Below are 144,179 nucleotides of genomic sequence, written 5' to 3'. Positions count from 1 at the left end.
GAAGACTGGCGCTCGAGCCTAGCTATTTAGCACTGTAGTTGGAGGAAATGCCAATGCAGAACCCGTAGCTTCCGGGAAGGTAAGCCCAGCTCCCTGGGTTAGTGGGTTGGTGTCAGGCCCTGCGAGCCAGCCGTAAAAAAGACTAGCACCGGAAAATCAACAAGAGAAGAATGCGAACCGATACCAACGGCGACAACCACAGCGACGAAAAGGGACTTGCGATTGGAAGCTCGGTACGTGGAACTGCAGATCTCTCAACTTCATCGGGAGCACCCGCATACTCGCCGATATACTGAAGGACCGCGGGTTCGGAATCGTAGCGCTGCAGGAGGTGTGTTGGACAGGATCTATGGTGCGAACGTTTAGAGGTAATCATACCATCTACCAGAGTTGCGGCAACACACGTGAGCTGGGAACAGCTTTTATAGTGATGGGCGACATGCAGAGGCGCGTGATCGGTTGGTGGCCGATCGACGAAAGAATGTGCAGGTTGAGGATCAAGGGCCGATTCTTCAACATTAGCATAATAAACGTGCACAGCCCTCACTCCGGAAGCACTGATGATGACAAGGACGCATTTTACGCGCAGCTCGAACGCGAGTACGACCGCTGCCCAAACCACGACGTCAAGATCATCATAGGGGATCTAAACGCTCAGGTAGGCCAGGAGGAGGAATTCAGACCGACGATTGGAAAGTTCAGCGCCCACCAGCTGACGAACGAAAATGGCCTACGCCTCATCGATTTCGCCGCCTCCAAGAACATGGCCATTCGTAGCACCTTCTTCCAGCACAGCCTTCCGTATCGTTACACCTGGAGATCACCACAGCAGACGGAATCTCAAATCGACCACGTTCTGATTGACGGACGGCACTTCTCCGACATTATCGACGTCAGGACCTGTCGTGGCGCCAACATCGACTCCGACCACTATCTGGTGATGGTTAAACTGCGCCCAAAACTCTCCGTTATTAACAACGTACATTACCGGCGGCCGCCCCGGTACGATCTAGAGCGACTGAAGCAACCGGATGTCGCCACCGCATACGCGCAGAATCTCGAGGCAGCGTTGCCGGACGAGGGTGTGCTCGATGTGGCCCCTCTAGAGGACTGCTGGAGTACAGTGAAAGCAGCCATCAACAACGCAGCCGAGAGCACTATCGGGTACGTAGAACGGAGTCGACGAAACGATTGGTTCGACGAGGAGTGCAGAGCGGTTCTGGAGGAGAAGGATGCAGCGCGGGCGGTTATGCTGCAGCATGGAACCCGACAGAATGTGGAGCGATACAGACAGAAGCGGAAGCAGCAGACCCGTCTCTTCCGGGAGAAAAAGCGCCGCCTGGAAGAAGCGGAGTGCGAGGAAATGAAACTGCTGTGCCGTTCACAGGAAACACGCAAGTTCTACCAGAAGCTCAACGCATCCCGCAAAGGCTACGTGCCGCAAGCCGAAATCTGCAGGGATAAGGACGGGAGCCTCCTGACGGACAAACGTGAGGTGATCGAAAGGTGGAAGCAGCACTTCGACGAGCACCTGAATGGCGAAGAGAATATAGGCACGGAGGACCAAGGCAGCGGAGGAAATGACTATGTTGGTGCAGCAGAGGACGGGAACGAACCAACTCCCACGCTGAGGGAAGTTAAGGATGCCATCCACCAGCTCAAAAACAACAAAGCGGCTGGTAAGGACGGTATCGCAGCAGAACTCATCAAGATGGGCCCGGAAAAGTTGGCCACCTGTCTGCACCAGTTAGTAGTCAAGATCTGGGAAACCGAACAGCTACCGGAGGAGTGGAAGGAAGGGATAATCTGTCCCATCCACAAGAAAGGCGACAAGTTAATGTGTGAGAACTTTCGAGCGATCACCGTTTTGAATGCCGCCTACAAAGTGCTATCCCAGATCATCTTCCGTCGTCTTTTACCTAAAGTAAATGAGTTCGTGGGAAGTTACCAAGCCGGTTTCATCGACGGCCGGTCGACAACGGACCAGATCTTCACCGTACGGCAAATCCTCCAGAAATGCCGTGAATACCAGGTCCCAACGCATCACCTGTTCATCGACTTCAAAGCGGCATACGACAGTATCGACCGCACAGAGCTATGGAAAATTATGGACGAGAACAGCTTTCCCGGGAAGCTGACTAGACTGATAAGAGCAACGATGGACGGTGTGCAGAACAGCGTAAGGATTTCGGGTGAGCTATCCAGTTCATTTGAATCTCGACGGGGACTACGACAAGGTGATGGACTTTCCTGCCTACTATTCAACATCGCCCTGGAAGGTGTTATGCGACGAGCAGGGCTCAACAGCCGGGGTACGATCTTCACGAAATCCAGCCAATTTGTCTGTTTTGCGGATGACATGGATATTATTGCCAGAACATTTGGAACGGTGGCAGAACTGTACACCCGCCTGAAACGTGAAGCAGCAAAGGTCGGACTGGTGGTGAATGCGGCTAAGACAAAGTACATGCTGGTAGGTGGGACTGAGCGAGACAGGACAAGCCTTGGCAGCAATGTTACGATAGACGGGGATACTTTCGAGGTGGTAGAAGAATTCGTCTACCTCGGTTCCTTGCTAACGGCTGACAATAACGTGAGCCGTGAAATACGAAGGCGCATCATCAGTGGAAGTCGTGTCTACTATGGGCTCCAGAAGAAACTGCGGTCAAAAAAGATTCACCCCCGCACCAAATGTACCATGTACAAGACGTTAATAAGACCGGTGGTTCTCTACGGACACGAGACATGGACGATGCTCGAGGAGGACCTGCAAGCACTCGGAGTTTTCGAGCGACGGGTGCTAAGGACGATCTTCGGCGGTGTGCAGGAGAACGGTGTGTGGCGGAGAAGGATGAACCACGAGCTCGCTGCACTTTACGGCGAACCCAGCATCCAGAAGGTGGCCAAAGCCGGAAGGATACGGTGGGCAGGGCATGTTGCAAGAATGCCGGACAACAACCCTGCAAAGTTGGTGTTTGCTAACCATCCGGTTGGTACAAGAAGGCGTGGAGCGCAGAGAGCACGATGGGCGGACCAGGTGGAGCGTGATCTGGCGAGTGTTGGGCGTGACCGAGGATGGAGAGCTGCAGCTGCAAATCGAGTATTATGGCGGCAAATTGTTGATTCAGTATTATCATGAATTTGATGTGAACTAAATAAATGATTGTATTGTGATTCCATATGTCTATAGATGTTCATAATACTCTCAGTCAAGGCGATAGTATTCACATGCATCTAGCTCCAACATTTCAAAAGGACGTAACTGATCTTCAACACAATATCTTCTCCCATAGTTTTAGATCGTATCTCATCTTTCCCAGGACACCAACAACCACTATCGGAAAGAATTGCATTTTCCCCGTCCAGTAGTAGTTGTACATTGCGTCGGAGAGGTAAAGGTTTGGTTTCGGCAAGCAGTTTCGCCTTTTTGAAATGTTATCACCGATTGAGTTTAAATAAGGGCGAAAGTAACATGATTGATTTCTCTTCATCGACTCTCTCTTCTGCAAATTAAAGTGACAAGATGCAAATCCAATCGATTTTTATCACACTTAGACGACCAAAAAGTGCAACAATACTTGCATCTTGTGACTTTAATTTTAAGAAGGGAGAGTAGATGAAGAGAACTCGCTCATGTTACTTTCGCCCTTATTTAACTCGGGAGCGGTCGCGTCGTGTACTGAGTACACGCACCATGAAAAATGCACACTTGTGATTCACAGTGTGAACGTAGTGCCGTTGTAGGTAGTCGAAGACGCGACTGCTCGAGGGTTAAACTCAATCTAATCTCAATCTCAACACTAACATTTGAAAGTGCGTAACAACCATTGCAAATTTCTGCTTCTTTAGATCTTCCTGAGCGTATTTCCCATTATTCACGTAAACTCTAACCAGTAACAGGAAGAGCAGTCTCCCCTCTATCTGAAAACAGGATAAATTTGCATGAATGAATTGAAACACGCCTAGGAGAAACGGAAGAAGTTGAGGCGTTAAACGGTTGACTAACAGACAAAAAGTCGAAACAGGCTTCAAATAATCGAACATAATATGCTGCATGAAAATTCTCTCTTTTTTAATATGTAGGTAAGACCTTTCGTTCCTACTAATTTTGCAACTTATTATACATTGCAAGAAAAAATATCGCGCAAAGTTTTGCAAAAATGTAAGTAGATATGCGCGGTTGCATTTAACTGTATCGGTGTCTTCTGCGCGGTCAATCCTCAGCTATTTTCCGCACTTATCGTAGAAGACACGAACACGATATGATGTACTGGCGACGATCCATGAGCGATTTTGAACATTTTTGCGCGATAATCTACGGTTAAACGCGCAATATTGGCTATCGATTTTTTTGTTTATTTCTACGTTTTGTCTTCTCAGCCTCAGTATTTCAAAAGAGCGTAACAACATTCCCAAAACAATACCTTTTTTCAAAGTTGTGGCATGGCACTTCTAAACGAAAAGAATGCTTCTCTTTTGATGGCTTTCATTAGAGGGATAACATGCAATCTACATCCATATAAGAAGGTGCCGTATCAAAAGGCAGTTACGCCCTTCTGAAATGCTGAAGCTGATGAAGACAAAACGTACAAATGAAAAAAATTGAAAGACAAAAGTCAAATAAAAGTAAAATTAGTAGGGACAAAAGGTCTTACCTACATATTTTGAAAGAAGAAAACAATTTCACCCTGCAAATTATGCTTGATTATTTGTTGCCTTTCCGACTTTTTTTTCTTTTGGCCTTTCCATATTTTGGTTTTCTATTCTTATGACTTAAGATATTTGGCACACAGACATATTTCTTTTTGTTTAATTTATGGTTGCCTATTTTTTTTGACTATTGTTTTTAAAGCAAATTTGCTGTATAGAGAGTGTACGCTCTTATCGGTGCTAACATTTCAAAAAGGCGAAACTTCTTGCCGAAACCAAACCTTTATTGAAATGTTGGTGCTGTATGCATGTGAATACTATCGCCTTGACTGAGAGTAATATGAATTTCTATAGACAATACAATATACCTACTTTTAATTGAATTGTTACACCGATGAAATGTTTGTTTTCTATAGGCCCTAAGAACACCTACCGTATGTTGGCGTAATGACTAATTTTAATAGAAAATGCACTTCACCGATATTTATATGGATGCATACTACCAAATTTCAATATTATTCATGATAATTTATGTTATTGATGCCTTTATTTCATGATTCTGTTTTGAAATGTGGCGGTATTCTATAGAAAACACGATTTTTTAGAGGTTAGGCCCTTTAAAAGGGCGTAACTCAAAATTTCGCCCAACGATGATTTTAAAAATTTGCCCACACGGAGAAACTGAAAAACTCAAAATTAGGTACTTTTAAACTCAATTTTGAGTTCTTTTTCATCTCCCTTTTCATGCGCTCTTTCTGTTGTTGTCAGAGAGTGAAGAGAGAAACAGCCCAACTTTTGCAGTTCCGTGCGTCAAGCCAAAACTGAGTTTCTAGCACAGTACTCAAATTTGAGTGAATACAACCTAGTCAAAATTTCGGTTGGGTGGAAAAAACGTAAAATTAGGTATTTTTTTCACATGGAAGCAAGCGGGAACAACCCAACAAAAACATCGATTCCATCAACTCAAAATTGGCTTGACGCACGCAACCCCGAAGTTGGGTGGAAAGAACTCACTTTTGGGTAGTTTCGTCTCTCCGTGCAGAGGTGTGGGATAGATAAATAAAGAGAATGGCGTTTCAGGTTTTGATGGTATATTTTATTTTATAATAACGGTAAATGGAGCACCGTGTACTACCTAATTAGAAAGTTCCGGTGAGGATCAATTGTATTCGGTATTTGAAATGCCATTGAGAATTTAAGTCGACCAACCAAGCTAACACCGCACCGCTTTGCATTCGAAACGTAGCAAGTTTATGGCGTCGCTATGACATTGTCAATCTACTACGTAGACTCAATTTCGGCAAGCTCAGATCCCTTTCCCCTTTCGTAGACTTTTCTCAATACAAAATTTTCAATATGTGTATGAAAAGAAAATGTTGCTGAGGAAAGTTGCAATTGCCCCTCTTTTATCTTTCTCTTTTTCGTGTTTGTTTACGAGAGTGAGTGGGAAAAAACAAAAAAGCTGCGCACGCTAGAGCAGACCTAAGCAGACAAGTCTTATAAAAGTAAAATATTGGCACGGATTCGAACACTGATCCGTTGAATATGAGTCAAATCCCTTACCTCTCGGCCATTTGACCCAGTTAGAAAAAAGATGACAAATATGGTACCTACTGCTTCCTAGTATGGGGCTGTCCATTAATTACGTAAGGGTTTATGGGGGGAGGGGGGTTTGAGAAATCTTACGCGTCATACAAAAATATTTGGGTCCTCTTACAAAAAATCTTACAAGGGTGGGTGGGGGTGTCGAAAAATCGTGAAATTTCCCTTACGTAATAAATGGACAGCCCCTATCTGCTGGGACGGGTTTGCGAACACCTTCCGGTGCCAACCAATCACAGTGGGGAAAAAGCGACCCAAAAAGGCACCTAATTATTGCGTCCGATTGCGATCTTTGAAGCCCATCTTTTCCGAATGGAAAAATGCCAAGGAATCGATTGGTGATAGTTTCATTCACCGGAATTGAGTGTAAGTGTCCATTTTGCCCCATTGTCCCCTAAAAACACTGTTTTTTCTGAATTAAATAATGATTTCTACTGATTGCGGCTAATCAACCAATTTTTTATTGATGTAGAATTGACAGGTGTATTCTATGGGGCATATCTCGATCTGTGTCTTTGACTGGAAGTGCCCATTTTGCCTCATTTTCCCCTAAAAATACTATTTTTCTGGATTAAAAAATGGTTTCAACTGATTGCGGCTAACCAACCATTTTTTTTCTTGATGTAGAATTGACAGGAGCATTCTATGCGACACACCTTGATTTGTGTCATTAACTGAAAGTGCCCATTTTGCCTCATTTTCCCCTAAGATACTATTTTTCTGATTGAAAAATGGTTTCAACTGATTGCGGCCAACCAACCAATTTTTTATCTGATGTAGAATTAGCCGGCGCATACTTTGGGGTGCACCTCGATATATGTCATTGACTGGAAGTGCCCATTTTGTCTCATTTTCCCCTAAATACTGTTTAATTGAATTGAAAATTGGTATCAACTGATTACTGCATACCTATCATATTTTTCTTGATGTAGAATTGACAGGTACATTTCATGAGGCTCACCTCGATCCGTGTCATTGACTGGAAGTGCCCATTTTGACCCATTATCCCCTATAACTACTGTTTTTTTCTGGATTAAAAAATAGTTTTAACTGATTGCGGCTAACCTTATGTAGAATCAACCGGCGCATGCTTTGGGGCACACCTTGATCTGTGTCATTGACTGGAAGTACTCATTTTGCCTTATTTTCCCCTTAACATACTATTTTTCTGAATTAAACAATTGTATCAACTGATTGCGGCTAATCAATCAATTTTTACTTGATGTAGAATTAACCGACACATACTTTAAGGTGCACCCCGTTCTGTGTCTTTGGGTGGTGGTGCCCATTTTGCTCCATTTACCCCCAAACTACAGACTTTCTGGATTTAAAAATAGTTCCAATTGATTGCAGCTAATCAGTATTTTTTTCCTGATGTAGACTCGACCTATGCATACTATGGGATACACCTCGCGCTATGCGTTAGTCTGAAATTGCCCGTTTCACCCCATTTTCCCCTAATTAGTTCCAACTAATTGCGGTTTATCAAGCAATTTTTTTCCTAATGTGAAATTAATCGATGCATTATATTTGACACAACTTGTTATGAGTCATTGACTGGAAGTGTCCATTTTTCCCCTTTTCCCCCTAAAACACTGTTTTTCTCGTTTGAGAAACAATTTCAACTAATTTAAGCTAACCAAACAAGTTTTTCCTCATGTAGAATTGATCAGTGCATATTGTCAGACAAATTTTGTGTCATTGATTGGAACTAAAACACTGTTTTAGTTAGTTGGAACAAACTTTTTAACCCTGAAAAACAGTATTTTAGGGGAAAATGGGGTGAAACGGGCAATTTCAGACTAACGCATAGCGCGAGGTGTATTCCATAATATTCATAGGTCGATTCTATTTCAGGAAAAAATATTGGTTAGTTGCAATCAATTGAAACTATTTTTAAATCCAGAAAACCCGTAGTTGGGGGAAAATGGAGCAAAATACGCACCATCACCCAAAGACACAGAACGGGGTGTGCCCCAAAATATAGGCCGGCTAATTCTACATCAAGTAAAAATCGATTGGTTAGCCGCAAGCAGTTGAAACATTTCTTTAATTCAGAAAAATAGTATTTTTAGGAGAAAATGGGGCAAAATGGGTACTTCCAGTCAAAGACACAGATCGAGGTGCGTTCCAAAGTATGCGCCGGTTAATTCGAAATCAGATTGACAATGGTTGGTTAGCCGCAATCAGTTAAAACTATTTTTTAAGTGCAGAACGGTTTTGGAGGAGAAGAACGCAGCGAGGGCGGTAATGCTGCAGCAAGGGACTCGACAGAACGTGGAACGTTACAAACAGAAGCGGAAACAGCAGACCCGCCTCTTTCGGGAGAAAAAGCGCCGCCTGGAAGAAGCGGAGTGTGAAGAAATGGAACTGCTGTGCCGTTCCCAAGAAACACGGAAGTTCTATCAGAAGCTCAACGCATCCCGCAACGGCTTCGTGCCGCGAGCCGAAATATGCAGGGATAAAGACGGAGGCCTCTTGACGGACGGACGTGAGGTGATCGAAAGGTGGAAGCAGCACTTCGATCAGCACCTGAACGGCGTGGAGAATGTAGGCACGGGAGCCCACGGCAACGGAAGGAACGACGACGCCAGTGCAGCGGAGGACGGAAATGAACCAACTCCCACGCTGAGGGAAGTTAAGGATGCCATTCACCAGCTCAAAACCAACAAAGCAGCTGGTAAGGATGGTATCGCAGCTGAACTCATCAAGATGGGCCCAGAAAAGTTGGCCACCTGTCTGCATCGGCTGATAGTCAGGATCTGGGAAACCGAACAGCTACCGGAGGAGTGGAAGGAAGGGGTAATCTGCCCCATTCACAAGAAAGGCGACCATTTGGAATGTGAGAACTTCAGGGCGATCACTATTTTGAATGCTGCCTACAAAGTGCTATCCCAGATCATCTTCCGTCGTCTGTCACCTAAAACAAATGAGTTCGTGGGAAGTTATCAAGCCGGCTTCATCGACGGCCGGTCGACAACGGACCAGATCTTTACCGTACGGCAAATCCTCCAGAAATGCCGTGAATACCAGGTCCCAACGCACCACCTGTTCATCGATTTCAAAGCGGCATACGATAGTATCGACCGCGCAGAGCTATGGAGAATCATGGACGAAAACGGCTTTCCTGGGAAGCTGACTAGACTGATTAAAGCAACGATGGACGGTGTGCAAAACTGCGTAAGGGTTTCGGGTGAACTATCCAGTTCATTCGTATCTCGCTGGGGACTGCGACAAGGTGACGGACTCTCATGTCTACTCTTCAACATCGCGCTGGAAGGTGTGATGCGACGAGCCGGGCTCAACAGCCGGGGAACGATTTTCACAAAATCCGGACAATTTGTGTGCTTTGCGGACGACATGGACATTATCGCCAGAACATTTGGAACGGTGGCAGAACTGTACACCCGCCTGAAACGCGAAGCAGCAAAGGTCGGACTGGTGGTGAATGCCTCAAAAACAAAGTACATGCTGGTAGGCGGAACCGAACACGACCGGATCCGTCTGGGTAGTAATGTTACGATAGACGGGGATACTTTCGAGGTGGTGGAGGAATTCGTCTACCTCGGATCCTTACTGACGGCTGACAACAACGTGAGCCGTGAAATTCGGAGGCGCATCATCAGCGGAAGTCGGGCCTACTACGGGCTCCAGAAGAAACTGCGGTCAAAAAAGATTCACCCACGCACCAAATGCACCATGTACAAAACGCTAATAAGACCGGTGATCCTCTACGGGCACGAGACATGGACCATGCTCGAGGAGGACCTACAAGCACTCGGAGTTTTCGAGCGACGCGTGCTAAGAACGATCTTCGGCGGCGTGCAGGAGAACGGTGTGTGGCGGAGAAGGATGAACCACGAGCTCGCTGCACTTTACGGCGAACCCAGCATCCAGAAGGTGGCCAAAGCCGGAAGGATACGGTGGGCAGGGCATGTTGCAAGAATGCCGGACAACAACCCTGCAAAGCTGGTGTTTGCAACGGATCCGGTTGGCACAAGAAGGCGTGGAGCGCAGAGAGCACGATGGGCGGACCAGGTGGAGCGTGACTTGGCGAGCATTGGGCGCGACCGAGGATGGAGAGCGGCAGCCACAAACCGAGTATTGTGGCGTACTATTGTTGATTATGTCTTGTCTTAATGATGTTGAACAAATAAATGTATGTATGTATGTATGTAATGTATTTTTTAATCCAGAAGAACAGTATTTATAGGGGAAAATGATGCAAAATGAGCACTTCCAGTCAATGACACGGGTAGAGGCGTGCCTCAAGAAATGTATCTGACAATTCTACATCAAGAAAAAATGGTAGGTAAGCAGCAATTAGTTGAAACTAATTTTTAATTCAGAAAAACAGTATTTTTAGGGGAAAATGAGGCAAAATGTACGCTTCCAGTCAATGACATATATCGAGGTGCACCCCAAAGTATGCGCCGGTTAATTCTACATCAGGTAAAATTGGTTGGTTGGCCGCAATCAGTTTAAACTATTTTTTGGAATCAGTTGGAACTATTTTTTAATCCAGAAAAACAGTATTTTTAGGGGAAAATGAGTTGAAAAATCAGTTGAAACCATTATTTAATTCAGAAAAAAACAGTGTTTTCAGGGGAAAATGGGGCAAAATGGACACTTACACTCAATTCCGGTGAATGAAACTATCACCAATCGATTCCTTGACATTTTTCCATTCGGAAAAGATAAGCTTCAAAGATCGCAATCGGCCGCAATATTTAGGTGCCTTTTTGGATCGGTTTTTCCCCACTGTGCAATGTGTACATGGTGAGTGTTATAATTGTTGGAAAACGATGTAATCATGTGAAATAACGTTCGAAAAATGTTACATCGTCAGAAATTACGCGCCTGGGTACCTATTACAAAATTATATGCTGTATATGCTACTTATGTACATCTGCGTGTGTTTATTCATTTGACGTTTAAGGGGAGCCATGTTTACAAAAATTGAACGTGTTTCCATGGTCACCGAGATAACATGGTACCAAAAGTCAAACGAGTGAACACCCCAAGAAACACACACTTAGTTAAGCTCGGCTAATTTTCATTCTTTTGCCGAGATCCGCACAGCCGAGTGCTCGGTATCCTAAATTTAACTGAAGCTAGCTCTCCCCGGCAAACTTTGTCTTGCCTACTGCGTTTTTTGACGTCCATTCAAAATGTATGAAAACCCGATTTTCAAAAACTCTCAATTTTTCCATATTTTATGCCTCATAAACCTTCCTTGGGTGAAAACTAACAGAACAAAACTAAGACGACCAAAATCGGACCTTCCGTTCGCAAGTTATGCGCGGTCTCACGTATGCCACTGCATTTTTATATCCAGCTTTCCACGCTCGCCATAATGGCGGATGCCATAAAATAATTTGACAGTATCTGTGCCCCAGTTGAACTGAAATTATTAAACAATATTCTTAGCAACCCTTGATTCCCATGGAAAATGTTTTGTTGACCGGTAACTACCAAGAAAAATAGCAAGAGATCAAAAAGTGTCCAAGAAATAAAATATCTGATTTATTGTCCTTATTAAACTTTTTTTTTTCTATTTTAGGTTTTGTAGTTTAAGAACGGTGAATACATGACTGAGTAAAATCTTAATTTTTTTCTACCTTGATTCCGATCGACCACCAAGGATCCACTTCAATCAATAAGTTAACACAGGTCCTGATTAATGACCTTGGAGGAGTTCCGCAGTCCTAGACGAGGACTGGCCTTTCGGGGTGGGTACTCAAGACCTTCTATCTCCCAGGTCCCAGGGCGTGTTAGTAGGGGAGAGCTTCAGATGTGGGAACCCAAGCAACACACATGTTATAATAGAGTTACGACAGCGCAAGTTTTGGTTGTATAGAAGTTTATTTGACGTAATTTTAACATTGTGTTTAAATAACGTAAAATAAACTTCTATACAACCACAACTTGCGCTGCCGTAACTTTTATATAACATGTGTGTTGCTTGGGAATGCTAAAAACAAATATTATTGTAGAGGAGGGTGCCGATGAATGGGCCGGAAACACCGGTAGGCACCGGTTTTGAACCAGTGTCGAATAAGGGAGTCCGTAGAGGAGTGCATAGATGGATGGGCTGGGCGACACTGTGGAGCAACGGTTTCGAATCACCACACTTGGTAAACGTGCAGGTAGACGAGAGCTTGACGATGACCCACGAGACGGCTTCAGGCCGGATCGACGGCCTTACCGAAGGCGGAGAGAAAGCGTGAATGCGTGGCGACATGACGACGATTGTCCACAGTAACGGTCGGTGGGCCCACTGAATAATTTGTCCGGTGCTTGCTGACATGGATAGCTGTAGAAGTCGTATGGCACCACCAAAGAGCTTGGCTTGATGCTTTCGTACTTGGCGGACAGCCCCAGTCACCTTGGAGTTCACAAAGATGGCGGGCAGCTTCAGGGTCCCGCTCAGTTGTCTGTTCGCCATGTGGTCGGCGTGGGGTAGAACCTAAGGCCGGATTGAGAAACTTGTTCAAAAATCCTGCAGGATTGGTGGAGCAGAGCTTCGCTGATCTGCCAGTCTCAACCTGGGACTTATCAGGGTCATGGTGGTCTAAACTAGCGTCTTCAGGATCCACTTCTGCCGGAAACATCCAAGACTTTCCAAAAAAATATTGAAAGACTTGTCTCGACACTTTTTTGCCCACCCATTTTATTTGGACGTTGCTGTCTTTAACAAATTTACCGTCTCACATCGTACCAGAATAAAACAAATTGTTACCGTACGACAAAATCTACTTAGATTTTCAAGATTTCTTCTGAAAATCCGTGTAACATACCTATCGATTTTTGTCAAAATATTCTTTGTATCTCCCCGTAGGAAAAATCGCTTAAACTCTATGATATCTCTAATGTTAATTATTCTGAAGTTTTTTGGAAGCTCCGACAGATGCTTGATTTCTTTATTTAAAAGTCCAGCATCACTATCGCCACGGAATATTACCAGAATGAACTTACAATTTCAAGATTCTCACGTAGTTCCAATTGGCGCTACGTGAGAATCTTTAAAACACATAAAAAATTGCGAAAGAATGAACGGAATGCCACTTAAAACTGTTTTTTTTTTTCTAGTTTATTAAATACATGGTCTAAAGCTGATCCGTCTACAGTAGTGAAGGAAACAAATGTGGAGTTTCTTGAAAACTAAATTCCGAAGAGGTAAAATTCTGACGCAGAACATCTTAGAAGAACATTTAATTTTCTTGTTGATGAACAATGAAAGAACATTTCATAACTCTTTGAATGAATTGAGCGCCAGAATTCTCTCACGAGACAATAAGGGATTGTTAAATTCAAAGCTGTAATTTAAAATGGAAACTCAATTAGCAAAAAGTCAGCAAAAACGAAGATTTTTGGTATGCTCCTTCCGCAAATGCAAAATTATTCACGAAATTCCTCACTATGTCGCCCGGAACTCCTCTACGGACTCCCACATTCAGCACTGGTTCAAAACCGGTGCCTACCGGTGTTTCCGGCCCATTTGTCGGCACCCTCCTCTACATTAGCCTGTGGTGCACTGCCGCACTCCATCACCGCCCGCCGCTGAGAATCTTCAATAATATTTGTTTAAGGACTCCCGCAACTGAAGCTCTCCTTTACTAACTTGGGTCTTGAGTACCCACCCCAGAAGGCCAGTCCATGTCTAGGACCGCGCAACTACTCCGGGGTCACCAGTCAGGATCTTGGGTTAACTAAATGATTGCAGTGGGATCCTTGGTGGTCGATCGGAATCAAGGTAGAAAGAATGAAGATTTAACTCTGTCATTTTCCTATATTACAAAACCTAAAATAGAAAATAGTTTAATAAGGACAATTAAATCAGAAATTTTATTTGTTGGACACTTTTTGATTTCTTGCCATTTTTTCGGTAGTTACCGGTCAACAAAACATTTTCCATGGTAGTTAAGGGTGGCTAAGAATATTGTTTAATAATTTCAGTTCAACTGGGGCACAGATACTGTCAAATTATTTTCTGGCATCCGCCATTATGGCGAGCGTGGAAAGCTGGATAGATAGATATCGGCAAAAAATCAATTTAGAGGATTCATTGCCCTTGCCACAAATTGACCATTGTTTTCTTCATACCTGTCAAAGGTGTCACGCGCATAGTGGCAGGATGCCAAATCCGGCCAAAGTGATGTAGGACCTTTGTGCTTTCTGATAAGTGTCAGAATAAGTTTCTGGGGACATTCCGTCCGGTATATTTCGACGTTCATACTTGAGAAGTTCAAGAAAGGTGACGATTTCATACCACATTGACAAATTGCTTGCCAAACCAACACATTTTCCCAATTTTTTCGCAAAAAATCGATTTCTCCTACTTCGTAACATGCGTGCCACATTTCACAGTGAAAAACTGTGCCCCTGGAAGAGCCTTGTAGTTCAATTTGACATACGTTTCATTATCCATGATTATGAACATGCAATTTTTGCTCAAAACATCGTCGTACAGTTTCCAAGCCCGAGTTTTCATATAATCCGCTAGAATTTGACTGCGTTTTGGACATTTCTGTTTTGGGTAGGTCTGAAGGGAATTACACTCCTTGGCACGTTGAACCATACCAACAGTCGTTCCACACTTTTTTGCGTAATCTCTAATGGATACCTCCTATTTTCTTCAACGATTTTGCAAATTTTGCTGTCCAAATTTGACTTGGACGCACCTGTTTTTTTTGCCGCGTTTTTCCGTGTGTTATGCATACCGAATCGTTTGATAGCATTTTGGACAACAAAAACCCTAACACATTCATTTTTTGATAATTTTCTTAGCGATGATCATTTTTCATTGCAGTGCCTGGTCACAATCGTTTTTCGCTTCTCCTCCGTAAATCCTCGCATTGTTCCACTTGAGGAAAAACTTTAACTTTTAATGAAGGTTATCGTTTGTTTACAACGTTAGTAACACATAGACACATAGCAGTTGTCAAAATAAGGCATAGTCTTTTTAATACAGAGCCTCAAAGGTGTACTCATAATTAACGATACAGTCCTTACTTCTTTGATGTAATAAAACACAAATCTATTTCAACAAAGTCGATTATCGATTGCACTGGGATCACAAATGGCACAAATGTCCCAAATGAAGGCTAATGTGTCTCTGGAGCCGGCCTTCTGATACTATCGGAAGGAGGAGTATTTTTTTCTGTCTAACAGTGACCGTGATTGCGTGAGAGAGATGAATACAACACAATTCAAAACGAGTTACGCCCTTTTGCAATATTGGTGACGAAATTTTCTGTATTTCACAATGCCGAAGAAAGCAGAAGGAAATTTTCCGTTGTGAAATAGGCATAATCTACATTTGCATTGTGTCTAGGATGGGAATAATGACGGTGCTAGAATTTAATTTAAATGACGGATTTTGCCTTATTAGGCGATGCATGTGCTCTCCTTATCGAGCAGAAATAAAAAATGCTTGTAATTATGTACCATAAAAGTGTTTATAAGGTCGTTAACTATTACGACAGAATATAAATCATTGTACATAGAGTAAATATTTTTATCGGTCATATCTTCACCTTATCTTTATGAACGTCCACACATTACGGTTACACATGAGTACGTCTCGCTCCCTTGTTATGTCTTTGGAAAATGTCTGGAACTTATTAAAATCTATGAATGGTTTGTACCGTGAAGTCTATGTCAGTTTTCATTATTTCACATAACATTTGGGAAACATTTTATGATGGCTATAATCAGAATGCCGGTCCGAGAGGACCGTTATCCTCCATTGTTCAACCATTTTCAATGAGATAATCTTGGACCATTTTTTTAATCCCTCATTACAAATGCAATTGTGGCACTTGAGTTATTCGAGCGACGCGTGCTAAGGGCGATCTTCGGCGGTGTTCAGGAGAACGATGTGTGGCGGAGGAGGATGAACCACAAGCTCGCTGCACTTTGCGGCGAACCCAGCATCCAGAAGGTGGCCAAAGCCGGATGGATATGGTGAGTGGAGCATGCTGCAAGAATGCCGAACATCAACCCGGTAAAGTTGGTGGAAATCTGGTTTGTTAAAGAAGACGAGAAGCGTTGCGGGCGAGATGGGTAGATCGTGATCTAGCGCGCATTATTTAGGGCCGATCGATGACGAAGAGTAGCAGTAGTAAACACTGAAAGTACATATTATAGCGTACCTTATGTAAACTCCTCAAGGGCAACTTCAACGCTAAGGTAGGTTCCGTCAGCTCGGACTATAAACACGTCATGGCACGCCATGGTCTCGAAAAAATGAGCGAGAACGGAGAGCTGTATGCAGAGTTTTGAGACATCGACGATGTAGTGATTGGGGTTTCACTACTTCGTCATCGACCAGTGCACAAATAGACATGTACTTCCCGTGATGGCGTCACGGAAAATCAAATCATTGCGTTGATTGCGTCCGATCATCATCTCTCATTCGGGGAAATCCGGCTACGCATTGATCGAACCCATCGACGGGAGGAGAAAATCGGGCGACGGTTTAACACACGTCGACCGGAAGACGCTGCGGTGAAAAGGTCCATCGTCGAGGAGCTAGAGAACATGCTGCGGATATTCCGGAAGGTGGAAGCGTAGAAGATCAATGGAGCACCATCAAGAATGCCTCTTAATCGATACCGCCGAGAATAATTTGGATGAGATACGCACCCGGAGAAAGCAGTAGATCAACTTCTGCCTTCTACCTCACATTCACTTCAACCTCTCATCACGTGTGTGGATCGTCACTCGCAATATGTTATGTTTTATTTGGGCTTTTCCCACCGACGAACCGACGTGACAGCTAGAACAAATAAATTCAAATTTGTTGTCCCCGACGCCATGATGAAAAATAGCCGAACACTACCGCCTCCTCTATAACGGTTCTCGTTGTTTTGATAGCTTGACTCCAAACCCCCGTGTATTCATATAGGAAAAGGTTCGCGCCTGAGCTGATTTGACAGAAGCGTTCGCTCGCTTTGCTGGTCGACCGTTAAATTTAGGGGGGACACTTTTGAAACACCACTGTCACGTCGGTTCGTCGGTGCTTTTCCTACAGTTCACATTCATCGGAGTTCATCCATTTTGTGACAGGGATTACCGCTGTTACGTTAACGGTAAAGCCCTGCCAATCACACTACTGTAATAACAAAATCGCCCCATCATATACATCATTTCACAACCGAAAAAATACTATCTCACGCAGAAACGCAAACGATTGGCACGGATTTTGTTTATTGAAAAATCCCGTCCTTTGGCAAATATGCATCGGGAAAAATTCTCCAACCACAACAAACAAGCTTAGCTCAGGCCAGTATGCCGTGGCATGGCGTGCCAAACAAACGGCGCGGCGTGAGCGTTGCATAGCGTGCATTCCAGGGCTTACCAAATATTTTCACGTTCAGAAGCAACGTTTGGTCAGCCATCCGACGAGGGAGAATATTCACTTCGTTTATCGGTTAAAGCCCTTTTTGTGGGCAGTTCTGCTACCAGCCGGAGCGCTATAAACCTGCTTGCTTTACTTTCAAACGGTTTGCTAGCCTGCGTATTTCTGTGGTGATTCTGTTTGATCCGAAACCGAAAAGCTGATGAAAAATCGTCCGGAGTTTGTTTGCGGAAAAATATGTTTGCCTAAATTAAAAACACAAATATCGATGCCGATGCTTTGGCTCGTGGTGGTGACGACGCAGGATCTACTGGCGATTTCTTGCGGAGGTGCAGATCCGACCGCGTCCGCAGATTCATTACGAGCCACTGTGAAAGCCTGTGTCGTCAGTTGGTTTGGAAGGCGTGGAGAGGATTTGCAGGTGCATAACGCACCTGGAAAATCTGTTATTTTTTCTGACTCGATATTGCAGTAGAGTTTGCCGAAACGGAAACATTCATCATGTTGAAAAACGCGCTTGAGAAGATTTCATACGCAATTTTTATTTTATTTTGGGTGGATGGATCGAATTTGGAAAATTGAGAAATTTGAGTGATGACAGTAAAACAAAAGCATGGTGTTAGTGATATGTTTTTCTAGTATAAACATACATTTATTTGCACTACATCACAATTAGAATAACACATAAATAAACTACCACAATACATAAGTACGCCACTACAATACTCGGTTTGCAGTGCCGGTCTCCATCCTCGGTTACACCCAATGCTTACCAGATTCTAACACTTCACCAATCGTCGCTTCCATCGCTACTTCATGTCTTCTTGTGGCGACTGGAGCAGTAGCGTATACCAGCTTTGCAGAGTTGTTGTCCAGCATTTTTGTAACATGCCCTACCCACCGTATCCTTCCGGCTTTAGCCGCCTTCTGGATTCTGGGTTCGCCAAACTGATGGTTCATCTTTTTTTTTGCTCAACAGACACCTGAAGTGGGAGGTCCAGGTAATGTGAGGTTAAGAACGGTCTTCTACAAAAAAGAAGTGAATTTCAGGGCTACTCTTTCCTCAACCCACTAAACAAGTCATTGCTTCAGAGAGAGGCTAGTGCATATCGCACCCTGCAGCAACAAACATCGATGACACGCTATGACGAGTCCATCAAGCATGCTGGCCTGCTCCCTTTTGTCCTTGGAAGGCAGGCAGGGTCGACCACCACATCCGCGCCCAACTACACAGTAAGTATTAAGAACTGATACCGCATACACAGCAAATTGAACTTCCCGTAAGAACGGCCCTATCAACCAACACACAGAAGGACGTGCCGACATGGAGCTTCCACCCAAAGTCCTCCTCGAGCATCGTCCATGTCTCGTGTCCGTAGAGAACCACTGGTCTTATTAACGTCTTGTACATGGTACATTTGGTGCGGGGTGAATCTTTTTTGACCGCAGTTTCTTCTGGAGCCCATAGTAGGCACGACTTCCACTGATGGTGCGCCTTCGTATTTCACGGCTCACGTTATTGTCAGCCGTTAGCAAGGAACCGAGATAGACGAATTCTTCTTCCACATCAAAAGTATCCCCGTTAGGGTGTCCCAAATTAGAAAAAGTGTCAAAAAGTTAACTTGCTCACCCTTAGAATGATAGATTAGGGTCTTAGAAACAATAGTTCCGTACATGAAAACTTAATCAAAAAATATTTAGAGGTTGCAAGCATCGATTTTATGAAAAATGGACGATTTTTGGTATTTTTACCAAAAAAATGCTAATATGAGTTGAAAAATAAAAGAAATAAAAGTCATCAATCCAAGTAAATCATAGTTCTGGGTCCCGCAAACAAAGTTTGGAGGGAGTTTAGGTCGTCAAAGCTGATTTTATATATTTAACAAAGGTTAAAATATCAAAAAATCGCGATTTTTTTCACCAACTTTTTTAAAAATGCTCAATTTATTAGGATTTTGAAATTTTTCCTGCGATTCGCAATTCCTTTATTTTATAGCAAATTTTGTGAAGATTATTTCGGTTGAAGACAGTTTTGAGCTATCTCTTTCATGAGCTGAGATATCGGTATAATAATGATAACACAATCAATGAAAAATCGTGTTGTCTTACGTTAACACCTATGTGCCTGAGCCTCATCTTCTTCTTCTTTTTCTTGGCGTAACGTCCTCACTGGGACAAAGCCTGCTTCTCAGCTTAGTGTTCTATGAGCACTTCCACAGTTATTAACTGAGAGCTTCCTTTGCCAATGACCATTTTGCATGTGTATATCGTGTGGCAGGCACGAAGATACTCTATGCCCAAGGAAGTCAAGGAAATTTCCTTTATGAAAAGATCCTGGACCGACCGGGAATCGAAACCGTCACCCTCAGCATGGTAATGCTGAATACCCGTGCGTTTACCGCCTCGGCTATGTGGGCCCTCATAGCCTGAGCCTCATTTTGCACCCAATTTCAAAACTTCAAAAATCTGATTCTCAGCCGTTTCTCAACGAAAGTTAATGAAATTTTGACAGTTGATCACAAAATTCTTCTTTTTTTTAATCTGTATTAACGAGATTTTTAGCCCTGGGCTAGTTCATCTCGGGACCCACGCTTTACTTCCCTTCCGAAGGAAGAATTCACATTTTGTGAGTTTTTCGGGAGTGGGATTCGATCCCAGGCCCTCGGCGTGATAGTCAAGTGTTCTAACCATCCAACCAGATCCGCTCCACAAAATTCTTCTAGTTTATGTAACCGGGATCATGGTTCCGGATTTTTCCGTTGTTCCGGATTTATGGCCGGGGGTACTGGGGTAACCTCCTTATCAGATAAAGGTGCAACCTATTATTTACCTTCGAAAACTAGCTTTCGGCATATCAAACTTCATGATTTTGCAAACATGAGTATTGGAGCATGTTTCTAGAAATTTCAGATACACTGGCCACTTCTTCGGATGTTCCGGACCCAGGTGCCTCCAGGGAAGTGGCCACTTTCTGCTCGGTTCTGAAACCTAGCTTGCGGCATATCAAACTTTAAGATTTTGCAAAACATGAGTATTGGGCCATGTCTATTGAGATTTCGGATACACTGGCCACTTCTCCGGAAGTTCCGGAAACCTGGAGCCCCAGGGAAGTGGCCACTTTCTGACCGGTTCTGAAGCCTACCGTAACATTTCTAGTTTTGTTCGGCTCTACAAGAGATCTTCATGACCAATTTTATAAAACTTGCAATAAAACTGAATCATACATAAAAACCTCTTGATAATTTCTTTAAGAGTATCTTCCGGCTAAGTGGACCACTCTCGAAGAGGTTTTGCAAACCACATTAAGAGTAGCAATAAATCTGTTTTAAAACCTAGTTGAAATATTTCCCATTCTCGATTGTTGTTGATTTTTTTTTTTCAACAAAAACTATGACAGCTCATGATGCAGAGAAGCTTCTTCGATGGCACGTATAGTTCAGGAAGATACATCATTCGTAAGTAGAAAGCGATTATTTCAAAGTAGTATTTTAGTAGTTATTGTGCTGGTAGGCTTGTGCGCATTCGAATTTACCGTGAATATTGGGGTTGCAGAATCATAATATTAATGCGCTTCGAAAATAGTAAATATTATCATCTTGGAATGAAATAAATCAATTTGTGAATTTAGTGAAACTATCCCGAATCACAAGAAAACTCAGCAGAGAGAGTTTATTTATGTGAGCATGTTACGAAAATGGTTGCAAACTACCAATTCATTGCTAATTTAAGCAAAATTAACTATTTTTCATTCACGTAAGCTAATTCTTCAATATGGCGACGACCATAGTCAGCGAAAATAAAACGAAAGCAAGTTTACCTTTATGATGACCTCAATAAACCTAGCGGTGTCGTAGTTTCTGCTTTTCCACCAACAGATGTCGTTACTAATCGAACGGATCGCCATCTGTTGAGAGTTTTAACCGTTTTATTGCGGTAATAATGATTGCCAGAAGGTTTACATATTGGAAAGTTTTGTTTACTCTTAAAATCTGTCTTTATGGATATCTTCAAGTATACTATAAAACATTTTATTAATGGTTTTCATAAAAGCAGTCATAAAACTGTGAGTTTTAATTATTGCTGTAATAAAACATTAATGAAAATCAAACAAAACCAATCAGCGATGGAATTGTTACTTAGGTAGTTTGTGACATATCAAACATCATGATTTTGCAAATCAAGAGTATTGGACCATGTTTCCAGAAATTTCGGATATACTGGTCACTTATCCGGATGTTCCGGAAACCTGGTGCCCCCAGGGAAATGGCCACTTTCTGATCAGTTCTGATACCTAGCTTGTGACATATCAAACTTCATGATTTTGCAAAACATGGCCTAATACTCTTGGTTTGCAAAATCATAAAGTTTGATCGCAAGCTAGGTTTCATATTCGGTCAGAAAGTGGCCACATCCCTAGGGACACTAGGTTTCCGGAACATCCGGAGAAGTGGTGCATTGTGAGCAAGTAAGAAAATAGAAGTAGATGGTAAGTTTTTATGTAACGAACTTCATGAATGATCCAGAATACACAACGAACTTTTCTTTATATTAACACACACTTACAATAACAAAAAATGCAAGCTGACATGAACTGTCAAATAAATATGATGAAAATATATATAAATCCCATTATGGGATTCCCATATAAGAGTAACATAAATAAATGTTAGTTTCTATACAAAAACCATCTTACAGTCTTTTAGTAATGTAATGTTCGGCAAAGTTGTGTGTTTTACCATTATCTATAACTTCGTAGAACATGAGAAAAATGTAGAATCAATATTTCGAAAGTTATTGCGCAAAAACCTTTTTTAAGAGGCTGATGAAAGAAAACGTAACGTATCTTGAAAAGTAACGGAGTTATAAACTTGGTGTCTTCGGCAAAGTTGCTCCAAACAACATTTTCTACAACTTTTGTGAAGACACCAACCTCGTATCTTGAAAATTTCAAAAAATACATTTTCTATCTCACTTTTAGGGGGATTGATCATTTTTCACAGAAGCTCAAAAGAAGCTCTTTATTATAGTGTAAAACTTTCCCGAAGACACCATGACGCTAAAGTTAATAGTAAAAAAGTTATTAATTAAGCGCGCTAAAATGACGAAATCAGCCACTCACAATGGGTCCAGAGCCGTATTTACGAAGACAAAAATGTTTGTGCCTAAACCTTAGGTTTTAGATACATGGTGTCTTTGGGAAAGTTTCTTCATATTTTTCGACCTTTTTTCTTATTATTGTGAAATTAGGGTGGTCCCTCTAGTTTAGCTGATCCATACATCTGCTTTTTAATAGTTTTATGTACATTTACAAAATGTTCTACAAAGTTGTAAAAGAACTTATTTGGAGCAGGTTTGCCGAAGAAACCATTATTCTATCTCTTATGGTTCCTAACTTATATTTTTTTAGAAGATTCATGTTAGGGTGATCCATGAAATTCAGTTTTCTTGACATAACTTTTAATTCGTTTGATTCTCGTAAATACTTTGTTCCGAGCACTTTTAGAACTATCAACGACGCACATTTTTTCTGAATAGCTCAATGTTCTAACTCTCATAGTTAAAAATATATTGGCATTTTTCTTCGAAAAATCACTTTATTTTTTCAAAAAGTCATACCGTCAAGGCACCATTCACCGTGGGTGTAAGACGATTCGGGGCAAATAAGGGCTGTCATTTGACATAAGTCTTATAAACATTGTTGGTGCCGCTTTTAATTGCCTTCATTATAGGTTAAAATTAAAGCAATATCCACAGAAGTTGAAAATTTTTTACAAAATTTGGTGATATAGTACAATTAGTAATGGGTAGTAGGGTCGCCTAATTCCGTGCTAGGTCACCATTCACCGTGGTAGTAGGGACCCATTCACCGTGTATGAGAAATTTTATTCTACTTTGTTTAAAAATGATCAAAACAACCCAGCCGAGGGAATTTTCTTCGTATAAATTCATTTCAAGTTATAACTTGCAAGATTTTATTAGAAAAACGATTGTTCAAATTTTCGATTTTTCCTAGATATATGGGACAATATGGGGCACGGTGAATGGAGACCATTGATTTTTAGGATACCCATTCACCGTGCCTTTTTGTTTCAATTAAAAAGTACGAGTAATTGTACTTTCTTGTTAAACTTACTTCGGTAATGCAAAATACATACCGTAATACGGGGTATCATTGATCAGCGGGGTAACATTGATCGGCTTGACCGACCGCATGAAATGTACAAACAAGCATTTTACAATGAATCGGTTTCTGCTTTCGAATGGTATATCGTAATCTGCTATTATTCAGCTATCAAGTGACATGTAATTCATGAAAATTGAATTACATAAACATTGAAATAAATCTATTTTTCCAAAACTGTGTTTCGTAACAGAATGAGATACATTGTCAAACATTTATGCTTGGCATGAATACTAGATACAATATGAGGTTCGAAATCACTGTATTACTTTCATATGATATCCAGGAGTTGGATTAAGTAAATGAAACTTTTATGAAAGTGCTCTTTTTCAATAAAATATACGATATTTGAACGAAGGCATTAAATTTCTTAATCCTTTGCCTACTTTTAGGCGTTATTCGCAGTATAGAGGATTTTATTCTTTAGATAACTTAAAAAGTACATAACTTGTAAGAATTTGGACAACATATTCGAAATCAGCGACCTCGAATTTAGTAAGTAGGGGTATTTTCAACACAAACGAACATAGATCATTGACATGATCAATGTTACCCCAAATCAACAAAATCAAAAATTAGATTAAAAAGCCTATTTAAACATGTTTAAAAGTTTTACAATAGTTTTTCGAGTAGCTTAACACATACTCAGAGGGTCAGTACTTGTTTTAAAAATATAAAACATGTAACGTTTGCTTTAACAAGAGAATTATTCAAGGAAGATCGGAAATTCTGATCAATGTTACCCCGGATTACGGTACCTAAATGTGAATTTAATTGCTTCTTGATGGAATAAAAACGTTATCGCTTAAATCACCTTAGCGCAGGTTTAGTTTTTTCACTATGAATGCAGTGAACGAGCAGAAACCCGCTTCATGTAAACACACTTTAGTGTCAAAATGATACTTTTAAATGTTTCTAATGAGCGTTTTGACATGGTAACAATACATTAGTGTTGTATTGGCGAAATTGAAGGGAAATTGTCATATCATTCAATCGTAATATGCGAATAATGAAAAAATATTCGAAGGCACACGGTGAATGGCGCCTTGACGGTATCTCAAAAAGGAGCAAATGGATTTTTATTCTCTCAGTTGCATTGGAAAGATCGTACTCTGTTCTGTTTATGGTGGAAAAACTGCAGGTACCTTTTTATAACTAATTTGATTTGCGGATTGTTATCAATAACTTATTTATATCTAAACGTGTTATTGGAATATTTTACAAATTCGCTATTATTAAGTTGTTATTGAAACAACAAAACGTGTTATTTAACTGGTCTTCCATGAACATTTTTTTGTTATGATTTTTATTATTTTGCCGCTTATGACAGACAAGTTTATAACATGATATGTTATGTTAATAACAAGAAAATAACTATTTCCGTTGCTCAGTTATTTTGCCAAAATTACATATTTTGTTAGGCTGTTGCTATTCCCTTCTGCTCGGTTAACCTTTTCAGGCCCACCCTTCCTTGCTTTCCGAGGCGCCTGGCTGGGGTCCGACTTGCCGGCATCACTGCCGAGTGTCGGCAGTGCAGACTTTCGGGGTTAGTATCCTCCTGGCCTTGCGGGCGCCGCCAGACAGCTCCACACCTGACCGCTGCCTCTCCCGCTTCTGCGAGTGCTTATCACACTTGTTCTGTAGCTTAGTTGGTTCAAGCGCCGGACTAGCGATAACGAAGTCGTGGGTTCGAATCCCACCAAAACAAGTGGTAATTTTTTCACAAATTTATCTCTCAATTTGCCAATTAAACGTACTTTGCCTAAAAATACTTCAAGTTTTTACGTCTTATCACACTCCTTTTGGACTTTCTGGCGAAAGTGAAGACCTCCGTCTGAGTAGACTTCGTAACGTTTACTTTCAAAGGTCCTCACTAGTGTTGGACTTCGTGGACGCAAAGTCGATGATCTTACCAAGCCACCTCGATTGCGGGTAATCCTACCCTTTTTGGTTGATGACCTTCAACAACCACGCCCCGTCCAGTATTTCCACCGGTTGGTTTGCCGAGGAGTGGATCGAAGCTCCCACGCTGGAGCTGCGTACGCAGCTTCCCGCTCCAGCTCCTTGCTTCTCTTCTTAACGGAGACCTCGCCAACCCACTTCTTGTGAAGGGGTTAGCCTCGCCACTACTACTTCCTCCTATTTGATTTTGATTTTTATTAGAGTTTTTAATGTTCAATCCCACGTGTTACACCATGTCAGAAGCCTGCCTTAATGCGGTACTGTAATCCCTGCTGCCCAAACCGAACGCAGTTGCTTGATTTCGTCCAGTTGAAACAGACTTAAGAAATTGCACTGAAGTAGTCGACAACTAACTGGAACGTACCAGTTAAGTCTTGTCTCTGAAAGTCAGAATGTGTGTTCAATGTATTCAGTATAGCGCTTCAACTGTGATATAGCATGCTTTTTAGCTTGTTCTGTGAGCACTCCTATTTTTTTTTTGCTAAGAGTTTTCTTTATTAATTGATTATTGTACACTGTCATAACGGTACGATGAATGTTCTTAACCCAAGAAGTCAAGAATATTTCGAACCCTTCATTCATGACCTTGTTGAATAGTCGCGCGCCTATCGCATTGGCTACCTCAAATTTCAATATATTGAAATTAATAGCAAGATTCGGTGGAAGACAGTATTGCGACGATTGATACCCCCATAATGTGTCAACTGTATTGTGAGCTGTTGTCATCGACGCACGGGATGATAAGGAATGCCCCCGAATCTCGCGTTGCTAAGAAGTATGACGAAAACATTAGTAAAGCAACTTTGGTGACATTACAATCAACAAGTTTCCACATGAATTGAAAACTGCACAAAACTATTGGAATACGCTTAATAGCCTGAAAGAGCATCAAAACTTGTAAGTAATGGAAACATTGAAGAGAATATTATTATATTCTATATATTTTGATATAAAATATCAAAATTGTAAAGTTTGCTTAACAAAATGCCATAAGACCTAACACTTCTTAACAGGTTTCTCAGAATCCAGGGCAGGGCTGCAATATTTCGACAGGCCTTTATGATAGCGATATTTTGCTTTTTTCATTTTCTCCGTTTTGGTTTTCCTGTCAAAGTTGCTTTCCGATCAGCAACACGGGAGCGAAATGAAATAGGTACTCACACTCGCACGCAGCGTGCTGAAAGCGAGAGCTGACAGGGCTAAATTTCCATTCAATTTTCTGTAGTTGAGTGTTTTCACCCGTGCTAACGTATAGGGCACTCACTCTCACAAGCCACCGCTTGAGACGAATGGCCTTTCAGCATGAGTAGTGTGTGGATGATTGGGAATTGATCTTGTTGGGTCGCTCACGAATGGAACTCTCGGACTCTGTCAGTTCTCACATCGAGGAACTGAAAACGACCGCCGCAGTCATTCATTTTCGGCTGAAAAACAGGCACTGAGACTGATATTTTGCAGGACTGATCCAGGGTCATGCTTATATTATCCAACTAATGCAATAACTATTTTGCACAGTAATTTTTGCTGATCAACTCAATTGGATAATGATCCTCCAAAGACTTGTGTGTGATCTCACGAGTCGAATACCCGTACGTTTGGAATGAAGCTGCACCTTCACTTGGGCTGCGACGCCAACCCACCATTGAAGAGCGTTCTTATCACGCGTTAGAGCTAAAATGTATCAGCCGCACGTTGTTGGTATAACAATCAAGAGTAACTGGGTGTCTACTAGCCCCGGTCAGAAACGCAAATTCATCTTCGCTCGCGCTCATGCAGCGGCCGTCTTTCCTGGACGGAGACTACCGGGCCAGCTGGACCGGGAAATGATTATTAGCTCAACGCGTATCAGCTGTGCCCGCGGTCGTCCGTCCCGTGGAGACGCCGCATCCACCGCGCCGCTCCAAGATGATCCGAATTAGTTAGTGACTGAACGTGGACAACTTTTATTTGCCTCGGGATGGACACTTATGCTCGTTGTGTTTACTCGCGCGCTACCGGTGGCGGCGATGCCATATTTCACTTTTAACAAGATAATGGAGTCAAGCCTGTTTAGAGCAGTACCTACTGTCGTCGTCTTGAAGAGTTGGCAGGCAACCGACCTACCGACGACGGCGGGCGGCCGATCCAGGAGTTCAGCAGATCATTGGGTCGACAGATTTCGCGTGACATTGGTCGGGTACGGTAACCGCTCCCAGGTGGAGATGGATCGTGGTCTCGTGAGAAGTTCGTGAAAATCAGTTGGATTTGTGAAGTTATTTGTTACAAAGGTATTGTTACTGCTTGATGAATTAGATTTTAACTTTTAGCGGTGTGATCAATAGTATAAGATAGTTTCTTATTCGGAATGTATTAAGAAATTGCGAAACAGAGTGTAATCTGCAGGTTGTGAAAGTGCAAGTTCATTCATAGAAATGTTGCTCAACTGTTCATTAATAGTGCTCGAAAGTTTGATTGACGTATGTATCTACATGGAATCTGAGTTCCTCTCAACGGTGCTATAATTCTAAAAATTTCCAGTAATCGTTCTGTCACAACGTTCATACCAGGAAGACTATTGAATTTCATAGAACAGAATATAGCAGACAAATGCAACGAACAGCAATCCCTTTACTCCAAAAACTGGCCTGAACTGGAAGTTACAAGTGATACGAATTATCGCAGTTGAGTTGAGAATTCATGTGCAACACCTCTCTAAAAGCAAGCTCTATGATGTTTCTCGAATCTTCAATTAAGTATATCGGGATGGCATTGGAATCATCTGCCGTACTGTTTCTTCGAGTGTTGTGTCTGTATCCTGCTAAATTTATTCAATGTTCCGTGTGAGTTCTCCACTGGTACTGATCTTGGGTTAATCGCTTCAAGCTGGACGTTGAGTGTTGGTGTCTTCTTCAACCGAAAACAGCCATCGTGTGAGTTTTTTTAGCTGATATGTTGATGTAGCTGATGTATGACAATTGTGAGAATTTGCCACATTTTCGAGGTCCCAACAGCAGAGATGCATTTTGAACGCTCATTTATTTATTTATTTATTTAATAAATAATAAAAGCATGTTCAAAATTTTGAACACAATCTAGATTACTAGATTGAACACCGAGCGGTGTTCAAAATTGACAGGTCAGATGCGTTTTGTTTAAATTGGGAAGGAGTTTTCTATCGATGAGAAAGCAACATTGCAATGCTTCCAAGCCCTTAGCTATCGTTAGGTATCGTATGCCATTCTCATTACACTAGGCCGGGTAGGCTCTAGATGCCCGAGCTTGGCCGGGTGTAGTGAGAAGAGCCCTAATATTCGATATTTTTCGTGGAGCAGTCAAGTCTCCGTCGGTTGTTCCCGCAGTGTGGGGCCCACGCATTATGCCATATTTGCTCGGATGTCTTCCAAATAGATTCAGTAGGTTGGCTCCAGAGGCACATTCTCCTCCACAAGATTCTGATATTCAATATCTTGAGCCACCATTTCATTGACCTATTATTTATTTCACGGTGTATGCCGTGATTTCGACAATGATTTTTCTTAAGGGTCTAACTGACTTGATCGATTTCTCTTCGTCGACTCTCTCTTTCGCTAATGACTTGAGCAAAACAAACACAATCATTATTATTTTTGTTTCTAGAACAAAATGTAGTCGCCGTCTTCGCATTTCAACCAAAATGTCTTTGGAAAACTTAATACACTTTCCGTAATAACACAAAGAGAGGATCGATGAAGAGAAATCGAAAATGTCAGTTAGGCCCTAATGAAGAATCAGTGTCGATTTAATTTTCACTTCCAAATTCCATTTTGGTTCTAGGCTTGGTTCTAGGTGTAAGTGTAAGACACATACGGCCACACACGGTAGCAATTTGTTGCTATCAGTTGCTACTAGCTACGAGGAGCACTGTGATCAGGCGCCTGAAATGTTTGAACATGAACACGGCTCACGTGAGCACAGCTCTTGAACAGAACATGAACAGAACGCGTTCAAATGCATCTCCCAACAGATTTATCACCCATTCACTCATGTATCCCCTAAGGGTACATAGGGCCAACGAATAAACGATCTCCATCCTGGGCGGCTGCTCGCATTAGCCTTGACTTGAGTCCAGGTCGTATTTCTATCGATCTCCTTAATTTCCCTATTCAGGCTTCATCGGAACAAGCCTCGAGATCTGCTTTTGCTGCGATGTCTTGTCGAGTTCCAATACAGCGCTTGCTGGTAGATTTCATCTCCGTCCTTTCGTAATGTGTGGCCGACTCACCTCTGTTGATATCGGTTTCTGATGGTCTCGTCTGTGGAGCTCAGTATTTGAAATTGAGACCCAGTTGTGAGCTCATCATGCTCGAATTATAAACCGCAGATATAGGTTGATGTAAACCTGTGTGATAACTGCCGACTCGCACCACGTTTTGCTGGCTTCGAATAGCAACGTCTGACGCTATCAGATTCTGAATGCCAAGATATTTAAGACAGTTTTGACGTAAACTACGTCTATGGGGAAGGTACGGTACTGTACCACGGCACCGGGTGTAAAATGAAAATCTAAATTTTGCGACCGTCACGAAATTATGAAAGATTTTGCACGCTAATAACTCAGCCATTTATTGACCGATTTTCAAAATTTTGCCATCAAACAATCGCAAAACTATGTCCCTTTCATGTCAAATAAAGAAAACTATTGATTTTCAACAGCAAACTATTGAAAATTGCGGAAAAGTGAACCTATGTTTTAATTTTATCCAGCCAATCACGAGCGAGCACATTTTTTTGGGATTTCTCGCTTGGTATATAAGTTATTGTCTTCTTCTCATCTTCCATCATTCTTCCGCGACACCTCGAGGGGAACGCATCGGAGGACTGCTAGCCAGTTTCTCCGCTTGCTTCTCCCTTCAGTATGCTTTGGCAAGCCGAGCGTGGTGGTCGTCGGCTGTTGCCACTTGCTTTACCAGTCGTCGTCGCGTCGCCGTGCGCGGTACCAGTGGGGCCGCCAACCAGACCGGATCAGCTCTGCGAAAATTTTCTTCATTCTGGCTTCATCGGGCGTCCGGGCAGCGCAAGCCAACATTGGAATTAACACAATCATGGAACGCGCTTGCAGTAATACTGCAAGTAAATTAAAACAGCCCTTGAAAGGGCTACGAAAATGTCCCACGGGAGTGAATCGAATAATTCTCAGGAGGAAAGCCTCCTTCAGTATGTTCTGCCTAGGCATGCGCGGTGGTCATCGGCTGATGCTAGTTGTCATGGCAACGCTGTGCGCGGTACCAGTGGGGCCGCCAACCAGTTCACACCGGATCGGATCTGCGAAAACTTTCTCAATCGGGCGTCCGGGCAGCACAAGCCAACATCGGAATCAACAAAATTATGGAACGCGCTTGCAGAAATACTGCAAGAAAATTAAAACAGCCCTTGTAAGAGCTTCGAAAATGTCCCACGGGAGTGAACCGAATAATTTTCTCATGAGGAAAGCCAATCACTGTGAGCGCTGTGTGAAAATTGAACTGCGCTTTGTCGTAACATTGAGATATTCAATTCAAATGTGTGAAAACTGCGCTAGTTGATTGGCAATCGGAAAACATTTTCTTCAACTCAGATGATGAAGAAATTTTCATTTTGATGAAATGTATTACTCAGTGTTGCCATATTTCAATGTGTGCAAATCTTCGCAATATTCTTAAATGTTCTTTACAATTTTGCCGAAAAATTTATAGATATATAGAAATTATTTGTTAAACATTATAATTGTGCTGATCGATTTGCAAAAGTTCAATAAGATAATTATTATTGGAAAGCATTTTGTGTGCACTGTGCGAAAATCTGTATGGCATCACTAATTTACACCCCTCTTTCATCTAACCAATCACGTGCGAGAGGGGAATTTGAACCTCTTTGCCGTCCAGCCGTCTAGTATATAAGTTATTGTCTTCTTCTCATCTTCCATCATTCTTTCGTGACACCTCGAGGAGAACGCATCGGAGTACAGCTAGCTAGTTTCTCCGTTTTCTTTTCCCTTCAGTATGCTTTGGCAAGCCAAGCGCGATGGTTGTCGATGGTTGCGCTTTCGTGTGTTCCCTTCGCATCGTCGTCGTGCGCGGCGCTACTGGAGCCCCCACCAGCCGGTTCAAACTGATGCACGGCAAAACTGATACGACACGGTAGCCTTGCTGCCCGACGACGTTTTGCACAGCATCGTCACGCAAAGCTAACGCTGCCGATCTGGATTTGGTTGTCATAATTACCGAATTTCACCTCATGTACGCATTAATTGAACAATTATTGTTCAGCATATAGATTCAAACAGCCCTTCTAAGGGCTTTGAAAATGTTTTCCACAAGAGAGAACCGAATAATTTTCCAAGAAAGACGTCGGGACACAAACTTCTTCGCATCTTTCATCATTCATTCACACCTCGAGGAAGACGCATCGGAAGACTGCTAGCCAGTTTCTCCGTTTGCTGCTCCCTTCAGTATGCTTTGGCTATCCGGACGCGGTGGCCGTCGGCTGTTATAGTTTATTGCATTGCTAACTGGACTGCGACAGAGTGCGAAATCTTAAATAAAAGTGCGATATTGCATCAAATCGTTCCGGTGTCTTCACCGCACTTATTCATCATGAGCTAATGAATAAGTGCGGTGAAGACACCGAAACGATCTGACACCAAATCGCACTTTTATTTGAGATTCCGCACTTCCTCGTCGCACTTTTAACTGCGCAATGCGCAATACTATAGTCGTCTTTGCATTGTTGTGCGCGGTACCAGTGGGGCTGCTAACCAGTTCACACCGGATCAGATCTCTGGTGCGGCAGGAGCGAAAACTTTCTTCATTCTGGCTTCAAAGGGCGTCCGGGCAGCTTCGCAGAAGCCAACAAAACTACACCGCTGAATAGCGCTTGCAGTAAAACAGCCCTTGTAAGGGCTACGAAAATATCTCACAGGAGTGAAAGAATAATTTTCTTAGGACGAAATCCCGGGACACAAGTGTCAATCACTGTGAGCGCTGTGTGAAAATTGAATAGCGCTCCGTCGCAACCATGACATATTCAATACAAATTTGTTTAAACTGTGCTAGTTGATTGGAAATTTCGAAAACATTTTCTTCTTCTCACATGATGAAGAAAATTTCACATTGATGAATGTATTACTCAGTGTTGCCATATTTCAATGTGTGCAAGTCTTCGCAAAATTCGTAAATCTCTACAATTTTGCCTAAAAATTTGCATGATTTATCGAAATTATGCAAATGTTCAATCGAAAGCATTTGGTGTGCGTTGTGAAAGTGTCGAAACCACCGAGAATTTAAAATAAACTGCATCAAAGGCGCGGCGCGGAAATTTAACCATGTTTTGTCGCATAGGAGCTCAATTTTCTGTAAAATTGATTCGAACAGTTCTTTAAAGGGCCAACAATTTTCTGAAAGATTGTACGGTGAGTTTTCCGAGAAAGTTACTACCGCCAAGAATTTGAAACCAACTACATCAAAAGCATTTTGTGGAAATCAATCCGCATCTTGTCGCAGAAAAGGCAACATTTCTCTAGTGCGAGAATTTCCCTATTGCATTCCTTTTCATCATAACAAGTGTTTGAAAATTGAGACTACCAAACCAATTATTCTTGCAAAGCCTATCATCGTCGCAACAGCTTGTCTTAATACCTGACCGTGTCACCGAATCTGGCGAGTACGCTTCCTTCTAGCGTGTACAGTGTATGGTTATAAAGGAATTTCTTCAGGCTTTGCTTATGCTTCAAACTTTGTTCTAAATATTTCCAACACAAATCCCCAGAATCCACCAGAATCTTGTAGAATTTACCTTGTTAAAATTAACGATTCCCAAACCATTAGCCACTACAAATTCTATTATTGATACAAAGAAATTGCATAGTAGTCCTTTGTCGTTCATAAAAAACTGTTTTACGTAGTTTACGTCATGCGGTTGTGTCTTGTACACACCCCTCTGATTTTTGATATTCTCTACTATTTGCCCAGCTACTGTAAATTTGTAGGGGTTGTCTGTATTGAGACATCCAACGATTTTATATTGCTGACGTTGACGATTGGACCTGCCGCAAAGGAGCGTTCGGCCTGGCCAGGTTGAGCTTACTCTGGATGGAAGAGCGCCGTTGGGCTAGTAGCATCGGCCAGATCGAAGTGAACAACTGATGATTCATAGTCATGAGGCGCCAAAGTAACCTAAGATTCGGTGCACGGTAAATCGCCCCTACCATGATCTCGTCGATTACGATGAGGAACAGTAGCGGCGATAGTACACATCCTTTCATCTCACTTGTGACTAACCGGATGAGGTTGAACAAAGTTCCGTTATGCAGGACTCTGCATGTTAAACCCTCGTACTGCGTTTCGATTTGATTCTCTAGACTGTTGTTTAAGGTTTAAAAGATAATATTCATTATCAGCATCATGATTACAAACGAAACTTTTCAAGAAAAGTGCTTTACACTTGGCCTCCGGATCTTGCAGTCCTAACCCTCCTGTTCGTGTATGCCCTGCATACGACGAAAAAGAGAAGTAGCGCGCCGCCTATATTTCACCTGCAGAAACAACGCTCGTTCGTCGACAGTTGTTATACGGCTAAAAAGGGGAACTATTCGTTAACCATGGCGTACAACCATCTTCCGGAGACACTCTTGTATAAAAGGAGATCGAGAATGTGCATCGATCTCTTTTCTGCCGCAAAGCACCATCTCGGCGCCATCACGTGAAGTGGATCTTCGTACACCCTGAGAAATCTTTAGAATTGAATTATACCAAATAAAAGTATTAAGGTACACCGGGGCAAGTTGAAACGAGTGGGGCAAGATGAAACAGCGGGTTAACATGATGTTTTCTAATGATAATAAACAGTTTGATCGCCATAACGCATAGTTTTTGATTCAAACAATCTTTTAACGAAGGATGAATTACCAAAATGTATTGAAATCTGTTTCAAAACATCGTGTTTCATCTTGCCCCACCCGTTTCAACTTGCCCCGGTGTACCTTAAGTGATTTAGAATTAAAATTAATATAAGTTGAAATTCGTGTAATAAAGTGGACTATTTAAATAAATCGTGTGACTACAGTGAAATCAAGTGCAATAAAATCAATTATTATTTTGAACTGCTGATACCGAAACAATTCTGTGCTAGTTCCTGGGAATTCAACATCCGGCTAAACTACTCCGTTGCTGCTCGCTGTGCTCTCGACATAATGGTCCTTCGAACCGGATAGCGTCGAATCTCCGCTAGTCCGACAGTCCAGCGCCTGTGAGTAACCGCCAGAGTGAAGCTGCTAGTGAAACCCAGAAAGTTCTACAGTGAAGCCGCCATCTTGGGAATCGACCGTTCCGTCGAAGACGCACTCCTTCCGGAACCGATTCGGACCCGCTTGTCCAGCTTTCGAACGACGACTTCCTGTATACTGTACCAATACAAGGCAAATTAATTGCCTCTAGGAGATCCACTTCGTGACGTCATCATGTCCAACGACCGCAAACTCAAGTCCCTCAAGGTGCGACAGAAGAGCCTTATTACATCACTCAACCTTATCAAGCTATTCGTCGATGGATACGACGAGGAAACCCAGGCCGACGAGGTACCCGTGCGGCTTGAACGTCTTTCGAAGCTGTGGGCAGACTACAATGAAGTCCAGAACGAGCTTGAGACCCTAGACGAGGCTGCCCTGGAAACCCTCCTCGAAGAGCGGTCTAAGCTGGAGACCGCCTACTACCGCATCAAAGGTTTTCTTCTGGCACACAACAAGTCATCGCTCAATGAAACCCTCTCTCCAACCAGTCTTGCGCCACCACAACCTCTCCCGTCTGCATCGCAGGTACGACTACCGGACGTCAAACTCCCGGTGTTCGACGGCAAGCTGGAAAACTGGTTAAATTTCCACGGCTTGTTCGTATCGTTGGTGCACTCGTCCACCGCTCTGTCGAACATACAAAAATTTTACTACCTGCGATCATCGCTAGCAGACGATGCCCTGCAGCCAGTGTTGCGAATACTCACTTGCAAGAGTGATACTCATTTGCTTCTATCTCAGTCCAGAAGCATGCTATCAAAAAATGACGTTAGAAGGGCTTTTAGATTATTGTTTAATCTAAAAGTTTGCCGAATAAAGTAATGGTCGTAGACGCATACCAAAGTTGTGAGAGAGCTGTGAGTACGAGGTGAGTAAAATTCGTGTAATTTTTACTCACCTTGTGCTCACACCTCTCACACGGTTTTGGTATGCGTCTGCGACCTTTACTTTATTCGGCAAACTTTTAGATTAAACAACAATCTAAAACCCATTCAAACATCATTTTTTGATAGCATGCTTCTGGACTGAAATAGAAGCAAGTGAGTATAATTTTTTGCTAGTGAGTATTCCCAACACTGCCTGCAGCTGGTTCAGTCCATCCCAATCAGCGCCATAAACTACCCCGTGGCGTGGAATCTCTTGCTGGATCATTTCCAGAACACCGATCGGCTGAAGCAAACATACGTGGACGCTCTTTTCGAATTCGCCCCTCTCAAGCGCGAATCGGCCACCGAACTCCATAGCTTGGTGGAGAAATTTGAGGCGAATGTTCGAATACTTAAGCAGCTTGGAGAACGGACGGAGCATTGGGACATCCTTCTAATACGCATCCTCAGCACACGCCTCGATCCAACGACTAGAAGAGGTTGGGAAGATCACGCCGCTTCTCAAAATGCCGTTTCGTTCAAGGACCTGACTGCCTTTCTTCAACGACGAGTCACGGTGCTGCAATCGATTCAACCATCCAAACCAATCGACACTTCGTTAACCCTCCTACCGAAAAAACCGGCACAGCGTCCTGTTTCGAATCATGGAGCGAACCAAGCAACAACATATCCACGAAAATGTGTAATCTGTACTGCCCACCATCCGCTCTATCTCTGCGAAGCCTTCTCAAAGCTGCCTGCCGACCAAAAGGAGGACGAAGTTCATCGACATCATCTTTGCCGTAACTGCTTGCGGCAGGGACACTATTCGAAAGATTGCGCATCATCTTCTACCTGCAGAAAATGCCGAGGACGACACCACACCCAGCTGTGCACGACCGATTCCATTTCCGTTTCATCGAGATCGCAGCCCACCGAAGCCCAACAATCAAAGTCGACGACACCATCTCCAGAAAGTAATCAACCATCTACCTCTGCCTCTGCCACGATCACCGAAACTGTGAGTTGCGCATCTGCCGGCGACCCACAGAAGACCATCCTACTCGCTACAGCGGTCATCAACATTATCGACGACGACGGTGCGAAGCACACCGCCCGTGCACTCCTCGACTCTGGGAGCGAATGCTGCTTCATCACTGAACGTCTTTCCCAACGCATCAAAGCCCATCGAAAGAAAATTCACCTCCCTATCACCGGTATCGGCCAAGCTTCCACCCATGCGAAGCAGAAGTTCCTCACAAGGATTTGTTCACGAGTTGGCGAGTACTCCACCAACGTCGAGTTCCTTGTTCTACCAAGCGTCACCATCGATCTACCAGCAACGTCCGTCGACACTTCGGCCTGGGACATGCCACCCGGCATTCAACTTGCCGATCCAACATTCGCTGACACAAACCCAGTGGACGTCATCATAGGAGCCGAAATCTTCTTTGAACTCTTCCGAGTTCCTGGACGAATAGCCCTTGGCAATAACCAACCAGTGCTCATAAATTCCGTGTTCGGCTGGGTGGTATCGGGGAAATCAACTACCCGTCCGTCGACTCCAATAGTCTCACACTTTGCTGCCATCTCAAGCAACCTAACCGGCGTAGCGGACAAACATGATTCAACTCCCAAAAGGTACCCTGCAGTCCCACTCAACAACCAGCTTCAGCAGCCATTGGTTTCAGCTCATCAACCAACCCCAGAAGACAACAATCCGCCAGCAGCGTACACCGAAATCCCGAATGAGCCAGCTTCATCTCAGTTCAACATCCACGCCACCAGTGAAGCCCATTCACCACCTTATGCTGCCCAACAAACATCCATTGCCAAAGGATGTCTCAATCAGCTCGCCATTCACAAGAAAACAACAGACCAAACCATGAGTCACATCACAACCCGCTTTCACACAGAAGTTGCATACCACCAACTATCTGAGCTCATTCCACCGATACTCGAAATTCAATCCACGAGAAAAACAACGGACCTTTCTTCGGCTGCCACCAATCCAGACCGCCATCACTTTCCATCAACTAAACATCAACAGCTACAACCAACCCAACGATAAGAATCCCGTTCGTCGAATCAACAAAACAGTATTGCCCCCCAGGTTCTCCAGCACCAACAAATCGTGCAAGTCATCTGCATCACTCGAATGCTCACCCCAGCAGATCAACAATCGACGCAAATGGCATCTTCAGGCAGCTTCTCTAACACCCAATACATCTGGTCAATGGCATCCGATCATAGGGGCCAGCTTTTCCATTCAACGAGAAGTTTGGCTTTCCGTCAATGGACGAATGATCCATTCACCATCCCGGGTCGTTCTTCACCAACTACAGAACATTGCTTTTCTGCGGAAAGCTGCACTGAATCAGCCACTTGCACGATCTACACTGGAGCTCTTCATTTGCTTCTCATTACTGAAGCTCATCGTCCATGTCATCATCAAACCAAACATCGGATTCTCGGAGCAACGTGGATGGAATACGATCGTCACTTTGAGAGGAGCACCTAAAATGAAACGAATACAGGCCTTCTATTAGGAAGGACATGGTGAGTACCTGTCCATTTCAAATAATTTTCCCGAAACCCGCTACCGGGTCTTAATTTTGCAGAATCTAAAATTTCAACAACTGAGCAAAACAAATCTTCCGTGAAGTATGCAAGTCATCTGTCGTCGACCAGCTGTCAGTGAAGGAGAAGGAAGGAGAATATCGATCAAAGGGACAGATGACAGAAACGCTGTTTCTGAGGGGCCAGTATGTTCGTGTATGCCCTGCATACGACGAAAAAGAGAAGTAGCGCGCCGCCTATATTTCACCTGCAGAAACAACGCTCGTTCGTCGACAGTTGTTATACGGCTAAAAAGGGGAACTATTCGTTAACCATGGCGTACAACCATCTTCCGGAGACACTCTTGTATAAAAGGAGATCGAGAATGTGCATCGATCTCTTTTCTTCCGCAAAGCACCATCTCGGCGCCATCACGTGAAGTGGATCTTCGTACACCCTGAGAAATCTTTAGAATTGAATTAAACCAAATAAAAGTATTAAGTGATTTAGAATTAAAATTAATATAAGTTGAAATTCGTGTAATAAAGTGGACTATTTAAATAAATCGTGTGACTACAGTGAAATCAAGTGCAATAAAATCAATTATTATTTTGAACTGCTGATACCGAAACAATTCTGTGCTAGTTCCTGGGAATTCAACATCCGGCTAAACTACTCCGTTGCTGCTCGCTGTGCTCTCGACACCTCCCTTTTCAAAAGGTAAATAGAGTTGCTTTCTGTCAACTTTGAATACATTGTCATGCCATACGAACATACCCACAGTTGATTTTATTTTAGCTAGATGAATATTCTTTGGTGGGAAAATTTCAGCTGTGTACCATAATTTGGACAATACAAACACATTTACAAACCACACTCGCTGAATCAAGTTTAATTTTCTAAATTTATTCAGATTCAATCTGTACTTTATATCGTTAATCAATTTATCGAAGTTATGATTAATGCTTTCACTCCAGGATTTTTTGAACACCACTCCTAGTATGTTCAATTCATCAGTTTCTCTGATCAACTGAGGTCCCGATGGACAGCCGTTGAGCCTCAGAAATTTTGATTTAGTTATATTCAACTTGATTCTCGCGAAGCTGGCAAAAGAAGAGATGATTTTCATAAGTAAATCAAATTCTTCATCAGTTCGTATGAACACATTCAAATCATCTGCGTATGCAATTACTTTAAGGATATTATTGTAGACAAGAATCCCACAAGTGTTCGCATAAATATTTCTAATAAGAGGTTCTATATATAAAACAAACATTATCATGCTTAGAGGGCAACCTTGCCGAACTGAAGCTTTGATACGAAATTCTCGACTTAAATAACCATTAAACAAAATTCTAGAAGTTGCCTGAGAGTACAATCTTTTTATACACTCAATCGATTGGTCTGGAAAATTGAATTTCCGTAACGTTTTCCAGAGGAACGGATGATGAACTCTATCAAATGCCTTCTCAAGGTCTAAACTGACCACGAAACCCTCGAAACGTTTTGTTTCAATCGACTTAGTGAATATTTTCCTCAAGTTTTCTAAACTGTCTATGCATGATTTATCTTTCATGCAAGCACTTTGACCCGGGCCGAGCAAACCATTAAATAACGGTTGAATTCTATTAGCCAAAATTTTTGAAAATAACTTTTAATCTGCGTTTAGCAACGTTATTGGCCTGTAGTTTTCTAGATGTGTCAGATCGCCTCGTTTTGGAATTAGTGTTACAATTCCATCTGTGAAATCTTTGGGTGGGTTCATGGAGCCTGTTAGGTATCCATTAAAAAGCCTACACATATCATCTTTCATGAGATGAAAATGCTTCAAATAAAATTCACATGTTAACCCATCTGGGCCAGGAGATTTTTTCTGGTTGCATGTTTTCAAAATTTGCCAAATTTCTTCAACTGTTATGGGTTCAGATAGTAATATTGCCTCTTCCGGTTCTACACACGATGTTATACAATTTAAAGGGTTTTCATCTGGGTCCTGAAGATCTTCTTCTCTGTCCTCACAAAACAAATCTTGAAAATGATTCTGAATAATTCCGCTTAGGCCTCCACGATCTGTAACCAATCCATTTTCTCCTAATAATTTCAACTGATTGCTAGAAACTCCTCTGTGAACTTGCTTGGAGACCTGAAAAATACTAACTTTTTCTCCTTCAGCAAAATTGCTTTCATGTAATTTCTTAGACAAATTTTTAAGTCTATCGTACTCAATTTCCATCAAACGAGATTTGGCTAAATTTATCAATATTGAAACATCTTGTCCATTCGCTAAACGCGCATTTAAATCAATTAATTTGCTCAACTGCTCACTTTTAGCTTCTCTGATTTTACTGTTAATTTTCCAAGCTTCTGTTTTGTAGAACTGTCTGCATTTTGGTTTCATCACAAAATTTCACCAACAGCTTAAATCAGTACCAAACATCACACAATTTTTAAGAATTTCGTACTGTTCTTCGAATCTATTTGAAATTTCCTCCGACTCCAGAATACTGGGATTGATTTTCCAGTACCCTCGTCCTCTCGTAACAACTTTTGATTTTGACGTTTTGATTTTCATAACTACAGCGGAGTGATCGGAAACAGCTACTGGAATTGTAGCTAAATCAGCTACACTTTTAACAAAGTCAACAGGTGCATAAAATCGATCCAGTCTTGAGGCAGATTCGCCTCTGAAGAAGGTGAATTCAGCCTTTTTCATGTCCTTCGCTACATCCTTCAATTGAAATAAATCTACTAAGTTTTTTAACCTGGCGCATGAGGCGTTAGACGGTCCCTTTGAACCAGAAGCTTCTAATGTACAGTTAAAGTCTCCTCCTATCACTGAATATGAGGCATCGTGTTTACTCAGATGTACCGACATCAAATTTGTAAATAAATCGTTTCGTTCTCTGCGATAAGTTGACTCCGAATGTGCATAAACGTTTATAAAATTTATACCGTTAACTACTAGTGAAATTATTCGGCCGTTCGATTCTAAAAGAACAATTGAAATTTCCATACTTTTCCGCGCAAGAATAGCCGTTCCTTTGCTATCAGATTCAAATCTCCTGTAAACCCATCTCTTCCGTTGCCTTTCGATGCCGTCTGGCGTGACGTTAATGACGTTAATGAACGCGATCGCCGTGCTTGTAATTTCAATAGACCGGGACTTTGACCGTCACCTACCTTAACGCTTTTGGCCGTACTGCCTGTGTTTGACTCTCTACTCCTCAAACGCTTCACTTTCTGCCACTGGTTATCCTCACCATCCCCCAAATCAGCCATCTGGGCTTCCTTCAGGCCCTCCCGATCTTCATTCTCCCGTATCCTAGAAACTTCGTGATCGCCCTTTGAATCCCCTACCGCCACCTCGCTGCAGAATTGATCCTCAGCATCCACCGACGGTGCACCTTCACCAATCGGGTTAGCTGTTGAACCCCTCGCTTTGCCATGAATAGGTAGCACTACGCTACCGCTCGACGACGACGCAGATGCGTCGTTCAACCCCGTACGATTAACCGGTGGATGTGCATATGTTCCCAACCGCTCATTCACCGACTTTCTCTTCGGACATTCTGCCTTGAAATGTTCTGTTGAACCACATAGGAAGCACTTGTGCTGGATGCCATCATAAAACACCCTAGCTTTTACCCCTTGGATGTACACATTAGTAGGGACCTCTTGTCAAACTTCCATATTGATCCCACGCACGCCGCTCCAGATAGGGAATCCAGACTCGGCTGGGTATCGTTCCCTGACCATTTGCTGAATGGAACCGTATTTAGCAAAAACCGCCGCAATTGCCCTATCTTCCACTTCCGGAGGTAGTCCGAACACGCGCACATATTTAAGGACAAACGTCTTAAAATCCCGCTTCAACAGTGCCTTAGAACTTCAGACGCACAAATCTCAAGAAGCAAGCTTCAAACAACTGTGCATTTAATTATTCTGTTCTTGCTCACTTGTCATAAGCTTAAAATAAGAAGATCCGGTGCACAGGTTTTGTTTACGAAGAGATTTGTGCGCTCGAAATCGTGAGTAGGTGCCAAAGTCGCCCATTGTGGCGGCCATATTGGGATTCTAACAAGTCTGTCCTTAAACATTCCGCTTGCAGCTGACACTGCTACCTGAATCTTCAATCCGTTTGCATATTCAAACGTAACCACGTTGCTGAGAACTCTCAATGCGTCCTTCAGCTGCTCCTCCTTTTGGAACTTGATGAACAGACAAAAATCTTCACGGTACATCGCCGACAGCATATCACAATCCCAACCTTGCTTTTGGAAAAAAGCAAAAACTTCATCGTTGGACGGATTCCGAGATTGGGCCCCGAACTTTAACTTCAACGTGTTCTCCCTGACCACTTTGGTCTCCCTTTTACCGCTTGTCCGGTTCTGCCTCACAATTGCCTCAAGGTTACACTAGAACAATAGCCTCTTCGAACAAAAAGGTACTTGTGTTCGGAATATCACACTGCACAGATAGAAAAATGCGTCTGACCTGATTGAAACCTCCGAGCAAACTATGACCCTCTAACGCAATATTGAACAGCAAGCACGAAAGATCATCACCTTGCCGTAACCCTCTGCGAGATCCGAAGAGACTCGAAACTGTCCCTGATACTCGAACTACGCACATCACTCGATCCACCGTCGCCTTGATCAACCGTGTCAGTTTATCCGGGAATCCGTATTCGTGCATAATCTGCCATAGCTGTTCTCGATCGATTGTATCATACGCCGATTTGGTATCGATGAACAAGTGATGTGTGGGCACGGTGTATTCGCGGCATTTCTGCAACACCTGGCGGATGGCAACCATCTGGTCCGTTGTAGCGCGTTCACCCATAAATCCAGCCTGATATTGCCCCACGAACTCTCTTGCAATCGGTGAAAGTCGGCGGCATAAAATTTGGAAGAGTATCTTGTAGGCAGCGCTCAGTAGTGTGATCGCGCGGTAGTTTCCGCAATCCAACTTGTCGCCCTTTGTGTAGATGGGATACACGATACCTTCCATACATTCCTCCGGTAATACTTCCTCCTCCCAAATCTTGGTAATGATCCAGTGTAGTGCTCTCATCAGTGCTTCTCCACCGTATTTTAGAAGCTCGCTTGGTAGTTGATCAGCTCCAGCGGCTTTGTTGTTTTTCAACCGGCCAACCTCCTCCTCAATCTCTTGGTGGTCAGGGGCCGGAAGTATTTCGTCCTGTGCACATACTCCTAGATCTGTTACCACGCCACCTTCGGTACTTGCAACGTCACCATTGAGGTGCTCATCGTAATGCTGCCGCAACCTCTCGACCACCTCACGCTCGCTCGTGAGAATATTCCCGTGATTATCTCGGCACATGTCGACTTGTCCCAAGCAACACACATGTTATATAAAAGTTACGACAGCGCAAGTTTTGGTTGTATAAAAGTTTATTTGAAGTTATTTCAACACAATGTTAGAATTACGTAAAATTAACTTCTATATAACCAAAACTTGCGCTGTCGTAACTCTTATATAACATGTGTGTTGCTTGGGTGTGGCACAAAGCCTCTGCGCGAGCGGTTCAGCTTCTCGTAGAACTTTCGTGTATCCTTAGCGCGGTACAGCTTTTCCATCACTTCGCGATCTCGTTCTTCCTGCTGGCGCTTCTTCATCCGGAAGACTGAGTTTTGCCTGTTCAGCGCCTGTATGCAACGTGCCTCATTCACTCTCGTACGGTGTTGCAGAACTCTCGCCCATGCTGTATTCTTCTCATTTTTCAACTGTTCACAATCGCTGTCGTAGCAGTCGTTTCTGTGATTCGGAGTCGCGAAGCCTAGTGCTGTAGCCGAGGTACTACCTATGGCGGATCGGATGTCCCTCTTTTTTTTTTTTTCCTTCTAAACCATAGGGGGATAAATCTGCTCATCAGACACCCTAACAGGAAGGTTAGGGTAGTGTGGGGATGAGGCCGTCTTCTACCATGCCGGTAGAAGCCAGGACTACTCTCTCCTCGACCCACTAAAACACATTCCTATGGTCGCCAAACCCTACGTCTCTCCGGAACCACCAAGAAGGTATTGCTTCAGAGAGGGGCTAGTGCATATCGCACCCTCAAGGTTAGCTGCCGTAGCCTAGCAGCAACGAACATCGATGACTCGCTCTGGAGAGTCCATCACGATAGCCTGCTGGCGCTTAGCCAGTTTCCCGAGTGGTCCTCGCCACTCCCTTTGTCCTCGGAAGGCGGGCAGGGTCAACCCCGCCCGCGCCCTACTGCTGAGCGGGCATCAAGAACTGATGCCCACATGCAACCCGATCTGACCTGCTGAAGGCAAGGGTATCACTACCCTTCAGGCCTTATCAGATGCATCCGTAGGTTGCAGACAGCAGGGTCTCACCTACCCCGACCCTAGCCGGGGACCCCTTTCCAACCGCGGGCTCAGATCCAACCCAGTAGACTGACGCCACGACAGCACCGCTACCGGGACTTCCTCTCCGCGGCCACTTAATCGCTGTAAGGGTCGATCTCGACCGCAGGGCACCGGTATGACCTACGAAGCCGACTTCGAACCCCTGGACCACCTCTTGTATTGCATCTGGACTAGCCATTCTCTGAGTCCACGCGCCACCTCCTCTGTAGCTCCCAGACGATATGGGTGATAGCCGTTGAAACGGCATTCCAGCTAATCTCATCCCTACACATTCTCTGGACCAAGTTGTCCGGAGTTGTGTCCTCCCCGCATGTGGCAAGCATGCGGTCACGCATTGTGCGAAAACGCGGGCACACGAACAAAACGTGTTCCGCCGTTTCCTCTAAACCATTGCACACTGGGCATTCGGGAGAATCCGCTTGCCCGAAACGGTGTAGATACTGTCGGAAGCAACCATGACCTGTAAGGACCTGTGTCAGGTGGAATGAAACTTCCCTATGGCGCCTATTAATCCAACTATCTACCCTCGGTATCAACCTATGGGTCCACCTTCCTTTGGTGGAACTGTCCCACGCGCGCTGCCATTTGACCATAGAGGCCATCCTGACAGTCTTGCGTATGCCTCTTGTGCCGCGCATTTCGAAGCACTCCATGTCCTCACTGATAAGAATGCTGATGGGCACCATACCAGTAATGACACAGAGAGCGTCGTGTGACACGGTACGGTACGCGCTTGCAACCCTCAGACACATAAGCCTGTAAGTATTTTCCAGCTTCCGTCGGTAGCATTCAGTACTTAGCGCGGTACCCCACGCCGGGCCGCCATACCTAAGTATGGACGTAGCAACACTAGCCAGAAGCTTGCGCTTACTGGCGTACACCGCTGAGCTATTGGACATCATCCGGGACAGTGCCGCAATAGCTGTGGAGGCTCTTTTACAGGCATAATCTGAGTGGCTACCGAAGGTACGCTTATCGTCGATCATCACGCCCAAGTGCTTGACAGAGCGCTTCGACAGGATAGTGCACTCTCCTACACTGATCTCCGTCTGCTGCGCCGACTGCATGTTGTTCACAACCGTCACCTCTGTCTTGTGGTGAGCCAGCTCCAGTTTTCTGGACCGCATCCACGCCTCCACAACTTTGATCGAGTGGTCGGTAGTCAACTTCACCTCCTCGATCGTTTCACCGTAGACTTCGAGCGTAATATCGTCGGCAAATCCAACAATCACCACTCCCACTGGGTACTCTAACCTCAACACCTCGTCGTACATGACATTCCATAACACCGAACCCAGGATGGAACCTTGCGGGACTCCTGAGGTTATGTGAAAGCACTTCCGACCCACCTCCGTGTCGTAAACCAGTACGCGATTCTGGAAGTAGCTTCCGAGAATCTTGTACAAGTACTCCGGTATCCCCAGACGCAAGAGCGCATCGGCAATAGCAGCCCAACTGGCGCTATTAAATGCATTCCTTACATCCAGAGTCACTACCCCGCAGAAGCGAATTCCCCTCCTCTTAGGCTCGAGTGCTTTCTCGGCGGTTTTTGTAACCGACAAGATAGCGTCTACGGTGGACCTCCCCTTCCGGAAGCCATACTGGTTGCTCGAAAGACCATTTACGCCCTCAGTGAACCTCAACATTCTATTGAGGATGATCTTTTCGAGCACCTTCCCCGCCGTGTCAATCAAGCATATTGGTCTATATGCCGACGGGTCTCCGGGTGGTTTCCCCGCCTTTGGCAATAGTACCAGGCTCTGCCTCTTCCAAGCTTCTGGGAAAACTCCCTCGTCCAGGCATTTCTGCATAGCAGACCTGAACATCTCGGGAGCTTCTGCAATAGCTACTTTTAAGGCCAGGTTCGGAACTCCGTCCGGACCTGGGGCCTTACCTACGCTAAGGGACTTAGCTATCCCCGCAAGTTCCACATCGGTGACCCTTTCCTCATCGCCAGCCCCATTCCCCGGCTGTCCTACGAAAGGAGGCCAAGGACTAGGATCATGACGCGGAAAAAGTCCTCCAATGATCCCCTCCAACATCTCTGGAGATTGCTCTGTAGAAGCCATCACACCTCTCGTATTGGCCATAACGATCCTGTAGGCATCACCCCACGGGTTCGTATTGGCACTCTGACAGAGACCCTCAAAGCAGGCCTTCTTGCTTGCTCTTATCTCGGTCTTGAGCGCGGCTTTTGCAGCGGCGAACACCACCCGCCGTTCGTTTCGCTCTTCCTCTGATCGTGCTCGCTGCATCCGCCGCCTAGCCCGTAGGCAGGCGCGGCGCAGGTCCGCAATCGCGTCGGTCCACCAGTAAGCCGGTGGCCTCCCATTTCTAGGGTGGACTCGCCTAGGCATGGTCGCATCACACGCACGTGAGAGCACCGCTACCAGCTCGTCGCCGTCTAAACCGAGTAAGTTTCGCTCACGGCGGAGCGCTTCCCTAAATACCTCTTCGTCGAAGTATGATGTCTTCCACCTACGAGGGCTTGGCCTTGGCCTAGCCGCCTCTTCTTCTATCCGCTGTCTGCTGTTGTTGTAGTCGATACTGTAGCGAACCGCCAGGTGGTCGCTGTGAGTGTAGCCATCATCTACTCTCCAGTTCGGACTACTTGTTAGGCCAGGACTACAAAAGGTCACGTCAATAATTGACTCCGCTCCATTTCGACTATATGTACTCTTGGTACCGACGTTAGCCAAGTCGACATCTAAGATGGCCAGTGTTTCTAGCAGGATCTGACCCCGCTGGTTCGTGAAACGGCTTCCCCATTCCACAGCCCAGGCATTAAAGTCACCCGCTATTACCACCGGCCTTCGCCCTGTTAGCACGGTCGTCCCTCTAGCCATCATTAAGTGTAGCTGCGCCAAGCTGCTCTTCCGTTGGTAGGGCCACTGCTAACTGCTACGCGTATTCTTGAGCCACTACGTTACGCAGCTGCTCGATGTTGAGTCGCGGCGTTCGACTTCGACGCGTGGTGATAACTGTCGAAAGTTTTGAGCGCATGCATACAGCGACTAAGTAGTGATCCGAATCTATATTCGCACTGCGGTATGTGCGGACATTGGTTATATCCGAGAAGAATTTACCGTCGATTAGAACGTGGTCGATTTGATTTTTTGTTTGTTGGTCAGGTGATCTCCAGGTGGCTTTGTGGATATCTTTGCGGGGGAAGAAGGTGCTTCGGACTACCATACTACGGGAGGCTGCAAAGTTTACGCTTCGCTGGCCGTTATCATTCGATACGGCGTGCAGGCTGTTTTGCCCAATTACCGGTCTGTACATTTCCTCCCTTCCTACCTGCGCGTTCATGGTGCCCACAACGATTTTCACGTCACGCGGCGAGCAACCATTGTATGTTTGCTCCAATTGCGCGTAGAACGCTTCTTCCTCGTCATCAGGTCTCCTATCGTGTGGGCAGTGGACGTTAATGATGCTGTAGTTGAAGAAACGACCCTTAACTCTCAACATTCACATCCTTATCCGCTGGATACCAGAACAGACGCAGTTTGAGCCGCACCTCCTTGGTGAACAAACGCTCGAATCGTACCTCCTCAATCTAGCTGAAGTCAGAAGGACAACAGTGCCCAGGCTGCACTACCAGCTAAGCACACAACTCTTAGCTGGCGGTCTTTGTCATCGCTTGACCCGTGGAAGCATGAGGTAGGAACTTGTGAGGTCCAGAGCTATGTTGGACGCTCTCCTTATCGACTCACCGTTTTGCAGCCCACTTCAATCGTGATTATCTCGAAATAATGTTTTTTTAAAAGTACCGTTTCGGTGATCCCGATATCTTAAAAACTAGTTGACCGATTTGTATTGAACGGTTCAGAAAAAATCCAAATTATCACTCTGGGACAATGTTGAAGATTTTTAAAACTTACTTGCTAGGATCTTTTGAAGTTTTTCTTCAGCAAGTTGGTTAAAAATTTCCTGGGTTTTAAGGGCTTTCTCCAAGAATTCCTTCGATAATTGATTCAGGAATGCCTTAAAATATTCTTCAGGAATAAGTTTTATTCATTTTTCATAAGTTTCTCCAGAATTCTTCACAAATTTTCCCGTGGATTTTAGGAAATTTTCAAGGGATTAAAGAATATTTGGAGGTATTCCCTGGCGGCATTACTAAAGGAATGCTTGGTGGAATACTTGCAGTGTAGCTTTAAAAAACTCCTGGAGAAATTCTTGGAGGAAATCCTACATAAATTCCTGGAGGAATTACTGAATGAATTTCTAGAGGAATTCCTGGTAGAATTCCAGGAGAAATTCCTGGAAAAAATCGTTATTACTGGGAGAAATGATGAAGAAATTCTTGGAAAAAATTCTGATCGAATTTCTGTTGGAATTTTTGAAGACATTCCTGGAGGAATACGTTGAGGAAATTTTGGAGGAATTCTGGGAGAAATTCCTGAAGGAATTTATAAAGGCTTGCTTGAATGTATTCCTGGAGGAATCTCAGGAGGCATCCCAGGATGTATTTCTAGAGGAATTCCTAAAGAAATTTCTGGAGAAATTCAGAGAAAAAATCCTGTATGAATCCCAGGCGCAATCCCTGGAAAAAAATCAAGAGAAATCCGCGGAAGAATTTCTAGAGGAATCCGTGGGGGCATACCAGGATGAATTCCTGGAGGATTTTCAGCAGGAATACATTGAAGAATCCCTGGGGGCATTTCTATAAGAATCGTTGGGCGAATTTCCGGAGGAAGCTCAGAAAATTCCTGAAGAAATCTCTGGTGGATTCGATGGTGGAGAATTCCTTAAAAATCTATGAAGGAATTCAAGGATGAATCCCTGGAGGGATCACAGGAGGAATCCCTAAAGGAATTCCTCTAGGAATCCCTGGCGGAATCCCTGAAGGAATTTCAGGAGGAATCCATGAAGAAATGTCTGGAGGAATCCCTGAAGGCATTGCTAAAAATTCTTGGAGAAACTTCTACTGTTTGTTTCTCCAAGAATTTTTAGAAAGAAGAATTTAAGAAAGAACCACTGGAGGAATTTCAGGAGGAATGCCTTGAGGATTTTTTGTGGAAGAATTAGAGGAACTCCTGGTGAAATGACTGAGGGAATTTCTGAAAGAAAATCCTGGAAAAATTGTAGAGAAAATCCTTAAAGAATTGTTGGACGAATTCCTGGAGGAATACCTGAAAGAATTCCTGACAGAAATTCCTGAGGAATTTTTGGAGAAATTCTTGGAGGAATCCCTGGAAGAAATCTTGGAGGAATTCTGAAAAAAAAAAAATCCTGATGGAATTTCTGAAGGGTTCTCTGGTTGTATTCCTGGAGAATCCCTCGAGGAATTTCATAAGGAACACATACAGGAATTTCTGAAGGAATCTATGGATGTTCTTCTAGAAGAATTCCTGAAGGAATTTCTGGAGAAATCCGCGAAGAAATTTCTAGAAGAATCCGTGGAGGCATTCTAGGATGAATTCCTGCAGGATTTGCAGTAGGAATCCATTGAGGTATCCCTGGAAGTATTCCTTAGGGAATCCTTGTTTCTACAGGAAGCTCTGGAAAATTCCTGGAGAAATCTCTGATGGAATCCCTTGAGGAATACCTGGAGGGATGACGGAGGAATCCCTAGAATCTCTGGCAGAATCCCTGTAAGAATTCCAGGAGGAATCCGTCAAGTAATGTCTGGCGGAATCCTTCAAGTATTTCCTGATGGAAGAATTTCTGGAGAAAGCTCAGGAAATTTCCTGGAGGACTTCTTTAACGAATCTAGGAAGGATTACAGGAGGAATCTCTGCAGATTACTTGCTAGAATTTCCGGAAGAATCTCTGGAGGAATCCATGAAGGCGTTCCTGAAGGAATCCGTGCAGGATTTCCTGAAATATTGCCTGGACGATGAATCTCTGGAGGAATTTTAGGAGAAATCCTTAAAGGAATTTGTTGAGCCATCCCTGGAAGCATTCTTGAAGGAATCGTTTAAATTCCTGGAGGCATTTCTGAAGGAATCTTTGTAAGAATTCCTGAGGAATTCGTGGGAAATTCCTAGAAGAATTTGAGGAGGAATCCCTGAAGAAATCCTTCGACGAATTCTTGGAGGAATCCGTGGAGGATTTCCTGGAGGAATTTCTGAATGAGTTCTTGGAGGATTTTTTTGAGGAATTCGTGGAGGAATCCTTGAAGAAATCCGTGTATAAAATCTTGGAGGAATTCTGTGAGAAATTTCCTGAGGATCCCCTGGATGTATTCTTGGAGAAATCCCTGGAAGTGTTCCTGGTCAAACCCATAGGAATTTCTTGAGAAAACTCTGGAGACACCCCTGGAGGAATTCCTGGAGGCATCCCTGTAGGATTTTCTAGAGGAATTCCTGAAGATTTTTTTTTAGAAAGACCTGGAGAAATTGATAGAGGAATTGCTAAAGAAATTCCCGAAGGAACCCCTGGAGAAATTCCGAGAAGAAATTCTGGAGGAACCCCTGGCGCAGTCCTTGGATGAATTTCTGAGTCCATGGAGGAATTCCAGGATGAATTCCTGGAGGATTTCCAGGAGGAATCCATGGGGGAATTCTTGGAAGAATTTCTGGAGGAAGCTATGGAAAATTCCTGGAGAAATCCCTGGTGTAATTCCTTGACCTTCCGTAACTCACGCGATTGGCTAGCACCGCCAACACCACGCCAATGCTGAGTACAAAAAGCGAGATTTTTTCAACGTGTTGTACAAAATACAACAGCGTGATAGCTCGAGGGTTAAGGACTCTATGAAAGAAATCAAGGATGAATCTCTGAAGGAATTCGTGAAGGAATTGCTGTATAAGTTTATGCAGGGATTCCTGGAGGAGTTTCTGGAGAATTCCTGTGAGAATTTATTGGAACATCTGTAGGAATCCCTGAGAAATTTATGGATTCCTGGAGGAATCCCTGCAAGAATTTCAGGAGGAATCCGTGAAGAAATTTCTGGAGGAAACCCTGGAGACATTCCTGAAGAAATGCTTGGAAGAATTTCTGAAGGAATCCGTGAACGCAGCCTGGAGGATGAATACCTGCAAGAATTTTAGGAGAAATCCTTGAAGGACATTCTGGAGGCATCCCTGAAGGAATCCTTGGAAGAATTTCTGCAAGAAGGAGAAATCCCTAATGGATTCCTAGGAAGAATTGAGTTCCTGCGTAAATCCCTGGTGGAATGCTTTGACTAAGTCTTGAAGGAATCCCCGGAGAAATGTCAGGAGGAATCCCTGAAGGAATTTCTGGAGGAATCCCTGAATGCGTTCCAAAAGGAGGCCGTAGAAATCTTCCTGGAGGAATTTCGTTACTAAATAAAATAATGTTAGGTTAAGAAAACATAATTGTAACAAAAGGTCTACATATGATTGACGACGAATATATAAATCCCTGTAGAAATTCTTAAAGGTATTGCTGAAGGAATTCCTGTAGGAATTTGTGGAGAAAATTCTGGAGGATTTTTTTTGAGGAATTTCTTGGAGAAATTCTGGAAGAAATTCCGGGAGGATTCACTAGAGGAATCCCTGGAAGAATACCTCGAGACATTTTGGAGGAATTTTGGGAGGAATTCCCAGCGGAGTTCTTGAAGAATCTTTGTAGATAGCAACAAGCAGGGAATTTTCTTTTTCTAGGAATGCCAACCTAATTTATGGAATATTCTTTTATTCTAGCGTGGCTTATTGTCCTAGATTTGAATACTTTCACAAAGACATTAATTTATTTTTTTTTTTATGAATTATACACAATTTTCTCAATTTTTATTTTATTTGATATGTTTATAAAATTTCGCACTGCCTTCCGCATCACCATCCGAACCGTTTGCCAGAACGCAAGTAGTACTTGGAGCTGTTAGCATCACAGCATAATGAAACCTTTTCTTGGGAATCCATATTGTGTGTAGCACCATGATTCTAATTTGCACCACGATCATATCTTGCACCATCATTGCAGTGCCCCCCATAAGCAAGATCCCTGCGCACGCTAGTGGTCCACAGACTTGACTCTGAAGCACTTCACTACTGTACAGATTAGTTTCTTTCAGCTATTCTTTTCGGCATCTGTATTATTTCGAAGTATAGCTTAGAGACTTGAAGAGTCGATGTTTGGTTTCGATCGGATTTGCAAGGTGATCTGTAGATACATATCATTGGATAATGGCATGCCCAGGGATCCAACAGAAATAAACTTGATTGTTTCTGAATCAAAATTCAAGCAACGCGCAACAATAATGACAATGTCGCAACCTGCATTTGTAACGACAATCCACCTAATGCGACATAGGTTTGTCCCAACTTGAACAGAATAGGAAAAAGATCGTACACCACGAGTTTAGAGATTTTGCATTACGATTTTCGAGCTGTTGCTTCGAGTCGGTAATCATTGCAATACTGTTGAAGATCTATCATCAAAAAGTTTCGATATTGGGTTAGTAATCATCGATTATTCACGAGTTTAAAAGAACGCAACAAATGTTGCTTCTGTTTTGTCACCATCAAAAAAAAATGAGATCTGTTACTAGTTAGGATAAAGAGTAAGTGCCGCGCCGTCTTTGTTGCTCATTTTGCATTTCTTTTGTCCAAAAATTCTCTTCTCTGATAACAGGTAATGAATCTGCCGATGCAACCATTTTTCATGAAGCAATTCATTATCAGTCTTCGGACCAAATGGTTTAGTTATTATAAACTTCATACCGAAAACGATTGGTTTTATATAAAAAATGGATAAAAAAGAACTATGATGTAAATCATCTTTCAATGAAAGAAATATATGGTTCATCTTGTGCAATTTAAATTTAATCTTGAACGAATCGAAAGTTTTCTTTTGATCCTTGTAATTTTTTTACTAAGCAAAAAAAATAAATGTAAAGGGTTTACAGCTTCCAAGCATTCCGGTTGCACCCGAAAGAAAGCTTTTAGTTTCCTCTCATTTAAAAATAATTCTAATGGCATGCTATGCATTTTTCTTTCACAATCCTTTTTCCTTTTCAAGTTGCACTCCAGCTCTTGCCTTAGCTCTTTGGTCCGTGGACCGTGAGGAAGGAAAGTAAGCAACATTACGATCTCTTCTCACGAAAAAGGAGACGACAACGACGACGACGACGACCGCCAGCCACGATGGAAGCGGATGATGCTGTTTTCGATGGAATCCTGGAAAAGGTAGGAAACGATGGCCGGTTTCAGCGCCGTTTCAACCTCATTTTCAACATGGGAGCGATTATTTTCGCATCGATGTCCTACATGAGCATCATTCTTGCGCTGAACAAGCCTCCGCACAATTGCCACGTGCCGGGGATGGAGCGGTTCAACATCAGCGATGCGGAGATGTGGAAGAATTTGACCTTGCCGAGGTAAGGAATTTTTCAGGGAAGCGCCTTCTGTTATTGAAATTTCTTCAACATTATTTCTTTCTTTTTGTGTTTCAGGGAGGAAGATAACAAGGGTGTACTCAGCTACAGTAAATGTCAGATGTACAACGTGACTGAGGCTCACCTTCAGATGCACTACAGCGAGTGGAGGTTTCAAGAGTCCGACATTATTAGTAAGTAGAATTCATAGTGTCTGTCAACCTGCATCCTTTTAGCATTTACACTCCGTCGTTTTATATTTCTGGGGCTGGCGAGTACTGAAGGGTTGTAATTTCTCGAGAAAACAAATCCATAAAAAGCAACTCAAGTAAACAAATACCTGCAGTTCAAGGTATGAACCCGTTTCCTCTGAACCCGCACAAACTGGACAACCCTTGTAATTTTCAGGCACATAGGCACAGTAGGCGTCATCCACAAATTACGTAACGCTCTAGGAGGAGGGGGGCAGTATGGCCGAGCGTTACGGTCCATAGAAAAATATTCGGGTTTCCATATAAAAAAAAACGTTACGAAGGGGGGAGGGGAGGTCGAAAATTGTCGATCGTAATAAATGGATGCTGCCTTATACGCTATAGTAAGTTTCTAGCTTAGTACGGCACTAGGTACGGCAGCTGTTAGTACCTAGTGCCATTTCGTAAGCCATACCTTGGTATGGACGAGGCTACGCTAACCAGAAGCTTGCGCTTATTGGCATACACCACAGAGCTATTGGACATCATCCGAGCAGTTTCGCTACAGCTCTCGAGGCTCTTATGCAGGCATACTGAACGTGGTTACCGAAGGTAAGCTTATCGTCAATCATCACTCCCGAATGTTTGGGGGAGCGCTTCGAAGTGATAGTACAATCACCTACATTAATCACCACTTGCTGCTCCGACTTTCGGTAGTTCACAACCACTAGGTACCTCAGTTTTGTGGTGAGCCAATTCCATTTTCCTGGGCAGCAGTCAATTCCACTACTTCGATCGATTCACCTTAGACCTCCAGTGTAATCTACGCTGGAAAGCCGTAGATTGCCACTTATCCGTCATCCCACCGCGAACTTTAACCTCATCACCTAGTCGTACAAAGCATTTCACAACACTGGACCCTGGATCGTAACTTCCGAGAATCTTGTACTGATACCCGGGTATCTCCAGACGCAGGAACGTATCGGTAATAGCCTCCCTGCTGGCACTTGTGAACGCGTTCCTTACATCTGAGGTGGAATGGCTCCTGCAGAGCAATCTCCAGAGATGTTGGAGGGTATCATCGAGGAGCTTTTTCCGCCTCATGATCCTAGTCCTTGGCCTTCTTTCATAGGACAGCCGGGGACTAGGGCTGGCGATGAGGAGAGGTTCTCCGATGTGGAACTAGCGAGGATAGCGAAGTCCCTTAGCGTAGGTAAGGCCCCAGGTCCGGACGGAGTTCCGAATCTGGCCTTAAAAGTTTATTATTGCAGAGGCTCCCAAGATGTTCAGTTCTGCTATGCAGAAATGCCTGGACGAGGGAGTTTTCCCTAAAGTATGGGAGAGGCAGAGCCTGGTTGTATTGCTAAAGGCGGGGAAACCACCCGGAGACCCGTCGGCATATAGACCAATATGCTTGATTGACACGGCGGGGAAGGTACTAGAAAAGATCATCCTCAACAGGATGTTGAGGCAAGCCCGTGCACAAGGGGGAGGTTTTGGGTGTTATTCTCGCCCCCCATTTGCGATGTTCCATACACTAGGCGAACGCCCCCCCCCCCCGCCTTTTGAAAAACCCTTCCTTGGCGCAATTTCTGTGCACGGCCTGTGTTGAGGCACACCGAGAATGTAAATGGTCTGTCGAGTAACCAGTAATTCTTCCGGAAGGGAAAGTCCACCGTAGACGCTATCTTGTCGGTTACAAAAGCCGCCGAGAAAGCACTCGATCGTAAGAGAAGGGGGATTCGCTACTGTGCAGTAGTGACTCTGGATGTAAGGAACGCGTATAAGGTGTCATAATGCATCACTGAGCTTTCAAACGAATCATTGACTTTTTGATTTTCAATGATTGTTTGCCTCGCATTTTTGAAGTGATAAAAAACTGATAATTCTGCAGTAACGCAGCTGAAAAAGTATCATCACAATCACTGCGAGTGAGCATACAGGATGATACTTTTTCATACAAATATTCGCTTTCTTGGCTGAGAATTATCACTTTGAAATTTCGAGCCACATATCCAACATGGCTGCCGATGCTGATGATGCCGTAAAAAGCCATAAGCGCCGGTTGGCCAGTTCCTGCCGATGCGCTCCACGTCTGGGGATACCCGATTGCCTGTACAAGATTCTCGGGTGTTACTTCCAGAATCGAGTACTAGTCTACGGCATAGAGGTCGGTCGGAAGCGCTTTCACATAACATCAGGAGTCCCGCGAGGTTCCATCCTGGGTCCGGTGTTATGCAATGTCATGTACGACGAGGTGTTGAGGTTAGAATTCCTGGTGGGAGTGGAGATTCTTGGCTTTGCTGACGATATTACGCTCCGAGTCTACGATGAGTCGATCGAAGAAGTAAAGTTGACTACCATCCACTGGATCAAGGTTGGGAAGGATTGATTCCGAGGATAGATAGTTGGATTGATAGGCACCATAGGGAAGTAACATTCCATCTGACACAGGTCCTTTCAGGTCATGATTGCTTCCGACAGTATCTACACCGTTTCGGGCATGCGGCTTCTTCCGAATGTCCGGTTTGTGCTGGTTTAGAGGACACTGCGGAACATTTTTTGTTCGTGTGTACGCGTTTTCACACAATGCGTGACCGCATGCTTGCCACATTCGGGGAGGACATAACTCCGGACAATCTTGTCCAGAGGATGTGTAGGTATGAGTTTGGCTGGAATGCCGTCTCAACGGCTATCACCCGCATCGTCTTGGAGCTACAGAGGAGGTGGCGCATGAACTCGGAGAATGGCTAATTCAATTGCGGTACAAGAGGTGGTCCAGGGGTTCGAAATCAGCTTCGTAGGTCATGCCGGTGCCCTGCGGTGGAAATCGACCTTTACAGTGATGAATTGGCCGCGAAGAGAACGTCTTGGTAGCGTTGCTGTAGTGGTGTCGGTCTACTGGGGTGAATCTGAGCCCGCGGCTGGAAAAGGGTCCCCGGTAAGGGCCGGGGCAGGCGGAGCCCAAGCAACCAAAAGTTCGGATAAAATAGCATGTTTGGGCTTAATCAGCTATTCGAAGGAAGAGGAAAAACATTCTATTCAGCTCACTTTTTAAGTAATTAACCGAACTTGAGTTCACAAAAGTACACTTGTGTCGCAGAAAGGAACGCTATTCAGCTTAAAAATAAACTTCGAAAAAATGGAAAAAAATGTATTTAGTCCTCAATAGTAATTTATTATTAATAACCATTAGCTCATGTGGAATCCAAATTGACTAATACCTTGAAATAATTTTTGATGTTTTTTACTTACTGAGATTTGAACTCGGGTTCTCCTCGTTGAAAGTCGGTGCCTAACCACTACTCCATGTATGTGTTGTTAGGCACTATGAGATTTTACTCAATGTGCTGATATCATATAGTAGAGCTCAATCAGGTTCGCATGTGAACTTTCCCTGAACTTGGAATACTTTTTGAAGTCGAAAGTTCGAAAGAAGTTCACGTGGAACTTCTTGTGAACTTACACAGTTTGGCATTTTCAGTTTGTTGTGGTTCGCAGTGCAAAGCAACAAATTAGGGTCACTGTATCGACTTTAAGAAAAGATTGCTATAAGTTTTCAGCTTGGTTTGCAGTGACTACGATTGCGTCGATTACCGGTGCGCTGCAGCGACAAGTGAGACGGGTGTAAAAACATCCAGCAAAGCTGGAATAAATAATGCGCAGCCAAAAAAACTCCGGCGTAATCCGAGATGGAAGAGTTGTCTGCTGCGGGGGAAGCCTTTGAGCCACACAATACGGATGATTTACGTTGATTACAAGTAAGTACGTTGAAATATTATAGTGAAACAAAGTGTACTTGTGAAATTACCACAAGCTGTGGCTGCTGCGCTCGATTTCCGAGTAATTTAATTGAATGAGAACTGCTCCCCGACCCCGCTGTCGCCGAAGTTCAAGTGAAGTTCACTTTTGGTACGGTTAATATTTATCCGAACTTTCAGTAGTAAGTTCAAAACAAGTTCGAAACAAGTTCGGAACGGATGATTTTAAGTTGTTGGAATATGTCCAAATGAACTATATTTGAATTTTAAAGGCACGCAAAAGTTCAACATGAGTTCGGTTAATATTTGATTGAACTCTGTTTTAAAGTTCAACATAAGTTCTTTTTGAACCTTTTTTCGACTTTAATGTCGGTTTGAAGAGAAGTCAAAAGCTTGTACATGTACTTCTAAGTTCATAAACAATACAAGAGTAACTATTTGGAGAATCAAGTTCAACGAAACCAGAATTGAACCGAACTTGAACTTCTGAGTTCGTTCTTCAAGTGGATTCCGAACTTTTGGTTGCTCGGGAGGCCATACTGTTAGCAACCTGCTGGTGCAGCTGATAGGGCCAGAAGGTTAGTGATACCCTTGCCTTCCGCAGGTCAGATTTGGTTGCACGTAGCCAACACTTCTTGACGTCTGCAAAACAGTTTGGCGCGGGTTTGGTGGCTATATAACCCTGACCGCCTTCCGAGGGCAAAGGGAGTGGTAAGGACCACTCGGGAAACTGGCTAAGCGCTAGCATGCTATGTTGATCGTCTCTCCAAAGCGAGTCATCGATGTTAGTTGCTGCAGACTACGCAGCTTACCTTGAGAATACGATTAGCACTAGCCCCTCTTTGCTTCAGATGCCTTCTTGATGATTCCGGAGACATGAAGGGTTTGGTGACCTATGAAATGTGTTTGTGGGTTGAGGAGAGAATAGTCCTAGCATTAGCTTTTGTTGTAGAAGACGGCCTAAATCCCACACTACCCGGATCTTCTTCTTTGGGTGTCTGTTGAGCAGATTTCCCCCTATGGTTTAGACAAAAAAAAGGCTTTTACAGTCCCATGACTTGTGTCCTGGTTCCAGCCACCTGAAACAAACCTTCGGTGGCTCGTGGAATGTCAGATGACATACGCACCAGCCTACCTTGATATTATCTTTTACATCCGCCACAGGTAGCTGAACCAAGGCTGTGTCCCTGCCGGCCTCATCCGTAGTCTAACGGATGCGGTGCACAGTGCACGGATATGCCATGTGCGCATCGCACTGTTGCCGAAGTGCCGTGACGAGCTCTTCCACTTCGGTGAAATCGTCTAGGTTTTTCACCTTCAAAGTCGCCTCTTGTGTAAGAACCCTCACCTCTACCCCTTCGCCAAGGATCTATCCCGACAAACTTGTGTAGGCAGCACACTTGCGTTCCTTATTGCGCTTCAGCTCCACGATCATCTTGCCCATAAGAGGACGTCTGATACTGCGCACGTCGGCTCCCAGATCCACGAGCTTGGAGTTGCTTCGTATCATCTTCAAGACGTCAGAGTACTTTCACTGTTCGGTCGTGAAGACGAGCGCGTCGCCTTTCTCACGCTTGTCACCTACTCTTTTTCGCCATCTTGGTTTGTTCTCCACGACCTGTGGCATTTCCTTCTTCCTCTTCCGCTCGATATTCCTTCCAGCGGGGTTTTCTTTACCCTGTGATTGCTGAGGGCCTACCAACAGTCGCAACCCTCTGTTCCCTTCCATCCGAAACGGGCCAACCTTTTCAGGCTCACACTTCCTAGCTTTCCGGGACGCCTGGCTGGCGTCCGACCTGCCGACCTTCGGAGTTAGTATCTTCCTAGCCTTGCGGGCACCGCCAGATAGCTCCTCACCTAACGACTGCTTCACCCGCATCTGCGAGTGCTTATGACGAGTGGTCGCATCCGCCACACCTTTTGAACTTCTTGCGAAAGCGAAGGCCTCTGTCTGGGTAGACGTCGTTACCTTTACTTTCACCGGTTCCATCGCTGCTGCAGTCTGCACGAGTCTCACGTGATCCTGCTGGGCACCGTCTATCGACTTACGAAGTCAAAACAGTGCCGTTTTCAGGTCCTTACTAATGTTTGACTTCCTGAACGCAAAGTCGATGATCTTGCCAAGCTGCTGCTCAGCCATCTCGATTGCGGGCAGCCCTTCTCTCTTTTGGTTGGTGGCCCTCATCAACCACGCTCCGTACAGTATCTCCACGGGATAGATTGCCAGGGAATGGATTGGAGCTCCCACGCTGGAGCTGCGTGCACAGCTTCCCTCTCCTACCTCCTTGCATGTTCCTTAAGGGAGACCTCGCAAACCCACTTTTTTCGAAGAGGTTAACTTCGCCACTACCACTACCTCCTGTTTGATTGTGTTTATATAAGTTTGAATCAGGCATCCAATTTTTCACTCACGTGATCAAATTCCCCGGATTTATCCGCCTCCGCGATCATGATTTCTCACTGCATTGGATGAAAAATAAAAGTCTCTCACTCCAGCGCTCACGATAATTTTCTTTCTCTCCATGCACAACTCACGGATAAACAACAAAGCATCCAATTTTTTTCACTCCGACTGCGAGTCACAGAACATCTCCACCGATGCACGAGATCAATTATTTGACGTTTAGTGGTACCGTGTTAACATAGAGTGTTCTTATTTCATGGCCATCTAGATAACACGACGCCACTTAGACGTCAACCGGGTGAAAACGTGGATTGGTGCAGACCGAGCAAACATTTTCTCCTGCGAGAGCAAATGATTTGTGAGTGAGTGCTAGTTGGAGAGAGCATACTTGTATCATGCAAAGGAACCGGAGTGAGAGCCTTTTAAATCGTTCATGGGAGCAAGGAAAACATCACAGGCTGCTTTATCCGAATAATATCGCTGTGTGATAGATCGTTACTCGTGTGAGTGAGGAAAAAATGTGGTGCCTGGTTTGAATTCTTACTTAATCCCACGAATAACACGGGAAAAGAGGTCCACCACGCCAGAGCCCTGCATTAACGCGCCAAGGGACAAAATACTGTGGGGGTGCCCAGGTGCCCCACAGGCTCCGTCAACGATCGGGTTTTTTTTCACCCCCTCGACCACTCATTCCTCGGCACGGGTCGCTTGATACTTTCAATTGGGATTAGTAGTTCTATTCTTAGCTGGCGACTACGCGGCTGACTGGCAAGCCGGGGGTTTCATCAGGCCCCGGGACTGTTGTCAGCTCTCTGGTCCTAGATCATCCTAACTGTTCTTGAGTTTAGATCCTAAAGTCTACGAGTGTAACGGTAGTTTCTTTTATTATACAAAGCTACGATTTGTAATCTATCATGTCTAGTTAGCCTTCTAAGAGTTCAATAGACAGTATTAAATCAGTCGGGATGTCTTGGGCCATCCAACTGTTCTTGAATTTAGATCCCAAAATCTGCAGGTGCAACGGTAACTTCTTTCACTATACAAAGCTATGATTTGTAATCCAAACCGTTCTTGAGTTTAGATCCTTAAGTCTGTGTAACGGTAACTTCTTCCATGATGTAAAGCTACGATTTGTAATCAATCATGTCAAGTTAGCCATATAAAAGTTGAATAGGCAGTATGAGATCAGTCAGGATATCATAGGTCAGCCAAATCGTTCTTAGGTTTAGATCCCAAAGTCTACAGGAGTAACGCTAACTTCTTTTATTATACAAAGCTACGATTTGTAATCTATCATGTCCGCTGTCCAGTTAGCCTTCTGAAAGTTCAATATACAGCTAAGGTCAGTCAGGATATCCTAGATTTTTTTTTATCTGTATTAACGAGATTTTTAGCCCTAGGCTAATTCATCTAGGGACCCACGCTTTACTTCTCTTCCGAAGGAAGAACCCACATTTTGTGAGTTTGTCGGGAGTGGGATATCCTATGTCATCCAAACTGTTCTTACGCAATTTTTGCACCGTTCATATTCGTTTTGATCAATCCAATTAGCTTCTCGGAGAAACCGTTTACGTTCATGATTTTCCATAGCTCTTTGCGGTCAATTCTGTTGTACGCCGCCTTGAAGTTTATGACAGGTGGTGCGTTGGGACCTGGAATTCGCGGCATTTCTGGAGGATTGGCCGCACAGTGAAGATCTGGTCCGTTTTCCAGCGGCCGTCAACGGAGCCGACTTGATAACTGCCCATAAACTCACTTACACAAACTTTGGGTCAAAGAGGACAACAGATGACCTGGGATATCAATTTGTAGGAGGCATTCAGAAATGTGATCGCTCGGAAATTCTCACATTCCAACTTGTCACCTTTCTTGTGCTCTTGTCCCCTTCTTTCCACTCCTCCGGTAGCTGTTCGGTTTCCCTGATTCGGATTATTAGCCGGTGTAGACAGGCAAACTTTTCTGGGCCGAACTTGATGAGTTCAGCTCTGATACCATCCTTACCAGCTGACTTGTTGCTCTAGAGGTGCTGCAGCACCTTATAATGCTGGATAGCTTCCTGAACTTTTCTCAACATAGGAGTTGGCTCGTTGTTGCTCCCTGCTGTACTGATGTAGTCATTTCTCCCGCTGCCTTAATCCCCCATGCCTGCGCTCCCCGCACCGTTTAGGTGTTCGTCGCAGTGTTGCTTGCATCTCCGTCCATCAAGATGCTCCCGTCCTTATCTCTTCACATTTCTCAAAACTATCATGAAGTGACCCTTAAGAGTTAAGAGGTTCATGGATGCCATTTAGGTGTGTAATGTTATTATCTAAAACTAAAAAAAAAGAAATTAATAACTGATGTTGCTATCAGTACGAAAAAATGGAAAAAATCGTTGAATATTGTAGTTTTTCGATTGATATGAAAACCTCAATGCAATAAGTAATTGCACTAATGGTATATTCTTAGAGTTATTATACAGGGTTGCCTTGAAGCACAGACAAACAGACGTAACTGTTAGAGGAAATTCATCAAAAGCTTTTGCCCGGTGTCTTTTTCATGAGCATACTGCCACCTGTTGGTAGAACCGCGCGAGATATGTCGGCCATAATGGATTTCGATTTGTCGTGTGTCTAACACGCACACCACTACACAAATCGCCTGTAATTTTTATTTGCATCATTCAGCAACGTGTACACTGGCAAACGTCAAAGCGATCGAACACTAACGCATCTAGTGGAAGGATCGCGCAAATGAAATGAATTTTAAATTGATCGTTAAATGCATGTGCCAAGCCGTTTTGATATAACATAAATAGTTTGAAGCAAAACGAAATCAAAATTTGAAATCAAATTTAGTCAAGACAAACTGGTATCAAAATGTTATATCAATTTGCTGCTGAATACACATCGAGTTTTCGATTTGCAATCATCTTGTTGTTAGACTTTACTCGGGTATGGTCTCCGGAGCAGTGTGGTTCATCTGGAATATCTCGAAAATATCTTGCAATGTCTCATGAAATGTCAGGGGGATTCCAGATAACAGTTGGATGTGTAATGTTACAATTCATTGTGAGAATAACTACTGTTACTGTTAGGAACTAAACTTCAGGACAGTTTGGACGACCCTTAATGTTCTAATGGTTCATATTAATATATAGTGACTTCAGATGGGTCAGTAACTTACTTTCAGTTCTGGGCACCACGGTGGTGCAGAGAGCCGAATTGAAAGAACTCTATCCTAGGCGATTGCCTGCTATCGCCTTAACCTGTGACCAGGTCAAATTTCTGTCGGCTTGCTTAATTTCGTTTTTAAGGCTGCGTCGCCATGAGCCTCTGGGTCTGCTTCTGCTGCCAAAGTCCTGCTGGGTTCCAATCTGACGCTTGCTTGCAGATTTCGTTTCCGCCCCTGCGTAGAGTGTGGCCAACTCACCTCCACTTTTGCTCCTGAATTTTTGTCACTATTAGCTTTTCATGACATCGACAATGGAGCTCCACGTTGGAGATCCAATTGTTAGGCCACCATACACGAATTATATACCGCAGGCATCTATTGATGAAGGCCTACAGCCGTTGAGTGTTCTCCACTGATACACACCAGGTTTCACTGGCGTATAGTAGCACAGATTTCACGTTCGAGTTGAAAATTCGCCACATTCTCCACTGCTTGCCCAGCTACCGTGAAGCTGGAAGGGTTGACCGTGTTTACATCTAACGGTTTAGTTTTGTTGACGTTGATGGTAAGACCTGCCACCGAGGAGCGATTGGCAAGATCATCGAGCTTGTTCTGGATATCAAAGAGCCGTTGAGCTAGGAGAGCGTCATCAGCCAATTCGAAGTCATTTAGATGCTCCATGATAATGGTCAACAGGGGGGTCAAGGGTCAGTAACCACGGTTAAATATGCAGTATATCAGATATAGCTGCTTTTCCGAATGTAGACCTGGAGTTCTGAATTTCAAGATAGTTTGGCTGACATGGAGTATTCCTATAGTGTCTCTAAATGACAACCACGCAGCATTGTGTCGTATGGCCTTCAACTGCACATCGTCTATAAAGCTTGCTCCTGCCAGGGCCTTTGCTGTTCCGTTACATGTGTCCTGGATTCAGAACTTGAAGTAAGCCTCCGGTGGCCCATAACGTCCGAACTGGGAGAAAGCCTGCTTTTAATGCTCAGTGTTTTATGAGCACTTATTAACTGAGGAACTTCTTCTGTCAATGAGAATTTTGCATATGTGTATCGTGTGGCTGGCACGAAGAAATGTACTCTTTGCCCAAGAAAATTTCCTTTACAGCTAAGCCTTTATAGCTGTGGCTACAGAGGCCCATATTTTATGTTGAATGCCCAAGAAAGCCAGCATCAGCTCTAGGTGGATAAAATAGAAGGTTTTTTTTTTTGTTATCATCTAGTAATGTGGGTCGATCCGGGCGAGGCCAAACACACGATGATATGATGATGATGATGCACTGTGCAGGGGTTCTGAAGCAAGGGGATGGGCCTCAGCTGCTGCCTTGTTATCCCCCATTTAATTTGCATAAACATTGCTGCCGGGCTGGGGAAGCAATTCTCTTCGAAAAACAGCAACAACGAAAATAAACCGTTATCTTCCAAACGAGCCCGTTCGATGTTGTTCGTTGTTGCTCTAGCTGCTGCTGCTGGGTGGTTGATATAAGAACCGAAAGCGTCTTAGTTTTGCATCAGCGGAAAAGCCGGTGGGAAAAATGGCAACCGCAGCGATGTTTGAGCCCGGTGATGAAAACCGAACGAACGACGACGATGAAGGGATTGGATTTCAACAGTCGTTATTTTTACTTTGGAATCCGCATAAAGAGCGCGCGGTGAGGAAAATTGATGCTCGGGTTATGTGGAAAGTCCGGAAAGCGAGGAATGCACATCTTGAGATTGTAGATAGAGCATTTCAAAGACTTCTCGCTCGATTACGAAATGTTTGCTTTGCTGGAGGATTTTATTTTTTATCAGAGCCGGGCAGGGCTGCTTTTTTTTCAGATACAAAACATCGCAACAAACAACCCCGGTGTTAGTGTGATTGGGAAAAGGATAATCTCGGGAAAACTATAACATGACGACCCACGTTTTTTTTGTGCTGTGTCGTTATCCGTCGTCAATGTCGCTGTAGTGCTTGCTTATGGCTATTGCCGTTGTTCGTTTTTACGACGATGTTTACAGCAACACTTAGGCAAATTGATTCCCCTTTCGCAGCAAAGCGCAGAGGTTTCACTATGTTTGCAAAAGATGAGTGGCACGTTGTTGTATCTGAGACGGATGTAAAATTTTTGTTGTTGAATATTGTGAGTAACGAGGCTTTGTTGTAGATGATGTTGTAGATCGGTGATTCCCAAAGGGGGTGAAATCGCCCCCCCAAGGGGCGAAAATCAGTTCGAGGGGGGCGAAAATTAGGAAAACCAAAATTGGGGGGCGAAAATTCTTAAAAGGGGGCGATTTTTTAAATAATTGAAAAACATTAAAAGTATTGGAATACAAGTCCAGAATCTCAATTAATACTCCCATACATCTCCAGATTTTTTGTTCCTAGGATTATTGAAAAATGTCTGTTTCGAAATCGACTAAATTTTAGAATTTTTCAGTTGATGTGGACTTTACGAAAACAAATAAAAAAAAACAAATAAGACTTCTACACGAATTTCCGAAAGATTTCCTAGTGGTTCTGGAGATCCAATAAATTCGAAATTCATGATTGATGTTTGTCCAAATTAAGAAAGAAAAGGGGGTTTTCACTTGATAAGAAAGTTTTGTTTTTATTTAATAGTTTTTTTCATGAAAATTTCAATCAAAAACATAAGGTTTAAGATGAATCTTAGAGCATTTTTCGAATGGAAGTCGTCACATATTGTTTGAAAATATTTCAGGGAAGCTTCCCGAAGGAATTCAATGCTGAATTCCCCTCAAAACCGAGTAATGACTGCGAGTCTGCAATGCATATCTACTTATTTGACAATAAGAATTTCTTCAATTCTTAGGAAGCTTGTCAATTCGCAACACTGGCTTTTCTTTATTTTCAATTGCTAATTTGATTTACATTGGAAAATACACCAATATCTTTCTTAGTTGTACTTTTTGCATAAAAGATTTGCTTGATTTGCTTTTCAATTTCCCACCAGTTTTATTTAAGTACTTGTGACCAAACATCTCGGGTGTTGAAGAACCCCTTTAAGAATCTGGTTGAGGCAAGGTTGAGGATATCGAGTGCTCGTAAATGTTCGCAGTCCGTTCTGCTCGATTTTATTCAAGAATGTATTAATAGCAATTCAATGAAAATGAGAGCGATACTAATTTAGATACATAAAATACCAGTTTTGCTACAGTAGTGTCAACGAGTGTCAAATTTTAAAGGCTTCCGCTAAGCAAATTTTCAACCTTTCATCGTGGAAAAATTAAATTTCTTTTAGGGGGCGAAAATGTTTTTCTCAAGCACCAAGGGGGCGAAACCTCCTAAAAGTTTGGGAAACACTGTTGTAGATGAATTCAACTTCAATTGGCAAATTTACAAAAAATATGAACTTTGGAATACTGCTTCTGTATTAGTGAAATTTTTCGAAAAAAAAACTCTGGAAATGAACAAGACTGATTAAGGCAACTATGGACGATGCCTGTGGTTCATAACTGTAGAAAAAAATCGGCGACTAAGACTCATATGAGTATCACTGAGAGTATTGTATATATATCACTGAAAACTGTATATTTCTTTTTCAGATTGTGCATACGGATATGATTATGATCGGACTTACTACGACCGCACGCCCATTACCGAGCACGACTGGATTTGCGACAAGGGCTTCCGGGAGACCAACATCTTCGTATACAACCGCTTCGGAGAACTGGTTGGCACGTTTATCTTCGGCCAGCTGGGTGACACGTAGGTATCTCTTTATCTTAAGGACATATATGAGCGAGTCCAAAGATGGCCGTCACAATGGCTGCCTTGCAAATACCGAAAGCACGGATCTCGTCATCTAAACAACAAACGGAGCTGAAAAAGCAATGAGTAGGCTTGCTCACTCGTGGTAAACATTGAGTAGCATTTTCGTTTTCGGGTATTTTGGGGATGACGGGAACGGTGCTCTCGAAAATGCGAGGCAAAAATGCGCCTGGACGCGCTCCCATTTCACCTTAAGTTCACCTATAACATTTCTTCTTGATTCTCCAGTAGTTTGTTAAATAACCACTCAGTGGTGTAACTTGTCAGCTTGATAAATTTATTTCTAATAGTTTCCTCTCCATACCATCCTTTACAGTCTGGGCCGTCGACCGGTGTTCTACTTCAGTGTGCTCATCATCACCGCTGGACGTCTTATTTCAATGTTCACGGCATCGATCTACGTCGTATTCTGTATGGCCGCCGTGCTGGGCTCTCTGACGTCGAATTCGATTTTCCAGGCTCCACTTATCATCGCTATGGAAGTATCGAAAAGGTAAGTAGGATAACGTGACCCTTCGTCGTTCCGTAACGATAAATATGATGTTTGCAATTGTTTTACAACTTACATGGTTGCCAGCCGTCAAGCATCTTGCCTGGTTTGTGTTTTATTCACCGCCGGAAAGTTCAGCGTTCATTGATGCAAGGTAGTTGGTCAACTAAACAGCTTGGTTGCGGGTCATGTCAAACCCTCGTATCCAATCAGAAATAGGTCATTAGCAGAGCCGTAGCGTGGGTCCACGGCGCCCTTGGCAAGCATCCTGATTTGCGCCCCATAGTAATGACTATTGTTTTCATTTTTAAAAAATTTCTTCAAAAGTTGTTCTGTTTTGATATTTTAGTGACATTTTTTGAGAAAAAATATTTTGAGAAAAAATATTTTTCATTTTTCGAGAATTTCATATTTGTTTCGAATTTCCATTAAAAGCTGTTTTGAAAGCATTGTATTTAATTTGTTGTATTTTCAACGTTATATATTTTGAGATATTTAGACATTCATCTGTTTATTTCTACCAAACGGTTTCACATGTTTTATTAGGAATTCATTCAGTTTTTTATATCACTTTTCAGCACAACTTCAATAGCTTTTTCAACAGCATACTTCCTAAAGTTTATAACTATCCTGGAGTCCTCTAAGAAGCCTCACATGATCCATTTTTATATTTCCTTGAAAAGTTCATTCAGTTTTGTGCATACCACAGGTGCTTTATGAAATTTTCAAGATATTAAATCGAAATATTTCATAAGTAGATCTGTAGTAGTTAATTGCAAAAGCAATTGAGATTGGTAGGGTCTGTTTTTCGAATTAGTTGCTCTAATAACAAAATCTATCTTATCAACCTTAGCTTTCATCAACTTATGTTGATTCGGGGGACACGGACTATGGAAAGAACGTTGTGAATAGTCAATAAATTATTTAAAAAACATAACTAAGACAAAGAACTTACAGCTAGATTTTCACAGGAACCATATTTATTGATGAGATCAAGTTTTAAAATGCAATGCTCAAGCTTTTTTGAAATGGTTGATTTGGTTGAAAATATATTTGGAAGATAACTTGAGACATAGTGAGAATGCTGATGGATTTAATAAAACTTCTGCAGAAATTGTGATTTTTTGAAAATTTACACTAAGCTTCCTATTTTTATTTCTTATTTTTTAAGATTAAATTGGGAAAAATATAGAATAACTAGCTGTCCCGGCAAACGTTGTCTTGCCAAGTTGTGGTGGTTTGACAACTGTTGAGCTCATAACGTCACCGCACTCTAGATTGGTTTAATTTCGATCGTGTTGATTTCCTTCCCAGCTCACAAAATTCAGTATTTTATCAATTTTCTTACTTTTCTTGTTTATTTTCATAACTTTTTATACATATAAACACAGCCACCATGAATACGAATCGAACCGTGCAAGAGTCATGCTGATCGGTTCACCCGTTCGTGAGCTTTGTTGCCTCAAAGGTACATCAAACTCATTTTTATATATATAGATATATAGATATCTTAAAAGGGGTATGAATTCCCAGGAAAAACTATTGTAAACATTCAAAAGAAAGTCTGAACAAATCTGTATATGGAAAAATGCTACAACAGCAAAAACATGATAACTGTGGGGTGTGAAAATACAGGGGATAGACAAATTGATCGGGACAGGCAAAATTTTCCCTTCTTAAAAAAATTTCAAATAGCTGTAACTTTTCGAAAAGCGCATCAAATATTCTCAAATTTTCACTGTAAGTTAATCAACTATTTGTGTATCAGTGGATAAAATTTGGAAAAGATCGGGCTATTCTGCACGAAGTTATAAGCATTTTAGAAAAAGGTAGAACTATCCGATAGCCAACTTTGAGCTGTTATATCTCTGGTTTCAATGCACCGAATGCAATGAAATTTTGTCCATTTATGACTTATATAATGAGCTCTGAAAAACGTTTGACTTAACTTGAAATTATTAGCGAGAGAAAAAGTTTTAGCGATTTCATTAACTTTACGATTTTTTAGTAAATTGGTCTATTTTTAATATGCATCCCATTACTTTTTCAATGAATTGCCGCCCATGTTGTTACTTTCTTTCAAAACATATCTGTATTCAAGACAATTAGAGGGAATTTAAATAAACTTTAATTAATATATTGAATTTTGAAACGACGTTGAAATTTAAGAAAATTTTGTGTTTTATTAGAAAAATAATCTAATTGTTATAATTTTCTTCCGTGTTAAGAATTTTAAGTTATGTCAAAAGTTTTTCAAAGCTCATTATATAAGTCATAAATGGTCAAAATTTAATAACATTCGGTTCATTGAATTCAGAGATATAACAGCTCAAAGATGGCTATCGGATAATTATAGCTTTTTTTAGAATCTTTATAACTTTGTGCAGAATAGTTCGATCTTTTTCAAATTTTGTCCACTGATACACAAATAGTTGATCAGCTTACAGTAAAAATATGAGAATATTTGATGCACTTTTCGAAAAGTTACAGCTATTTGAAATTTTTTCGAGAAGGGAAAATTTTGCCTGTCCCGATCATTTTGTCTATCCCCTGTATGTGTGTTTCTGAGATACAGTGCATTAGTTTGAATCTTATTAAAAACACCATACCATTCCTTCCAGCCTTTGGCCAATTTGGCGCCCCTCTGAGGCTGGCGCCCTTGGCGGGGGCCAACCTGGCCAACCCCACGCTACGGCTCTGGTCATTAGATATGTTTAATTGGTGAGGTCGTTATTTTATCGAATTGTAAGGTCTCTAATAGCAAACACGATCTGATCAGTCTGTGCGCTTTTAGCTAGGAAAGTGGAATCTTCTCGGCAGAGGTCCTATTTTGGGCACTTTTCTGGTATAATTCAGCCAATTTTTAACCAATTGACACAATTTTTCGAACGCGATGAGATACGTATAGTATCTAGCCGTGTACAAAATATCAAGTCAATTGGTTTAGAATTGACTGAGTTATAGCGAAGAGTGCCCAAAATACCGGCCGCTTCCCAAGTTATTCGCTACCCCACAATTTTTTTAATACAAACATCGTGTTAAGTGCAAAATCGGCAAAATCCGAGAATTTCTTTACGAAGTCAGGGACAGCTGCAGAAATTCCTCCGGAATTTGCATGGAACTCCTTCAGAGATTTCTACTTCGTGAATTCCTAAATTGATATCTTTCAGAGCTTCATTTGTAATTGTTTCAGAGGTTTCGGACCATTTTGCCGAATGCTGTTTGGCCGAATGTCGTTTGACAGAATTGTGTTTAAAAGAATTCAGAGACTTCTGCAAAGATGTATCGAAGCACTCCTCCAGGAATTTCATCTTGTCTTACTTCAGTGATGTCATCACGGATTATTCTAGAGAGATTTTTCGGGGGATTTCTCCAGTGATTGTCTGAGATTCTCATTTGAGTTGCATAAGAAACATTATGCAACTCAAATGAGATGCATTATGAAAAAATCATTGCATGAAATGTTGTATGGAACTCGTTGCAAAATTTGATTTTTGGTTGATAAATGTACGATTCGTGCTAAAAACTCAACTTTTTGTAACTCGTTACATCTATCTATCTATCTATATATATATATAAATGAGTTTGAAGTTCCTTTGAGGCAACAAAACTCAAGAACGGGTGGATCGATCAGCATGAGTCTTGCATGGTTCGATTCGTATTCATGGTGGCTGTGTTTATATGTACAAAAAGTTACGAAAATCGTTTAAAAAGTATGAAAATTGTGAAAATACTGATTTTTATGAGCCGGGAAGAAATTCAGCGTGATCGAAATCAAATCAATCTAGAGTGCGTTGCTGCGATGACCTCAATAGCTGTCTGTCAAACCACCACAGCTTGGCAAGACAACGTTTGCCGGGACAGCTAGTAAATAATAATTTTCTGATTAACATAAGAATTATTAATCTTCTAATAAACTTGTACAATATTGACTACACACTCAGATTTGATTACCGAGCTCGGTAAAATTTTACTGGGTTTTTGAACAGCAGAGTTAACTCAGAATGATTCGGAAGTACCGAAAACTCAGTAATTAAGAAAACGTCAAACTGTCAAACATATATCGACTTTTTAAGCATAAATTGTTGCAGCTATTATTGATTTTTCGGTAATGTTTTCGCTTGTTTATTTAGTCTTACTGAGTTTTCCAGTTCGGGTTTCTACCCTCCCAGTCGACCCAATTTCAATGCATTCCCTCCAAACTTGGGGACTTTGAACTTCAACTTCCCCTACTGCCTTTTTTTTCATGGTGCCCTCTATGAAAAGATCAAAATCCCTGGCAAGTAATATGGTTCAACACAGTTCCGGCAGAACCAAAGGCAGCATTAGATTGATATTTCGAATGTATTTGCAGCTTCATTCGGAGCTGCTGCATACCCGAGCAAATCTTATTTAGTTATGTTTAGGCTATTGATATACACCCATAAAATAATGTTTTAATCATATGTTTTGTTATGGAACAAATTTTATTATTATACTATTGAGAGTGTACAAATATTTAATAAACAATAGCACAACAATAACAAGTTTTGAAATTGAAACTACATCATTCAAGATTTTGTTAACAACCCATTGTTTACAGCATACCGTGTGTATGATCTAATTAGTTCCTCTAATTAGGACTGAACGAGCATTTCAGTTAAATAATGTTTTAATCATATGTTTTGTTATGGAACAAATTTTATTATTATACTATTGAGAGTGTACAAATATTTAATAAACAATAGCACAACAATAACAAGTTTTGAAATTGAAACTACATCATTCAAGATTTTGTTTACAACCCATTGTTTACAGCATACCGTGTGTATGATCTAATTAGTTCCTCTAATTAGGACTGAACGAGCATTTCAGTTAAATAATGTTTTAATCATATGTTTTGTTATGGAACAAATTTTATTATTATACTATTGAGAGTGTACAAATATTTAATAAACAATAGCACAACAATAACAAGTTTTGAAATTGAAACTACATCATTCAAGATTTTGTTTACAACCCATTGTTTACAGCATACCGTGTGTATGATCTAATTAGTTCCTCTAATTAGGACTGAACGAGCATTTCAGTTTATTATTTTATAAACACTTCGATAATTATGACCTGTTTTATGTTCCTTTTTTTTAATATTTAGTTACGTACACTGTAGTGCATAATTGATCGGACGAACGCCGATTTTCATACAAAATGGCCATGTTTGAGATGCTGTAACTATGGTTTGCTTTGATGGATTGAGCTGAATTTTTGACACGGAACTACTAATAATGATCGGACAGCGGTATCTCTTTGATTTACACGCGTGCCGCTGTCCGAACTTTTACTATGTGACATCAAACTAATCATAACTAATTTTGCTTTCGGATCGTTATCAATAACTTTAAAATAACAACATTTGTTAATGAAATATTTCCCAAATTCATTGTTATTATGTTGTTATCGAATTAACAAAACAGGTTATTAAATTGGTCTTCCAGGAACATTTTTTTGTTATGATTTTTGTTATTTTGCCGCTTATGACAGCTAAGTTTATAACATAATTTGTTATGTTAATAACATGAAAATAACTGTTTTTATTATCCAGTTATTTTGCCAAAATAACACATTTTCTTATGCTGTTGTTATTCCCTTCTGCTCGGTTATCTCTTCCTCAATTCTCAAGAGAGCAATTTTAACTTTTTCTAAAGTCTTCTGCAATTCTTCAACAGAGTAATTATTCGCGGAATGTCCACACGGAACCAGAAATCAACCCAAATATAGGTTATTTTCACTCATATCGGCTCTTCCGTGCGAGAGCCCAAATTTGGCTATACCTCGTTAAAGCTCTGAGTTGGTAGTTTCCGTTTGATGCCGGCAGAAAATTGCAACCCATCGCAAAGTTCTTTCTACCTAGCGTTAACTTTCGAAGTACCCTAGTGGGTTGAAATAAACCCACTTTTGGGTAAACGACAAGGAACCCAAATTTGGCTTCTCGCACGGACATTTTCGGCTAGGTAGCTGTTTCTCGCTTTGTTTTTGACAACAATGCGAGCGGGAGAGCGAGAAAACAACCCACTGCTGGGTAAAAAGTTCAAGCGGTATACTTATTTTTGCGTTCTTTTAACGTATTTTTTAGGTAATCTGTTTTTTCCGTGCAGCTATGTGCTGCTAATCGGGATTTTCCGGATTTTCCGCCAAAGGTTATGACGCAGAAGCTTTATCTGCCGGTAGTTTTTTTTTTCTTTTTTTTTATTTTGACAGCTTGCAGCATATGTTTTTATTTTATTTCAACGAAAACTCAGTGAAAAATATCATATGCTGAAAAGTCGGTACTTTCTTTTACTGACTTTGCTCTCTACCCAGTAGATGTTTGGTATTACTGAGCTATCAGTCCAAACTGATACCGAATTCGGTAAAAACTCAAATAGCAGTACTGAACTTCAGTGGTTATCTGGGGAAAAACTGAGAACTCGGTATTTTTTCGTTTTACGGTTCTAAAACCCTAAAATAAATTACCGAACAGACATATCAAGATTGAGTGTGTAAGTTACAGCTCAAAGTGCCCAAAACTGGTCCCCTGCCCTAATAGCCTAACCCCCCAATAAATGGCACTGTAGCATGAAGTCTAGGGGATGATAGTCTTAACAGACACACAATTCACGCCACCGCTAGGAAACAAATCGCAAACACGCAGCACAAAATTGATATAGCTGCAAAATTCCGCGGAACTTTTACGAAAATTTCGTTTCGTTTCGAAAAATACCGAGTGAATTTGGATTTCGTATCGAACCTACGAAACATTTTTGAATTTCGTTTCATTTCGTACCTCATCGCATCAGAAATTTCACATATCGTTTCGTTTCGTATCGCTTTGAAAAAATCCCATACCGCATACCCTTAGTCTATAGCTCTTTCCCACAGCGGGTCAAGAACAACGGAACATCCTGAATAATCAGTTTTCTGAAGTCAGTTTCACTGAATAAGTATTTACCGAGTACTCGGAAAGGCACTTGTGCAAAAACTGGACAGTTACATATCAAATGATACGAAGTTCCATAATCGGATTCACAGGCTGTGAATCACAGCTATCAGCTCGCTGAGATTTCGCCATATGATAGCTGTGTCGGCAGTGGCTAGTCAACTCTTTGACCAGAATGTTGCAATTCTGCTTAGATAGATTTGTTAGATACAGGGTTGGTAACCATCTGTTTCGTCACCCACCAACGACGAAAAATTAAAAAAAAGTTCGTCAGCAAATAAAACTCCGTTACTTGTATTATCATCAGCGATCGACAAAGAAATCACGATGAGGATGAACCGAAAATAAAACAGGGAGCTATAGTTTTCGTCATTCTCTTTTCGTCGGTCCTTTTGCAACGACGAAAAACGAACATGTTTTCGTCACATGGTATACGATTGCAGACGAAAGGCGAACCAGTCAAGCTTTTATTGACAATTTAGCCTTGTAGAGAATGAGATTGATAGTGATGTTAAAAAAATGTTTAGGATGGCAACTACGATAGGAACACAAAGTATGGATAGTTAGAACAATTAGCAGGCGGTGATTTTCAGCAGAGAAAATAATAGACAGTTTTGTGACAGAAATTGTAGGAGATAGACGGAGAAAATACAATTTGAAAAAAATCAAGAAAAGCGTTCTCTTTTCCAATCCGGACGCAAGCCCTCCCCCCAGGATAATTGATCCCGACGTATTTCGTGATAATCCACTGGGTCACGACAAGCCTCAATCTTTCGGAGTTGTTGGATTAGCTCTGTTGATATGCTTGGTGTGCGGCCAATCTGAAGGTTTTTGGTTCGATTCCGAGTGAAGGCGTATTTCATTTTTGCATTTTTTTTTCTGATCAGCCATTCCCGTGAGGCTGATTATTCGTTCGCCTGCCCTGTTCGGTGCATGCTACTCAACGGAAATGTTAATAAAGAGAAACGGCAAAACTTTTTCGCCGCGATAAGCCAACTGACTGACGGTGTTTGAAGAGAAATATTCAAGAGCTGCTGACTCAGAGACGCAAACTTTTTATTATCCGTTGTCGTCAGTGATTATGCCTCAGCTCAGATGACTATTAACAACCCTGGTTAGATACTTCGTCACCCCTGGAGATGGCTTAGTACAATACAATTTTGTTTGACGACATGACTCCAAACTATTCCAATATTGTTTGTGCTGAGTGGCAGCTCAGGTGTCAATCTGAAGTTTAACCCAACGCATAAATATCGGAATAGCTAGCTCAGGACCAATAAAGTCATGTGATGTTCCAGTGCGAGCTAATTCATCAACCATTTCATTTCCAGCTACAATGGCCAGGATCAGATGTCCACTCATCCCGAGAGGGAATTTCGTGGAAAATGTCCTATATGGAAAATTGTAAGATCACTTGGAGCAAGGATCACTTTGTCCCAATCCAACAGTAGTGGAAACAACGAGGTGTGTGTTGATCTGCGGTTCACAGGATTTTCCTCTAGTAGACCGGATATGATGATCGACAATGCGTTCTTAGAAAAGAGGTCAAACTGATAGGTCTGAAACACTTTGCTTCTTCATACGACGCACGACCCACTCTCGGAATAAACTTTACAACAGTAATATCCTACCAGGATTTGGGAATATACCCTGTTGCAAAAGTAGTTCTTTCAAATCATGTTTGAAATGATCAAATCCCTTTTGAAGCAAAATAGGATAAATCCCATCTCCCAGTAGATTTGAAAGGAGCAAAGCTATTAAGTGCCCATTCAATCGATTCTAAAGTTACGTTACTCCGAGAATCATAACTACAAGAAAAGACATCAGGTTCATCCGAAGATGTAATATCCACACATCCGGGGAAATGTGTACTGAATAAACATTCCAAAACTTCCTCATCCGAGGAAGTGAAATCACCATTTGCAAACGAAGTTCGTTCACTTGCAAATCCTTAGATTTTGCAAGGATTTTGTTCAACCGACTGACTTCACTCAAACTGGAAACATTTGTTCAAAGGTTTTTCCAGCCGGATAGTTCAGTAAACCGAAGAGCTTTCTGGTAGGCCTTGCGAGCCGACCTGAAAGCCTCCGATCCAGCAGAACGCCGTCTGTTCAAATTCTTTCTACATTGTTTCCTGAGCATCGGCAGATCAGAGTTCCACCAAGGGGACTCTGACCGCAGAGGGCTGGCTTCCTCAAAAGCTTCCATGATGGAGGCCGTTGTAGTATCAACGGCATCATCTTGTAACTAGTTGCGTTTTTTTTTTATAAAAAAAAAAGTTGATAAAAATAAAAATAAAATTGATTTTTCATTAATGTTTGTATATTAGGTATCAACTTTGAAATATTTCGTTTATGTTTGTAAAATCGGTTCGTGCCTGTTATTTATGCTCTTGTGGAATTTATTTGTCATAGTGTTTGTTAAAGCTTCCTCGATAGTAGCGCTTTTATAGCATGATACGCATGGCGCGTACATACCTTTTGGCGGATTACAGGCGCGATGCAAATTTGTCGCCATGCTAAAATAGTTGGCGCGATTCTTAATAATAGAGAGATAGGGAATCGCGCTACTTGGGCGGTGGCTTCTATATTCGTCTGTTTTCCACTATAACTCAGTAAATCTTGAACCAATTGACACAATTCTTGGAATGCGGTGAGATAGGTATAGTATCTACCCGTGTACAAAATTTCAAGTCAATTGATTCAAAATTGACCGAGTTACAGTGGAAAACAGACGAAAATAACAGACGAAGAAAACCACCGCCCAAGTAGCGCGATACCCTATTTCAATAGTCGGACTTTTCGAAAAGAGGCACGGTTTCGAGGCGCAAGACAATTTTCTACTCGTTCATTTCGCTACACAATTGGCTTGAAAGCAGAAGTGCGCGAGTATAGTTTCGAGTGATAGCTCCAAATTACGTTTAGTTGAGTCTAGAACCGAAAGTTATTTGAGATTAAGTTTGAATTTTAGTGAAAGTTAATTTGAAAGTTGAAGGTAAATTAGTAGTGAGTGAGTTTAAGTGCCTTTAAGTAATGTAAAACGTTTTTTGTAATTTTCTTTCTTGTATAGTGGACCGAGGTCCATAAAATCCGCGAATTCTGCTGATAATTTTATTCAGTGACAGAATCTACGAAAAAAGGTAATTAATTTAATTGAATCTAAAAAAGTGCTTATTGAAACTAATTCGCTAAAACCAGTGAATCAAAATTCAACCATCGCGCAACAATAATGACAATTTCGCAACCTGTATTTGTTGCGACAAACAAACCCATGCGACATAAGTTTGTCCCAACTTGAAAATAATGGGATTAACATCGTACACCACGAGTTTAGAGATTTTTAAGCCTTGCATTGCGATTTTCGAACGGTAACTTCGAGTCGGTAAACACTGCAACTCTGGTGAAGCTCTATCATCAAACAGTTTCGACTCTGGGTTAGCAATAATTGATTATTCACGAGTTGAAAAGTACGCAACAAATTCAGCTTCCGTTTTGTCTGCAACAAAAAATTTCGAGATCATGTCATTATCTGTTACCAGTAGGGATAAAGAGTAATCGTCGCACCTTCTTTGTTGCTTGTTTTGTGCCTCTTTTGTCTGACAATTCTCTTCACTGGCTAAAACTAATTCCTGTTGGACGTGTAGCGCCCAGCAGCGCTTTTTTCGTACGGCTGGATTTCCGTGCTATTTCGGCGATCGTCATCGCCGAATCGGGGTGTTATTGGCGGAGTGAACCACCCTTTCGTCCGTTGAACGCGACCCGTGTGCCCAGCTAAGGCCCGCCTTCAAAGGTAGCCAAACGGAGTGGAGTTAAGTCGCTAAGCTATTTTCCGTAGCGAGTAATCCCCCTCGGTAGCCAAAAACCGAAGGTAGGTCCAATTTCGTCTAACCCCGTGGACCAGGGAACGAGAGTTTTGGTTCGCGTGCAGCGTGTCGTCAATTGCACGCCGCGAACCCGGTCACAATCCAGGTACATAGGAGTAGTGGCATTCCCCGCTCGGTCATAGTTGGAACCTAAGTACGCGAAGCCGGGTCGCTGGGCTCTGTAGCTCTCCTATCGACTGATGAGGGACCGTCCCGGGAATCGTACGGCATCCGCCGCATACTCTCGTCGAGATAAACCGGAAGCTTCCGTCCAGCCGCCACTCCCTCCGCAACGATAATACGGCCATAACGCACACGGGTCTCCTCGTCGTCGCTGCGCGCCAAAACGCAGCACCAACACGCCAGGTACCGCCATCTTCGAGAACCGAAGGACGCCATCATCGAGTCGTCGAGCTTCGTCGTCGCCCCGCCATCGATCGTCGTCAAAAAACCTGCGCAGGTACGTCAAGAGCTTCTTTTTTACATGGCCATGTTTGCTCTTTCCATTCCGTATTGAAATTTCCGTCCAACATGAATGAGTCGCCTAAAAATAAACGGTTAAATTTTTGAAAATTAGTTCAGTTATATTACGTTTTACGTTGCTTCTTTTGAATTAACATACTCACTACCTTTAGTTACGTTTCGTTCCGTTATTCTGCTCGATTGAGTAAGCATCCCTTCGGCTCTCTCTAAGGTTCTGTTAGCCTGCGAAAGAGTAGAACTTAACTTGCGTTTTTCGAAGCAATTCTGCCGTTTTTCGATGAACCGTTCGAAAACCATCCCTGAGAGGAATAGTCTCTAGCATAGTCGGGCATACTTCAACACGACCGGTGGTCTCTCTCTGAGAGTGGCGCTTAAGCCACCGCGCTTTATCGACCCTCAAGAATAGTTTAGCGAACGGTTACAATCTAAATTACTTGGAGTGTCAATTGATGGTGAGTATCCATGAAATTTGGCTGCAACCAAATCGGTAAAGAGATCCCAGTTGGTTGACCGGGGATTCCTGAAACGCAAAGTTTGCGAAGTACATTCACATGTTCAAACAAGATGTAGCGATGGTCAGATAGAGATTCTTCATCTGACACATGCCAATTGGTTAGCTCGTGACTAATTCTTCTAGAGCAAAGCGTTATGTCTAACACTTCCTCTCTAGCAGATACAATGAATGTTGGGCGGTTGCCTATGTTGAGTAATCCAAGATCTGTACTACTTAAGTATTCCATCAAACTGGAGCCTCTCAAATTGATGTCTGAGCTGCCCCAGATCATATGGTGCGCATTAGCATCACTACCAACAATTAGCGGAAGGCCTTTTGAAGTGCAGTATGCAATGACTTGCTTGAAAGCATCCGTAGGGGATGGTTCATCATGCGGTAAATAAACCGAACAATAAACGTATTTCTTGTTGAGGTTTCCAACAGATACATCGATTGTGATAGCACATACATTTCTAGTAGTTAGCTCAGAGATTAGTGTAGCAACGATTGCATTGTTGACAAACACACATGATCGAGGCATGACACGTGAGTTTGCCATTTCATTTTTACTGAAAGTAGCAAACACCGGATTCACAAGATTTCCTAGATAGAAATTCCCCTTACGAAAGTAAGGTTCTTGGACTAAGGCCACTTGGGCTGTACAATTTTGCATAAGTCTGCAAATATTGATCGTTGCTGTTCTTTTTTGCTGAAGATTGATCTGAGCTATCCTAACCGTAGCCACTACCCAAACTAGACAAGATTAAACTCTTAACAATCACAGCACAAAAAAGAACAGCAACAATGAAGCCAGATCGGTATCGATTTGAATGCGCCAAAGGCGAGGATGCACAGAATAGACTGTGTAAAACGCATAATGCGAAACCATATAAGTGAAAATTTAAACTAATTAATAACATCTTCATAATCCCGACCTTATTTAGCCTTAAGCACGACATTGAAGAAGGGCAGCTGATTGTCTCGGAGAAACACTAGGTCCACCGCGCTATTGCTCCGGTTAGCGCAGTAAAGGCAAAATACTGTGGAGAGTGCCCTGGTACTCCACAGACTCCGTTATCGATTAGGTTTTTATATGACCCCCCTAACCAGTCATTCCTAGGCACGCATAACACCTTAAGTTAGGGGTCACCTGATTAGTCGACTTCTACCACTGGGACAGGCGGTCCGTAGTGCTATTCTTAGCCAGTTGAACTAACCGCTACCGACACTACACAGCTATCTAGGCTAATCGAGAAAATAAGTTAATATTGATGAACAACTTCATAGGGGCTCGAACAACTGACAAACTCCGTGGTGACGAGGAGAGTATGTTCACCTTGTAGGCCAGAGTATAGCAAAATTTGACTTGACGCCAAACTATGTTCTCCAAATTTCGGCCAAAGGAATTTCGCTCAGTATTAAGATATCAAGCTACATTCTAAAATCTTGTCCGTTGTTTCGCGCTTAAATTCGTTACCGTGGAATCAGTTCGTAATCTTTCATTCTAGGTTTCTGAAACGTTTCCGTTTCCGTAAACCGGAATTTACTGCTGACCTAAAAAAGTATCACAAAGTACACTATTTCGTATGAAAAAAAGCCTTCATTACCCAAATCAAACTTCAAAACTTCATGGATACATTCACGAGATTGCAATCATCTTTCAATTCACGTTTCGCTGATGCTAAAACTGGACGAAACAAGACTGAATATCCCAAGGCACCATTTCATTGATAACGTTTTGCGTGGAATTGATTGCAATACCTAGTCGGAACTAGCATGGAAAAAAAGGGAACGCAATTCCTAGGCGACAATGTTACAATAAATCATCATTTTTTTCTGATATGTTTGTTTCAATGAACGACGATCTGCGCCTCCATGTATCGGAATCGCACAAACACACTGCACTGCAATCAGCTAAGCACAGAGGAACATATAGCTTCAATCGACAGACAAGGTATTTTTACATGTTGTTGAACAATGGAAGGCATAATATGGCAAACAACAGCGGCGGTGCGGTGGCGTGGTAACCGAAGCGAGTTCTGGAAATTTCATTCCGCACATTTGTTGTTTTCCGGTTCTGATGAACTGTTTCCTTTTTTTTTTTGTTTTGTTTTCAGCGAACGACGTGGTTACATTAGCATGATGCAATGTATCGGATGGACGACGGGCTTGTGCATCCTGCCGATGGTGTTCTGGGCCACGCGGGATTGGTTCTGGGCGCTGATGTTTACCATCATCCCGATTTTCCTGTTTATCTTCATTCCGCAGTGAGTACATATTATTTGCCTTTTGGGATTGTCTGTCTTGTGGGAGTTGTTTGTTATTCACCGGACCCCTTTGAATGCCTGCATTATAATGGGGCTATCAACTTATGCATTTTATCATCCTAATGTCATATTAAATCGCTGAGAAAATAGCGTATTTATTGGACGCACTCAATAAATTAATAGATACCTATGATGTGACGACCAGGTTGATCGAAATCTAGTTAAGTCAAGCTAATAGAAGTGAGAATATGGTTACAATTTTGTCATTTTATGTCGGTTTTGTTTTTTTTTCTTACGATTATTTCAAGAATAAAAAGACTTTTTGAAATTGCTTCTGAAAAAAAATCACAATAAGACTGATTTCAAACTTTATTATTTTACATTTTTTTAATTGACCTCAAAAATCTAATTCCATCGAAGCCTCGACAACTAGTACTATTTTTGATCTGCTTACTTTTAAAACCTATTTGATAAGCTACCAAGTCACTCGTGTTTTCAATTTGCACACCTTCTATCCCATAAACCCTCGTGGTTTGGCTTTCGCTGCACGAAAAACAATATTTATCCCGGATGATCTTGTTCGCGCTCCAGCATCGACGCTACACAGCATATGCACCACCACCGGTTATCTCATACTCCGCTGGTTCTAGCTCTACGACATGAAATGCCGTGCGACAAAAAAAAATGCAACACCCAATAAATAATCCCATTTACAACACATTTGAAGCCGTGCGCGGTGCAACTGGAACCAGTCCGCACCGAAGTGGAAAAAAGCAAAATAGATGCTTAGTAAGTACAAACTGCTCCGGTGCATATGCACATCGCTTTTTCGCGGAATGTTGTTCCACCCTCTGAACTAGCTTAGGGAGATTGGAAAGCAACCGGATTCGGTCGCTTTCGTTGCCGGAACCACCATACCGTACCGTAGATAAGAGCTAAAACTACATTGAGGAGAGTTATACTTGTACATATCGTACGTACGCATATGAAACAGTGGAACGGAGTAAACCAGGCGTCTGGATTACTAATAAGTGAGGCTCACAATAGCGTTCGTCACAAGGATGAGCTAGCTTGAGCTTGAGCTTGAGCTTGATTGACCGCCCGTGGATGCTACTCCAGTATCGCCAGACCAGGTACACTCACATATGGATTCAATAAGATATCAGCTGGAACTAAGCAATCATCTTCAGTGTGTGAGTGTTGGTGATCTTCTATTTTTAACGATAATGACGCCTGCCACGTCAGGTTATTATTATTATCTTTATTATCGAGACTTTCAGCCAGTGGCTGGTTCATCTCCGTGCCAAGTCAGATTGCTGGTCAATGTGGGGAAGGGGAAGGAAGTGATGATTGCAATCGTTTGTATCCACAGCAGACCGAATATACCTCTGCGTCTGCTCAAATTCATGCGGATGTCGGAGTGTTGGTGGGATATGCTTGGCAATGGGTTCACACATTGGTGCGTGCATTGATACCAAGCGTAAGGTGATAGATTGGTGTATTTATTACTCTGAAGATAATGCGGCACAGTTCGCTTAATTGCATAACTCGTAGACGTTATGTGATACATTGACACTGTGCTGTGAAATTTGGAAGAAAGAGTAACGGCTTTGTCAACCCTATGAACATGTGAAAGTATATGAATTGTATATGTAGAGAAAGGAGAAAGTCTATCGAAAGAAACAAAGCAGGAGGAAAAGGACGAGCCAGGGATTGAACCCAGGACCTTCTGTATACGAATTAGATGCGGTTGTCACTAGACCACAAAGCCCGTCCAGCGTTTATTTGTTCAACATCACATTTAAGACAAGACATAATCAACAGAGTAATAGAGCCACACTAGTGGCGAGTGTATCGATTTAGACAAATCTGATGATGGCTGAAGAAGAGTAAGCCGAAACGTAATAAATCGAGGCGTTAGTGTGTAGCAATCACCGAAAAATATCAACAACCAATAAATATAATCAACAATAGTACGCCACAATACTCGGTTTGTGGCTGCCGCTCTCCATCCTCGGTCGCGCCCAATGCTCGCCAGGTCACGCTCCACCTGGTCCGCGTATCGTGCTCTCTGTGCTCCACGGCTTCTTGTGCCAACCAGATCAGTTACAAACAGCAGCTTTGCAGGGTTGTTGTCCGGCATTCTTGCAACATGCCCTGCCCACCGTATCCTTCCGGCTTTGGCCACCTAATTCGCCGTAAAGTGCAGCGAGCTCGTGGTTCATTTCTCTTCGCCACACACCGTTCACCAGCACACCGCCGAAGATCGTCCTTAGCACGCATCGCTCGAAAACTCCGAGTGCTTACAGGTCTCCCTCGAACATGGTCCATGTCTCGTGCCCGTAGAGGACCACCGGTCTTATTAGCGTTTTTTACATAGTGCATTTGGTGCGTGGGTGAATCTTTTTCGACCGCAATTTCTTCTGGAGCCCGTAGTAGACTCCCGCTGATGATGCGCCTCCGAATTTCACGGCTCACGTTGTTGTCAGCCGTCAGTAAGGATCCGAGGTAGACGAATTCCTCCACCACCTCGACAGCATCCCCGTCTATCGTCACATTACTACCCAGACGGATCCGGTCGTGTTCGGTTCAGCCTACCAGCATGTACTTTGTTTTTGAGGCATTCACCACCAGTCCGACCGTTGCTGCTTCGCGTTTCAGGCGGGTGTACAGCTCTGCCACCGTTCCAAATGTTCTGGCAATAATGTCCATGTCGTCCGCAAAGCACACAAATTGACCCGATGTTGTGAAAATCGTTCACACCTTCCAGAGCTATGTTGAAGAGTAGGCATGAGAGTCCATCACCCTGTCGCAGCCCCAGGTGAGATTCGAATGAACTGGATAGTTTACCCGAAACCCTTATGCTTTAATCAGTCTAGTCAGCTTCCCAGGATAGCCGTTTTCGTCCATGATTCTCCATACCTCTGCACGACAGTATCGGCAGTATGCCGCTTTGATGTCGATGAACAGATGATGCGTTGGGACCTGGTATTCACGGCATTTTTGGAGGATTTGCCGTACGGTAAAGATCTGGTCCGTTGTCGACCGGCCGTCGATGAAGTCGGCTTGGTAACTTCCCATGAAATCATTCGTTTTAGGTGACAGAGACGGAAGATGATATGGGATAGCACTTTGTAGGCAGCATTCAAAATAGTGATCGCCCAGAAGTTCTCACATTTCAAATAGTTGCCTTTCTTGTGAATGGGACAGATTACCCCTTCCTTCCACTCCTCTAATAGCTGTTCGGTTTCCTAGATCCTGACTATCAGCCGATGAAGACAGGTGGCCAACTTTTCTGGGCCCTTCTTGATGAGTTCAGCTGCGATACCATCCTTACCAGCTACTTTGCTAGTTTTGAGCTGGTGAATGGCATCCTTAACTTCCCTCAGCGTAGGAGTTCATTCCTTTCCGTCCTCCGCTGCACTGGCGTCGTCGTTTCTTCCGTTGCCGTGGGCTCCCGTGCTTAGGTTCTCCACGCCGTTTAGGTGCTGATCGAAGTGCTGCTTCCACCTTTCGATCACCTCACGTCCGTCCGTCAAGAGGCCTCCGACTTTATCCCTGCATATTTCGGCTCGCGGCACGAATCCGTTGCGGGATGCGTTGAGCTTCTGATAGAACTTCCGTGTTTCTTGGGAACGACACAGCAGTTCCATTTCTTTACACTCCGCTTCTTCCAGGCGGCGCTTTTTCTCCCGAAAGAGGCGGGTCTGCTGTTTCCGCTTCTGTTTGTAACGTCCCAAGCAACCAAAAGTTCGGATTCCACTTGAAGAACGAACTCAGAAGTTCAAGTTTGGTTCAATTCCGGTTTCGTTGAACTTAATTCTACAAAAAGTTACTCATGTATTGTTTATGAACTTGGAAGTACATGTACAAGCTTTTGACATCTCTTCAAAACGACATTAAAGTCGGAAAAAGGTTCAGAAACAACTTATGTTGAACTTTAAAACAGAGTTCAATCAAATATTAACCGAACTCATGTTGAACTTTTGCGTGCCTTCAAAACTCATATATAGTTCATTTGGACATATTCCAACAATTTGAAATCATCCGTTCCGAACTTGTTTTGAACTTACTACTCAAAGTTCGGATAAATATTAACCGTACCAAAAGTGAACTTCATTTGAACTTCGGCGACAGCGGGGTCGGGGAGCAGTTCTCATTCAATTAAATTACTCGGAAATCGAGCGCAGCAGCCACAGCTTGTGGTAATTTCACAAGTACACTTTGTTTCACTATAATATTTCAACGTACTTACTTGTAATCAACGTAAATCATCCGTATTGTGTGGCTCAAAGGCTTCCCCCGCAGCAGACAACTCTTCCATCTCGGATTACGCCGGAGTTTTTTTGGCTGCGCATTATTTATTCCAGCTTTGCTGGATGTTTCCAACCCCGTCTTACTTTTCGCTGCAGCGCGCCATTAATTGATGCAATCGTAGTCACTGGAAACAAAGCTGAAAACTTATAATCTTTTCTTAAAGTTGATACACTGGCCCTAATTTATTGCTTAGCACTGCGAACCACACAAAACTGAAAATGTCAAACTGTGTAAGTTCACAAGAAGTTCCACGTGAACTTCTTTCGAACTTTCGACTTCAAAAAGTGCTCCAAGTTCAGAGAAAGTTCACACGCGAACCTGATTGAGCTCTACTATATGATATCAGAACATTGAGCAAAATCCCACAGTGCTTAACAACACATACAGGGGATAGACAAAATGATCGGGACAGGCAAAATTTTCACTTTCCAAAAAATGTTCAACTAGCTGTAACTTTTCGAAAAGTGCATCGATTATTCTCAAATTTTTACTGTAAGTTCTTCAACTAGTTGTGTATCAGTGGACAAAATTTGGAAAAGATCGGACAATTCTTCACGAAGTTATAAAGATTTTTGAAAAAGATAAAATTATCCGATAGCCAACTTTGAGCCGTTATATCTCCGGATTCAATGAACCGATTGCAATGGAATTTTGACCATTCATGACTTATATTATGAACTCTGAAAAACATTTAACTTATCTTGAAATTTTTAACAAGCGAAAAAGTTATAGCGATTTTATTTTTTCCATGATTTTTTAGTAAATTGGTCTATTTTTAATATGCATCCCATTACTTTTTCAATTTATTGGCGGCTATGTTGTTACTTTCCTTCAAAACGCATTTATATATAAGTCAATTAGAGGGAAGCTAAATGAACTCTAATTTGCATCTTGAATTTTGAAACGATGTTGATGTTTTCGATAATTTGGTGTTTTTTTAGAAAAATAATCTAATCGTTATAACTTTCTTCCGTGTTAAGAATATTAAGTTAAGTCAATGGTTTTTCATAGCTCATTATATAAGTCATAAATGGACAAAATTTCATTGCATTCGGTTCATTGAATCCGGAGATATAACAGCTCAAAGTTGGCTGTCGGATAATTTTACCTTTTTCAAAAATCTTTATAACTTCGTGAAGAATTGTCCGATCTTTTCCAAATTTTGTCCACTGATACACAACTAGTTGAGGAACTTACAGTAAAAATTTGAAAATATTTGATGCACTTTTCAAAAAGTTACAGCTAATTGAACATTTTTTGAAAAGTGAAAATTTTGCCTGTCCCGATCATTTTGTCTATCCCCTGTACATGGGGTAGTGGTTATGGGCACCGGCTTTCAACGAGGAGAACCCGAGTTCAAATCTCAGTAAGTAAAAAACATCAAAAATTATTTCAAGGTATTAGTCAATTTGGATTCCACATGAACTAATGTCTCTTCATAAAAAATTACTTTTGAGGACTAAACACATTTTTTTCATTTTTTCGAAGCTTATTTTTAAGCTGAATAGCGTTCCTTTCAGCGATACAAGTGTACGTTTTGTGAACTCAAGTTCGGTTAATTACTTAAAAAGTGAGCTGAATAGAAAGCTATTCATCTTCCTTCGAACAGCTGATTAAGCCCAAACATGCTATTTTATCCGAACTTTTGGTTGCTTGGGGTTCCACGTTCTGTCGAGTCCCTTGCTGCAGCATTACCGCCCTCGCTGCGTTCTTCTCCTCCAAAACCGTTCTGCACTCTTCGTCGAACCATTCGTTACGTCGATTCCGTTCCACTTACCCGATGGTGCTCTCGGCTGCGTCGTTGATGGCTGCTTTCACTGTACTCCAGCAGTCCTCTAGAGGGGCCTCATCGAGCTCGCCCTCGTCTGGCAACGCGGCTTCGAGATTCTGCGCGTATGCTGAGGCGACATCCGGTTGCTTCAGTCGCTCTAGGTTGTACCGTGGCGGTCGCCGGTACCGTACATTGTTGATGACGGAGAGTTTTGGGCGCAGTTTGACCATCACCAGATAGTGGTCGGAGTCGATGTTGGCGCCACGATAGGTCCTGACGTCGATAATGTCGGAGAAGTGCCGTCCGTCAATCAGAACGTGGTCGATTTGAGATTCCGTCTGCTGTGGTGTTCTCCAGGTGTAACGATAAGGGAGGCTGTGTTGGAAAAAGGTGCTACGTATGGCCATATTTTTGGAGGCGGCGAAATCAATGAGTCGTAGGCCGTTTTCGTTCGTTTGCTGGTGGGCGCTGAACTTACCAATCGTCGGTCTGAATTCCTCCTCCTGGCCTACCTGAGCGTTCAAATCTCCTATGATGATCTTGAAGTCGTGGTTTGGGCAGCTATCGTACTCGCGTTCGAGCTGCGCGTAAAATGCGTCCTTGTCATCATCAGTGCTTCCGGAGTGTGGGCTGTGCACGTTTATTATGCTGAAGTTGAAGAATCGGCCCTTGATCCTCAACCTGCACATTCTTTCGTCGATCGGCCACCAACCGATCACGCGCCTCTGCATATCACCCATCACGATGAAAGCTGTTCTCAGCTCGCGTGTGTTGCCGCAACTCTGGTAGATGGTATGATTACCTCTAAACGTTCGCACCATGGATCCTGTCCAACACACCTCCTGCAGCGCAACGATGCCGAACCCGCGGTCCTTCAGTAGATCAGCGAGTATGCGGGTGCTCCCAATCAAGTTGAGAGATCGGCAGTTCCACGTACCGAGTTTCCAATCGCAAGTCCTTTTTGTTCGCTGGGGTCGTTGCCGTTGGTCTCAGTTCGTATTATTCTGTTGCTGATTTTCCGTTACAATGTTTTTTTACGGCTGGCTCGTAGGACCTGATACCAACCCCCTACTTTCCGGAGGACCATAGTGCACAGTTGAGTTTAGAGTCCTTCCCTGGCACTCGGACGTAGATCAGCCGCCCCTGACATGGGGATCAGACGCTGTTGTGAGCCGCTCCTCCTGGAGAACAGACGCTCAAGTTTGCGAAGCAAACCCCCCCTTCCCTGTCAGCCTTCGGCCAAAGTTCCCACCGGGGTTGGTTACCCGATCTTCCCTAAGGTTGCTAATAGTTTCCGGCCGGTACCGCGTGGAGGTAGGGATAGGAGTTGCTGGGCAGAGCCTAGTGGATCACAATGGGATCTGAATTGCGCAGCATACCCAGCCTTTACCGTGCCGAAAATGTATAATGTTACCCATAAATAATTGAAAACGTTCCATACTTTATAGAAAATGTACCGGTAAAACATTTTTTTTTCAATAAGAATGCAATTTTGTGGTCCATAAAAAATAAATTGTGCCCATACTAAATTGAATATTGTTCCATAGAAAATTTAAATTGCTAAATAAAAATTAAAAATTGCACCATAGAAAATAGATAAATGCTCCATAAATATTTTAAAACTGCACCATATAAAATATGATTTGCTCTATAAAAAATTGAAAATTCTCCATAACTTTAAACATCAGCCCCTCTCAAGTAGTGCAATGTAAAGAAATTCAACACTGCTGAATTTACGTTATGACAGTATGCTATTTATGGAGAATTTTCAATTTTTCGTGGAACAATTCATAATTTATATAATGCAGTTCGATTATACTTATGGAACATGCATCTATTCTCTATGGTGCAATTTCATTTTTTTATGGTGCAATTTGATTTTTCTATGGAACAATATTCTATTTACTGTGGGCACAATTTTAATTGTTTATGGAGCCTTCGCGTTTTTTATGGAGCGTTTCTAGTTGTTTATAGGTGCAATAAATAGGCTGCCATTATAAACAATTAAACTATTTCAAACAGCATCTCAACGGTACCTCACTCTACGGTACCAAAAACTGCATCATCCTCTTCAGTGTGCGATATCTACTAACCAACTACATAGATTCAAGTTACCACGATGGTCTCGATGGAAAGTAATTTCGCACCTGCCTGCTCGACTCAGAGGACTCAAGCTGGTGGTGTGGCAATGGCTGTTTTCCACTCAGTCACTATTTTTTTTTTCTCGTTCCACAGCATAGGGGAACTGGGGGTAAGACGCCCACGTTAAGGAAGAGTCCAATTTCAACCACGTAACACTTTATAATACGCATTTTTTTGGCACTAACATGAAGCACCAACATGTTTCCTTCCAAATGGAAGAAACCATAAACCAGTTTTATGTTTTACTACTGAAAAATTCAAATTTGAAAAAAAGTTTGGTTTTCAGAATTTTAGTTTTAATGCGGGGTAAAACGCGCCACTAGCTACAGCTAACGCCAGGATGCCAAATTGTGTACATATACTTGCGCGACTGGTTTATTGTCAACTGTTATTGTTCGTGAATGGTATACAGTCATTACATAATTATGGATCACCTGTAATTATGGGTCAATTCCATGTAAACGTCATAGTGAGCTGTTTTATCAATAATTACTACAAAATGACGCATGGCTGTGTGATTAGTGAACTTATTTATAGTAAAAATGTGCTGATGCTTGGTTCCAACTTGTGTTCTACATAATTTGTGCCAGAATTTGGATCTAAATGACTATTTTAATGTACATAACTAGGGGTGGGCATTTTACCCCGCATATGCCTCAGAAGTTTGGACCCTTGTAAACAAGTTGTAAAATTCGATACTTTTTCCGCGTGGTACACAAATAATGGGAGTGTGCAAAACAGTTTGTGGGGATAGCGAGAAAAAAAATCTTTTAAATGATGAAAACAAGTGCAAACATTTGACAGGCTAAAATTACATCAAAAGTAACCAAAATCTTTTTTCGATGTTTTTGTACAATTTTTTTAGTAAAAATATGTAAACTCAAATGTAAGGAAGCATTTTTATTCTTATTTTAGCGATTGCAATTGAAAAAAGTACTGAAAATAACGTGGTTTGCCTAAAACAAGGGTGGCGCAACTTGCCCCCTATGGGCGTTATGGCCGCAGTTCCCCTACTCCTATTTGCAGCTCACCTGGAAAATAGCACAATAAGACCTCAACACTTGCATATCCATTTCCCAACCTCCCCTAAAAGCATCATCATCATCAACACCCTCAACTTTTCCCCACAAGAGATTGGTTCGTTTTGTGTGTGTGGCTGGCTGGCCGGGCTACGACCATTGGGGGCTCCAACACCTAACCTCAATTTTTATTTCAGCTATTTTTTCATCATCTCTCTTGCTCTTCTCTCCTCCCCACCCCGACCACCACCATATTCCAAACCATGACTGCGGTTCCCCATAGATATTTGATTGAGTCCCCCCGGTGGCTCGCAACCCGAGGACACTACAAGCGATCGATGGCAGAGCTGCGGAAGATTGCCAACGTCAACGGGATCCGGCAGCTGCCGTTCGACGAGCGCTCGTTGGAGAAACTGCTTTCGCACCGCAAAGTGGAAACCGTTTACGGTATGGCGTCCCTCTTTACTGGCTGGCGGATGGCGAGAAATACCATCTTCTGTGTGGTGTGCTGGTGAGTATAGTATTCTACTAGTAGTAGGTATTCCGGGGCTTCCCGACGAGTGGCTTTTGTGGGTTTCCTCGCAGCTGTGCTCTGTTATCTCTGCAATGAGGAGCGAAAGTGTGCTGTCGCCTGTATTCTATTTGTTCTATTTTTGTGTTTCAAATTTGTTCCGTCTAGCTTGCCGTATTTGTTTTGTAAATGATGCACGTGGAATCGATTGGTACTATCGTGTGTGTGAGAAGTTCTTCATTACATCCGTGTGAATCCGTGTATTCTTTCTTTGTATGCTTTTTGAACAGAAGTCGAATAATTTGAATGCAAGACAAAGTTGCAACATATACAATACTACTCATATTTGATGCAATTGTAATCTGTTGGACTCGTGTAAGGGAATAATAATATTCGGTACATTAATAGGACTAGTTAAAAGAATCGGAAAAATTGAACCAGCACAATGTTTAAATTTTACTTCGAAAAGGAGAAGCGAATGTGCGATTCAGGATGAGCGACATGGGTATCAATATCAAAGAAATTCCAGAATCGATTCTTCGAAGGGTTCAGGACCATTTGGGCAGGGGGACCAGTTTAGGGTACTTCCTTTGATGGAAGTCTCTCACGCGCGCTGCCATTTGACCATAGAGGCATACCTGGCAGTCCTGAGTAAGCCGCTTGTGCTTTGCATTTCGAGGAACTCTATGGTCTCTCCGATCAGGATACCAATATGCACCATACCAATGATTACACAGAGCACATCGTGCGACACGGTACAGTGCGCGCTCCTAACCCTCAGGCACATTAGCCTATAAGTACTTTCCAGCTTACAACGGTACCTGTCAGGCCGGGCCACCATACCTTAGTATGGACGAGGCGACACTAATCAGAAACTTGCGCTTACTGGCATACAGCGCAGAGCTATTGGGGCCCAGTGGCAATGCCCTCGAGACATTAACCTCAACATCCCGTCGGACATGACATGTTGAAGTACTTCCGACCCATCTGTGTATCGTAAACTTGTACTTCGTTCTGGAAGTGACTTTCGAGATTTTTGTACAGGTATTCGGGTATCCCCAGACGCAGGAGCGCATCGGCAACTGCCGCCCAACTGGCGCTAATAATAGCGTTCCTTACATCCAGAGTCACTACTGCATAGTAGCGAATCCCCCTCCTCTACGGTCGACCTGCCCTTCTGGACACCGAACTGTTTACTCGAAAGGTCATTTAGTCCCCGGCGTACCTCAAGAGTTTGATGAGTATGATCTTTTCGAGCACCTTCCCCGCCGTATCGATCATATGTTCTATATACGGAAGGGTCTCCGGGTGGTTTCCCCTTCTTTGGCAATAGATCCAGACTCTATTTTTTTCAGCGGAATAATTTTAGGTAGAGATATTTATAGAATTATATATTTTTTTTAAATTAACTATAATTTCTTTTTTATGCTTCTTCCTAACTTCTGGGAAAACTCCCTCGTCCAGGCATTTCTGCATAGAAGACCTGAACATCTCGGGAGCCTCTGCAATAGCTACTTTCAAAGCCAGGTTCGGAACTCCGTCCAGACCTAGGGCCTTACCTACGCTAAGGGACTTTTCTATCCCCGCAAGTTCCAAATCGGTAACCTTCTCCTCATAACCAGCCCCAGTCACCGGCTGTCCTACGAAAGGAGACCAAGGACTAGAATCTTGGCTCGGAAAAAGCCCCTCGATGATCCTCTCCAATATCTCTGGACATTGCTCTGTAGGAGCCATTACACCTCTCGTCTTGGCCATCACGATCCTTTAGGCATCACCCCACGGATTCGCATTGGCACTCTGACAAAGACCCTCAAAGCAGGCCTTTTTGCTTGCCCTTATCTCGGTCTTCAGCGTGATTTTAGCAGCGGCAATCACCATCCGCTGTTCGTTTCGCCCATCCTCAGTTCGTCACCGTCTAAACCAAGTAGGTTTCACTCACGGCGGAGCGCCTCCCTAAATACCCCTTCGTCGAAGTATGATGTCTTCCACTTGCGAGGGCTTGGCCTTGGCCTAGCCGCCTCTTCCTACACGCTGCTTGCTGTTGTTGTAGTCGATACTGTAGCGTACCGCTAGGTGATCGTTGTGAGTGTGTAACGGGACAGGGAAGGGAAGATAAGGTTCGGAAGGAACAATCTCCACTTAAGCGCCAGGTGGATTCGAGGTTCCACCGTGAAGATGCGTGTCCAAAATCTCTAGAAATGTCCCGTACCCGGCCAGGAATCCTCAGGGCGAGTCCTTTCTTCAAACCTAAACCCGCTTTCGAAACCTCAGCACGACCAAAAACCAAACCGAAAGAATAACTATTAGAAAAAAAATATTTACAATTCACAGGGTGGGTTGGTTACCATGTGGATTTCCTTCCCAGAGCCTATTCTACCGTACGAAGCTAACCACCGATCTGAGTTGAACTCCCTCTTTCACTAAAACCGTCAGAAACTACTAGATTAGGAACCACTGCTCATTTACGTTCATGGCATGCGTTTATTTTCTCCACTTATGCATTGATTCACTAAAACAAACTCGAGCTCAATTGTTCAATTCGACCATCATTGTACATTTGGGGGTTTAGGATTAGGTTAGTAGTTTACAATTGGGAAGATCTTACTTGTAGGTTCACTTCCGGAAGTCGCAGCGGTATCCCCCGGAGTCCAGCGGTGGTAAGTGCACTTACTGCGGTGATGGCGTGATTCGGACCGCCACGTGACGAGCTCGTTTCGCTGATACACTTTTTGGTCGGGAACGTGTGACCTCCCGCGGCTTGTATGCAACTTCTTGCGTGCTAGAAACCGCTATTCGCCATCTGTCCGGTTTCGCTTGAACTAACGCGACGACAGCCTGGCCACACAACGTGGTGAATTTCTGTGGTGCTCGTCGTGGCTATGATGTTGCTCTTTATGTTGCCGGAATTATGTACGGTTGCACGGTCACGGCCTCATCGGCATAAGAGTACACACGCGCGACAAGTATAGTTGGTGTTATCACGATGAGTCCACTAGCACGGCCCTAGGGTGGTACCCTCGTTTGAAGGGATCTGTTCGTGTGGTTACGGCCGTTTTACAATAATCGTTCGAAATTATTTAGGCTGGCTTCTATTTCACCGACTTGGTTCTATTACGCAATATGGCTTCTGCTGTCGATCCACGTGTTCAAATCTCCCTTTTGGGATTTTTTTTAGAATTGTGTTTTCACTGCAAATTTTACAAATTTTCCTGTAATCCAAGCACTGCACTCTATTCTATGCTTCTAGCTTTCACTATCGGACTCTACTCACTTTTACAACTTGGCACTGCCACTTATGACTTGTTCCAACGAGGGTTGAAATTAAAGAGAACCTTCAACTCAATTTCTATATTTCATGTACCTAAACGTCTAAACCCGAGTACATTCGTTCGGCTCCCTTCGGGGCTTCAATTCCGAATTTAGGTAAATGTTTGAACTTCGAAACTCAATTAGTGGATCCTGCAATAACAATCCAGAGACCTGGAACGCATGATTCGTTTTTTTTCACAGTGGAGGCTGATTATTGAAACCAATGTTTTTTTTTTTGTTTCAAATTATGATTTTTTTTATAAGGATGTTAAAGGATTTTGTAACCGCGTTACAAGTGTAGCTATCGTCTACTCTCCAGTTCGAACTACATGTTAGGCCAGGACTACAAAAAGTAACGTCAATTATCGACTAAGCATCGACTAAAGGTACTCTTGGTACCGATATTGGCCAGGTCGACATCTAGTATGGCCAGTGTCTCCAGCGGGATCTGAGCCTGCTGGTTCGTGAAACGGGTTCCCCATTGCACGGTTCAGGCATTAAATTCACCCACTATAACCACCGATTTTCGTTCTGTCGGCACGGTCGTCATACTGTCAAGCATCTGCGTGAACTGCTCGATCGAAAACAGCGGAGGCGCATAGCAGCTGCAGAAGAAGACCCCGTTTATTTTAGCGACCACAAAGCCCTCATAGGACACCAAATCCTGAACGGGGTATCTACCCGTTGTCCATATCGCCGCCATTTTTCAGGACCCATCCGCGACCCAATTGCCGTTGCCGGTAGTAACTCGGTCAGGGTTTGCTATGACGATGATATCCGTCCCCCACTCAGTAACCGCCTGACAAAGCAGTTACTTAGCTGAATCCCAGTGCTTCAGGTTCAGCTGCGTTGCACTGTGATTTGTTCACTGCGGCTTTCTTGAAGGCCGGGCACCTTGGACTACCCGTTGAATGACTGTTGTTCACGGATTTCCCGGTACAAATCGGTCAAATGGGTGGGCTCGTGCAACCTTGTGCCTAATGGCCTTCGGCGCCGCATCTCCTACACAGTTTGCTTCTGTCAGGGCCTTTGCAGTCCCATGACTTGTGTTCTGGTTCCAGACACCTGAAACAAACTTCCGGAGGGTCAGATGACATACGCACCAGCCTATCTTGATTCTCCCTACTATAACAGACTTTCGTAGCCGAACGGCTGCGGCGGCCACCTGCACGTCACACTGTTGCCGCAATGCCGTGATGAGGTCTTTCACCTCGGTGTCCTCGTCAAGTTTTCTCAACCTTCAGAGTCGCCTCTTGTGTAAGAGCCCTCACCTCTAGGACCACTTCGCCAAGGACCTCTTCCGCCAAACTTTTGTAGGCGGCGCCCTTGCGCTCCTTATCCCGCTTTAGCTCCAGAATTATTTCGCCCGTACGAGTACGTCTGATTCTGCGTACGTCGCTTCCCACATCCAAGAGCTCGGCGTCGCTTCGCATCGCCTTCAAGAGGCCCGAGTACTTCGACTGTTCGGTCTTGATGACGAGCGCTTCGCCTTTCTCTCGCTCTGCAACTACTCTATTACGCCTTGGTTTGGCGTCCCTAGTTACATCGACCTGCGGCTTTGTCTTTTTCTTACGCTCGACCTTCGTCCAGGGGGTGGGGGGCGGTTTGGCGGTCCTACCGTTAGTTCGCTCTACTCTGTGGTTGCTGAGGGCCTGACAACGGTCGCAGCCCGTTGTTCCTTTTAATTAGGGACGGACCAGCCTTTTCAGGCCCACCTTCCCAGCTTTGCGGGACACCTGGCTGGGGTCCGACTTGCCGGCATTGCTGCCGACCTTCGGGGTAAGTTTCCGCCTGGCTTTGCGGGCCCGCCAGACAGCTCCTCACCTGACGGCTGCCTCACCCCCTTCTGCGAGCGCTTTTCACGAGTAGTTGCATCCGCCGCACCTTTTGGACTACCTACGCAAACGAAAGCCACCGTCTGGGCAGACTTCGTATCCTTTTCTTTCACAGATTCCGCCGCTGTTGCAGTCTTCACGAGTCTCAAGTGTTCCTGCTTGGCCTCGTCCATCAACTTACGAAGTCGCAACAGGGCCGTTTTCAGGTCTCTACTAATGTTGGAATTCGTGGACGCAAAGTCGATGATCTTGCCAAACTGCTGCTCAGCTACCTCAATTGCGGGTAGTTCATCTCTTTTTGGTTGATGGATTTCCACCGGCTGGCTTTCCGGGGCGTGGACCGGTGCTCCCACGCTGGAGCTGCGTGGCAGCTTCCCGGACCTACATCCTCACTTCACCTTAACGGAGACCTCGCCAATCCATTCCTTGCGAAGAGGTTAGCATCGCCACTATCACTCCTTCGTTTTGATTTTGATTTTTACAACTTTGCATGTTAGATCCCACGAGTTGCACAAGAGGTCCACCATGCCAGAGACCACCCAGTCAACCAGTGATCGTATAAGATGTTGCATAAGATGTTAAAGTGGAGGCGATATGCGTACATTTCACATGCGCCTAAATGAAGCCATGCATTAGGGTGGGGCTAATTTCAAAAAATCTCTCCGATATATGATTTCCCAAGTGGAAAATATTCTACTAGTCGAAATAAGTCAGCTGTACAAAAATTAGCGATTTCGGTTGATATTTAGGGGTGGCGCAAAGGGTTCAAGTGAAATTTTTGCTAGAACAAACTTTCAAAAATCATTTCAAATTTAATTTTCAAACTTTTTTTTTCTAGACTAAATCGGTGATTCTAGAATCCAATTGGGCCAAATTTGTGCTCAAAATTGCGATATCTCTACTGGTTTTTGAGATATTTGAAAAAAATGTCGTTTTTCAGTATTTTTTGGGTTTGGTACCAAAATATGACATTTTTCTCAAATATCTCGGAAACCAGTGGAGATATCGCAATTTTGAGCACAAATTTGGCCCAATTAGGTTCTAGAATCACCGATTTAGTCTAGAAAAAATAAGTTTGAAAATTAAATTTGAAATGATTTTTGAAAGTTTGTTCAAGCAAAAATTTCACTTGAACCCTTTGCGCCACCCCTAAATATCAACCGAAATCGCTCATTTTTGTACAGCTGACTTATTTCGACTAGTAGATCACTTTCCACTTGAGAAATCATATATCGGAGAGATTTTTTGAAATTAGCCCCACCCTAGCCATGCATGCATATGGCCTCATCTTATGCAACACCTTATACAATTACTGGATGTCTGGACTGCATTGAAGTGGTAAGGCACGAAATACTGTGGGGGGTGCCCAGGTATCATCAAGAAATGAAACATCAAAAAATCCAATTGCAATTTTTCATACAAACTTTAGAAGCACAAATCTGACGTAAGCCTTTAGTTTAACACCAACTAAAAGCCAAAGCCTCAGTACCCCCATTACATACTTTTGGCTTACCTTTATTTTCCCATGATCAATCCTTAAATTGCTCTTGATCCCCTAGAATTGATTGTGATATAATTTACTTTCATATTGTATTCATTTGAACCCTCACCTCCCCTTAAACCATATTGACACTCTCCTTGAACTTTTCCACCAACACCTTAATGTTAGTGCTTGTTCAATCTGTATAACCTCTGGTTGAAGACAGTGTAGTGTCTTTAAATGACAAAATAATATTATATAAAAACAGGATTTAGTGTGTTAATATTAAGATATTATTGAAAAGGAAAGTAAGATGAACAAAGAATTGTTTTGTGTGTCAATACGAGTATCGTCCAAACATTTATTTAGCTGTTCAATTGTGCTATCATCCTTCATCAACATATGTGTTCGTCTATGGTGCTGTGGTAATTATTGCACTTAGCCATGTCGATTTTTTGCACATCCCTGACATATATTTTTCATTCCAGGATTGTTGCCAGCATAACTTACTTTACGCTGGTCCTGCTGAGTTCCCGATTAGATGGCAACCCTTTCCTCAATTTCCTTTTTCAGAGTGCCATCGAACTACCAGCATACAAAATCGGCCAAATCCTTTCGGACAACCTTGGCAGACGGGCTTCCAATTCGCTTGCGTTTCTCACCGCAACGGTCATTTGCATTCCAATTGTGATGATCATTCGGGTGGCCGAGTACGAATACATTGCCATAGCGCTGTCCATCGCCATCAAATTCTGCGTCAGCATAAACTTCTTCGCCGTCAATCTGCAATCAATTGAAATCTACCCGACCTGTTTGCGACAGACGGGTCTAGCATTTGCGGCCATCATGGCTAATCTGTTCGGAATTTTCGGACCCTACGTGGTCTATCTGGGGACGGAGTACGACGTACGATATCCATTCGTAGTCATTGGCCTGTTGTCGGCTTTGGGAGCCACGTGTGCATCGTTCCTACCAGAAACGCTTCATCAATCACTGCCGGAAACCATTGAGCAAGCCCAAAAGTTTGGGAAGAAGCAGAAGTTCTGGTCACTGCCCAAGAAGCCTAAGACCGAAGGTGTTGAGATAGGTCAAGAGATGGAAGAGGGTGTTCGATTAAAAGACACGGATGACGATGTTCGATAGACTAAGTTAGAATCAATAAAGAACTGTACATTATTTTTACTTCTATTGAACGATGACTGCTGTCTAGATCTTTCCTCATAATCTAAATCTAGTTTGGTTACGCTAACTTTTTATTTTCCAGGATGGTAGTCAGCTTAACCTACTTCACTGTGATGCTGCTCAGTTCTCGAATGGACGGCAATCCGTTCCTGAACTTTCTCTGGCAGAGTGCCATTGAACTTCCAGCCTACAAAATCGGTCAGCATCTCTCCGACAGCCTGGGTCGCCGGCTATCCAACGCAATGGCTTTCCTGGTGTCCACCATCATTTGCATTCCAATCTACATGATTGCCCGTTACTCGGAGTATGAAACTCTAACCATCGCGCTGACCGTTGCCATCAAATTTTGCATCAGCATAAACTTTTTCGCCGTCAATCTGCAATCCATCGAAATCTACCCGACCTGCTTGAGAAATACGGGATTGGCGTTCGCTGCCATCATGTCCAATTTGATTGGCATTTTGGGACCGTATGTTGTCTACCTGGGCACGGAGTACGACGTCCGGTATCCGTTCGTGGTGATAGGAGCATTGTCAGCTGTTGCGGCGGTTTGTGCACTGCTTCTACCCGAAACGCTGCACCAAGCGCTGCCGGAAACGATAGAACAGGCGCAGCAGTTCGGCAAGAACCACCGGTTCTGGTCGTTGCCGAAGAAGCCGAAGATTCGTCCAACTGATAATGCAGAGTGTGAGATGGCTGAACGTAAACGATTAAATGGGGTGCATTAAACAAATACAAAGGAATTAGTTGTATCGGAACATTGATCGAAAGAAATTCCATTCGTGGTTTTTGTTTATAATGCTCAGCTTCAGGCACTCAATTAAAAATGGAGAATTTACCAAACCGTTTTACATAAATCGAATAACTAAATTTCATTTATTGACTTATTTGCCGACAACAACATTAAGCTATACGGACTGTATTTTGTCCTCCTCTCTTGACGTATATTAATAAATTTTGAGACGATATGGGCCAATGAAACGGCTTTCTTGTTGAAAAAAACATCGTCAGTGAAGCCGACGATGATCACACCCTTTCAACCTTAACTCCTTAACCTCGTTCATGACTTTCCATAATACCAAACCTAGATTGGAACCTTGCAAAACTCTCGCAATTATACAAAAGCGCTTCCTGCTATAGTGCCACCAGGGTTTTTGAGAATTATTTTCAAGCAACAAAAATGGTTTTATACTATCAATTATTTCCTTGATTCCTCGACGCATTAAAGAGTTAAAACGTTCCTAAAATCCTCCTGAAACTCCTTGAAACCCTTAGAAATGGCACTAAAACCTCTTGAAACACCGTAAACTCGCAAATGCTCCTGAAAATCCCACAAAAAGCCTCTTGGAACCCTGAAATGTTCAAAAACCACGAAACGCACTGAAGCCCTCACAGGTTTCCCGGAACAAACCAAGCACTAAGGAGGGTTTGTTCAATGTGCAGCCTTTCGCCTTACGGTCTTCACCTCCACATCGCATATAAAGCTTGCTCCTGTCGGGGCATTTACAGTCCCACGACATGTGTCTCGGTCCAAGATCCACTTAAACTGCTTTTTATGCATGTTATTTTTGTGCACTTTTAATTTACATGTGCAACTTTTTTTATGCCCACCATAAGAAGACGGAAAGCTACTCAGAACCAATATTGTGCATAAGAATATTCAATAATGACGGGAACTATGCAACGGCGGCCAGGGAATGTTTATAGGGGACTAGGGGAGAGCAAAGGATAGTTACAGTGGCGTTTCAGTGCCCAAGCGGTTTCAGCGGGGTTCTAGGAGATCTCCAGGGGGTTTTCGGGGGCCTGAGGGGGTTTTCGAAAGCATATCAGAGAGTTTCAGGGAATTTTTGGACCATTTTCGGCGGGATTCAGAGGCGTTACGGATGAGTTGCCGGTGGTTTCGGAGCGTCTCAGGTACGTCGCACGGAGTCCGAGGGGGTTTGAGGGGGGTTTTGGAGGCATTTCAAGAAGTTTCAGAGCATTTTTGAGAGATTTAGAGGCTTTACGGAAGCGTTACGGGGGAGTTTTCGGAGGTTTCGAACCATCTCAGGTACGTAACATGGTGAGCGAAGGAGATTCAGGGGAATCTTGGAGGCATTACAGGAAGTTTAGAGGATTTTTATAGACCTAAAATGCCTCAAAACACCCCTTAAACCTCCGTAATCCCATTGAAACACACTTGAAATCATCATAATCAATTTGAAACGCCTCTGAAACCCCATTTGAACGCCATTAATAGGGACAATAAGGGGCCATCCATAAACCACGTGGACATGTAAGGGGGGGGGGGGGGGAGGTTCGGCCGAAGACCACGGTCCATACAAATTTAAATTTTTATGTATGAACGAATGACCACGTGGGGGGGGGGGGGGGTGGTGATCGGAATCTCCCAAAAAATGACCACGTGGTTTATGCACAGCCCCTAAGCCCCCTGAAAGGCACCTGAAAACTCCTTGTTCCTGGATGTTCCTGAAACTCCAAGAAACTCTCTTAAATGACTCTAAAATACCTTGAAACGCCCCTCAAACACCTTACAACGCCCTTTAAAGGCTCCTGATATCTCTTGAATTGTCCTTATAGCCCCTTGAAACGTCCCGGTCCCCCTGAATTCTCCTTAATCCCATTAAAACGCCAACAAAACCTTAAAAGCTTTCTCAAATCTCTTAAAACGCTCCTGTAGGCCCTTAGAGTCCCCTTTTCAGCCTCTCTGGGAACTTTCTGGAAGCCCCGTTAGTTCCACCTCAAATGCCCAGGAGTAAGACCTGTTCTCGCAAACTAGATTTTCACATTAAAGCCCAAACTTATTTTTTTGCATAAATTTTCTTCCTTTTATGCTTTTTTTAATTTATGCTTATTTATAATTTATGCAGTCTCAGACATGTGCATAAAAAGAGGTTCCAGTGAACTTGTTCGCGTCCGCATTTTTGTTTTTTCCCTCCCCCGTTCAGGAAGTTAAACCACTGCGTCCAATAACCTGAAATTTTGTGACATTAGAGAGCTGAACAAAGACAAACTGTGTCCCAGCCGAACCTGGAGCTCACACTGATTCGCATTGGGATACCATCAAAGCAGGCCTTTTTGCATGCCCTTATCTCAGTTTTCAGCGTGGCTTTTGCAGAGCCGAACACTGCCCGTCGTTAATTTCCCTCTACATCTGATCGTGCCCGCTGCATCCGCCGCCTGGCCCGTAGGCAGGCACGGCGCAAGTCCGCAATCGCTTGAGTCCACCAGTGAGCCGGTGCTCTCCCATTTCTAGAGTGGACTTGCCTAGGCATGGTCACATCGAGAGCTTGGCCTTGGCCTAGCCGCCTTTTCCTCTACCTGCTGCTTACTGTTGTTGTAGTCGATACTGTAGCGAACCTCCAGGTGACCGCTGTAAGTGTAGCCATCGTCAACTCTCTAGTTCGAACTACTTGTTCGGCCAGGACTACAAAAAGTAACGTCGACAATCGATTCCGCTACGTTTCGACTACAGGCACTGTTGGTACCGACATTAGCCAGATCGACATCTAGCACAGCCAGTGTCTCTAGCAGAATTTGACCCCACTGGTTCGTAAAGCGGCTTCCCTATTCCACGGCCCAGGCATTGAAGCCACCCTCTAATCAGGGCCCGTTCATAAAGCGCGTAGACAATTTGGGGGGAGGGGGGCTGGCCAAAGTCTGCGCTCCATACAAATTTCAAAATATTCTGGTCAAAGTCAACGGTCCTTGCAAATTTCGACAATTTTGTATGGACGAAAGTCTACGAGGGGCAGGGGGTCTGAGATTGCCAAAATTGAGTCTACGTATTTTATGGACAGCGCCAAATGCTGCGGTGGCTACCTACTTCTCGCACTCTTGCCGCAGTGCTGTGACGAGCTCTTTTGCGTCAGTGTTCTCGTCTGGGTTTTTTACCTTCAGAGTTGTCTTCGCTGTAAGAGCCCTCACCTCAACACCCTCGCCAAGAACCTCTTCCGCTAGGCTCTAGCGCCCTTGCATTCCTTGTCGCGCTTGAGCTCGAAGATCATTTCACTCATACGAGTACGCCTAATACTGCGCACGTCTACTCCCAAATCCACAAGCTTGGTGGTGTCGCTCCTTATCGCCATCAGTATTTCCGAGTACTTAGAGTGTTTGGTCTTGATGACGAGCGCGTCACCCTTCTCACTCTTGGCACCTACCTTTCACGTCTTCTAGGTTTGTTGTCCCTACGCTCCTGAAAATCTAGCGGTTTTTTCTCTTCTTCCGCTCAACTATGGTCCAAGGGAGTCATCCCGCTGATTCGCCCTTACTTGTGGTTGCTGAGGGGAGCAGGCCGTTAGGCCAAATGCCGTTGGGCCGAATGCCGTTATGCCGAAAGGGTCGTTAGGCCTAAAGGGTCGTTAGGCCGAAAGGGTCGTTAGGCCGAATGGGTCGTTAGGCCGAATAGTCGACAAGAACACCTGGCAGCGAATGAATAAAAGATTCAGTATTTGCAACTGCACATCTTTCTTCATACTGTAGTGAAGAATGATATTCCATTCAGAAACATTGCTATTCTACCTAACCTAAAAGCATCAACATCATCGTTCCCTCATTCCATTACCATTAGCAGGATAGAAAAGTAAAAGCATCACAAGGGCATAACTAGTTCGATATATGTAGTAGAATAGAATACAAAGTGTAAGTGCGGCTGTTAATTGGAATCGCTTACGTAGTGCCAAAGAATAAAAATAGAAAGAATGCCCTCTCTTGTCTTTTTCTATGTAAACGTCAAGCGACAAGACAAGTGGCGATCTCTAAGCGTTTCAAGGTGGAAGCTCTATGTAACAGTGTTCGTGATTTGTCATGAGAGAAGGTGGTGTGCGTATGTTTTGGTATCCGCATACAATCAGTAACGCGCACTACCGCATGAAGCTTGAACTTTCATCCGCAGATAGCGCTGCGGTAGTGTCCCCCCGAGCATCAGCGGAGTGGGCTTTCTTGATATTCTTATTCTTTGGTAGTGCCCTAGTGGACAAAAAAGTTTTTAATGAGGATAAGTGGTTAAGAATATTGACAAGCATAACAGCTTTTAAATTTTTCATCGGAGATTTTTCCTTCTTTAAAACATACGAAACCGTGAATTTAGTGAAACGAGAAAAAAACGTAATTTATTTATTCAAAATTGTTCAGCTGTAAAATATATGAGTCGTATTTCACATTTTTTAACAGTTTTGGGGGGCTGGGCAATGCTGTATTTGATTTATTTTGATTTCGGAATGTTTTAGAACAAGTGTGATAAAAACGAAACGAAAATCGTGATAAAATCGAATAGAAAACCGTGAGTTTGGGCGAGTAGTGATTTAAACGACTAGTGATAAAACCGAAACGCCACTGTATTTCAAAGTCTGCACTGAAACTTCCTAAAATGCCTCAAAAATCCCCCTTGGACCCCCTCGGACCCCATGTAACGCACCTGAGAGGCTTCGAAACCCCCCGACTGTAACGCTTTCGTAACGCTTCTTAATTCCGCAGAAAATGCTCTGAAACGTCTTGAAATGCCTCCAAAATCCCTTTTAAATCCCCTTGGACCCCATGTAACGCACCTGAGATGCTCCGAACACCCCGAAAACTCCTCCGTAACGCTTAAGTAGCGCCTCTGCATTCCGCCGAAAATGCTCTGAAACGTCTTCAAATACCACCAAAATCCCCCTTAAACCCCCTCGGACCCCATGTAACGCACCTGAGAGGCTCCGAACACCCCGAAAACTCCTCCGTAACGCTTCCGTAACGCCTCTGAATCACGCCGAAAATGATCTGAAACATCTTGAAATGTCTAAAAAAGTCCTCCTAAACCAAAACCCCTAAAACGCCTCCGTAACGCCTCTGAAACCAGCCTAAAATGCTCTGAGACTCCTAAAATGCCTCCGAAATCCCCTTAAGACCCACTCGGAGCCCATGTAACGCACATGAGACCTTCGGAAACACCGAAAAACGAACCTGTAACCTTCTTTTGCTCTCATCTGTAAACACCCTCCGGTCGCCATTGCAATAGTTCCTGTCATTATTAAATATTCTTATGCACAATATTGGTTCTGAGTAGCTTTCCCTCTTTTTATGCAGGGCATAAAAAAGTGCATAAATTAAAAGTGCATAAAAAGAGGTTTTAGTGTACTACAGCTTAGTATTACAGCCACTAACTTTTTTCAAAAGATTTTTTCCTTCTTCAGAACATAGACTGTTTTTCTAATTTAACTGTTTTTCTCATGACAGTCATCAAATCTTTCATCGGCGATTTTTCCTTTTTCTAAACATAGCCTTTTTTTTCCTAGTTTACCTGTTATGTTGTAGTAAGTATAAGCATTATAGCTGATAATTATTTCATCGGAGATTTTTCCTTCTTTTAAACATAGGCTATTCTTTCTACGTTAAGGAGGACTCGATTTAATTGAATTTATTCATGATAATCATGTTCGTACTGGAACTCTGAATTTATACTCGGTATAAGTATTATTGAGACTTTGAAACATGAAATAGTAGTTTACGCAACAAGGTGCAGAATGACGATTTTTACAGCACGAGTCGTACATTTTATAAATATTTTTTGCAATTTCATAAATTACCCTTAAGGATAGTTTTAAACAAAACTTTTTCATCAAACTGCACACTGATGTTCATAGCGATGTTCAAGAAAATCTGATCATAACAGGTTATGCTATGCAGTTGTCACAATTTTTCAAAACTGCGTCCAGAAAGCATCAACAAGTTGACCAAAACTGAAACCAGTGCTGTAATGGTTCATTACGCAACGCAAATCAGTGCTGTAATGAACCATTACCGCACTGTTAATTTGGTGTGGGAAAGTAGGCCTTTTCCTGTCAGATTTTTGTGAGGTAAAACAGCATATTACGATGAGAAATTGCAAAAAAAGAATATTACTGTGTTATTCAATTAACTTGAATGGTCAATGGTCACCTAAACTTTAAATTCGAAGAACATTTCCCTCAAACTTTAAACAGTTTCTTACCATCCAGTTGCCATAGCAAATCGTTCAATCTAACTATCCATTTGTCCTAATGACCTGTTCGGCCTAACGACCCTTTCAGCCTAACGACTCTTTCGGCCTAACGACCCTTTCGGCCTAACGGCATTCGGCCTAACGGGGTAGAACCCTTTTCCAGCTTTCCGGGACACCCGGCTGGGGTCCGACTTATTGGCATTACTGCCGGCTTTCGAGGTTAACAACCGCCTAGCCTTGCGGGTGCCGCCTGCTAGCTCCTCATCTGATGGCTACCTCACACGCTTCTGCGTGTGCTTGTCAAAAGCAGTCGCTTCCGCCGCACCCACGAAAGTGAAGGCCTCCGTATTGGTAGACTCCGGAACCTTTGTCTTCGCGGGTTCTGCCGCTGCCACAGTATCCATGGGTTTTTCTCGGTCTTGCTTGACTGCCGATCAATGATGGTCAATGATGGAGTCAAGCTGCTGCGCAGCCCTCATTATCCAATACCTCAACTCACCCGACAAACCAGCCCGAGAGGAATTTGGGTTACCGATGTTGGAACTACGTGCACAGCTCCTTCTCCTCTCCTTAACGAAGACGTAGTCAACCCACTTCTCGCAAAGGGGTTCACCTCAACACTACCGATACCTCCCCTAGATGCACAGATCGAAAAAAGAGTGTAAAATTCTGTGACATATGATGCACATAATTGGAGCGTGAGATTTCACAGAAGTTTACATGACATATCATGTAAAAGTCATAAAATGTCATGTAAACTTTCATTATATGTCATGTAATTCAGCATGACTCTGTGTGTTTACATGACATATAACACAAATTTACATGATATATCATATAAACCATCATAACACTAAGTTTACATGACTAAACTGAAGTTTACATGACGTGTAAATCTCATTATTTATCTGTGTGTGTTTGAATTTTATTGTTAACTAGCTGTCCCGGCAAACTATGTCTTGCCAAGCTCTGGTTGTTTAACAACTGTTGAGGTCATTGCAGCAACGCACTCTAGATTGATTTAATTTTGATCACGCTGAATTTGTTCCCGCACAGATCGAAAAAAGAGTGTAAAATTCTGTGACATATGATGCACATAATTGGAGCGTGGGATATCATAGAAGTTTACATGACATATCATGTAAAGTTCATGAAATATCATGTAAACTTCCATTATATGTCATGTAATTCAGCATGACTCTGAGAGTTTACATGACATATAACATAAACTTACATTATATTTCATGTAAACCATCATAACATTAAGTTTACATGAGTAAAATGAAGTTTACATGACGTGTAAATCTCATCATTTTTATCTGTGCGGCTCATTTGCGTGTGCGTGACAGTAGTTTGACACATTTCCCATGGGAAAACTCAAAAAAACGCAAACCTCGACGGAACGGACGCTATTTGTTTCAGGCTTAACTACTGACCTGATTATCCTGATGTCATATTAGGATACAATAAATGACAGCCCCACAACAAGTGCAATCAGCAAAACACTATCGACACACTACATCTCAATGTCCAAACCATAAATCTTCGTTCGACTGTCCGTACTACAAACCAACTTCCGACACCTTCATTGTTATGGCATTTTCTTCTCCGGATTATCCGATGACTGGCCACAAAACCTCATTGAAGGCCAACCGACCGTGCAGAAAGCGACGACCAACCGAAGGACGACGGCCAGGAGGTTATTGCTGCACTGCTGCATTACTGACGCTGACCACTATTCGGCAGGGACGGCCACTTCCTTCATTGCACACTGACAAAAAAAATCATTCTAGGTGGAAAAAAGCCCCGGCAGAAGGCACAGGTCACGAAGATTACTCGGATGAAATGGCACCATAAATCATTCATCCCGTGTTGGTTCTGGTGCTAGCTGGCTCTACCCAGCATCAGCAGTGAGCGCGGTGGTAGCGAAAAAGCTCCCTGGAATCCGGACTTCCACTCCCTGGCCCCACGGTCTCGTGACGCTTACAAGAATTGAATATGAAAGGCGAGGAAAAGATGCAACAAATTCGTCTGTTCCTCGCCCTCCCCATAGTCCGAGGGGTTCAGCATTGAGCAATCGCCAACGACGTAGACGACGACGAGCGGAAAATCATCATAATGAAGAGAAGGAACATATTTTCCGCTTTACTAACCCCTCTATGGTGGATAGGAGTTCCGATTCGCCGGCGAAAAGATGCTTACTGAAGTACATTTTTTTTTCGAGCACGGTATGAGGACTGAAAAAAGGAATCAACGAGAGATCTTCAAGGGTTCATAAAAGAATGTCCGCTGCTTTCTTCCATTTTTTTTATATCGTACCAGGATTGCAATAACGGCACAAAGTGTATACGCTTTGCTGAGTGATGTGAAGTGCAGTGCGGAAACGGTTGCCAAAAGTGGATGATAAAATGGAAATCTTTGATAAATGTTTCTCAGACCGTGAATGGAAAGTATAAGAATCACGGATGTGATTACATACTACTATTACTTTGTTTCGACTGTCACGTTGGAGCGTAGAGTACCATATCTCAAACTGGGCGGTTATGCAGCATTGGTATAGCAGTTGGAGAATTAAAGTGATTCAAAACTGCAATGAAAAAATCTTAAGCAAGGAACTTCAAATCTTGCAGCAATTTCTAAGAGTATAGCCATTTTTTGTTGATGATTAACCTGGGCTTGTTAGGGGAATATCTGTAAATAAAAAGAAAATCGCGTTAAGTACTGTTCCTTTGAATTCCGCTAAGAATTTGCATCCTTTGACAGATACGTATTTCGACCTCAACTGTAAGGTCGTCTTCAGTGTCTTGTACTTGGCTCGAGTCCAGTCAAGTCAAGTCGAGTCAAGTACAAGACACTGAAGACGACCTTACAGTTGAGGTCGAAATACGTATCTGTCAAAGGATGCAAATTCTTAGTGGAATTCAAAGGAACAGTACTTAACGCGATTTTCTTTTTATTTACATTTTTTGTTAATTATTCAAATAATCTGCCATTTTGAAGCTTGTTCATGCTAGTGACATTCGAAGTGTTTGATCGTTAATCTTGTCACCAAACTATTTCCATATTTAATCAACAAACCGTTCGTTCTTCAAGAGCCACTTGCAACCAACTTTTCAACAATTCCTTCGCCATATTACTTACATACAGTAAGTCCTTCTGCACGGGTGGTTGCCCTGGGAATGAGCAACACCTGTGCAAATTAAATCCAAACCAAGTTGCGGAAAGTTTAGAGTCTTTCCCTTCCGCCCACCACGCTGGCACCAACGCTCTTTCTCTTGCATTGTGCTAATTCATTCGCAAACAAATTTCCAACCGACGACGCGATGGTGCTGCTTCTTGGAAAGCCAATAGAATTGCGTGGTATCCGCAGGGGCAAATGGATCTAATTTCTTGAACAATCTTTCTTGCTGCGTTTTCTTTGGAAACTTTTGCGGTTTAAGGTGAGTGTAAACTTGAAAATTTGAGGATCAGATTGAATGTTTTGTCGTATTCAAAGGTGTAACTATAAGGAAGGCTGGAAAAAGGTGCTTCGTAAATAATGACCATGTTCTCGTAGGCGCTGAACTCAATGAGTCAACCGACGATAATGCAGGTTACACAACTAAACCTGAACCACTGTGAAGCCGCAAAGCAGTTGCTGTGGCAGTCAGTCTCGGAGTCAAGTACAGACGTCGCCTTACTATCGGACCCATACCGCATGTACTACCGGTCTACCGCTCGTTTTCTGATCCAGGAAATAATTTCCACGTCACACGCGGACTTCGCAATAGCTAAGATCAACAGGGTGTACTACTGCAATTGCTCTCAGGTGGCTGACAGATCAGTTCTCGTCTATGCTGGATTCGCTATCAAGCGCACTATAGTGTGATTGATTTCCGTGGTCATCGGTGGAGACTACAACGCCTGGGCGGCATTGGAGTAGCTACTTTTTCTCTTTTCTCGCCTAATGTACTCTCCTAAATAAACACGAGAAAGAGAAGGATGAAAGAGGGGGTACAGGTCCCCTCTCGCATCCCGCTCTTTCTCGCGTTTGTTTAGGAGAGTAAGAAAAAAGAAAAAGCTAGCTACGCCAATGCTGGGCGGTTGAGTGGTGTAGCCGCTTGACCAACGCGAGCGGCTGGGTTCTACTCGAAGTTATGGCTAGATTGATCGTGGATGTCGTTAGGCGACAAAAACACCTACAGTAGGAACGGTACAGAGCCCATCATTGACGTGACCTTCTGGAGTCCGGGTCTAAACCCAAGCTTATGGAGGACCGATGATCTATCCAGCGATGATCTAAGTCGGAACCCTAAACTGAACATGCGACGCCGCAATGCCAAGGCGATCCCTCCCCAGAAATGGACGCAAACCTGTATACTGGTGGAGTCCAAAAATCGCAGAGCTCCGCGCATTCTGTCGAAGTGAGGCCTACATGGCGGCCAAACTGGCACTGAACAAAGAGATTAAGGTACGTAAGCGAGCGTGCTTCGAAACACAACCCCTTGGGATTCTACCTACAGAGTAGTCGTGGTCAAATCAAAGGGCGTATCAGCACCATCAAAGCGCTCTCCCGAGATGCTGCAGAAGATCGCGGAGATGTTGTTTCTGCGCCACGATACAAGACCATGGGCCACCGTCTCCTATGGCCAAACCAGCCAGAGCGAGGTCACCCCGGTTACGAACGATGAGCTAATCGCAAAAGCGAAGTCACTTAAGTTCAACTAGGCTCCAGGTCCGGACGGTATCCCGACGGTAGCCATCAAGAAGGCCATCAAGGCTAGCCCTGACATGTTCAGAATGGCTTTGCAGATGTGCCTAGACAGAGGCGAATTTCCGAAGAGGTGGAAAGATTGGTTCTACTGCCCAAACCCGGGAGACTGTTGAAACGGATCATTCTGTCGAGGCTGATGGTCTATACCGAGAAACCCGATGACTATGGCCTCTCGGGTAACCAGTTCGGCATCCGGAAGGGGCGCTCGACGGTGGACAGTGTTAGTAGGGAGATAACCAAAACGGCCGATATAGCACTCCAAAAAAGCGAACGGGAATATTCTATTGCGCGGTCGTCACGCTGGAAGAATAAATTCAACGCGTCAGCCATCGAGTGCGTCATGCACTACCTAGGAGTCCCGAATAGCTTATGCCTGATACTGCAGAGCTACTTTCAGAATAGTGTGCTAATCTATGACACCGAGGCAGGCCAGAGAAGCTGCAACATCACCACGCTCCATCCTGGGCCCGGTATACCAAGGAACGCGGCGTATGCTGGTGTATTAATGCTCAAACTTCCAGCGGTCGTAAAGCTGGTCGGCATTGTTGATAATATTTCCCTCGTCGTATACGGAGAGTCCGTAGAGTCAGTGAAACTAACTGCAACGTACTGGATTGAAAGTAGTGAGCTGGATTTGTGTACGGTGAGATGATCAATTCTCCATTTCTGCAATGCAAACAGCGTGAGTATCATGATTTCTTGACTAATTTGATTCTGGTTGAGCAAAAGTTTGGGTAACAGTGTTGTTTTATTATTTTTTTTCTTGCAACTTTAATACTCAGTGACCCAAACTTTTGCTCATACGGCATCTAAGTCAAGAAATCATAATACCCACGCTGTTTGCACCATTTCATCATTTCATTGCAGAAATGGAGAATTATTGTTCATCTCACCATACAAAAATCCTCTCACTACTTTCAATCTAGTACTTCACTAATTGCGTCCTATTAGGGGTCATGATCCAAAGAGAGTCTAATAAAACACATGTCGATGTCACTACTACAAGCAAAGCGAGCCCTCATAAGAACGCAAGACTGTAAAATATTCTCATTGGTCATGCTCGACGATAAGCTGAAATCCGAAAGCTCCTTGGAATAGATCTTGCCTGCAAAAGGACAATAATGGCATTATCAAAGATAGTATAGAGATCGTTACTGTCGTCAAATAGCTCTGCAACAGTCTCGAGCAAGCGTAAGTTGTTCGCGACACACGCAAAAACGGCTACGCTCAAAAATGTGTTCGGCCTGCACATTTTTAGTAATACATCCATGCCGCACAGGGACTGTGTTGGAAACACACATTTTTCAAAATTACTCTTACGCTCACATGAACATGTATTTTGCAATAATTTCAATATGGCAACCTCACTGGGTTTATAAACCACCTTCAAATATCGAAAAATATTGATATTTTGCAAAAATGTGAGCGTACAAGCAATTTTAAAAAATGTGTGTTTCCAACACAGCCCCTGTGCGGCATGGGTGTTTACTAAAAATGAGAGTTTTTATTTTCGAGAGCAGTAGCGGTCTCTATACTACGGTGCGGCGCCGGTGCTGTGTTAGTGCTCACCCAGACAACCAATTTGCACGTTTAATGAAGTTTATGTTCATGTTATACGTACTTTTATGCGGTAAAGTTACATCGCATAAGATGCAGTAAAAGTGCCTTATGCGTACAAAAGTGGAGGCGCTATACGTGCATTGACGGAAAAATAATAACGCTATATGACTTAAAGCGATATCTAATGCGATGTACGGTGTGCACTATTGCGACGTAATATAGCGTCTTATGCGACTTAATAATATTCGAAAAAAAAACAATTCTCGTCACCTCAGTATCGAACTAAGTACCTTTGGATTTTCGAGCCAAACTTCACACTTAACACCAAACACCACTTATGAAACACACTGATTAATTGCCATTATTATTATTATTATTATTATTATTATTATTATTATTATTGTCTTTATTAATGAAGTTTTCAACCCTTGGTTGGTTCGCCTCAAGAAAATAAATGTATTTTTACAGAGTTGATAACATTGTATGTGGTATAGAATAAAAAAAGAAGTGGCCAGAAGGGCCTATTTTTTTTTTTGATGTGGTATAGAATGAGCCTAATTTTTTTTTTCTTTTTTTTTACAATGTATAAATCTGTCAATTCTGGCTATTGTTTCCTCTAATCCTAAAGGTTTGTCTCTTGAGTGGTTTGCTGTCTTCGTGTCCTTATCGTCGTCCGTTTCCATGCCAAAAGTCGATTTCCGTCAATCCGTGTATCCGCCGCACCCTACCGAGTTCAGGTCCCAATTGGGACCCTCACTCGGGTTTGGAGGAGTTGTTGCTGTGTGTTGGGAGATTAGATTTGTGTGAATAAACCAGCATCTTTTAAAAAGCAAATTAGTATGGTCTCACCTGCTTCATCATTATTGAGTGCATTTCGAATGCTTCCTATTTGGTAATGTGTCCTGAGTTGTTCCAGTGTTGGACACTCGCAAATCATGTGTTCCACTGAGTTGAAGACTCCACACGTCTCGCAAGTCTTCCGAAAAGAAGTACCTCCAGTGTAGTCGTGTGAAGTCCTGGTGTGGCCTGTACGGAGACGGGATAGTACAACCTGTTCTCTTCTAGTCTGCCTATCTTCCCAGGCATCCGTGGTTCCTTTTATTTTTCGGATGAATAGGGAGCGGTTTGTCCTCCATTCCTCAGCCCAAGAGTTTTGAACTGTGGTCTTCACCCAATGTTTTGCGTCCGCACCGGGTACTCCTCGCGTAAGACGACGACTCGTTCGGCCAAGATTGGCGAGAACATCTGCTTTCTCATTCCCGGGAATCCCGGTGTGGCCAGGGATCCAGGTTAATGTAACATTTTTTGTTTCGTCGTCGATGAGGTCTTGAGCGGCCTGAATCCAAGGATGATTTGCTCTGGGGGGGATATGGCTACTAGAGCAAATGTGAAGCCTGGCACATTTTTCTGATGAGATATCAAAGCCTGTCAGGTCGGCCCATTTAGCGACTGCGTTTTGCAGTTTTCTCCTTACAACCTTTGGCCTGCTCCCACACACTACTAGTAAAATATCATCTGCATATACAAATATAAATATACCCTTGGGAAGGACATCGAAAACACTATTTATCTCTACTAAAAAAAGCGTAACTGCTAAAACCGAGCCCTGAGGAACTCCTGTTTCCTCTTTGGTAGATTTCGATTTGGTATTTCCTATAATTACCTGAAAAGTACGATTACTTAAAAACTGTTTTATAAAAAGTAGTAAGTTTCCTGTAATTCCCCACTTAACCAACTGCTGGAGTACTCCTGGAGTCCAGGCCCGGTTATAGGCTTTTGCTAAGTCTAATGAAGCGATTTCGATATGTTCACCCTGGGAGAAGGCATCATTGAGGATCTGGCCGAGTGTAGCCAGATATGTTCCTGTACCTTGACCTGCTCTAAACGCATGTTGTCTTTGGTCCAGCCTTTGATTAGTTTCCAAATGTTCGACGAGTCGCCTGTTGACCATTCGTTCCATCAGTTTAGCCATGCAACTCGTTAGGGTGATTGGTCTATAACTATTTACGGCATTTGCTGGGCCACTACCTTTGGGTATAGGTACAACGAAACCTTGTCTCCATTCATCAGGGAAGGTGCCTTCAGTCCATTCTTTATTAATTGCGTCTAGTAACGCCCTCTTTCCAACTTCTGGGAGATTTTTAATCATCGTGTATCCGATTTCGTCGGGTCCCACCGATTTTCCTGTAGCTCTCTGAAGTGCTAAGTCTAATTCCTTCATAGTAAAGCGGAGATTGAAATTTTGACCTCTACCAGGAGGAATCACAAAGTTGGTTACAGCCTGGTCAGGAGAAGCATGTTTTTTCAAGAAAGTGCTAGAGTATCGCTGAAAGGATGAAATTTCGTAAAAATGATCAGCTAGGGCAATCTCTTCCGGGTCTCTGGTAGTCGCTCCGTTTGCTTTTAGAGCCATACCTTTCACGCGTCTTTTCTCATTAATCCTGTTTACACGGCTCCACAACTCTGTTGCGGATTGATGCTCGTTGATGCCATTCAAAAAATCCGTCCATGATTTTTCTTTTGCTTCTCTTATCATTTGCCGACAATAATTTCGGGCTTCTCGGTAAGCCTGATTAGCTGCTTCTTTTTCTGGGTGGCACTCTGGTAGTCTCTTTGCCGCTCGGAGAGCTTTCCTGCGTGCTTTTACCACCTTTTTTATGCTATCGTTCCACCAATAGAGTGCTCGACGACCAGGTGTACTACTGGTCTTAGGGATGGTAGCTGAGGCGGTCTTAATGATCGTTTCTGTAAGCTCACTAATTGATTTTGGTCGGGTGTTTTCAATTTCAATTAAAATAGAATTTCTACTGAATTCCTGTAGATTGATTGATTTGTCTTTATTAGAGAGACTTTTAGCCCTTGGCTGGTTCGTCTCTCCCTGTAGAAAATTTATTGAGGAAATTTTCTGAAAAAAAAAAAGCCAGGAGGAATTTTTGACATAAATCCTAAGGGAAATAACTGGAAATTGCCGGGCCTGTCGCGAAGTTGGACACAAGTTTGCCTTATAAGCAGATGATCATGGGTTCGATCCCAGCTTTCATCAGTTGCTCTTTCCCCCTGAGAACAGGTGACACTGATCCTCTTCGGAGCCAATGGTTCAAATAGACCCGGATACTTGGACATCGGCGTACGGCAACTCATAATGGACCCCCAATCGGACTGAAAAAAGGAACAACCAACAATCACCCACCAGCTTCCTCGTGCTCATCATTCTACCATGATACACACTTAAAACTGATTCTCGAGCTCGGCAGAAAAAAATACTGATTTCAAACGGCAATTCAAGATTTTGCTGATATCTCAGCAAACAAAACGTTTTTGCTGAGGTTGCCCAATATAATTTACCGAAATATCAGCAAGCTCTATGAAAACTCTGGAAACTGACAGCATTTTTTGCTGAGTTAATCGGTAAACACAGATTTTGCCGAAATCAGCAGACGAGATTCCCGAGATCTCAGTATTTAATCATCCTTTGCCAAAACACAAACGACACTTTTGCAGCCGGCACGTCGCAGCACAAAAAAAAAACAAACCAGTGCTACATGGTGTTGAGGGGATTCTAATTACGGATATTACGCTGAGTGCTAATGAAAAGTAAGTATAATCCTTCTGTAAGTATTCAAATTCCAGTTGATTTTATTCAAATTCATATGATTACAGAATGACGACCACACAAATTTGAAATTCCAATCCACAACCGCGATCGAGGAGCTGTTCAATTTTGTCTGACTGGAAGAGAAAACGACAATGAAAGTGTTCGGCATCACATTAACTATTTTTTCGATATATTTATATTGATAAATGTAAATAAATATTCTAAGTAATTACTTTCAATTGTGTTTCCATGTGGGTGCGAAATTTTTCTTTTTATTTTTAACTTTTTTCTTCCTTTCCAAAACAAAAACATAATAAAATGCCTAGATTCAGCAAATTTATTTACTGAGATTCCGGCAAAAATATTAAAAGCTGTCAATTTTGTTATTGCCGAAATCTCGACAAATCTTATTTTTGCTGAGATGGTTGCCGAGCACTCGGCGGTGCCAATCTCGGCAATCTGTTTGCCGAGATTCGGCGAAAAAAACTTCGTGTGTAGGGTAGAAAGTGAAAGCACCGGCAACCAGTTCGATATAGTAGAATTAGATTAGAATACATTTAGGCGTTGTACAAATTGTAAGTACAGCTTCCAATAAAATGATCACTTGTATTTAATGCATCGTCTGTGCTGCTCTCGGTTGTCAACTTTCTCAAATTCTCACCTCAAGCTCACGGAAGCATGGTAGTCAAGAACTGTCAAATCGTATGGAAAAATCGCGAAAAACGTTAATTGTTAGAAAACGGGATAGTTTTGTGAAAAGTTATTGAATAGAAATCAAGAATGGTTTGAAAACGCAAGATTTTGTGTTTACTTCATGTTCCGGAACAGTTTCTTCACCGAGAAAATTTGATTTTACTACCACACAAAAAAGAGCCATCTGTTATATTTTTAGTTTGCAATGTCGATCTATTGGAATCGCTCACGCAGTGCCCTAATGGACAAAAGAACTGTAAATTCGTTTAAGTGATTATGAAAAAAATAATAACTGCAGAAAATCCTTTTCATAAAACTTATGGAGGATTTTCAGAAAGTATTCCTGGAGGAATCTGTTGACGTATTTTGAACATATCTCTATAGAACTATCAAGAGAAACACTTAGAAAAGCTTGTGCAAAGATGCCAAGAGATTTTTTTTTATCTGCATTAACGAGATTTTTAGCCCTAGGCTAGTTCATCTCGGGACCAACGCTTTACTTCCCTTCCGAAGGAAGAACTCACATTTTGCGAGTATGTTGGGAGTGGGATTCGATCCCAGGTCCTCGGCGTGATGGTCAAGAGTTCTAACCATCCCACCAGGTCCGCTCCCTGCCAAGAGATTATGAAAAGTTTCTAAAAGGGCAAAAAGAACTTCTGTGTAAATTATTAGGCTTTTTCATTATCTGTCGTTAATACAGACTTTCAGCCATAGACTTTTACCCTAGTGGTGCATCTCGGGACCCACGCCTTACCTTCCTTCCGAAAGAAAAATACACGTTTTGTAAGTTTTTCGGGAGTGGGATTCGATCCCAGGTCCTTGGCGTGATAGTCACCTGCTTTAACCATCACACCAGATTCGCTTCCATTATAAGGACATATTCCTGGATACATTTTTAATAAATTCCTTAGGGAATCTGTGGCGAAATTTCAAGAGGTATCCTGAAATGAAATCCTGGATATTTTTTTGGGAAAATATATGACTGAACTGACAGGGGTACTCCTGAAGAAATCTTTGTCTGAATCACTGCAGATATCGCTTGAATAAGGTGTCAGGCCATTCGGCCGAAGGTCATTAGGCCGAATGGTCATTAGGCCGAATGGTCATTAAGCCGAATGGTCATTAGGCCGAATGGTCATTAGTCGGATGGTCATTAGGCCAAATGGTCATTAGGCCAAATGGTCATCAGGCCGAATGCCGTTACGTCCCCACTGAGACAAAGCCAGCTTCTCAGCTTAGTGTTCTATGAACACTTCCACAGTTATTAACTGAGAGCTTCCTCTGCAAATGACCATTTTGCATGTGTGTATCGTGTGACAGGCACGAAGATACATTATTGATGCTGAATCTACTGATATTTTACCCATGAATTTTTCCTTCTTTCTGGTATCTGGTATCTGGTATCTTTCTAGTATCATTGCTAAAATAGTTTTTGGCGCTGAAACTGCTGATATTCAATTCATAAATTTTTCCTTCTTTAAAACATAGGCTATTCTTTCTAGTTTCATTGTTAAACTAGTTTTTGGCAAAAAATGTTGGAAAAGGTAAAAACAACGGCTAACTTTCAATTCGTCTTGATGACCATTCAGCCTAATGACCATTCGGCCTAATGACCATTCGGCCTAATGACCCAGCATCCTTGAATAATTATGCAGAAATCTTTTGAGGAATGGCTGAATGAATTGAAATTGATGGAGCATGTATTACGCGTTAACCAGCTATCAATGAAGATTTGGTATCGTACCATTTTGTTTGTATTTATTTACCCCCACCACTATATTTTTCAAACGCCTACTAATTAGTACAAAATGTAGCCAGAAGCACCTCATAAATTAAATTGCATCCCATCACTTTTTGCCGTGATCATTTAACCCAAAGCTGACCACCAACTATCAGCAGCACAGTGTATTTTTGCTCTCTTTGTGGTCATTTCAATTATAACACCGACACCCTGCTGCATCACACAACTCCCACCCACGCACGCACGGTGTGTTGAAACAGGATTATTATCGCACTTTCATGAACCTAAAATATTTTTTCGTTATAAGTTAGCCTTAGCAGTATATATTAGGATTCTGGAGGTTAAAAAATCTTTCTTCGGGGAAAATTAAAATAAATTCGATTTTAGTAGTTTACCACTTTTCTCATATGATATGGAATTACGCAAAGCTGATGAGCCTAAACTCCGCTAGAAAAAGTCCCCTTTATAATAATACATTTGAATCCATTAGAGAGAAACGAATGCAAAAGTCTTTACAACGAGTTTGAATTTGTTTGGCGGTCGCTTCATGTGTCCAGCCCACTACAGTCTGCCGAAAATCATAAATCATCAAAGTCTACATTCCTTCCATATGTCTGGCACATAGATATTTGTAATGGAGGTAAACAAATAGTGCGACTCATACATTTGAGGAAGCACCATACACCTGTGACACATACAATTTGCAGCACATACCCTTCATGTGCTAATTTGCCTGTAATGGCGGGTATTAATTGCACATACTTTGCATCTCAAACCACATCCACATGGATATTTGTCAAAAAGTGTGAGTCGACTATACTAAGTGGGCGTGACTTATTTGTAAATGTCTGCCTCTGATCTGTTGGGGACTTTCGTCCATACAAAATCTTAAAATTTTCAAAGACTTATCTCCTTGTTACTTATAAATTGATACCTTTAGGGTTAAGTGGGCTGTTGAGTCTCAAATGAAAAAAGTTGACACAAAAAACATTAGATTGGCGTTGTCATATTACGTTAATGCATTTAAAAATGATAATTCAACATTCGGCTCAAAATAAGGTACACAGCGGCAAGTTGAAACGGGTGGAATAAGATGAAACAGCGGGTTCACGTGAGATTATCTAGTCATGATAAGCAATTTGAATTTCATTACATTTTTTTAATCAAACAATCATTTGGTTAAGGATAATTATACAAAGGGTACTAAAATCTTTTTCAAAACATCACAAGTTTTTATTAAGAATTTACCTTACCGAATGAAACGCATGCTTGATAGAATGACATCTTATAGTATAAGCCTAAGCTATATTGGAAGCATATCGATTTGCAAGCAATACGATGAATTTCAATAATAGTAGTCTCGTGTTGTGTTTTTTTTTTCTATGTTCGTAGTTTTACTTTGTAAGACATTTGGTCTTGATAAAAACTTCATGCATTATAATGGTTTCAATGTTATGACTGCATAAAACAAAGTTTCTTTTTCTCAAGTAAAATTCCATTTTTTTGCAAAGTGAGTTTGACAACAGATTTAGTATGGAGAGAAATGTCACTTGTCCTTGCAGAGCGTGATCAAACCGAAATAAAAAGGAATAGTGATTAAAACGACTAGTCATAAAACTGAAAATCCACTACACTGTACCTACAAAGTGGAAACTATCCAATAGAATTGAATTGAAAAGTCACCCGTACACTCGATACCTTCCAATCATCTTTCATGTGTTATAACTATTTAACAATCAAAATCTATCCAATGATTCCGAAATGAAGCAGAAATAGCTAATAAAAGTTCTTTATGCCTCACTTTGCATATCACTGTTTGTTGTTTTTTTTTAATTGTATGACATTTCCAGAACAATGGTGTCTTCTTATTCTTGTTCTACATTTTCAATTTTTATTTTATCTGTAAACTTAGTTAAATTTGTTCTCAGCATAAAAAACAATGAACATATTCAACATGAACATATCTAAAACTAAGAAAAAAGAAGACAGAGGTAAGGACTGCTCCTTTTAATCGCACTACGATTTTGCATTCTTTGACAGATACGTATTTCGACCTCAACTGTTAGGTCATCTTTAGTGTCTCGTACTTAAATTATCCGATATTATTTTTACGAACATGTATTCCGCTAGCATGCCCAGGTTCATCATCATCATATCTAAAACTGTTTCACATTGATTGATTTCACAAAAAAAAATGATTACAAATGCTTGCCTTACAGTACGTGTATCAAGGGCGTGAGCCGAAAGAATAATTAAAAGCTATTCTCTAAGGGCTGATTTCTTAACCTCGGATTGACCGGTAAACCAGGCTTACCCATATAGTTGAACCTGGTTTAACGCTTTAGTCAGGGTGAAGAAGTCGGCTCTATGTGTCCAACATGCGAACAAAAGTATTCATAGGATAAATTTTCACTTTTTAGTAAAACATGGAGCCCTGCAAAATCAGAGCACAATATACATAAAACTTCTTATTATATTCGAAGAGCTATCAGTATTTCTGCTAAACTAGCTCAAAACAACTAAATTTACAGTTATCAAGAATGTTATAAAATGCGCGTGAATAAGTCACCATATTTGTATAATGATTTCGCTATGGAATCATCTTTCGTGGCCGTCTGATCGTCGTTTAGGTGTATCGTTACATAGATTGGCATGCAAAGTATTTGCAACTAATACCCGCCATTTCAGGCAAATTAGCACATAAAGAGCATGTGCTGCAAATGGAACGATTCACAGGTGTATTGTGTTTCCTCAAATGTATGAGTCGCACTAATGAGAAGTATTTCTGGAGCAATATTTGAAAAGGGCCCAAGAGGTCTTGTGTCTTTTTTTCGAAAACGATCCGTAGGGCCTAATAGCAGCCCGCCCACGCAAATATACACCGTTATCCGAAAGATCGATGTTTGCTCTCTCTGATAACGGTCTTAGATTAGGTGAATAAGCTAATGGGGGCTCAGGAATGACGTCTGAAGCAATTGTTTACCAATGCTTGTATGCCCTTTTCAAATGTTGCTCCAGATTTGTTTTCCATTTTGTTCCATTACAAATATCTATGTGCCAGACATATGGAAGGAATGTAGACTTTTATGATTTATGACTTTCAGCAGACTGTAGTGGGCTGGACACATGAAACGAACGCTAAACAAATTTAAGCTCGTTGTAAAGACTTTTGCATTTGTTTCTCTCTAAATGATTTACATTTATTATTAGAAAGGGAATTTTTTTCTAGCGGAGTTTGGGTTCATCAGATTTGCGTAATTCCATATCATTTGAGAAAAGTGGTAAACTACTAAAATCGAATTTATTTTAATTTTCCCCGATGAAAGATTTTTTAACCTCCAGAATCTTAATATATACTGCTAAGGCTAACTTATAACGAAAAAATATTTTAGGTTCATGAAAGTGCGATAATAATCCTGTTTCAACACACCGTGCACCACTTTGCTGTGGCCCACTTTCGAACAAGAGAGATGGTGCAAACAAAATTCCATCAAAGAGATTCTGATTGCCAGCCTCTCGGTTCACCTCGAAATGGTAACCACTAAAAAGCACATCAAACCCCTCGGAACGAAGCTTCGAGCTTTGTGGAGGCGGGGAGTGCAACTGAGAGCGATGCAATGTGCAGCGGAAGTCACAAAAGAGGAAAGTAAATAAACAATATTGCATTTTGTACGAAATTATCCCACTTTCGGGGCCTGCCGCCATCGTTGGATGAGCTGGGAATTCGGAACATCTGTTGCAAACGCCACTTAAACTGCACACAGGAGATTCCTGTCGGGAGGAGCACAGGCGAAGAATTTTGGGATTGCAGCGAGGCAGAGACACCGAACTTTTTCAGCCCGGTGCGGTGCTACGATGATGCAGTTGATGGTAGACCAGAGGGCAGTGATTATAATAAAATAGAGCCGGAAACTACTCTACGGATGGTGTCCGGCGTTGGTTGGTTTTCTCCTCCGTTCGAGAGTTGAGCTCAGTTTGCGGTTCGATTCGGCGTCGATGGCCAGACGGGTGGGCGGTCGGATGGGAATCCAAGGAAGGCTCTGATTCCTCTGATGTTTGCACTTTCATTAAATAGTTTTCGTTTGATAATTTCGAATTGTTTACTGTGGCTTTTTTAATTTTCCGCAAACACGCTTCGGATGCGGGTATCGCTCTTGTGAAAGCGGTGGTACTGGCGTACGAACGGTTGGTACTGAAGCTTTAATGAACCAAGCTGGTTTAGTTCTTGTATACATATGAAATGAACATGCCTATGGAATCAATCCAAAATTTGTTGTTGTGTGATATATTTCGTGCGACAGGATTTTAAATGAATGAATTTTCCAGCACTGATTGGATATTGAATGTTATTTTGTTGTCTTCAGGTCCCAAGAATATAATGCAAAGGATCATCCCTCCTACAAGCTAAGACATAAACTAAATGCATTTCCATTATTCACTAAAACCGTATCAACTCATAATCCGGAACATCTTGTCATGCCTTTCATCCACATGCTAAAGCTGATAACGGTCTCATCTGGTGGTGGCAGCGATACTGCAGTAATAAAATGTATACATAGGGTACCTACCTACTCGGCAGAGATGTATTCCTAGGGGAACGAAGATGAGTGGGTTAAGCAGAGTGGGACAAAATGGAGCAAGGAATTCATCTGCGGGTTTCGTCGCAAAAGTTAAAGTTTGAGCCACCCACCGGCCATGTTGCCGCCCGGCTCCCACACACATGTCACTCACTTATATTGCTCTAATGAAAAATCCCCGTTATGCTTTACGAGCTGTGATGGGCGATGCTGGTACGGGTACCTACGCTATTGGGCGTACATTTTTCCACCCGATGGGGTGCAAATTTTGGAACCGGGTCATGGAGTGCCTGTATGAGCTTATTATCATTGGAAAAGATCTACCAGGGGAGTATGTAGGCCCCTAAGACAAAGAATAGGGCTGCAAAACCGTGAGTCGATAAGGAGAGCGTCCAACATAGCTCTGGTCCTCACAAGTTCCTACCTCATGTTTCCACGGGTCAAACGATGACAAAGACCGCCAGCTAAGAGTTGTGTGTTTAGCTGGTAGTGCAGCCTGGGCACTGTTGTCCTTCTGACTTCAGCTAGATTGAGGAGATACGTCCCGAAAGTCTGTTCACCAAGGGGGTGCGGCTCAAACAGCGTCTGTTCTGGCATCCAGCGGCTGAATATGAAACGCTGTATCACGTAAGCTATACCTAAGGTGGCAGCCCCACCAACGCGATGTAGGCAGCGCGACCCCGGTAAGGTAGCCTGTCGAAGCCTTTCAACACTACGAAAAATGAAGTAAGAAATAGAATATTCGAACGATACTCTCGGAAACCGACCCGGCAACGAAATAAGGACTATGACTGGAAACTCGGTACCCGGAACGTCAGGACCTTACATGAACTTGGACGAGTGAGCCTTCTGCCTCGTGAATTGCAGAAAGTTGGTGTGTGCGTGGCTGCTATACAGGAAGTGCGGTGGCCCAAAAAACTGGTGAACGTGAATTCAGGGCGGTGGATCCCGTCGCCAACACATCGTTCAACTATAACATCTACCACAGCGGCAGCGATAAGGCAGAACATGGGGTCGGATTCATAGTGATCGGGAAACAGATGAAGCGAGTTATGAGGTGGAAGCCGATCAACGAGCGGATCTGCGTATTGAGGATCCGGGGCAAATTCTTTAACTACAGCCTGATCAATGTCTATGCGCCGACAAACGAGAAAACCAATGATGTGAAGGATGCGCTTTATGAATGTCTTGACAAGACCTATTGAGAATGCCCAAAACACGACGTTAAGATTGTCATCGGTGACGCCAATGCACAGGTTGGAAGAGAGGACTTTTTCCGTCCAATCATCGGTACGGAGAACCTTCACTCCGTCACTAATGACAACGGCCTGAGATTAGTCAACTTTGCTGCCGCCAAGGGGATGGCCATTAGTAGCACCTACTTTGCACGCAAGGATATCCGCAAGCACACCTGGAGACACCCAAACGGCGAGACTTGCAACCAAATCGACCATGTGCTGGTAGATGGCCGACATTTCTCGGACGTAATTGATGTTAGAACTTTTCGAGGTCCCAACATCGACTCAGATCACTATCTCGTAGTTAGCAAGATTCGAGCTCGGTTATCAACCGTGTCGGACTCTAGGAACCGGCGATTGATGCGTTTCAACATCCAGCGGTTTTCAGCAGACGGTACGGTAGCTGACTATCACCAGAAGCTGGACGAGCGGATAAGTGAGATCAACGAGAGCGATAATCTCAACACTCTGTGGGAGTCTATCCACGGAGCGATGAGTACAACAGCGCGGGAGGTGATAGGTACTGCTCAAAGACGACCTAGAAACGGGTGGTTCGACGAGGAGTGCCAGAGAGTAACGGACGAGAAGAATGTTGCCAGAAGCCGGATGTTGGTGTCGGGGACCCGGCAGAGCAGGGAGCGATATAGGGAAGCAAGAGTAGCCGAAAACGAATCCACCGCAACAAGAAAAAAGAGCACGAGAAAAATGTGATTGCTCAGGCGCAAGAGAGTATGCAACAGAATGATATGCGCAGATTTTACGAAACTGTCAATGGCGTGCGGAGAAAAACAGCGCGTTCTCCCGTCATGTACAACGACCGTAATGGAAACTTGCTGACAGACAAGACAATGGTGGCTGCCAGGTGGAGAGAGCACTTCGAGGTATTGTTGGACGGTGGGAGTGGAAGAGTGACGGACAGAATTCGTATCGACGACGACGGACAAGCTGTGGAACCTCCAACGCTAGACGAGGTCAAGACAGCCATTAGGGGACTGAAGAACAACAAGGCTGCTGGAAAGGACGAACTCCCGGCCGAGCTTCTTAAGCACGGTAGTGAGCAGCTGTATCAACTCTTACACCGTATTATATTGAAGTTATGGGAGGAGGAAGACCTGCCTGCTAGTTGGTTGGATGGTCTCATTTGCCCTCTTTTCAAGAAAGGACATCGACTGGAGTGCGCGAATTACAGAGGAATAACACTCCTCAATTCAGCGTACAAAATTTTGTCCGGAGTTATGTTCCACAGGCTGAGGCCGATTGAGGAGTCCTTCGTCGGCCAATATCAGGCAGCATTTCGCGAGGGTCGATCAACGACGGACCAGATGTTCACCCTGCGGCAGATTCTCGATAAATTTCGAGAGTACAACTTGCAGACCCATCATCTGTTTATTGATTTCAAGGCGGCGTACGATTCAGTGAAGAAAAACGAGTCATGGCAGATTATGATCGAACATGGCGAAGCAGATAAGACTGATTCTTTCGACGCTTGACGGATCGAAATCAAGTGTACGGGTTGCGGATGAAATTTCGTCATCGTTCGTGACCTTTGACGGACTGAAGCAGGGCGATCTTTCGAACTTACTGTTCAACATATAGCACTGGAAGGAGCAATAAGGAGAGCTGGTGTGCACAGGAGCGGAACCATTCACAGAAAAAAATAATCATGTAAAATTCAGCAAGAAAGCATGCACATAAAGGGAATGCTAGAGTTAGTGCATATTTACATGAGATATCATGTAAAATTACGTTACAATCGTGTAAATTTCCGCTAATAGTCACGTAACCGGTTAGAGGCCATGATGGTTTACGCGATGGTTGGCGGAAATTTACACGATGGTAATGTAATTTTACATTATATCTCATGTAAAAGTGCACTAACTCTAGCATTCCCTTTATGTGCATAATTTCTCGCTAAATTTTAATTACATATTTTTTCTGTGTTGTCACGAAGTCGCATATTCTCCTGGGCTTCGCGGACGATATCGACATCATCGTAATCGACCTTCGGGCCGTGGAAGAGGCGTTCGTACGTTTTAAGAGGGAGACTGCGAGGATTGGACTTACGATCACCACCACAAAGACTAAGTACATGATTGCTGGTGTTCAACGTCGGTACGGCCGTGGTAGTGATGACGAAGTGGTGCTAGGTGGGGAAAAGTTTGAATTTGTGGATAAATTATATTCAGCAGAGAACCATTAAGGGGTCGTCGGCTTCGTGGGAGGCCGCGCACACATTGGCTTTTTGCAGTTGAGGAGAACCTAAGGACTCTAAACGTTCAGGGCGACTGGAAGCGTTTGACCCAGGACCGAGGCCAGTGGAGGCGGATACTTCATTCGGCGTGGACGCTACGAATTGTAGCCAATCAAGTATCAAGTAAGTAAGACAGAGAATTATGTTGTCGCAAAGAGCGATGTTAGATTTAAGATAGCCCACATAAAAACTTATTTCAAGTGCAAATTGCGAATTGTCTTTGACAATTTGCGCGATCGCACTAGCATCTTTAAGTGGAAAGTACATTTTCATATGTCCATAACTCAAGATTTTATTGAAATTGCTTATTATTGTTATCTATTTTTTATGGCATAGCACGCGTTTGTGCATTCTATTTTTCACGAAATTATCTTCTATTTAGTTCGGTCAATTTTATCCTAACATGGTTATATGAGTTAATAAATTTAAGTGTAACAATATTGCAAAACATAGTGAAAGAACTACAGTGCGAGAAATAAGTATAAAGACAGAGCCGTTTTCCATACACAATAATCATGTTTAGGGATCGAAATCTCTTTTTCTAGCGATTCGATTGTTGTGGAATTTTGCCTTCAACCTTAAAATTACTAGAATTTTGGCTAAAAATATAAATCGTCATCCATGAAATTTATTTGAATCTGGAAAGTCGATATAAACGTTTTCATGGATGATGATTTATATTTCTAGCCAAAGTTCTAGTTATTTTAAGGTTGCAGACAAAATTCCATAACAATCGAATCGCTAGAAAAAGAGATTTTGATCCCTAAACATGGTTATTTTGTATGGAAAACGGCTCTGTCTTTATGCTTATTTCTCGCACTGTAGTTTTAAGTGAAATTACCCAATGAAAATTACCCATGTAAATTTATCTAATTTATCTAAATAATATCCAGAGTTTGAGACGTATAAACATCGTATTGCACTAAAAAATAGGGTAAAATTACCTTTATTTGACCAAAACTGCATCGCGGGCTGTGAACGAATATCTTATCAACAAGCTGTCCATGAATATACCTTCATTTTAACGAAAAAAAAACATTGAACTTATCTGAACGAAATCCAGAGTTATAGACATATGGATATCTACTTTCCACTAAAAATAGGGTAAAACTACCTTTATTTGACCAAAACTGCAAGAAATCATCGCGTGCTGTAAACGAATGTCCTAACAACAGACTGCCCCTGAAAATACCTCCACTTTATCGAAAAAAGATTGAATTTATCTCAACGGAATCCAGAGTTATAGACGTATGAATATCTATTTTCCACTAAACATACGGTATAACTACCTTTATTTGACCAAACCTGCAAGAAATAATAGCGGGCTGTAAACGAATATCCTATCAATGAACTGCCCATGAAAGTACCTTCATTTTAACGAAAAAAGATTGAATTTATCTCAACGGAAATCAGAGTTATAGACATATGGATATCTACTTTCCACTAAAAATAGGGTAAAACTACCTTTATTTGACCAAAACTGCAAGAAATCATCGCGTGCTGTAAACGAATATCCTACCAACAGACTGCCCCTAGATATACCTTTATTTTAACGAAAAAAGATTGAATTTATCTCAACGGAATCTAGAGTTATAGCCATATGAAAATCTACTTTCCACTGAAAATAGGGTAAAACTACTTTTATTTGACCAAAACTGCAAGAAATAATAGCGGGCTGTAAACGAATATCCAATCAACGAACTGCCCATGAAAGTACCTTCATTTTAACGAAAAAATACTGAATTTATCTCAACGGAATTCAGAGTTATAAACGTATGAATATCTACTTTCCACAGGGTAAAACTACCTTTATTTGACCAAAACTGCAAGAAATATTCGCGTGTTGTGAACGAATATCCTATTAAAGAACTGCTCATGAAACTACCGTTATTTTAACGAAAAAAGATTAAATTTAACTCAACGGAATTCAGAGTTATAGACGTATGAATATCTATTTTCCACTAAAAATAGGGTATAAATACCTTTATTTGACCAAAACTGCAAGAAATAATAGCGGGCTGTAAACGAATATCCTATCAACGAACTGCCCATGAAAGTACCTTCATTTTAACGAAAAAATACTGAATTTATCTCAACGGAATTCAGAGTTATAAACGTATGAATATCTACTTTCCACTAAAAATAGGGTAAAACTACCTTTATTTGACCAAAACTGCAAGAAATCATCGCGTGCTGTAAACGAATATCCTACCAACAGACTGCCCCTAGATATACCTTTATTTTAACGAAAAAAGATTGAATTTATCTCAACGGAATCTAGAGTTATAGCCATATGAAAATCTACTTTCCACTGAAAATAGGGTAAAACTACTTTTATTTGACCAAAACTGCAAGAAATAATAGCGGGCTGTAAACGAATATCCTATTAACGAACTGCTCATGAAAGTACCTTCATTTTAACGAAAAAATACTGAAATTATCTCAACGGAATTCAGAGTTATATCCAAATGAAAATCTACTTTCCACTGAAAATAGGGTAAAACTACCTTCATTTGGCCAAAACTGCAAGAAATAATAGCGAGCTGTGAACGAATATCCTATTAACGAACTGCTAATGAAAGTACCGTTATTTTAACGAAAAAAGATTGAATTTATCTCAACGGAATTCAGAGTTATAGACGTATGAATATCTACTCTCCACTAAAAATAGGGTAAACCTACCTTTATTTGATAATAACTGCAAGAAAAAATAGCGGGCTGTAAACGAATATCCTATCAACGAACTGCCCATGAAAGTACCTTCATTTTAACGAAAAAAGATTGAATTTATCTCAACGGAATTCAGAGTTATAAACGTATGAATATCTACTTTCCACTAAAAATAGGGTAAAACTGCTTTATTTGACCAAAACTGCAAGAAATAACAGTGGGCTGTAAACGAATATCCTACCAACAGACTGCCCTTGAAAATACCTTCATTTTAATAAAAAAAAGATTAAATTTATCTCAACGGAATCCCAAGTTATAGACGTATGAATATCTACATTGCACTAAAAATAGGGTAAAATCACCTTTATTTGACCAAAACTGCAAGAAATAATCGCGTGCTGTGAACGAATACCCTACCATCAAATTGCCTATGAAAAAATCTTCATTTTAACGAAAAAAGATCGACGATATTCCAGCGGCGTCCAGAGATATTCAATTTTACGACATTTTCTTAGAAAAAAATCCACTGTGGGTTGGCGTGAAATTCGTCTGTTGATATATTTTGGGGATGCTGTGCGATTGCATACTTGGAGGCGTTTTATGTGGGTCTGGCGATATTTCCTCGTTTTTAACAAAAACTACATTAATTACCGAAATATATGTCTGTTAAACGAAGAAATTTGATAATTTGCAAGAATATATTTGTTAATTTATACTATTTACTTCCATGATTTAACAGTATTAATGGCTAAAATTTGAGATAATGACCCTGTCCAAATTATATACCTGAGGGTGTCCAAAATGCAATTTCAACAGGCGATTGGAAATTGTGATTTTCTCAGCTTAAAATGCTTTCGTTAAGGTTTTAGTCACCATGAATGCAAAGTACAGTCATATTATAAGCGTATAAGTAACTTTGCAAAATATTCATTTCATTGGTTTCTAGCTGTTTCTAGGGAATTTAAGGGACAATGTTTCCAACGTTGTCCTCAGCCTGTCCAAAATAAATGCTCACATTGCTCTATGTAGAACCTAAACTTTTCATGTTTTTTACCCGGGAAAGCCCCCCTGCTACGCTAATGGTTACCAAAACGCATCATGAAAAGCTTCGGGGCGGTATTACAACGTTGGTTGTGGACTCACCTGCGGCTGGCTGCTTGACTGCTCATTCCACCGCAAGTAAAGTGCGATGTGACTGTAATCATTCACAGCTTAGGAAACAGCTATGCTGCACCATCAACATCAGCATCATCATCACCGTCGTCGCCGAGGCATGACGGCCACTATGGTTGTCACTGTGATGATGACGACGACGACGACGACTACGGGATGAAATTCAAATGTTACGACCAAATTTGCTGCAGAGTGTTAAGTAAGTGCTAAGCTTTATGGTGATGTGTTACTTTCAGGTGAGATCCTTCAGAGGCGAATATTTTGTTTTTAGGGATTATGTTTACAGTCATTTAAGTTGCATTACGTGCCAAAATCCATGTTAAGGCTGCCCCAAATTTCACACAGGTAGGTGGAATTGTACTATACTTTATCAGATAATGGGCCTGCATGTGCCATGCTGGTAGTGAAACAGGGCCGGGAGAAAACCTGTAAGTCATCTGATGTTTCTCTCAAAATTGTGCAAATTCTCCAACATGTATCACATATTATTAGATCAAATCCCACTAACTAATGATGCCACAATTTCCCAGATGAATGACCAAAAACGCCCTCGAGTGTCGCTTTGTGGCTTCCCGTATCGTTTGTCCAGCTGAACGAAAAACAACTCTACAATCGACGCCCCTTCGAGGAGCTCCAGCCAGGCACCTACATGTATGTATATTGTATAATCTAAACTACTCTACTAACACACTACTCCACCGGCTGCAACGCTAACTGTATTCGCACTTTGGGATTCATTAATTTATGGCACACGATATTTGCCACCCGAGGTGGGGTCAACGTGATTAATATTTATTGCTGCTCATTAGCATATAATACTCGAATGATGTTGGCGCGGGAAACGGATCCGACGTAAGCGGGGCCAACGTGTGTCATTTTTCCAACGGAGATTGGTTTTCCTCCCATTAGTCCCAAAGTTGTGAATTGCAAGATTAGGTACAGCCCTCTTTGTAAAGGATGACAGACGCTCCGCAGAGATTTGCCTATGTATACAAATTTCTAATGACAGCAAATCCAAAAGTTCCAATAAATCGATTAATTAGATGTTATGAATTGATTGGAGCACAATTTCTTACCTCATGCTTCCACGGGACGCGCGATGACAAAGACCACCAGCTAAGAGTTGTGTGCTTAGCTGGTAGTGCAGCCTGGGCACAGTTGTCCTACTGACTTCAGCTAGATTGAGGAGGTACGTCCCGAGCGTCTGTTCACCAAGGAGGTGCGGCTCAAACAGCGTCTGTTCTGGCATTCAGCGGCTGAGTATGAAATGCGTCAGCTATTATAATTCAAGTACCCATCTACTACAGCGGCGGCGATAAGGCAGAACGTGGAGTTGGCTTCATAGTGATCGGGAAGCAGATGAAGCGAGTTATTCAGTGGAAGCCTATAAGCAGAGCGTTCATGATTAATAAAAAATTTAATCATGATTAATCACTGATGACTAAAATTCCAATTTTGGTGATTATTGATTATGATTAATGATTAATTTGATTTTTAGGATGATTAAAGATTATGATTATTGATTAAAATTGGTTTTATGTGTGATTATTGATTATGATTAATGATTAAAAATGGCTCATTGATTAAAAATCATGATTAATCATGATTAATCAATCACAAAAAACTGGAAATGATTAAAATATATTTATTGTTTAACATGTTTTTGAAGTCTCAAAAGAAAAAGGTAAGTCTGTTCAGAAGATTTTTAAAAAAGAATCATAAATTATATTATTTAGAACAGCATTTGAACCAATTTAAATTGGATCAAATATTTTATAGGATGAATCATTTTTGGTGATGAATGATTAATGATTGATTAATATTTTTTCTTATGATTATGATTACTGATTAATGATTAGATTTCAAAAACAGTGTGATTAAGATTAATGATTAATGATTGAATGAGTATTTTTTGTGATTATGAATAATGATTTTGATTAATCTTAATCATTAATCATTAATCATGATTAAATTTATGATTAATCATTAACGCTCTGCCTATAAGTGATCGAATCTAAGTGTTAAGGATGAGGGACAAATCATTCAACTACAGCCTGATCAGCATCTATGCTCCAACGAGCATAAGCAAGCATGAGCATGACCATTGGTGACCGTACACTTCGTAGTTGCTACTCCGTGATTGACCTGACCTAGCGAAATTGCACAGAGAACCAGTAGGCTTGGGGCTTGGGATTTGCCACCATGCTCAATGTACACGTTTCGAGAGCTCAAACTTTTAAGTTATTAGCGGCGCTGGCCACTTCCTTGTGGCCTACCGGGGAAGGGAAGTAATGTTAGTTCGACAACCGTTGCTACTAGAGTACCGTAATCCGGGGTCAAATTGATCACTTTAAAACAACTTTTGCGGATAAATTCAGTGCCTGTTCAAATATTGCCTAAAGAATTTCTGTAAAACCAGTACCCAGTGGATCTCCATGGAACCATGTGACAAAACTTTGTTCAACAAATTTAAACGTTAAGTTAAATAACTTCAAATATCAAAATATTGGAAATGCCACTTTGGGGCGAAATTGATCAGTATATAATTAAGCATCGGTTGGAAAGGAAAATTTCCTTCACCGCTTAATTTTGCTCTTCTAAAACCGAATAACGCATCTAAAATCTTACAACTAGTGAATTTAATACTTTAAATGCAAAATTAAATTTTGAAATTTCCCCTTAAACGCCTAAAGGTAGGCAATTTCATTAAAAATAAGTGATTTCTATTACAATAAATGACTATTTCTTCATAAAATGAACTTTTTATAACAATTTCATGTTCTGATTAGCTGCTTAACATCCCAACCAAGGCTCCACAAAAATGTTAAAACAGAGAATTCACTGGAAGTCCAATTAGCAATTGATTGTTTAACAGCAATGATTTCATCTAAATGAGAAATACATTGCAAATTCCTTGAAAAAATAAGACAAAACTAACTTTTTTCTTAAAAATTAAAAGTTTCCACTCATTTCTAGACAATTACGAATCAGATGACGTAAAAAGTTTAAGATCATTACGACGCTTAAGAGTTCCTAGTATGGAATTACAATGTAGTACCCGAGTGATCAATTCCACCCCGCTGATCAATTTGACCCCGGTTTACGGTATGTATGTATGTACTACTGGATCCTCCACAGTTGTCACGGGAAGGAGTTTTGTTTGTAGGGAAGGATTGATAGATCATAGATCAAGGATTAACTTTGATAAGCGATGCGATGCGAAGCGATGCGTAACTGGTAGAACTGGTAGAATTACCTTCAGGAGCGCTTGCTTTCAGTCTGGGCATATGCCGACGGGAATGCTTTGTCGTGAAAGGATGCTGTCGATACAGAAAAACTTGTAGTTAGAAGACACAGAATGTTGCTAATTGACAAATTGAGGGATGAATTTTTGAAAAAAAAATCGCGTTCTGGTGGGATTCGAACCCACGACCCCGTATTCGCTAGACCGGTGCTTTAACCAACTAAGCCACAGAACAGGTGATAATTCTGCGGAATAGAATACCAAACTGAACCCGAGCCCTCACCATGAACATTCACTTTTTCAAGAACCATCTCTCTTTCGGCTAAGATGTCAATCCACAACACAGCCTCGTTTGTGCCCAACAACTACAAGTGAGAGCGTATTATTTTTATTTGAAGCCGCGTCATCGGCGCAGTTGGTCGTGGAGCGTGCGACCGTGCCGAGCTCTCGACGCATACTGAATTAGACACCAGCAAACAGACTGCTTGGTGGCTAGATATGCGGAGTGCGAGAGTAAGTCTCGGCTTCAAATAAAAATAATACGCTCTCACTTGTAGTTGTTGGGCACAAACGAGGCTGTGTTGTGGATTGACATCTAAGCCGAAAGAGAGATGGTTCTTGAAAAAGTGAATGTTCATGGTGAGGGCTCGGGTTCAGTTTGGCTTTCTATTCCGCAGAATTATCACCTGTTCTGTGGCTTAGTTGGTTAAAGCACAGGTCTAGCGAATACGGAGTCGTGGGTTCAAATCCCACCAGAACGCGATTTTTTTCAAAAATTCATCCCTCAATTTGTCAATTAGCAACATTCTGTGTCTTCTAACTACAAGTTTTTTCTGTATGTTTATGACATACCAGCTAATCTGGTAATTGCCAGTAAAGGGCAACATATATCAGGGATGCTGTCGATCTCGAAATCTTGTGAGGTAACTATGTTTCGCAGTCTCTTCGGAAGAATGCAGCAAGTTACCAAGTCCTTACTTTCGTCCAACGTACTACTGTAGCTTATATCGTAACTGCCCTTTTTGAATACAATTTTACGCATGTTCTCTATGTACGGGCGGGGCTTACAGTGCGTCAGAGTATATCGGGAAATTGTCATTTTCATCTCAAACTTATCATCGGGTGTCAAATCGACCGCTACCACATTTTTCGTCGCTCTTTGGACTACATTTTTGAATTCAGGAAACGTTGTTACTGGTGGTCCATGACGCATGCCTCTTTCTACTGCCACGTGAAAACTATCAGCAGCCATAAATGTAAGGCCGGATTCGAAATACTTAAGGACAATTTCCTTTCCTCCAGTAGTTTCGGTATTTAGCAGAAGGATGAAATATAGAAATAAATTCTAATTCTTGTTCTGACTGGAACAGTTGTCCAGCCAGAAAGTATCACAGCAAAAAAGATGTTGTGATATCACATCATATTCGCTGCACATTAGTCGCGTCGTAAAACTGATGTACAAATTACATTCTTCCAACGCATCAAATTAGTCGCCGCAGCTTGAAAGTGGGTCTAGCAATCCCTAGAACCGGATCGATAGATGAATCATATATAAGTAAAATATTGGCATAGATTCGTACACAGATCCGTTGATTGTGAGGCATATCCTTTACCTCACGGCTATTTCACCGAGTTAGAAGGTGGATGATAAATATGATACTGCTTCTAGACATCTGCTGAAATGGGTTTGTTGACGCTTTTCGGTGCCAACCAGGGTGAACATGGTAAGTGTGATAGTTTTTGGAAATCGATGTTACCGAGCGAAATTTCGTTCAAAATTGGTTACAGCGTCAGAAATTATGCGCCTGGATATTACAAAACTATTTGCTGTGTAACCTTCTCGATCTCGTTTAACCAAAGTAAGACCTTGCTGAAACAGCTTGTGATATGACCCGTGGATCTTCCAGACGTTGATTCGTCCCAGACACATGAAATGACTGAGAACGTTTCGTGTAGGTACTTGCCGACTGGTGCAAATGTTTCGTTCAACGCTGACATACGCTGGGCAAAAATGATTGACTTTAAACCATCCATACGAGGCAGTTGGATGACCTGTTGTTGCAAGAAACACAACTTTAGAATAATTTCAAATTCAAATATTACAAACAGATTTACCTCCTGCAGGTCTACAGCGAGCACGATTTCTTTCGTGCTGATTTCATCTCCATCATTTCGAAATTCCAATCGGGCGTGATCTTTCAGCCTTAAATGTTCGACATACGACTTACAAGCTGGACACTCCAGGATATACTGGTCCGCTTCTGTGTGTGACGATTTGGTCTGATGAAGCGTTGCAGCAATACAAAGCTCACACTGTTCAACCGAGTTTAACAAATGAAATATTCATTCGTGAGATCGTGGCGGAATAAAACGAGTAGCTAACTCGCAGGTTAGGAACGGCAGATTCTTGGTAGTGTTTATGCATCGAAGCTTCCGTTAAGTCAGATGGCGAGTAGAGCCTGTTCGGTGCATGTTCTCATCGATAATGGGATACGGTTGGGTTGAAAGACTCGATATGAGATATCACTGCTTCTCGCTTCGCCTAGCTTCTTTCGTGTTTACCGCGTTTCGTGGGAATTTGATTTCCGTGATAATCACTGTCCAGGCATCGGTAAATGATGTTTCCTAAAGACAAAACAATATTTACTTATTATCATGTTATTTCAAGGCACTTGATCTCACTCGCAATTGGTTCTGTAGCCAATAGTATCCAAAAAGAACTTCCAACAAACTAGTACCTCATCACTGTTTGGGTTACTGGGGGTGAACAAGTGGGAAAATTTCTTTTTGGGACCATCCACAGCAAACCGCTTCTGGCGTAGGCGTTGTGTCGGCTTGAGATGAACATGTTCTCTCACGAAATTTTTTTGCTCGACGAAATCGTAGTTTCCAAAATCGTCCATAAATATTTAAGCGTTCTTCCTTAGAAAATATCTGGTCAAACTTTTTCTTGCGCGATGCATACGCAGTTTTTCTTTCGCCCTTCATTTCCGCTTCTTCTGGTCGGTGATCAAGTTATTACCGTCGGATTCCAGGTCTTCTTTTCCGCCTTTTTGCCTTTCTCGTGCACCAAGGTGTACCGAAAGGCTATATGTTCACTCCAAAAACGAAAATTTGATAGAGCCTCCGGAGTGGTCAAGTCTTATATACCAATCGACTCAGCTCGACGAATTGAGGTGATGTCTGTGTGTGTATGTATGTGTGTGTGTGTATGTGTGTATGTGTACAAAAAAACTCACATCACTTTTTGGCAGTAAACCTCAACCGATTTTAATGACCGACGGTTCATTCGACGCGGAATCTAGTCCCATTGTTTCCTATTGAAAATGGTTCAGATCGGTCCAGCCGTTCCGGAGTTATGGCCATTTAGGTGTTCCGGACCGGTACCCCAGGAAGGGGCCAGATATGAAAACGCTACAAACCCATCCATGCGGCACATCAAACTTCGGCATTTTCGATAACTTGATGAATGGTAAGCAGAAAAATATTCTCAGACCATATCTGAACCGGTAGTGTCCCGGAACCGGTTCCAGGTGTCCTGCCGGAAGTGGACAAACATAAAAGTGAAATAAACCCATGCATGCGACATATCAAACCGCGGCTTTTTCGATAATGCAATGAACAGTAAGCAGGAAAACTGTCTCAGACCATGTCGGAACCGGTAGTGTTCCGGAACCGGTTCCAAATGTCCCGCCGGAGGTGGCCAAGTATAAAAGTTAAGCAAACCCATGCATGCGACATATCAAATAGTGGCTTTTTGCCTTTCTCGTTCACCTAAGTGAACTGAAAGGCTATATGTTCACTCAAAAAAAAAATTTCGATAGGAGGCTCGGAGGGCCAAGTCACATATACCAATCAACTCAGTTCGACGAATTGAGATGATGTCTGTATGTGTGTATGTATGTGTGTCTGTGAACAAAAAAAGTTCACTCACTTTTAAGGCACTTCCCATTGGCCGATTTTTCGGATTATAGCTCGAATCGAACCGGAATTTTACCGCATTGTTTGCTATTGAAAATGATTCGGATCGGTCAAGGCGTTTCGGAATTATGGCCAATTGAATGATCCGGACCAGCATTTTTCACCCGAGCGACAGGTGTAACAGCCTGCTTAAGTTGGTGCGCGACGACCGCGACGACGGACGCCGCAGCCCGCAGCGCCGCAGCACACCACGAGAACGAAAGTAAGAGAGAATGTGAGAGAAAACGACGACGTCGAAAGAGCGGCGCTAACGTGCTAAGCAAAAAAAAGCCTAGAGTTGTCACCCATCACTAACGAACCACGTATGAATGTAATGATGACAACATGTCCTGATATTTCAAAGTTTATTTTTTAACAGGGGAACCACGTAGACTTTACTTGGGGAAGGGCAATGGGGTGGGTCTGGCCAAAGTCTACACTGAACGAAACCCCCCGCCCAAGATCGACTGAGAGGCGATACGATCACGCCCCTTAACAACATTCGGTCGGAAACCGTATGGTCCATCGACCGAATGATGTCATCTTAAAACCGGATGACAGTGATATGAAAATAGAATGTCGACCATATGGTCGAGCAACCTTGTACTTTAGCGATTGATAACAATAATGTCACCGCTATCTTTCTCAATAAATGATGTGCTCAGTGGCCAGGATGCCCTTGCGGGCACCCTTTTCAAAAATGATGGCATGTCCAAGACATGCGATGCACAATTGTCAACGACCCGGGTGTCACGATCAAGGAACTTGTTACGCTATCGATGAATCAATTCGGTGCATCTGTGTGGCCTTCGCTCTGCATCTAATATTCATTCACATAGCGTGCGTCGACTCATACGCGCATAACATGATCGTCATCCGCTTTTTAGGATGATGGCCGTATGACTGATTCGTCATTCGGAAACACGATTTTGGTAATTTGGACTGGATGGTCGGACAAATCAGTCGATTTCGGGATGGGGTTTTCGTTCAGTGTACGCTCCATATAAATTTAAAAAAAAATTGTATGATCAAAAGTCAACGAGGGGGGGGGGGGGTCTGAAATGGCCAAATTTTGGTGTACGTGGTTTATGAACAGCCCCTTCGGAATGACGAATCAGTCGTACGACCGATTGCCCCCCCTCCCCATAAAGTAATACGTCATCGAAATGGGACAACTCGCCTTGACGGAGGCTCTCTGAGAGAATTGCGCTTGCGTGAAAACATTTTTTTTAACATGGGAAAGGATAGGAGCTGCATTTTCAAATGCTTCTAATTCTTTATAGAAATTTTTTCAAGCAAAACGTTCTTAATGTTATCGAATGAGATTTTGATACGCTATATTATAGACATAACATTGTGATTTAAAAACTTTTGTCTAAAACCAGTTATAATGTAGCTAATTGAAAGTATATTGCAAAACATTAACACTTTTTTCAATCTGAAGTGAGTCCCTAAAATATTTTAGAAGCATTTGAAAATGCAGCTCCTATCCTTTCCCATGTTAAAAAACTAGGAGTGGGTAATGTCTGAGACATAACCGCAATGTTGACGTAGGACAAAGGCTGGAACGAGATTCCGACTTTTATATTTCCACTAGCTGTCCCGGCAAACATTGTACTGCCTGCCTACTGTGTTTTTTGACGTACAGCTTCATAGGAACGTCCCCCGCGAAGCTATCTGTATAGGAGCCCCCCGTTCCAGAGACAGGAGAGGTCCCGCACCAAGCTAAGAACCTTCCCCGGTGCCAAAAATACCCACATACAAAATTTCACACCGATCGGTCCAGTAGTTTCCGAATCCATAGCGGTCAGACAGACAGACAGACAGACAGACAGACAGAAATTCATTTTTATATATATAGATAATACAATGTATGTTGTTATGATAATACAAATGGTGGACTGATGTGTTGAGTAAAGCTGTTGTGTGATCGCTTTCGCTGAATGCATTTATAACCCAACAAACATTTTTGCTGTATAAGAGTAAAACAAATCACTCTTAAGCTAACTTTAGCTCAAGAAGCTGTTATTCAGCTGGTTCGGTTACTTAGAAAGATGTTGACTAGTTCAAGAGTTATTTCGTTTTGAAGAGAAATGGTCAAATTACTGTTCTACGAGAGAATTGTCATCGAGCGGATAAAATTATTAGATAATTGAACGGCGTTAGATAGATCTATTCAAGTAAAGTTTAACGTGAAACTCTTTTTCCACAATAATGTTGTTTTCATCTAGGAAGAACATATTAGTGGCCGACTTCACTATTGCTGAACTACCAAGCTTTCAGTCTGTCGCTTTTGATTATCCGAATCATAACTCTTGAGGATTCATTTTCGCTGATCCTGGAAAAGACCATTTATTAAACGGAAGATTTTGGCAAGACAATTGCATGAATTCATCACGCAATGCGATTTTACCCATACTGAATGCGGCTGTTTGCTGTCGTGGATGAGATTCCTGGTGCTGCCACCACGATAGCCGAGAGTCATCGCTGAGTTTGTGTGCTGCTGCCTAGCTGGGAGGTGACATCTCCCTCTCCTTGACTGATCCAAGGAAAATGACGAAAGATAACAGAGGAAACAGCTGTTATGCCTCTAGATTAGCAGATGAAGCTCCTCCCATTCGGCGGGCTTTCCAGTTTATTCCGTTTGCATGACCCGCCCACATTGTGTCAGACGCTTCAAACGACAAATCAACCGTTCTTTGAGACAATTTCTAATCGAACGGATAAACTAATAGAAGTATTGAATAGCTACGATCATTTTAATTCGATAAATATTAGAATAAAACAATGTTCCAGGCACAATTGTTCGAATAAGATAATGCGTTGCTAAATTTCTGTAGAAAGATTAGTGATCGATTTTGCTGTTGCTGAGCCACAAAGCATTCAACCATCCACTTTTCGAATGCACTACAGTTTTAACGATCTATGGAATATATCCGAAAATTATCCGATTTATAACTCTTAAGGAATAATTTTCTCTGGTCCTGAAAAGGTCCGTTCAAATAACGGTTGATTTTAGAAAGACAATAGGGCAGTGCATGATATTATCTCCTTCTCTTTCACTCTTACAGAAATTTTGTAAACAACAAGGCCAAGAAACGTCAAAACCCCATACAAATTCAAAACAGTGCAGTGCCCTATGGATCACTGCACGAATTTCTACTGGCCTGCTTACTCTCACACGAAATTTGACGTTTGAGAGGTGTTGGCACCGGTCAAACGTCAAATTTTCTGTGAGAGAAAGCAGGCCAACATAAATTCGTGCAGTGGACCATTGAAAATTATCCGCACTGAATGCGGGAAGCCATCGAAAACTGCCGCCGCCAGCTGCCGTGAATGAGATTCCTGGTTCTATCAGATAGATAGTCGAGAGTCGTCGCTGGGTTGGTGCGCAGCTACCCAGCTGCGGAGGTAACTTCCATTGCTGGGCCCACCGCAGCCGTGATCAGTGGATGAGATTTCTGGTGCTATCACTCGTCGCAGTTGACGTGCTGCTGCGCAGCCGTGGAGGTGATATCCAACTCCACCCTCCCTGACTGATCCAATGAAAATGACGAAAGAAATCAGAGGGAACAGCTTTTATGCCCCTAGATTAGCAAATGAAGCTCCTCCCATTCGGCTGGCTTTCCAGTTTATTTCGATTGCATGACCCGCCCCGCATGCTCCGGACGCTTCAAACGATTTTCAACCAAGAAATGAGAGAAATTTTAATTTAACAAATAAAGTAACCAAAATATAAAAAGATTTAGATCATTTTAATTCGAAAAATGCTAGAATTAAACAAGGGATCGTCCATAAATTACGGCACACAAAAATTAGTCATTTTCAACCCCTCCTATGTCACACTTTTTGTATGGGACCTCTGAAATTTGTGTATGGGTTGTCACACTTTGCTGACCACCCCCCCCCCCCCTCCCTTTAAATGTGACGTAATTTCTGGACGCTCCCCAATGTTTCACGAAAAATGTTTCTGATAGGACAATGCGTTGCTAAATTCTGGGTGGAACGATTAGTGGCCGGAATTCAATCTTTCATTTTTCGATTGCACCACACTTTTCATGATTGATGGAATGAAATTATCTGATTTACAACTCTTGAGAAATTGTTTTCGATGGTCCTGAAAAGGACCGTTTGATTATTTGACGATTTTAGGAACGAAATGGCATGAAACCATCATGTCACGCAATGCGTGTTGGTTTTCTCTTTGCTAAATACAGGATGCCACCGAAAACTGGTACGCCGCTTCCTGCCATGGATGAGATTCCTGGTGCTATCCGCACGATAGCCGAGAGTTGCGGCTGGCTTGAAGTGCCACTGCTCAGCTGTGGAGGTGACATCCACCCTGCCTGACTGATCCAACGAAAATGACGAAAGAAATCAGAGGGAACAGCTTTTAAGTCCCTAGATTGGCATATGAAGCTCCTCCCATTCGGCTGGCTTTCCAGTTTATTTCGTTTGCATGTCCCGCCCCGCATGCACCAGACGCTTGAAACGGTTAATCAACCGAGAAATGAGAAAATTTTCATTTAACGAATGAAGTAACCAAAATATTGGAAGATTTAGATTATTTTAATTCGAAAAATGGTTAAATTAAACAATGTTTCACGAAAAATGGTCTGGACAGGATAAAGCGTTGCTAAATTCCTGGTGGAAATATTAGTGGCCGGCATCATTATTGTTGAGGGGCCACCAAGCATACAATTTTTCACTTTTCGGTTGCACCACACTTTTACCGAGCGATGGAATGAAATAATTATCTGATTCACAACTCTTGAGGAATAATTTTCTAAGGTCCTGAAAAGAACCGTTTGAATATTGTACGATTTCAGACAGAAAATTGACATGAATTTATCATGCCACGCAATGCGTGTTAGATTTCCCCGTGCTGAATGCTGAACGGCGTCGAAAATTGGCCCGTCGCTTGCTGCCGTGGATGAGATTAGTGATCGCCTTCACTGTTGCTGAACCACCACCAAGAATTCAATCTTTCACTATTGGTTTTCACTACACTTTCTCGGTGGATGGAGGAAATTTATCCAATTAACTCTCTAGGAAGCATTTTCGATGGTCCTGAAAAGAACCGTTTGAATTATTGACGGTTTTAGGAAGAAATTGAAATCAATTAATCATGCCACGCAATGCGTGTTGGATTTCTCCGTGCTGTTTGCTGAACGCCGTCGAAAATTGGCCCGCCGCTTGCTGCCGTGAGTGCGATTCCGGATTTTGCTGCTGCCTCTGCCACCACCGTCGATCAATCCGATGTTCACATCCTTGGTCTACCGCGTTAGACCGTTAGAAGGTGAATGTGCAACAGCACCCTTGCCGAAAACCACCGCCACCGAGCCGACACGGCCGTCAAAGAATAATGAGCGAAAACGCAAACGAAGAAAGTGGACAGCTCTCGTTCGATGCGTTCACCTCGAGACGACAAAGACAAATGAGGGAAGATGCGAAGAAGCAGTAGCTTTTATATTCGACGGGAGCATCCAAAATGTGCTCGATCGTGATTGGCTGGAATAAACATGGGTTTACTTTTCCCAACTTTTCAATAGTTTGCTATTGAAAATCAGCAAATGTTAATATTGGACATAATTGGTGTAAAGATTTCCAATAGATTGGAGTCAAAATTTTGAAAATTCAACGAGAAATGGCTGAGTTATTAACGCTCAAAATCTCCACTTCAAACGTAACGCGGCCGATTTCTGAAAATTTAGAATGACACCCGGTATAGAAAAGAGAGACGTAGTCCTACGTCAAAAAATTGATTTCACGCACAGCGCAATTCTCTCAGAGAGCCTCCGTCATGGCGAACTGGCATGGATGCCCAGCCCTTCGACGCCGACCCAAACCCATCCGAGTGCATGGGCTGGGTGGAGGAGGCTGACCGAGCATAGCACCCCACCTCACTGCCATTCATGGTTCGATAGCGATGGCGATGCTAAGTGACGGACGGGAGGCAGCCGAAGGTTTTCGTTTTAAATTACGTTCCTATAGGATATTTACCTAGTTGATCGCGGATACTGCCTTTCCGCGTTTCGTCGCGAAACTGGGCCTAGTTTTGAAGTGCATCCCACCAAGGTATTTACATATTCTAAGGTAGTCTTAGATGTCAAAACTGGCCAAAGCGGCCATTATTTTTTCACCGTGAGAAATTCTGGAAACAAATCCCCCGCCACCTCAAATTCCTTTGAAATTTCGCTTCCTCTGCTTTT

General features: G+C 42.6%; 1 protein-coding gene across 3 annotated transcripts; it reads left to right on the top strand.

Annotated features, from left to right (window-relative positions):
• Window positions 1-27,857: 27,857 nt before the first annotated feature.
• Window positions 27,858-100,283, top strand: LOC109621581 (beta-alanine transporter). Of its 3 annotated transcripts, none has more exons than XM_062846220.1 (8): window positions 27,858-28,027; window positions 53,803-54,149; window positions 54,225-54,340; window positions 67,213-67,375; window positions 67,755-67,931; window positions 81,839-81,988; window positions 91,521-91,748; window positions 98,861-99,571. In XM_062846220.1, the coding sequence occupies exons 2-8, from the start codon at window positions 53,917-53,919 to the stop codon at window positions 99,513-99,515; spliced, it is 1,722 nt and encodes a 573-aa protein (XP_062702204.1). In that variant the 5' UTR covers window positions 27,858-28,027; window positions 53,803-53,916; the 3' UTR covers window positions 99,516-99,571. The 3 variants fall into 3 exon arrangements, with proteins under 3 accessions (XP_062702204.1, XP_062702203.1, XP_062702205.1); XM_062846219.1 differs by having other exon boundaries at window positions 53,792-54,149; XM_062846221.1 differs by lacking the exon at window positions 98,861-99,571 and adding an exon at window positions 99,637-100,283 and having other exon boundaries at window positions 27,860-28,027; window positions 53,792-54,149.
• Window positions 100,284-144,179: the final 43,896 nt, after the last annotated feature.

Source organism: Aedes albopictus, chromosome 1 (genome assembly GCF_035046485.1).
Source record: "Aedes albopictus strain Foshan chromosome 1, AalbF5, whole genome shotgun sequence".
NCBI lineage: Eukaryota > Metazoa > Arthropoda > Insecta > Diptera > Culicidae > Aedes > Aedes albopictus.
This window is presented reverse-complemented; position numbering and strand designations above follow the sequence as displayed.

Bases quoted from the DNA above. Each gene is read 5' to 3' on its own strand.
- LOC109621581 (XM_062846220.1), top strand. From the start codon at position 53,917: ATGGAAGCGGATGATGCTGTTTTCGATGGAATCCTGGAAAAGGTAGGA. The intron at 54,341-67,212 runs GTAAGTAGAATT...TTTCTTTTTCAG, and splicing joins TCAAGAGTCCGACATTATTA to ATTGTGCATACGGATATGAT. The intron at 67,932-81,838 runs GTAAGTAGGATA...TTTTGTTTTCAG, and splicing joins GCTATGGAAGTATCGAAAAG to CGAACGACGTGGTTACATTA.